This window comes from Amblyraja radiata, chromosome 7 (assembly GCF_010909765.2).
Source record: "Amblyraja radiata isolate CabotCenter1 chromosome 7, sAmbRad1.1.pri, whole genome shotgun sequence".
Lineage (NCBI taxonomy): Eukaryota > Metazoa > Chordata > Chondrichthyes > Rajiformes > Rajidae > Amblyraja > Amblyraja radiata.
In genome coordinates, this window is record NC_045962.1 from 37,855,238 (window position 1) to 37,995,024 (window position 139,787).

Sequence of the window (139,787 nt, forward strand, 5' to 3'; positions counted from 1 at the left end):
TCCTCCTGTGGTCCTAGGTATATAATCCTAGCCTGTCCAACCTCTCCCTTTTGCTCAGGCCCTCAGGTCCTGGCAACATCTTTGTAAATCTTCTCTGCATTCTTTCCAGCTTAAATATACCACACTTGACATCACCCTTGCTGTTGCAGTGTTTAGAGAACCCTGGTGAAATCCATGCAGGAGAATGTATAAAGCAAAGATACTACAGGAGCTCTATAATCTTTGGTATAAAGGCCTCACAGTCGGAGCCTGAGGTCAGGATTGAACCTACGACTTTGGCGCTGAGAGGCACATCGCCACCATCTGTGCCCGTTTATTCAACACACTGTACAAGCACGGAGACGAGGCACATAATCCAAACAAGCTGCAATATTCTCGCAGAGTGAGGGATCTTTGGTCCCGCCCCTGGGAGCGGATCCCGTGACCAAAGATGATAGAGTGGGGCAAAGATAGTGGACTATCTCGCTTCGCTCTATGATCTTTGCCCGTGACCCTGTCACCGGCTTCAGCTTCAGCTTCAGCTTCGGGCGGAGAGATGGCGGCGCTGCGGCCGGGCTGGCGGGCAGGCCGCAGGTGAGCGGCAAGGGCGGCCCGGCAAATGGCGCTTGTGATCGACCCCAGGCTGAAGACAAGGGGCTCGGGAATCGAGGTGGGGGCGTGTAGTGAGGTGGATGTGAGCAGATGTTGTAGTGAGGTGGATGTGAGCAGATGTTGTAGTGAGGTGGACGTGAGCAGATGTTGTAGTGAGGTGGATGTGAGCAGATGTTGTAGTGAGGTGGATGTGAGCAGATGTAGTGAGGTGGATGTGAGCAGATGTTGTAGTGAGGTGGATGTGAGCAGATGTAGTGAGGTGGATGTGAGCAGATGTTGTAGTAAAGATACTAGAGTATATTTGGGTTGTAGTGAGGTGGTTGTGAGCAGTGAGTACGGAGAAGTGAGTGTGTCCGACGGGTGCAATTGTGTGTTTTAACAGGTCGGTGTGGAGCAATAGGTTCAGTGAATGCTTGTGAGTAGTGAGCTGCAGTGAGAGTCCAGGGGGGATCCGTTTAAGAATAAGGGGTAAGCCATTTAGAACAGAGACGAGGAAACACTTCTTCACACAGAGAGTGGCGAGTCTGTGGACTTCTCTGCCTCAGGCGGTGGAGGCAGGTTCTCTGGATACTTTCAAGCAAAGATTATAGAGGATATGTGGTCACAGGGACTGCGTGCAAACTCCACAGACAGCAAACGAGGTCAAGATCAAACCTGGGTCTCTGGCACTAAGACAATGGCTCAACCAACTGCACTACAGTGCCACCTGGGTTACTACTCAAAAAACTCAAAGAGGATCCCACACCTCTTTGCAGACTCTCCATGATCACTTCCTGCCTTTCCAAATGTAAATTCATGTGCCTTAGCCCTCAGAAATATTTCTACTAACATCACTAACACTGACAAAAGGATCACAGATCTGTAAAATTGCTTGTCTTATCCCTGCTGTTCTCTTAAGTAAGATACCTCATATGCTATCTTCCAGTAATCTGACATTTTGTCAGTGGCCAGGGAATATTTAAATATATCTGTACTGTCATAAAATGGCAGGCAGTTTGGGTTTATATTGCTTGGAGAAGAAAAATTAAGGTTAACCATCGTCAAACATATAAAATCCTAAGGGAGTTTGCCATGGTGGACGTTGAGATGTTCCTACTGGTGGGTGAGTCGTGAATAAGGAGACATAGCTACAAAATATGAGGCTGGTCATTTAAAAGTCTGAGGGTGGTGTGGGCCAGGTCTAAAGTTAAGGTGGAGATAGATATGTATTTGAAAGATGGAGGAGTTGATGATTATAGGGAATCAACATAGAAGATGTGTTGAGACTCTTATGGATTAGCCATGATCATATTTAATAGCTCCGTGCGCTTATGGGGCAAAGTGGTCTGCTCCTATTTTCTTGTGACGATAAAAGAGATTGCAGATGCTGTAAGTAGAATGCTGGAAGAACTTTGCAGGTCAGACAGCATCGGTGGAGCTAAAAGATGTACATATGGACATATGGTGAAAGAGTGGATTGACTGGGTTTGTATTCACGAATTTAGAAGGATGAGAGGGTTTCTTATAGAAACATAAAATTCTTACGGGGTTGGACAGGCTAGGTGCAGGAAAAATGTTCCCGATGTTAGGGGAGTCACAGTTTAAGAATAAGGGGTAGGCCATTTAGGACTGAGATGAGGAAAAACGTTTTCACCCAGAGAGTTGTGAATCTGTGGAATTCTCTGCCACAGAACGCAGTGGAGGCCAATTGACTGGATGTTTTCAACAGAGAGAGTTAGATAGCTCTTAGTGCTAATGGAATCAAGGGTTAGGGGGAAAAAGCCGTAACGGGGTATTAAAATTAAATTAAATTTCTTTATTTATATAGCACATTTTTAGTCAACTTGCATTGACCCCAAAGTGCTTCACATAATTACATCCACACACACAGGCAAAGGTGGGTGAAGTGTCTTGCCCAAGGACACACACAGGCAAAGGTGGGTGAAGTGTCTTGCCCAAGGACACAACGACAGTATGCACTCCAAGCGGGATTCGAACCAGCTACCTTCCGGTTGCCAGCCGAACACTTAGCCCATTGTGCCATCTGTCGTGCCCATCTATTGATTTTGGATGATCAGCCATGAGCATATTGAATGCCGATGCTGGCTCGAAGGGTCGAATTGCCTACTCCTGCACCGATTTTCTATGTTTCTATGTACATGGTTGAGATCCTAAATCAAACCTGAGAACAAAGAGGAGAGAATACTAGTATGAAGAGGGGTGTGGGTTGGAAGCTGATATGTGATAGTAGGAAAGGGAAAGATGGACAGGAGGAATCGAGTGTGGTGGAGGGATGGGAAACAAATGGAGAAGAAAAGTGGATGTATGTGGGAGGAGAGCACGGGTTGTGAGACATGAAAGACCTAACATTTGTGTTCCATTGGGTTGCAATTGGCCTAGGTGGAATATGAGATATTGTACTTTCAATTTGCTTTGGCATCTCCACAGAAATAGAGAAGATCAAGGACGGACAGGTCAGTAAGGGAGTGGGAAGGAGAGTTAACATGACATGCAACCAGAAGTTTGAGATGGCCATTATGGACAGAGTGCAGGTGCTCCTGAGAACCATTGTTAAAGAGGCCATATCTGCAAAAATGAATACAATAGACCTGGTTGGAAGCAGTGACCAATAATGGGAACACTATTATCTGGTGTTCTTATGTCAGGGCTCCAGCAATCTTCTCTCTTGCTTCTCACTGTAATTTGTGATACATTTCATGAGGCCCTGGGGATTTATTCATCTTTAAGCGCTCCAAAACTCATACTATCTTTTTAATGAATTTCATCCGCCCCTTCTCAAAATTCCTCAACTGCAATGTCAAAGAATCGTAAAGTAATAGATTTAAGAAATACAAACAGGCCCTAGGCCCAACTTGTCCAGCCCAACTTGTGTCTACCTGAGTACAAGGTGAATTAAATTTAATCTTCCATTTCTTGATCCACTTTTCCAGTTGATCTAAAGCCTGTTGTAACCTTTGATAATCTCCTTTGCTGGCCACCTCACTGCCAACGTTGGTGTCACCCACAAACTTACTAATCATATCAGTAGCATTCTCATCCAAATTGTGAATATATTTGTCAAACATCAGGGACCCAGCACTAATCCTTGGGGCACACCACTGATCACAGGCCTCCAATCCAGTCCTTCTCTTTAGTGAATGCAGATGAGAAATATTCATGTATTCTGCATCCTGTACCATCATTGGATAGATTACCATTTTAGTCCTAATTTGTGGGGTGGTTATGGTTGGAGGGAAGGCACACAGAAATGCCCTGTTCCCATCCAGCGGCAGATGCTTGCAACCGAGTTGGGAGCGGGAGGAGCGGTGGTGGCGCGCTGCTGCGACCCGACCCCGGGGATTCGGAGGCTTACCGCAGGTCTGGCAGACAGTAACACCGGGAGCCCGCGGGTCACTGCTGGGGGACCGCTTTTCGGGGCTTCCCCAACGGCGACTTCACCCGCCCGAGTTGCGGGGTTGAAGAGTTCCTGAGCGGGGCCTTACATCACCGCCCCGCGCGGCTTGGAATGGCTGCGGGACTTTGCCAGCGCCCGCCCGGGGCTCCAACACCAAGACCCGGTGCGTGGCCTTGCATCACCCGGCGCGGCGTTAATGACCGCGGGACAATTGCCATCGCCCACCGGGGACTTTGACTTTGACTCTGACATCGGGAGGGGAATGGGAAGTGCAGGGGAGAGATAAGTTGTTTGCCTTCCATCACAGCGAGGAGGAGATGCGCTGTGATGGATGTTTGTGTAAATTGTAGATTGTGTTGTGTCTTGGTTATTTTTTGTGTGTATGACTGCAGAAACAAAGTTTCGTTTGGACCCCTTGGGGTTCAAATGACAAATAAAATATATCTATATCTATATCTATCTATATCTATATATATCTATCTACCCACAGCAAATCCATCCCGCCAGTCTCCCAAATGCTCATTCATATGTATGGGGGTATACACATTGAGTGTTCGTAATCCAGGGAAGACCGTATGGAATACAATGAACTCATGGGATTTATGTGAAAAAAGTAAATAAGTAAACAACATTTTTTAAAATTCAATTCCTGGTGCATGTGCAGATTTGCAATACAGAAAATTGTAATTTGGACCATTTTCTAGAACTGCAAGTCTGTCTTCATATGGGGGTTGCCTGTATTTTTAAATGGGCCTTCCTCCCCAAAACATTCAGGTTTAGGTTTATTATTGTCATGTGCACTAAGGTATGGTGAAATGCTTTGCTTTGCATGTTATACAATCAGATCAAATAATACTATATATAAATATAATCGTCAAACTCAATTACTATACAATACGGTCTCTGGGCAAAACTTAATTACTGAGTAGTTCTTCAAATGTTTTACTTGCAAAACTCACCACTGAAAGTCCTCTATTTTAATTGCAAATAACCCGTTTCAAGATATGGAATGCTGAACATTGTTTTCGGCATCGTAGCGCACCAGTTCCATAGACAGTCTGCAATATGGTAGACTGAGGGGTAACTTTTTCACACAAAGGGTGGTGGGTGTATGGAACAAGCTGCCAGATTAGGTAATTGAGGCTGGGACTATCCCAACGTTTAAGAACCAGTTAGACAGGTACATGGATAGGACATGTTTGGAGGGATATGGACCAAGAGCATGTGGGACTAGTGGAGCTGGGACATGTTGGCCAGTGTGGGCAAGTTGGTCAGAAGTGCTTGTTTCCACACTGTATCACTCTATGACTGTAAGTGAATTAGACAGTACCCTAGCAATGGAAAGATTGTTCATAAGTCTAACAACAGAGGGGAAGTTGTTCCCGACTGCGGCAGTTCGTGCTCTGAAGCTTTTGTACCTTTTCCCCGATAGGTGCGGGGAGAAGGAATGAACAAGGTGGGACAGGTCCTTGATAATGTTCGGTGTTTTTCCAAGATAGCGTGAAGTCTAAATTGAGTCAATGGTGGGGAGTGAGGTCTGTGTGATGTACTGGACCACATCTATAACTCTCTGCAATATCTTACATACATCCCAAACCAAGCTGTGATGCAAGTATGCTTTCTATGGTGTATCTGTCAACGTTTGTTAAAGTCATTGAAGACATGGTGGATTTCCTCAGTCTCCTGCCGAAGTCGAGACATTGGTCTGTCCTCTTCGCTGTCACATCAATGTGGTTGGTCCACGACAGATTGTTTGTAATATTAATTCCAAGGAACTTGAAGCTCTCCACTATCTCCACGTTGGTAACACTGATGCTGATACTCCACCATGCTTCATGAAATCGATAACTAGCTCCTTTGTCTTGTTGACATTGATGGAGAGGTTGTTGTCCTGAAACCAAAATTGTAAATGGAGTTTGTGCCAAATTTGGCCGCACAGTTGTGAGTGTATAGGGAGTATAGTAAGGGACTGAGAACGTATTCTTGCAAGGTACCAGTGTTAAGAACTATTCTTGACACTTAGAGCTTTGGCCACTTATTCCAAAAAAAATCATTAAATGACATTTCAACCACCTGACTGTCAATCATCTCTAAGATTAGGTCTAATATTTCCCTTCTTTGCTAGGATTATGTGCACGCCAGTTCAAAGAGCTCTTTTGGACACACTTTAAAAATTCCACCTCATCTAATCCTTTCACATGAAGTGATCCCAGTTAATTATGGAGAAGGTGAGAGAGTGTGAGAGAGCAAGTGTTTAGTGAGAGTCATACTGTATACACCAGGACTGGAACAATGTCAAGTCAAGTCACATTTATTTATATAGCACATTTAAAAAACAACTCTCGTTGGCCAAAGTGCCGATCTGAGGGACCTGGAGGTGGAGTGGTGGGTTAGAAGACTTTTAATGTAGGAGGGGGCAAGCCCATTGAGGGTTTTGTAGACATAGAGGAGGGTCTTGAAATGTATACGGAACCGCACAGGGAGCCAGTGGAGAGAGGCCAGGATCGGGGTGATGTGGTCCCTTTTTCGGGTGCCCGTCAGGAGTCTCGCTGCGACGTTTTGGACCAGTTGCAGGCGGGACAGGGAAGATTCTTACTTGCTCCAGTGCCTGTAACATTAACCTAGAATGCTGAGTTGCCAGGTCTGCCCTTGTATCAACTTAGAGTTTAGAGATACAGCATGGAAGCAGGCACTTTGGCTCAATGAATCCACACCAACCACCGATCACCCATACACAAGTTCTATGTTCAGTACAGAGAAATGTTAGTAAATACTATTTTATGAAAAGGTTTTTGAAAGTATTAACTTTCATTTTGGCGTATAAATTTGTGCTAAATTTGTGGTGGGCGGCGCGACTCTCGTCAGCAGCGGCCTCTGCAGTCCGTCTGCGTTTTTATTATTTTATGTCTATGTTTTGATGTAGTTTTTGTTATTTTTTGTTGGGGTATGTGTGTGGGGGGGTGGGGGTGGTGTGGGGGGGAGGGGGTAAATTTTAAATCTCTCCCTGCACGGGAGACCCGACCTTTTCTTTGTCGGGTCTCCGTTGTCATTGGGGCTGCAACGAGGAGCGGCCTCCAACAGGAAGACCGGGGGCTGTGGTGCCGACTACTCACCTCACCGTCGCGGAGCTGGCCGAGTCCAGAGCGGGTGGAGCTGCGGTGGACGCTGCTGCGGCCCGACCTCCAGGGTTTCGGAGGCTGCAACTGCGGGTCTGGCGGACGGCGACACCGGGAGCCCACGGGTCCCTGGAGGGAGACTGCTTTTCGGGGCTTCGGCAACGGCGACTTCTCCCGCCCGAGTTGCGGGGTTGAAGAGCTCCTGGAGCGGAGCCTTACACCATCGCCCCGCGCGGCTGGGAATTGCCGCGGGATTGCGAGCGCGCGCCGGGGGCTCTAACATCAATGTATCTAAATTTAGCCTTAAGCTGAATAACCTGTGTTTAATAATGTTTTATATTTTATCTTTTTAATTTGCAATACACAAGGTGAACTCGACATGAACTCGACCTTGCATCACCCGGCGTGGCTTTAATGGCCACGGGACAATCGCCATCGCCCGCCGGGGGCTTTGACTTTGACTCTGACATCGGGGGGGGGGGGGGGGGGGGGGGAGTGCAGTGGAGAGATAAGTTTTTTTGGCCTTCCATCACAGCAATGTGATGGATGTTTATGTAAATTATGTTGTGTCTTGGGTCTATTTGTTTGTAATGTATGGCTGCAGAAACGACATTTCGTTTGGACCTCAAGGGGTCCAAATGACAATAAATTGAATTGTATTGTATTGTATTGTAAATGTTTAATACAAATTTCTTATTTTAGATTATATAGTGCAATAACACAAAGTCATGAAACCCACAAGATTTCTCGTCCAGAAACTACCTCTGCCAAGAATCTAATGGACATTGGCACTCGACGGATATTTTCTGAAGAACATGATATATTCAGACAAAGCGTGAGGAAATTCTTTGAAGCAGAGGTCATTCCATATCATGCACAGTAGGTGGCTTTCTCAATATTAAGTAGACTGAGAAGAAATAGTTTGATATTTTCTTCAAGACATTTAATAATTGATCGCATTATATTTTTGTGTGTTTGCTGCCAGATGTTTGCAATGTTGATGGTGGGTCCAAGCCAGCCATGTTGATGGCTGCTCAATGCGTGCTGCATGTGATATAGATGCTTTTTGACCACCGGCTGCGTGAGATTCATGGTTGTTCTGCACTAACTTCCCATTGCCAGCTGTGTGAGGTACTGTTGGCTCTTCACTGCCAGCTGTATACATTATTAATGACAGCATGAACCCAGTAATGTGCAGTATTGTTGGAGCTGTTCTCTGTCAGATGAATGTGACATTGGCATCATAGAGATTTGCTGCTAGGAATCACATGCCTTGGTGAACAGTTTCTGTTGTTTCAGGTGGGAAAAAGATGGTCAAGTCAGTCGAGAAGTTTGGGAAAAAGCTGCACAGCAGGGTCTTTTGGGAGCCAATACATCAGAAGAGCATGGCGGACTAGGTGGTGATGTGCTTTCTGCCGCTATCATTTGGGAGGAACAGTAAGTACATTAAATGTGGCATAGCTGAGAAGTTTCACATGCAATAATGGGTGAGAATACAGAAATGTTTCCTACTGTCCACACTGATCTAAAACATTTGTAAAATAGTGTGACAAATTAGACTATAATGGTCCTGCTATAACACGATAGTTGTGTTCATAAGAAACCTTGCGTTATAGACAATCATGTAATAAAACCAATTGTGTCAATTGGAAAAAGGGGTTTAGCAGCTAGAGAGCTTTGGACCTACTACAACAGAATTATTTTTCCCTGCAGGATTTTGAAAATAAGTTTAAAAAAAAATAGTATTGAGTTTACTTTTGTTACTACAAGTTTAAAACGCTAAAGGCTGTATTTTACATTGTTTGATTGAGTATCATTGCACCAGTGTAAATCAAAACAATTGCATGTCAATTGCAATGGTGTCCTAAAGTGAAACTAGCAGTCTCTTGTGAGACGATGGTGTTTGATTACTGCGGGGAGGTTACATTGTAGATTGGTTACATGAAAAGAGATTTTTCTTCCAACATTGATTTACTTTTCCCAAAATAGATATTTTTCTTTTGAAGGTGGACACAAAATGCTGGAGTGTCTCAGCGGGACAGGCAGCATCTCTGGCAAGACCCTTCTTCAGACTGATGTCAGGGGAGTGGGTGGGACAGAGATAGAATGTAGGCGGAGACAGTAAGACATTGGGAAGAACTGGGAAGGGGGAGGGATGGAGAGCAAGGGCTATTTGAAGTTAGAGAAGTCAATGTTCATACCGCTGGGGTGTAAGCTATCCAAGCGAAATATGAGGTGCTGTTCCTCCAATTTGCGCTGGGCCTCACTCTGACAATGGAGGAGGCCCAGGACAGAAGAATCAGATTGGGAATGGGAGGGGGGGTTAAAGTGCTGAGCAACCGGGAGATCAGGTAGGTTAAGGCGGGCTGAGCGGAGGTGTTCAACGAAATGATCGCCGAGCCTGCGCTTGGTCTCGCCGATGTACAGAAGTTGACACCTGGAACAGTGGATACAGTAGATGAGGTTTGAGGAGATGCGTGAACCTCTGCCTCACCTGTAAAGACTGTCGGGGTCCTTGGATGGAGTCAATGGACAGGTGTTGCATCTCCTGCGGTTGCAGGGGAAAGTACCTGGGGATGGTTTAGGTGGGAAAGGATGAGTTGACCAGGGAGTTGCAGAGGGAAAGGTCTCTGCGGAAAGCAGAAAGGGGTGGAGATGAGAGGATGTGGACAGTAGTGGGATCCTGTTGGAGGTGGCGAAGGTGTTGGAGGATTATATGCTGTATGCGATGGCTGATGGGGTGGAAGGTGAGAACAAGGGGGACTCTTTCCTTGTTGTGAATGGGGGGAGGTGAAGCAAGAGCGGAGCTGCGGGATATTGAGGAGACCCTAGTGAGGGCCTCATCTATAATGGAAAAGGGGAACCCCCGTTTCCTAAAGAATGAGGACATCGATGATCTAGTATGGGGAAAATCTCTTCCTAGGTGCAAATGCGGAGTAGACAGAGGAATTGAGAGTAGGGGATAAAGTTTTTACAGGAAGCAGGGTGATAAAAAAATGTAATCTAGATAGCTGTGGGAGTCAGTAGGTTTGTAGTAGATGTTGGTCAATAGTCTGTCTCCTGTGATGGAGACGGTGAGATCGAGAAACGGTAGGGAGATGTCGGAGTTGGTCCAAGTGAATTTGAGTGCCGGATGGAAATTAATCATCAGGTTGATGAAGTCAGTGAGTTATGCATGGGTGCAGGAGGCAGCACCGATGCAGTCATCAATGTAGCGGAGGTAGAGTTCGGCGATAGGGCCAGTGTACGCCTGGAACAGTGATTGTTCGACGTACCCAACAAAGAAGCAGGCATAGCTGGGACCCATGCGAGTGCCCATAGCTATGCCTTGGATTTGGAGGAAGTGGGAGGAGTCGAAGTTGTTAAGGGTAAGGACCAGCTCTGCTGGCAGAGGAGTGTATTAGCAGATTGAAATTGGCTGGTTCTGTGGTTGAGGAAGAAACAGAGGGCTTTAAGACCTTCCTGGTGGGGGATGGAGGTGCAGAGTAAACCAGCATCCTCAGTTCTTTCCTAGATATTTTTCTCTTGTCAATTTCCAAAATAACATGTGGTTATCTAGTTTCAAATTGAAACTGAGTAATAACCAATTTGGCCCACATAATACTAAACATTTAGCCTGATTTACCAATTATATTCAATTTGCGTTATGGAACTAAGCTGTTTGACGCTGCTTGCATCTGTAAGGGAGATTATTACTGTGATTTATCAATGAACATTTATGTGCTTTTACTACATTCCTTTCCATTGATGTCTCGGTAGCAGTGTGAAAATTGGTAATGTAATCTGCCTGGATTAGTATTGGTTTATTATTGTCACATGTACAGAGGTACAGTGAAAAAAATGTTTTACGAGCTACCTTGGCAAATCATATCATACATAGGTACTTTATTGTACTGCAAGAGAGAAAAAGAAACAGAATACAGAATGTAGTGTTAAGGCTGTAGAGAAAGTACAGGGAAAACAAATCAAGTGCCGCAACAAGGTAGATTAAGAGATCAGAAATTCATCCTTAGAACATAGAACATAGAACAGTGCAGCATTAGAACGGGATCTTCAGCCCATAGTGTTTGCATCGAACATGATGCTGACCAGTTAAACTAATCTCATCTGACTGCACATGATCCACAACCTTCTATCCCTTGTGCTTTCATGTGCCTATCTAAAAGCCTCTTAAATGCCACTGTCATATCTGCCTCCACCACCACACCTGGCAATGCATTCTGCACCCCAACCATTCTCTGTGTAAATACACTTGCCACGCACATCGCTATTAAACTCTACCCCTCTCACTTCACAGCTATGCCCTCTAGTGTTGGACATTTCCACCATGGGGAAAAATCTACTACTTGATCTATCCCTCATAATTTTATATACTTCTTTTTCTTATCAAATGAGAGTACGATAGCAGCAGGGAATAAATGTTCTCTAATCTGGTGACACGTGCTTTCACGTTTTGTATCAATGGGAGAAAGGAAAAGAAAGAATGACCAGGGTTTGAGTGGTCCTTGATTATGTTGACTGCTTTCCTGAAGCAGCATGAAGTGTAATGGGGGGAGTGGGAAGGGGAGATGAAAGGGAAAGGGGAGGGTGGAGGGGAATTTGTTGGGAGGGATGGAGAAGGGAGTTGGGCAGACTGGTTTGCATGATGGATATGTTAATAACTAATTTCTTGTGGTCTTGGGCTGAGCAGTTGCTGGATTGTAAACAGCCTGTCCCACCAGCATGCGACTGCATGCGGCAAGCACGACCTAACGTGGTCGCTTGATCCGTACGGCCTCGCGGGGCCGGTCCCACTTCAATCGCCAGAGCCGTATGGAGTTGTGTGGGGCTGGTCCCGACATCGCGCGGGCTCCGAAAAACTGACACTGTCCAGAAATTCCACGCGGCAACGGCCTGTTGGCCCGCAGCCGCATTGAGGCCGTACGCACCGCCTCGACGGGCGTACGCAGCGTCTCTACGCCGTACGCAGCGTCTTGTCACCGTACGCGGCGTCTTGACGGCATACGCCTAGCGCGTGGCATTGCGCGATGACGTCACCACCCGGGATGCCGTTGCGTGATGACGTAAACGCCCGACGCCATGTGACATCCAAATTCAGTCGGCCCGCTTCCTGCCCAGCTGATTGGTGAGTATGATGTCGGGACCAGCCCCGCACAACTCCAGACGGCTCCGCGGTTGGAAGTGGGACCGGCCCCGCGAGGCCGTAAGCCTCAAGTCACCACGTTTGGTCGCGCTAGACGCATGCAATCGCATGCTGGTGGGACAGGCCCTTAAAGCTTTAGGCTAGGTTGCTTTCTCTGGTGCATCTATAAAAATTGTGTCATTTGTGTGAAAAGTGTGATTTTTTTTTTTATGTTCTCTCTGGAGTTCTCTAACAAAGAGCTTGCACAAATGCAATAAACATAGTGGTTCTCATGACCAATGTCATTCCCAAGTATGCTATGTGCAGAAAGATAAAGCAATGTTTTTGATATAATCTCACTTGCATTTTAGATTGGTATAGAGAAGCAGTGCCCAGTTACCCATGAACAAAAGTTCTATCACTACTGTAAGAGAAGTCTTGCTATAAATTATTTAGACTTTAGAGTTGCAGTGCATAAACAGGCCCTTCGGCCCACCGAGTCTGCACCAATCAGTGATCATTCTGTACCCTAACACTATCCTACATACTAGGAGCAATTTACAATTTACAAAAAACAATCTACAAACCTTTACGGTTTCTGGAGTGTGGGAGGAAACTGGAGCACTTGGAGAAAACCCACACGGTCACAGGGAGAATATATCAACTCTGTACAGACAGCACCCATAGCAAGGATCGAACCCGAGTCTCTGGTGCTATAAGGCAGCAATTCAACCGCTGCGCCATTATGCTGCCCTAAGATGCCTGTCTTATTGGAAATTAGGAGAAATCTAACACAACACTAGAGTTAATCAGTAATTGACAGGAGTTTTATGCTTGACGTACGATTCCCTTTGGAAAGAGTAATTCGCTGTAATATGCAGATGTGCTCAAAGGCTACAGAAAACATTTAAAAACAGTGGAAACATTTTAATCAAAATTCAAAGTGCTGGAGAGACTTAGTGGGTCAGGCATCATTAGTGGAAGGAGTGGTTAGGCAACATTTTGGGTCGGACCCATCCTAAGACTGATTGCATAAGGGACGGAAAAAGCTGGAAAAGAGAGGTGGGGATGGGACAAAGCCTGGCAAGTTCCCAGACTATAGGTGCTGTCTGTAAGGTGTTTGTACTCCCTGTGACTGAGTGGTTTTTCTCCGGGTGCTCTGGTTTCCTCCCACATTGCCTCTGGTGTGTAGGATGCAAAACTGGGATAACATATTGGTCAGTGCAGATTTAGTGGGCCGAAGGGCCTGTTTCCACGCTACATCTCTAAACTAAACTAAACTAAACAACAGGAGAGGGAGGTGGGGGGGGGGAGGATGGATAATGGAGTTTAATGCAGATAAGCGCGAGGTTTTGCATTTTGGGAAGCATGACCTTCACAGTGAATGGCAGGCCCGTGGGGAGTGTTGCAGAACAGATTGATTTAGGAGTGCAGGTATATAGTTAATAGAAAGTGGTGTCACAGGTAGATAGGGTTGTAAAGAAGGCACTTGATACATTGGCCTTCATCAGTCAGCGTATTGAGTACAGGAGTTTCAACATTGTTACAGTTGTACAAGACGTTACAATAATATAAAATGGGATTGGCGTAGGATGGGGTGCCTAATGGTTGGTGTGGATTCTGTGGGCTGAAGGGTCGGTTTGGGTGCTGCGAGTGACTCTGTGACTGATTACTGTATTCATTTCTAGGATGTATGCAAACTGCAGTGGACCTGGTTTCAGCTTGCATTCAGACATTGTCATGCCCTATATCACTCGTTATGGTTCTAAAGATCAAATTGAACACTATATTCCTCAGATGGTTTCTGGTAAATGTATTGGTGCCATTGCAATGACGGAACCTGGTGCCGGCAGGTAAACAATTTTAAATTAGCGGTCAGTTTTTCTGATGTTAAGCACATTATAGTCTAATCCAAAATGAAATAAATAATCTTTATCCCTCATTCATTAAATATGTTTCTTCCTCATAATAAATACTGCATTCCTTTCCAATTTCTCCTGAAGAAGCTGACTTTCACCGAGGTAATGATCCCTACTCTAACAGCCCTCCCACAACAGATGATCCATTTTTAGGTGCAACACAATTTAACCACAGGATCGGTGAACTGAGGTTAGGAGAAGGAACGTTGACTAATGACAGCTAACCTAACATGGAATCCTTGGAACAACCCTGGTCTGATTCCCTTCAACTTTGCAACTGTTGGTAAAAGTTGAAGTTCCATTTTCCATTCGGGGAAACTCAATGCTGCTGTTCAGTTACAGCTTGATACGGGCTGGGCAGTGTGTTCTGGGCAGACCTCTAATGGTCATCTATATGCTGCATGTGTCAATCTGGTCACATGTTACTTTGGGTTTGAATTAATCTGTCTGAATTGAGCTTTCAAAGTTGGTGACGCGACACCAGAGTTGCAGTCTAACAAAGAGGATTGTTACAAATACCAGCCTGCAAATGGTGCAGGTACTAGTTGATGCTCAGGTTTGACAACTTTGATTAAAAAATTAAGATACTTCCAGTAGTTGTTATTTCGTGCATGATTTCAATGGTGGCGCAAGCAGCTACAACTTTGCACAGGAGCCTCTTGAGACAAACACCCAAATAAAATTGAATCAAGATGCAATAACTGTACATACTGGAAAACAGATTTTTAAAAAAAGAAATAGTAACACAGTATTTGTACAGAGAGAAACAGAGGTTAAATCTAAGAAAAACATATAAAGTGATTTTGCAGAGAAAGTGGCAGGGTGCGATTGGTGGAGTGTGGTGAGAACAAATGGAGTCCTTTGGTAGGGCTAGAGACCCACAGAGAGTGGCACGTGGAGGTGGTGCTGAAGGAGAGAGGGTGAATTACAGCTGATCTGTTTGGAGATGCTTGTTTTTCTCTTTCTTTTGTCATATTTCATCTCCCATTATTATTTAATTATTCATTACTATTCATGACTGAGAGAACTGCAGAGCTTTGATCTGATCTGTTAAACATGTTTTAAGTTGCGGGGGGGATAGGTCCTTCAAATAAATGTAATGCTAGGTGGATATCTACAGTGATTTCCTTGCAGCCAGAGAGAAACATGAGCTAACTCTGATTCATGTGCCCAAAACACCAAATGAAATAATACTCTTCTACCTGTAACTTGCCTGCCAAATACAAGCATTTTAAAAATAAGAGACAAGGCTCCCCATAACATGGTTCATTAACTTTAAAACTTGACTCTTTGCAGTGATTTACAAGGAATACGAACACATGCTAAAAATGTTGATGGTGACTGGATCCTCAATGGCAGCAAAGTAAGGAAGATTTCTTTTTTTTAGTGCATGCAAAAATAATGCAATGGGTTTTTACTTTCTGCTTGATAATGATGAAGTGCAGCGATACACACATTTTGCACTTCAGGTGTTGATGGGCAGTGATGCCATAAAAAAAGATCTGATGTTTAACAATGAATTTGCTGACATTTCGGACTCTTTCAGACCACTTACGTTATTATAATCACGTCAGATCACTTCATGTCCACATTAAACACCAACTTCAAATTTAGTTTTAATTTGTCTACAGAAAAGTAGGTCATTCTTTTACATTCCCATTTTACAATGCCTACTTTAACACACTCTCAATAGTTTATGATTTTATTATCACTGACATTTTCTTCCTTCTCTTCAATAATTTTATTGATTGTGACTGACTGACTGACGTCTACAGCTCTGCCCTCATCAACCTTTTTGGTTACCTTCAAAAAACTTGCTGTCCTTTAGTTCCCAGGCTTTTCCTTACAGCTCTTCTTAAATAGAGGCACAATGTTTGTCACCCTCCATTCCTTTCAGCACCTCACGTATTTAATGATGATCCGTATTTATCACAGCCAGGGCAGCTGCAATTTCTTCTCTAGCTTCTGATAGTGTCCCTGGATTTATTTGATTAGGGCCAGGGTATTGGTCTACCTTCATACATTTTAGTACGTTCAGTACCACCTTGACCGTAATACTGACTGTCCACAAGACACTTCCATTGACTGCCTCAAGTACTCTGATCTTCATGTCTTTCTCCACAGTAAAAACAGAGGAGAAATATTCATTGATTCTTTCAAGAGAGAGCTAGATAGGGCTCTTAAAGATAGCAGAGTCAGGGGATATGGGGAGAAGGCAGGAACGGGGTACTGATTGGGGATGATCAGCCATGATCATATTGAATGGCGGTGCTGGCTCGAAGAGCCGAATGGCCTACTCCTGCACCTATTGTCTATTGAGATCATTGCCCATCTCCAGTGGCTCCACACCGGCTACAACCTACGAGAACCTCCGACCTCCCGGCAACGCATTAGGACCTCCTGGCGACCCACGTACGGCACGAGAATTCTCACTACTCTCCATGGCGGCTTCATTCTAGTCGGTGCTAATTTTTCAACATGTTGAAAAATTTGCGGTGACCACTAGTTCCCAGAATGCGGGAACGCCTCGCGATCATGAAGGCGATTCCCCAGCAACCACTCGTGAACATGTGGCGACTGCAAAGTCTCCTGCAGTCGCCTAAAAAGTCTCCCACGTGGGACAGGCCCATTAGAGTATCTCCATTTAACAACAAATCTTTTATTGTAGGTTTTTATAACAAATGGCTGGATGTGTGATGTGGTCATTGTTGTAGCTGTGACAGATCCTCAGGCACATTCTCGAGCCCATGGGATAAGCCTGTTTCTTGTGGATAATGGTGTGAAGGGATTCATCAAAGGAAAGAAGCTGGAGAAAATTGGTTTGAAAGCACAGGTTAGTCTGTCTTTATTTAAACTTTTGAACATTTTTTAAATGGCAGTTTTCTCTAACTTTATTCGACTCCAGTATGGCTTCAGCATTATGAAGCAAGAACTCTAGTAGATACATTGGGAGCAGGTGTTATTGGGTAAGTTTATATCTGATTGGGAGTCTTTTAAAAGCCAGTTGATAAAAGTTCCAGATTGGCATATTCCATTAAGATGGAGGGATAAGGATGGCAAAGTAATGAAATCTTAGATGACCAAAGAGGTGGTAAATTTTGTCAAAACAAAAAAAGAAGTGCATGCAATTTTTAAGAAGATTAAACCAGACTGTGCTTTTGAGGAATATAAACAAGGAGGAAAGAACTCAGTGGGCAAAGGGCCCTCAAAATGGTTTTGGCGAGTTGGATTACAGAAAATCCCAGTTTTTTATACCTACTTTAAAATAGGGGAGTAACCAGGGAGAAGGTAGGACCGCTCAAGGAGAGAATTTGTGCTTGGTGTCTGGGGATGAAGTGAGATACTGAATGAGTGTTTTGCATTTATATTTACCAAGGAGAAAGACATGAGGCCATTGTGGAGAATACTAATAAGCAAGTTTTATGATTAAGGAGGAGGAGGTGTTGGGGCTCTTGAAGAGTATGTGATAATCCCCAGGGCCTGATATTGCGAGAGGCAAGAGGGGAGATTGTAGGAGCCTTGGCAAAGATTTTTTGTGTATTTTCTAGCCACAGGTAAGGTCCCAGAGGACTGGAGAGTAGCTAATGTTGTTCCTTTGTTTAAAAAGGGACTGAGAGAATCCAGATAATTATAGGCCAGTGAGCTTTATGAAATCTATTGAAGACGATTGTTCATGATAGGATTTATTCCCAGGGAAGATAATGTGTTATCTAGGGATGGTCAGCATGGCTATGTACCAGTAGGCCACGTTTTACTAACATCATCAATTTTTTTGAGGTGATGGTGATTGACCTCAAATAGGGCATTGGATGTGTGGATATTAGCAAGGCATTTGATAAAATCTCCCATGGTAGGCTGATCCAGAAGATTAAAATGCACGGGATTAACGGTAATTCGGTGATCTGGATTCAGAACTCGTAGAGAACAGAGGATTGTGGAGGAAGGACAATATTTAGGCTGGAGGTCTGTGACCAATGGAGTTCCACATAGATGGGTTGGTTAGTAAGATTTTAGAATGACACCAAGATTACTGGGGACTTGGACAGTGGGGACTGCTGTCGAAGTATACAGCGGGATATAGAACAGTTACAGAAATGGGTGGAGAAATTGCAGATGTAGTTTCATCTGCAAGTGTGAGATGTTGCAACAGATTTGGCAGTAAGGGGAAATATACAATTATAGCAAATCCATAGCTCCCTGAAAGTGGCAACACATGTAGGGAGTGGTAAAGAAGGCATTTGGTATGCTTGCCTTGGTTGGTCGGGGCGTTGATTATAAGAATCAAGAAGTAATGACACATTTTTATGGGACTTTGTTTAGGCCACGTTTGGAATATTGCATGTCATTCTGGTCACCCCAATACAGGAAGGATGTGGAAGCTTTAGAAAACATGCAAAGGTGGTTTATAAATTGCCTGGATTGGTGCATATTACCTACAAGGAGAGGTTGGACGGACTTGGATTGTTTTCCTCTATTGGAGGCTGAGGGGAGACCTGATAAAATAATGTAAAACAATGAAATGCATTGATAGGGTAGACAGTCAGTTGTGGTGGTGGAGCTGATAATATCCCACAATATCCGGAAGTGGCGGCGCTGTTAACAGCTGCGGCTCGCCTGCAGTCCGTCTGTCTTTACTTTTTTCTGTTGTTTTTTTTGTCTTGTTTTGGTTAAGTTTTAGTTTGTTGGGTTGTGTTAGAGGGGGTGAAACATGTTCTCTGTCTCTTCCTTCGGGGGAATGTGACTTTTTCGTGTCGTATCCCCCTTCTCTGCCTCCGTCTGCGCTGAGGCCTAATGGCGGAGCTGGCGGCCTCCAACCTGCGACCGACCCCGAGGCTCCGGAGGCAGAGCCAGCCAGGACTTACCAACGAGAGGCTGGCCGTCTTCGGGACTAAGGCAGCGGTGGCCCGACTTGCTGGTGCGGCGTTCTGGCTTTCGGCAGCGGCCTGGAGCTGATGCAGCGGGGCTCGGAGCTGAGACTGCGGGACCCGGAGCTGGGGCAGCGGCCTGGAGCTGGGGCGGCTGCCTGGAGCTGGGGCGGCGGCCCGGAGCGGAGACTGCGGGACCTGGAGCGGAGACTGCGGGACCCGGAGCTGGGGCGGCGGCCTGGAGCGGAGACTGCGGGACCTGGAGCGGAGACTGCGGGACCCGGAGCTGGGGCGGCGGCCTGGAGCGGAGACTGCGGGACCTGGAGCTGGGGCGGCGGCCTGGAGCGGGGGCGGCGGCCCGGAGCTGGGGCGGCGGCCCGGAGCTGTTGCTGTGGCGGGCCGTCTCGGAGCGGAGACGGCGTTCCGGTTTTCGGCGGCGGCGACATCACCACGGAGGTCCGCTGGTCTGGAGAGCGGCATCTTCGGCCTGGATCGATCGCCTCAGCGCAGAGGGAGAACAAGGAGGGAAGAGACGGAGACTTTGCCTCCATCACAGTGAGGATGTGCTTGGTGAACTCACTGTGGTGGATGTTTAATTTGTGTTTATTGTATGTTTTGTTATTATTGATTCTGTGTATGACTGCAGGCAACATAATTTCGTTCAGACCGAAAGGTCTGAATGACAATAAAGGATCTATCTATAAGATACAGATGGTAAAGAAGGCATATAGGTATGCTTGGTACACAAAATTGCTGGGGAAACTCAGCGGGTGCAGCAGCATCTATGGAGCGAAGGAAATAGGCGACGTTTCTGGGTTTCGGCCCGAAACGTCGCCTATTTCCTTCGCTCCATAGATGCTGCTGCACCCGCTGAGTTTCCCCAGCAATTTTGTGTACCTTCGATATTCCAGCATCTGCAGTTCCCTTTTGAACATATAGGTATGCTTGCCTTCATTGCTAGGTGCATTGACTACAAGTGTCAGGAAGTTATGATGCAGCTCTATAGGACTTTGGCTAGGACACATTTGGAATATTGCGTGCAGTTCTGGTCGCCCCATTACAGGAAAGATCTGGAAGGGTGCAGAGGTGGTTTACCAAAATGCTGCCTGGATTAGAGGGCTTCTGCTACAGGGAGAAGTTGGATAGACTTGGATAGTTTTCTCTGAAACGTCAGCGGTTGAGGGGAGACTTGATATAAAATTATAAAACTAGTATATAAAATTACGGGAGGCATAGGTAGCATAGAAAATCAGAACCTTTTTTTCCCCAGGGTGGAAATGTCAAACACTAGAGGGCATAGTTATAAAGTGAGAGGGAGAAAGTTTAATGGAGATGTGCGGGGCATGTTTTTTACATAGAGGCTATGGAGGCCTGGAACTCATTGCCAGGGGTGGTAGTGGAGGCAGATACGATAGTGGCTTTTGGATAGCCACATGAAAATGCAGGGAATAGATGGATATGAATCATGTGCAGGCAGAAGAGATTGGTTCAGCTAGGCATCATGTTTGGTACACAAATTGAGGCACAAAGTGCACGTGCTGTGTTGTACTTTTCTATGTTCTAGAATCCAGTTTTTAATCCTGATAAGAGCAAGGTGAGGCTTTTTTGGAGGAGTCATAGGAGTAGGACATACACCATGAATGATAATGCACTAGAGAGTATAAGCGAGTTCGGCATTCCGAAAAACGCAAGGAATCAAGGGATTTGTCAAAGGTCGAACGCTATAAAGAAAAATAGAATTAAGCGCTGTAATAGAAACATAGAAAATAGGTGCAGGAGTAGGCCATTCGCCCCTTCGAGCCTGCACCGCCATTCAATATGATCATGGCTGATCATCCAACTCAGTATCCCGTACCTGCCTTCTCTCCATACCCTCTGATCCCTTTAGCCACAAGGGCCACATCTAACTCCCTCTTAAATATAGCCAATGAACTGGCCTCAACCACCTTCTGTGGCAGAGAATTCCACAGATTCACCACTCTCTGTGTGAAAAATGGTTTTCTCATCTCGGTCCTAAAAGACTTCCTCCTTATCCTTAAACTGTGACTCCTTGTTCTGGACTTCCCCAACATCGGGAACAATCTTCCTGCAATCTTCCTAGCCTGTCCAACCCCTTAAGAATTTTGTAAGTTTCTATAAGATCCCCCCTCAATCTTCTAAATTCTAGCGAATACAAGCCGAGTCTATCCAGTCTTTCTTCATATGAAAGTCCTGACATCCCAGGAATCAGTCTGGTGAACCTTCTCTGTACTCCCTCTATGGCAAGAATGTCTTTCCTCAGATTAGGAGACCAAAACTGTACACAATACTCCAGGTGTGGTCTCACCGAGATCCTGTACAACTGCAGTAGAACCTCCCTGCTCCTATACTCAAATCCTTTTGCTATGAATGCTAACATACCATTCGCTTTCTTCACTGCCTGCTGCACCTGCATGCCTACTTTCAATGACTGGTGTACCATGACACCCAGGTCTCGTTGCATCTCCCCTTTTCCTAATCGGCCACCATTCAGATATTAGTCTACTTTCCTGTTTTTGCCACCAAAGTGAATAACCTCACATTTATCCACATTATACTGCATCTGCCATGCATTTGCCCACTCACCCAACCTGTCCAAGTCACCTTGCAGTCTCCTAGCATCCTCCTCACAGCCAACACTGCCCCCAGCTTCGTGTCATCCGCAAACCTGGAGATGTTGCATTCAATTCCCTCGTCCAAATCATTAATATATATTGTAAATAGCTGGGGTCCCAGCACCGAGCCTTGCGGTACCCCACTAGTCACTGCCTGCCATTGTGAAAAGGACCGTTTACTCCTACTCTTTGCTTCCTGTCTGCCAGCTAGTTCTCTATTCACATCAATACTGAACCCACAATACTGTGTGCTTTAAGTTTGCATACTAATCTCTTATATGGGACCTTGTCGAAAGCCTTCTGAAAGTCAAGATATAACTCATCCACTGGTTCTCCCTTATCCACTCTACTAGTTACATCCTCGAAAAATTCTATAAAATTTGTCAGACATGATTTACCTTTCATAAATCCATGCAGACTTTGTCCAATGATTTCACCACTTTCCAAATGTGCTGCTATCCCATCTTTAATAACTGACTCTAGCAGTTTCCCTACTACGATGTTAGACTAACTGTTCTGTAATTCTCCGTTTTCTCTCTCCCTCCCTTTTTAATAAGTGGGGTTACATTAGCTACCCTCCAATCCTCAGGAACTACTCCAGAATCTAGAGTTTTGAAAAATTATCACTAATGCATCCACTATGGATGCACAGAAGGGATATGTTGGCGTTGGAAAGGGTCCAGAGGTGGTTTATGAGAATGATTCCGGGGATGATTGGGTTAAGGTATGATGAGTGTTTGATAGCCCTGGGCCTGTACTCACTGGTGTTTAGAATGATGGGGGACCTCATTGAAACTTACCGAATAATGGAGGGCCTGGACAAAGAGGATGTTCCCTCCAGAAGACATAGCCTCAGAATAAAAGGATGTGCCTTTAGAAAGGAGATGAGGAAGGATTTCTTTAGCCAGAGGCTGGCGAATCAGTGGAATTTATTGCCACAGACAACTGTAGAGGCCAAATCTTTGAAGCGGAGATTGACAGGTTGTTGATTAGTAAGGGTGTCAAATAGATCAGCCATGGTTGAATGGTAGAGTGGACCTGATGGGAAGCATTACCAAATTCTGCTCCTATTACTAAGGACCTCGCTCGCCCATCTCCTTTGGTACCACACGGAAATTACTGCTTTGGTTTCTAAGGGGCCCAATTCTCTAGTTACTCTCTTTCCTTTAATGATAACATTTATTTGGATTTTCCTTAATATTAGTGCAATCTCCTGCCTCCTTTTTGCCCTGCAGATTTCTGTCTTAAGTATGTACCTCAATTCCCAAAACGCTTCCAGAGATAAATTTAATCCCAGCTGCCTAAACCTGTCCAATACCCCATTCTTTTTCCTGACCAGTGCTTCAATTACTCTGAAATCCAAGCTTCCTTGCACCCACCTGCTTTGCCCTTCACTCTTAACAAGAACATGCATGCCTGAACTCTATCACACTTTAAACAAAATATCCCACTTTCCAGGCGTTCCTTTGTCTGCAAACATCCTACTCCAATCAATTTGATTGAGTTCCTGTCTAATAGCATAAAAGTTGGCCTTTCCCCAATTCAGAACTTTTACTTGCATTTATCTGCCTTTATCCACAGCTGTTTTAAAGCTAATGGACCAGTTGGTTGCTTGTCCCAAAATTCTCACCAACTAATACATCAGTCACTTGTCCATCCCAATTTCCTAAGAGTAGATCAAGCTTTGCCCGCTTCCTTTGAGGGCCCTCTACATATTGCCTGTGGAAAGTTTCCAGGCGTTCCTTTGCCTGCCAACAACCTACTCCAATCAACTCGAGTGAGTTCCTGTCCAATATTGTCAAAGTTGGTCTTTCCCTAATTCAAACTTTCCTGAACACATTTAACAAATTCTGCCCTGTTGATGTGCAGAATACTAGTGCGCAATGGGAAATTTGAGATTAAGAAAGAGGAAGTGTTGGTGCTGTTGAAGAGCTTTAAGGTGGATAAATCTCCAGGATCTGATAGGATTTATCCCAGGTTATCGAGCGAGGCAAGGGAGGAGATAGCAAAAGTCTTGACGAAGATCTTTGCATCTTCGCTAGCAACAGGCGAGGTCCCTGTGGACTGGAGAATTGCTAATTTTATTATTTTATTTAAGAAGGAAAATAGAAAGAATTGGGAATTATAGGCTGGTCTGTAGTGGGGGTTATTGGAGAGGATTGGTTGGTATAGGAATTACCCCCATTTGGAAGAGAATGGGGTAATTAGGGACAGTCAGCATGGCTTTGTACATGGCTGGGCACGTCTTACCAATCGTGTTTTTTGAGGAGGTGACAAAGGTGATCACGAAAGGTAGGACAGCGGATGTTGACAACATAGATTTTAGTAAGGCATTTGACAAAGTCCACCCTGGTGAGATGATCCAGTCGATTAAAATACACGGGATTAACAGTGACAGTCGTATATATTCAGAACTGGCTTACTGATAGAAGACTGATTGTAGTGGTGGATGGACAATATTCAGGCTGGAAGTTTGTGACCAGTGGAGTTCTGCAGGGATCTATGCCAGGACTCTGCTGTTTGTGATATATATAAATTAGTTGGACATAAACGTAGATGGGTTAGTTAATAATTTTGCTGATGATGCCAAGATTGTTGGAGTCAGAGACTGTGAGGAAAGCTGTTAATGTATACAGTGGTTTATAGATCAGTTCCAAAAATGGGCAGAGAAATAGAAGATGGAGTTTAATCCAAGAAAGTGTGAGATGCTGCACTTTGGGAAGAAAATATACAATGAATGGAATGACAGCATTGATATGCTGAGTGAACTTGGGGTCGAAGTTCCTAATTCCCTGAAAGTGGCAATACAATTAGATAGTGTGGTAAAGTAGGCATATGGTGTGTTTACTTTCATGTCAGGAAATTGAGTATAAGTGTTAGTAATATTGGTGCAGCTTTATAGGACTTTGGTTAGGCCAAATTTGCAGTGTTGCATGCACTTCTGATCGCCCCATTACAGTAATGATGTGGAGGCTTCAGAAATGGTGCAGAGGGGGTTTACTAGAATGATCTATGGATTAAGAGTTATTAGCTACTCGGAGAGGTTGAATAGATTTGGATTGTTTTCTCTGGAACTTCAGAGGTTGAGGGGGACCTGACAGAAGTATACAAAAAAACTCTTCACATGACAATAAATCAAACTAAACTAAACTAAAACTATGAGAGGCATCGATTGAGTAGACAGTCAGAACCCTTTTCTCAGGATGGAAAAATCAAATGCTAGAGGGGCTAGCTTTAAGGTGAGAGGGGCGAAGATGAGCGAAACAAGTTTTTTTTTTTACCCAAAAGATGGTGGATGATTACCAGAGCCAAGATCCTTTCTCACCACTGTACTGATCTCACCCCTCATTAGCTGTTTCATCTTTTTCCTTTTTGCCTATCATTCCTGAATGCCATATCCTGGAACAACCAGCTTTGGTTACCTTGTAGCCATGATTTAGTGATACCAAGTAATCATGCCCGCTTATTTCCTTCGTTGATGAATCTAAAGACACATAGTCTCAGGACAAAGGGCCGCCCATTTGTGACTCAGATGCAGAAGAATTTCTTCTCAAGGATCATTAATTTCTTTGGAATTGCCTGTTCACCTGAGCTGTGATTGCAGTTAATTTGTATGTTGAAGTGTCTGATTTTTGAATGTCCATTTATCCAGATTTCAGTGTAATTCAGGTATTTGATGCTGAGGATCAGATTTATGTCTCCTGCTTGTATTGTCTCCAGAAACTCGAATGTTTCCTTGATGTCAACTTCTAAAGTAGTAAAATTGAAGACCAGTTGGAATACTGTAATCTCTGAACAAGATGATTTCTAGATTTAATTTTATTGATTTAAGATAATTCAGGTTTTATTAGTTTTACAGAAAATATTTGATTATAGTTAGGTAATAAAATAACTACTTGTTAAATGTTTCTCAAATATTTTCTCCATTGGAGTTTTTTTGTCTCTTCTTTGTGAATGTTGAATATTTCTGTCTCTTCTTTGTGAATGTTGAATATTGTCCAACAGCATGGACCTTTATTGATAGTCACTGCGGCATGGAAAAGGTAAAGGCACTGAAAGTTGTGCTGCTTTGATGTGTCATGAAATTGTCCTTGTTCTTCCTAAATCAGGACACAGTTGAGCTCTTCTTTGAGGATGCCCGCTTGCCTGCAAATGCTCTACTCGGGGAAGCTAATAAAGGATTCTACTACTTAATGAATGATCTGCCACAGGTAACATCTAAATATATATGTTATTGCAGATTTGACAATTTATCTCCTTTTAGTATTCCAATGTACATGTTGACAGGTTTTGCTTATTGTCACATTTATGTGTTGAAACATAAAATTCAGTCATTGAAAGGCCCATAATATAGACCACTAGCCTAGAATAATGCAGCTGCCTTATCTCTTGCTAATTGAGATCCACTGGTTCAGCACAAAACAATGTAATTAGGGAAAGATCAGGACAGAATCAGCAGGATGGGCCATGGTGATCTATTGGTGACAAGTGGGTGACTTGGAAACTGTGACCTACAAAGTGCTTCCAGTATGTTTAATGACAATTTTCAGAATCTGTGTTATTTTGTGATTAAATGGTGCACTTCAAGTATACTTGAGTAGTGCACTGGGTTATGCCTTTGCCCACCAGCATTAGGGGCGGAGCTGACTTTGTTGTTAAATTGGTATGGGGACAAAGTGATCTGTAGTGAGAACTCCTGAGTTTCTTCTGCTGTTTCTTCCCATTACATTGCACGTAATAGCCAGTTTCTAGACTTTTCCAGCTAGAAATAGTGAGCTTTAGTTCCAGAACCACATTGATGTGGATGGGTGGTCTACTGGGTATTGCTGCATCATGCTATTACTGGTCTTGATTGCCCATGTAAAATAGCAAATTAGAATTTTGCCAGGTTCATTGGATTGGGGTTGGGGAAGGAAAAATCAGCCAAAGTACCATTTTGGTTTAGTCATTCGGTCCTAGATCACAGGTAGAAAAAAGGATCAGGCTTATCAAGGTTACCTTCCCTTATTTGTTTAAGACCTGCTACATGCATTACCTGGATGCAACATAATTTCCTCAAACTCAACAGCGATAAGACAGAATTCCTCCTCATAGGCTCCAAAGCCACACTCAGCAAAATCAATAACCCCACTCTCACCATCGACGGCACCACTGTCTCCCCATCTCCCCAGGCCCGCAACCTTGGCGTGATCTTTGATTCCACCCTCTCCCTTGAACCTCACATCCGCCATGTCATTAAAACCTCCTTCTTTCATCTCCACAACATCGCCAAACTCAGACCCTCTCTCACACCTCCCGCTGCTGAAAGACTCATCCATGCCTTCATCTCCTCCCGACTGGACTACTGCAACTCACTTCTCCTTGGCATCAGCTCCACCTACATCAACCGACTCCAACTGGTCCAGAACGCAGCCGCCCGACTCATCACCCACACCAAATCCTGGCATCACATCACTCCAGTCCTCAAACAACTTCACTGGCTTCTCATCTCCCACCGGATCAACTACAAAATCCTGATCCTCACCTACAAAGCCCTCCACCATCTGGCCCCCCCATATCTCACTGACCTCCTCTCCCCCTACCAACCCTCACGGTCCCTCAGATCCACATCAGCCGGTCTCCTCTCCATCCACAAGTCCAACCTCCGCAGTTTTGGGGACAGAGCCTTCTCCAGGGCAGCTCCCAGGCTCTGGAACTTCCTCCCCCAACTGATCCGCAATTCCGTGTCCCTCACCATCTTCCAGTCCCGCCTCAAGACCCATCTCTTCACCTCTGCCTATCCTTAGCCCCACGTCCCCCTCCCTTTTCATCTGTGCATTAATTGCCTCATATTGTGTTTTGTATTGAATTCTGTCTTTACTTTGTGTACTAGTCATGTCTCTACTATTTATTTCATTCCCCTTACATGTTTTCCCTCTACCTGCTAAATTTTTGTAAGGTGTCCTTGAGACTCTTGAAAGGCGCCCATAAATAAAATGTATTATTATTATTATTATTATTATTTTGGGCTAAATGCCACTCTCTACCAGGAGATGCCAACTCATCAATGCCGACCAAGATGCCCTATCCCTAACGTAGTCCCATTTACCTGTGTGTGGCCATATCCCTCTAAACCCTTCCTATCCATGTACCTGTCCAAATGCCTATTAAATGTTGTTATTGTGCGTGCCTCAACTTTTGGCAGCACATTCCATATACCCATCCATGTGTGAAAATGTTGCCCATCAGGTTCATATTAAATCTTTCCTCTCATACCTTACACCTATGTCCTTTACTTCTTAATTCACTTACCCAGGGAAAATGACCCTGTGCATTCACCCTATCTATTTCCCTCATTATGTTATACACCTTTATAAGATCACTCTTCAGCAGGGTGGTGCAGTGGTAGAGTTGCTGCCTTACGGGGCCAGAGAACCGGGTTCGATCCTGACCTCGGATACTGTCTGTACGGAGTTTGCAAGCGGTATATGAGGTGCTGTTTTTCAAGTTTTGTTAAAATGGGAAGAAATGTTAAAATGGTTAGCAACTGGGAGCTCCAGCTAGCTTTGGTGGACAGAGTGCAAATGTTTGGTGAAACAGTCGCTTCGTCTACGCTTGGCCTCGCCGATGTAAAGGTGGCCCCACCACCCAGTCACCCTTCTCCCTTTTCTGCGCGTACACTCCTTTCCAATCCCATCATCCCATATTTCCTTTTGTCCCCCTTTCTCCACCCCCTGTCCCATTCCACCCATATCTCTCCCTCCAGCTTTACATTTCACTCCTTTGCTTATCTGACATCTTTTAGTCTCGTTTTCACCTTGAGTCTTTTACTATCGTAGGAAGTGTCCATCAGTCAGGCCTTGGTGTCTGGAGGTGACCTGCATTAAAATACCAAATATAATCATGACAAAATGACGCTGTTTGAAACACATTTGACCCTGTGTGATTAAAGGAAAGATTGCTCATCGCTGACATGGCGCTTGCCAGCTGTGAATTTATGTTTGAAGAAACAAGAAAGTATGTGAGACAGAGGAAGGCCTTTGGAAAAACAATTGCTGATTTACAGGTGAGTTTACATTCTTTGGCATGGCAAAAAAAAAATTAGAACTGTTTGAAAAGCTTGTATGAGCCAACTGAATAGGATATAACAAACTGATTGCCATCACAGAAACATAGAAAATAGGTGCAGGAGTAGGCCATTCGGTCATTCGAGCCTGCACCGCCATTCAATATGATCATGGCTGATCATCCAACTCAGTATCCTGTACCTGCCTTCTCACCATACCCCCTGATCCCTTTAGCCACAAGGGCCACATCTAATTCCCTCTTAAATATAGCCAATGAACTGGCCTCAACTACCTTCTGTGGCAGAGAATTCCAGAGATTCACCACTCTCTGTGTGAAAAATGTTAAATTTGTGTTCAAAAATCACAATAATAAAACCTCATGCAGTTATCAATGTGAAAAGTAAAGAAAGTAGTAAATAGAACATAGAACAATTAAGCCTACAATGTTTGTGCCGAACATGATGCCTAGCTGCACTGGTCGCTTCTGCTGAGGGGACCAGGTAAATGGGAACTGCAGCTTCCCCTCCACGGTACACTCTATCTTGAAATGGAAATATATAAAGTTAGCCCTTCTAAATCCTTGAACTTCTTCCCCCAAAAGCACAGTGGGAATGTCTTCACTTGAAGGACTGATCAGGGAGAAGCCTCATGTTGATCTTCTTCAGGGAAATTAGGGATGGGCAATAAACGCTGGCCTTGCCATCAAAACCTCGATGCCAAAGGTGAATGTACAAAATGTTGGTTAACCTGAGGCAAATAGCACCTGATACTCCAAAGACTTTCAATCAAATACAAGGGCAGGGGTGGAATGGAATACCCTCCACTTGACTAGATCAATGCGGCTCTAATAACACTTGAGTTTGACACTGTCCAGGACAAAGCATCCGCTTGATTGGCACCCTTACAACCACATAAAACATTCATTCCCTCCACCACTACATACAGTTAGCTACAGGGCGCCTGCCTCATCTACAACACCGCAGTTACTTGCCTAGGCACTGCCACCGCACTTCCTACGGCAGCCTTTATCACCAAGAAGCGCAAGGACAGCTGGTGCATGGGAACACGATCATCTATAGGTCGCTCGTCACGTTGCACATCAACCTTGGATATGTGTCATTGATCCTTCATCATCCTGACTCACTTAAAATCTTGGACCTCCCTCCCCATCAGAACCATGGGAAACCTCCAGAAGAAGGGATAGATCAAGGAGGATGCCCACCGCCTCCTTCCCAAAGGCAGCAAAGAATGGGCAATAAATGACGTGCTGGTGACATGCAGGTCTCCAAAAAGAAATCATTACAAATAACCTGGCCTTTATTTCAAGGCTATTTCATTGCAGAAGGTAACATCATCAACCTTGTTCTTAAACAACATACACTATGGCCGAAAAGTCCATGTAGATGTTAAAGCAAAGGATCTGACAGACGCAAACTTGATCCTCGAACATTACAAGCTTTAATGGTTCAAGGTCTTGAAGTATTGATGATTATTGTACAATTCCAGCAGTATAATACATTTGACCCAGCAGGGAACAAGCTAATGCAATAAAGCATGACAAAATACTTCTATAATATTGTTTATATATCCTGTTAGAATTTAAATATTGGGGTTGCTACTTTATGCACTCCCCTGCATCAGGCACTCCAAAGTCTCTTGTTCCTTGAATTCTTAACATGAAGTATTGCAATGAGCAATTCTATAAACTGTAAAGCACATAATATTAGACACGATGTGCTGGAGTAAATCAGTGGGTCAGGCAGCATCTCTGGGGTAGAAAAGGTCGGGGCCATTCACAATATTGCTACTTTTATCAGTAGTTGGTGATACTTAGACATTTTTCACTCCTCATAAAATTTAAAATCCAATCTCATGAATATTCACGGTACTTTGCTATCTTATCATGATATGTAAGATGGACAGGATGTTCCTGTTCCTTCACTTGTAGACTGTGCAGCATAAATTGGCGGAAATAAAGACCCAGGCTTGTGTGGGCCGTGCATTCGTCGACAGCTGCCTGGGGTTGCATATGGAGCAACGACTAGATTCTGCTACTGCTTCCATGGCCAAATACTGGTATTTATGCTACATTACTTTCTTTTTGTGCTTCAATAGTCTGTTTTAATGTAAAACATAATTAATATTGTTGAAGTTTACTCTAGTTTGCCTTTTAATGTTCAGAGTATGCTCTTATCAGTTTTTAGTTTTATTGAATTATCATAGGCATGCATTTTACTGATATTGGCCTGTCATTTGTATTCATGACTCACCTCCCGCTTTCCTCCATTCTTGCCTTTGCCAAATCGGGTCTTGATTATTCTGACTGTCCTGGAATTAAGCAGTCAATTAGGCCTTAAACACTGAACTGCATGAAATGTGTCGGCCTTGCCACAAAGCATCCTCCTGTAGCCTTTGACAGTCATAGTCATATAGCATGGAAACAGGCCCTTATGCCCAACTTGCAAATGCCGGCCAAAATACCCCATCTACACTAGGCCCACGTGCCTGCATTTAGCCCATATATCCTTCTAAAACTTTCCTATCCATGTACCTGTCCAAATGTCCTTTTGTGATATTACCTGCCTCAACTACCTCCTCAAGCAGCTCTGTTATACTTCTCTTTTATTTTTAGTTGTTTTCAGTCAACTTAGTTCCTCATGCAGTTATATTATGTATCTTCTCCAGTACAACAGTTCTGGTGGTGGGGGTTGGCGATGGGTTGGGCGAAGGATCGTGTTTGGTTTGCTTAGTTTATTTTATTGCCACAGAGGGCGGCACAGTGGTGCAGCGGTAGTGTTGCTGCCTTTTAGCGCCAGAGATCTAGATTTGATCCTGGTTACAGGTACTGTCTGTACGGAGTTTGTACGTTCTTCCTGTGACCGTGTAGGTTTTCCTTGGGTGCTCTGGATTCCTTCCACATCTCAAAGACATAATTGGCTTCTAAATGTTCCCTAGTGTGCAGTATAGAATTGTATATGGGTGATCATGGTCAGCATGGACTTGGTGGGTTGAAGAGCCTGTTTTCACGCTGTATTTCTAAACCTGACTGAGGTACAGTGAAAGGCTTTTGTTGCATGCTATTCAGTCAAAGAAAAGACTATGATAATTACAATCAGCTGTCCAAGGGCACAACATTTAGTGCAAGGTAAAGTCTGATTAAAGGTGGTAGCTTAAAGGTGGTCTCTAATGAGCTAGCTGGGAGGTCAGGACTGCACTCTAGCTGGTGAGAGGACCGTTCAGTTGAGAAGAAAGTGTCTCTGAATCTGGAGGTATGCATTTTCAAACATCTGTACCTCTTGCCTGATGGGAGAGGGGAGAAGAGCGAGGGACCAGGGTGAGACTGGTCTTTGATTATGATGGTGGTCTTGCCGAGGCAGCGTGAAGTATTAACAGTCAGTGGAAGGGAGGTTGGTTTGTGTGATGGTCTGGGCTACGTCCACAACTGCAATTTCTTGCGGTTTTGGATGGAGCTGTTGCCAAACCAAGCTGTGATGCATCCCAGTAAAATGCTTTATACGGTGCAGCTATAGACGTTGGTGAGGGTTGTTGGGAACATGCCAAACTTCCTAAGCTTTCTAAGGAAATAGAAGCATTGATGTGCTTTCTTGGCCATAGCTTCGTTGTAGCTGGTCCAGGACAAATTGGTGGTGAAATTTTTCCTAAGAGCTTGAAGCATTCAACCATCTCCATTTTGGCGCCATCAATGTATACTGACCCATGTGTACTGCTTGCTTGCTGAAGTCAATCACAACCTCATCTGTCTTTCTGTCTTGCTGACACTGAGGGAGAGGTGAAGAGTAATGGCTAAGTTAAAGTATTCTCTCTGGTTGAATATATGGAAGATAATGTTAGCTCACTCTCAGGTCAAATAAAGGCATTTCATTTTCATTTCGCCACCGTATATGTTCTCAGCTATGAAGTCTAGCCAAGAGTACAGGATGGGTTTGGGGCCTGGTAAGAGAAAATGGACAAAATTGAGACATTTGGTGATGCTGTAGAAATGATTTGCTGTTCTTGGTATAATTGTAGTATAACTGTTTTTGGATTTGGATTTGCAACTTAGGGGCGGCACAGTGACACAGCGGTAGAGACCAGAGTTTGATCCTGAGTAGGAGTGCTGTCTGTACGGAGTTTGTACGTTTTCCCTGTGACTGCGTGGGTTTTCTCCGTCTGCTCCAATTTCCTCCCACATTCCAATGACGTGCAATTTTGTAGGTTAATTGGCCCTAATGTCCAGGTGCAGGCTCAGTGGGCCAAAGGGCCTGTTTCGACACGGTATCCCTAAACTAAACTAAGAATAATGCATGCATTTATATTTTTTAATAAAGGATGTCTGAGCTCCAGAATATTGTAGCCTACCAGTGTCTCCAACTCCACGGTGGATCTGGATATATGTGGGAATATCCAATTGCTAAGTAAGTTCTCATTTATGTGATTATCAGCAGTTGATTTAAGGGGATAGGTTTGTGCAGAAGAAATATTCTGTTGACACAAAAGGTTGCAGATGCTGGAATCTGGAGCAAAAACAACTGTTGGAGGATCTGGCTCCATATAATGTTTAATTATTTCTTAAACATCACCTATCTGTAGATAATGCATAGAATACATATTTTCAGAATGACAGTTAATGTTCATACAATTAGTTATATGTTTCACATGCCATTAAACCATTGGCTAAATATAGATCATTATTCATTACTTAATCCTGTGCTGTAAATGTCTATGTCCCTATGATATTATCTGGTAATTAAGAGATACTTTCATGTTGGGTTTATCAGAAAGACTGCTCGAGAACCTTGAACGTTACCTTGGCTTTACAAATTGTGTTGCGTTATATATAACACAAAACACTTGCCATTGAACTTAACAAATACATTTTGTGAAAAAAATTCCAAACTGAGTAAAATTCTTCTCAATCCCAAAGTCCAAATAGTTAAAGTAATGTATTGTAGTAAAGTTAATGCTGATTTAGCAACTTTGACAGGCCCTGTTAATAAAAACAAATCTCCCGAAATCCATTCTTATTCAATTATTTTGCTGATTTAAACCAAGGTAAACCTGCTCAAGTGTCCCCAGCATTACAGTGGTAAAAAGCTTCACGTTTGTGATTACTGTCCAGTTGCAACTCCTGGAAAATATATATGTGTGGATTTAAGTAAGACAGGGTTGGGCTTTGTCTGATCTCTGTGTACCAGCTCTGTGTTATCCGCTTTGAGGTATTTACAAGTCTACAATCACTCTGAGTCACCCTGCTCTTTAGCATGTGATATTTCGATAATATATTTTTAAATCGTCTTCCCGTCAAGAGGAAGGGAGAAGTCAAGGAAATAAAATTGCCCAAGGGATTTTGCATTTTTTAAATTTCTCACTTAAGAGTAATTTAGAAGTGTACAGTTGCATTGCTTTATAATTTTACATGTTAAACCTGATGTCAGCCCTTTTATTTCCAGGTCTTTTGTTGATTCCCGTGTTAGCACAATTTATGGTGGCACAAATGAAATAATGAAAGAGCTTATTGCTCGAGGAATTTTAAGTGACTGATGGTGCTGTTTTGATCTGAGCTGAATGCTGATTCATGCCAACAGGACCTCCAGATTCTGAAAAAAATATTTGTTCCTATATATTACTTTTATTCAATAAAACAAAATCTATATCTACTTCTGATTTATTCAGAGATGAGAATTTTGGATATTGAACCCAATAGCTTGCTTATTCCTGTTTTACTTTTTATATGCACAAAACAACTGAAGTTTGAATGCAAAATCAATATTTCCCATTTACTTTGTGTTTATTTGCTCTTATTTGCAACAACCAGGCTTGTTGATAGTTTCAAGAGCCCACTGTGAGTTGTTCCCATGGTAAAACCCTGTCCAAGAATCTGCGGTTTATTGTTGAGACAACAAACCAAGATAAGACATTTGTTTTACCATTCTGATTGAACTGCTAAGCAGCTAAATGTATTAAAATAAAAATATTCTGGAACTTTTAACAATTTCCCACTGAATTATCTTCAATTTTGTAATTCTGTGTGCATTTAATGACACTAGTGGACACTATTCTGATCAAAACTGCTACAGAGTTCTCAGAACTGATTGTTGATTGTTTTCTTAAAAACAACTTGATAAATTGGGTTTAGATAAGCTTTACGTTTGAGTAAAGAAGGACATTTCATGGTGCAATCATCATTTTAAATAATTTGTTTGTGTAAATTGTTTTAATATGTAAATTGTTGGAATTTGAAAATTCTCCAAGAACTGGACAGTGATTCTACAACTAGAACTTTCCTTATCATAATCTTAAATTACTGTCCTCTTCACCCGAGATTATGCTGCCTGGTTTTAGACACTTAAGCTCAAAGAAACAGCTTCACTGCATCTGCTCTGAAAATCTTTCAGGTGTTTTTTAGACCATAAAACATAGGCCAAATGCCTAATTCTGTTCCTATCGAGTCTGTTCACCATTCGATCATGGCTGATCTATTTTGCCCACACAACCCCATTCTCCTGCCTTCTCCCCATAACCCTTGACGCCCTTACTAATCAAAACCTATCAATCACTGCTTTAAATATAACCAATGCCTTGGCCTCCACACTCGTCACTTCTACAGATTTACCACCCTCTGGCCAGAGAAATTCCTGCTCATCTCCATTCTAAAGGTTTATTCTGAGGCTTTTATTCTGAGGCTGGTATTGTTATAATACTATATTATGCTTTATATACTATTATACACTATATAAAACTATGTTTTATAAATTATTGTTTTTAAATTACAATTCTTCTAACTTCCTGTGAGGACCGACAGATCCTTTTCAATCTCACTTGATATGTCAATATCCTATTTGCTTGAATCACTGTAGTGGACATGTGCAGCTCTGTCACTTTGTCAAGCACATCCTTCCCATCAGTGCCGCAAAGCCCTATACTGTTGTACTGACCCCATTACCTTAGCATTTCCTTGCAATTTTGACACACACTTACTTTCCTACCAAGCTTTGCATCTTAAAATATGGACATTTGTACATCTGAAACCCTTCATCCATTTCATTAATGAACATAAATTGCTGAGTAAGTCAGCCAGTGGTAAAATTATATTATACATTCCAGCTGTTTTTAACCAGTCACTAATCATAATACACTTAACCTCATGGGATTCTATTTTGTGTAATGGCCTTCCAGTTTCTATCTTATTGACTGAATCTACTGGTTCTTCTTATTGACAAGTTAGAATCTCACAACCTCAACCTTTAAGGACATCTCCAGCTGTAAAAAAAAAACAGCTAATCAATTTGAATTGCTTTTTAAAGTGTTAACTATATGCTTTGATTTCAATAAACACTTATTGAAAAAGTTGTGCATTCGTTCCTTAACTATGGTTGGCCTGATTAGTAAAAGGCATTCAGATTTTAAGTCTATAGTATTCTTAATATAAATTAAGATTGATTACATAACTTAATTGGAGAACTAATCCAAGGAGAATTTTATGGATGATCTTTTACCCATTTTAATTTCCTTGTCATTTCTTGATATGTTGAAAATTAAAACCATGAATGTATTAGAAAAGTTGACTGAATTTAATTAGGTAAGTCACTAGGACAGGATGGGATGTATCATTGAATTTTATGGGAAATATATTCTTTGGATAAGCCAATGGACTTGAAAGTGGTGAATGTTAGTCCTTTGTTCAATAAATGGAATAAGGATAAACAGGCCAGTCAGTTTAACCTTAGTAGTCGGAAGCTTTTATACTTTATATAACTTATAAAAGGTTTTATAAACCTCTGTGAGATTATTACTCAGCCTGCTGTACTCCAAAGAAAATAACCCACCCTATCCACTCTCTCTATAACTCAAGCCTTCAGTCTCAGCAACATACTTAGTCATACACACCAATCAATATGCCCATTTACACTAATTCCTCCTGTCTTTGCTTGGCCCATAGCCCTCTAAACCTGTCCTTTCCATGTACCTGTCCAATTGTCTCTTAAATGAAATGCTATGATAGTACCTGCCTCAACTACCTCCCCCGGCAGCTTATTTCATATACCCACCACCCTTTGTGTAAAAAAAGTTACCTTTCCAGTTCCTATGAAATCTTCCCCCACCCCCCTCACCTTAGACCAGGGGCCTCCAAACCTTTCAGCATGAGGGCCACATTATATATTTGTAAAAAATAAAGAAATGTCAGTTTTATAAATTTAATGAACTCAATAAAGAACTTAAGTAAAACAAATGGGAGAAATTCAAAACAAAACTAGTTCAACCACTCACCCATCCACCCGCTCACCCTCCCGCTCGCCCACACGCTCGCTCACCCACCCTCACACTCACTCACACACTCACTCACTCACAGGCCGCTGTCGCTGACCTTCATGGTCTTCCCGGGGCCACCGATACTGCTGCAGCCAATCCGTTTCTCTACTCCAGCCCCCCAAGGGCCCCCAACAATGACTCCACCGACCCACCGACCCTCGCCAGGCCAGCGGGCCAGAGTTCCAGGCTCAGCACCAGGCCCACAACCTCCACGATGCAGATTGTACATGGTCTGACTCTGCTGGGTCCTCGTGCTCTTCCCCTCCTACAGGGAACCTCATTAGTGATGGGTCTTCCCCTTCCCCCTCTTTTAACCAGGTTACCCCGACCACACACCCGCTAGTTAAAATTCCACTATATTTATTTTTTGCTTTTTTTTTACAGAGGTGCCGGAACGGCGCTCCGGTGAGCTCCGGCAGCAGCTACCACAGAACCCGTTAATAGCCCGCCACACGGAACATGTTAACAGCTTGCTGCGGGCCAGATAAAATCTTGTGGCAGGCTCGGATGTGGCCCGCGGGCCATAGTTTGGAAACCTTGCCATAGACCTACCTCCCCTGATTCTCAATTCCCCTACCTTGGACAAAAGAGATGCATATACCCGATCTATTCCTCTCAAGATTTTGTAGACCTCTACAAGTTCACCACTCATCCTCCTGTGCTGCAAGGAATAAAGTCCTTGCCTGCTGAACCTCTCCCCATAGCTCAGACTCTCGAGTCCTGGCAACATCCTTGTTGTAAATCTTCTCTGCACCTTTTCCAGTTTGACAATTTCATATCTATAACACGGTGACCAAAACTGATCACAATAGTCAAAATGTGGCCTCACCATGTGGCCTCACACAACTGTAACATGACCTCCCAATTTCTATACTTAACACTGCCTGATGAAGGCAAATATGCCGAAAGCCTTTTTGACCACCCTTTCTATCTGTGATGCCACTTTAAAGGAACTATGTACCTCTACTCTGCAATACTCCCGAGAGCCCTACTATTCATGGGTCCTGCCCTTGTTAGACTTCCCAAAATGCAACACCTCACATTTCTCTATTAAATTCCATCAACCATTCCTCAGGCCACCTGGCCAACTGATCAAAATCCTGCTGCAATTTTCGATGACCATCTTCATATATATGTATATTTTATCATTCAGAATATTCCCTCGTAACTTTCTGACCACAGATGTTAGGCTTACTGGCCTGTAATTCCCAGGCTTTTCCCCTTGTGAATATTTTCTGCACCTTTTCTAGCTTAATAACATCCATCACTAGGTGACCACAATAGTCCAAGTGCAGTCTCACCAACATTTTGTACAACTGTGACATGACATCCCAACTCATGTAAGCAGGACCCTGAACAATGAAGGCAAGGTAGCCAAATACCTTCATCACCATCCTGACTACCTGCGTTACTACTTTCAGGGTAAGGTTTGTCATTACATCCCCACTTCATACTCCATTCCTCCAGCAATAACTGCAACCATCTTAATGCAAGGAGTATTTTACCTTTGACACCCATCAAGATTCAACAGGCATGTCTGGCTAATATTTCCTCTCCAACTGCAACATTTGTAACTTCTAACAGCTGGATTCATGATTTAAATTGTGGCTCTGATTTACCAACTCTGGCCATGCATTTGCTACAATGCTGCCTTGTCACCACGAGAATTATTCAGCTTTCTGCTGCATACTTGGACCAAGATTGTGATGAGGTTTGGAACCAATTTGCTCTGGTGATTCTCAAACTAGGCATCAATGACGATTCCCTGATCAAAGATCAATAACCTGAAACAATAACATTGTTTCTAAATCCACAGATGCTGCCTGATCTGCTGAGTACTTCCAGCATTTTCTGTTTCTACTCTAGGTTTCTAGTTTTCTGCTTTTAGGTTGGTGGCCATTGAGAGAACTGTCACTTTGGTAGTTTCATTACTTTGCTAAGCATTGAAGGATAATTGATTGGCACTCATTTAAAGTAATTTACAGGTTTTTTACATAGAAACCACTGGTATGGATCACGGAAATGAAGCAGAATCCCTTGACTTTGGAACTGCTAAGTTAATTGTCAAAATGATTTTTTTTGAAGCTATCTTTGACAGTTTAATGAATTGCTTTGTGGAGAACTTGCCTCAAGTGCATCATTTTAGAAGTGGTTTTTCCATTGATTATATGGAAGGAAGATAATGTTTGATGTCTTTATTTGGAAGTAGAATGCTTTAAAATGTTTAAGCGGCCTTTTCACGGGGCGACTTGACGCAAGAGTTAACCGGAGTTTAACATTGTGGGAACCTCGTGCGATAACAGTACGGCATTCGTGGACCACCGTAGCGCTAACGGCAGGTAGTCGTGTAACTTGGTCACTCGGGAGAAAATTCAAGAAAGTTTGAATTTCTCCAAGATTGACTTGTACACTTATGGTTGAGTATTGCAACATTATATGAACGTAGTGGCCAGTGCGATATCCGTAATAACTCTTGCGGGTACCGTGGGAACTCCTGCGAACGGTGAACCCGGAAGCTAGACAGAGGGGACAGAAGGTGAGTAAAAATTATCTTCTGTGGGATTGAATTTAAAAAATAAATAAAAATAAAGATTTGCATCCGCATATGGACATCAACTTATTCATGAGTTATGTTAATGAGATTCAAGAAAATAACTATAATCTTTAAAAGGGACTTTAAAAGGGACTTTACTGAAAGGTTACGCATTTTTATGGTCCGTGAGAGATTTTTCACATGTACTTCTTTGAGAGATACAGGTCGGAGTCCTCGGGTCCAGGGGTTCGGAACGGTACCAATCAATGTTGTACAGAGACCCGTGTAAGGAGTGAACTGCACATGCTGGTTTAAACCGAAGACAGACACAAAAAGCTGGAGTAACTCAGCGAGTCAAGCAGCATCTCTGGAGAAAAAAAGCTGATGTTTCGGGACGAGACACATCTTCAGACTCAATTCCGATTAGGCTGTCTGAAGAAGGGCTCCGATTCGAATCGTCACCTATTCTTTTTCTCCAGAGATGCTGCCTGACCCGCTGACTTACTCCAGCTTTTTATGTTTTTCTTCCCAGATCTGACTTACCTGCTGAGTTACACCAACATTTTGTGTCCTTCTGTGCGTATTAACCAGCATTAACCAGCGTCTGCAGTTCCTTTAGACATTACCTAACTTCAGATTTTAGAGATATAGCGCGTGGGAACTCCTGCGAATGGTAAACCCGGAAGCTGGACAGAGGGGACAGAAGGTGAGTAAAAATATCGACAAGGGAACATGTGTCCTTCGAGGACGTCCCACCTAATTGTCATTGTTGGATAATCTTTTTAACAGGAACACTTGCAGAGATGGCTCCCAGAAAATCTCAAAGAAAGGGGGTAAAGCGTGTCAGAGATGTTTTTGCCATGTTGCGCTATTCAGTTTCTATATTGTTTCAGTTTCTATATCTATATTGTTGCTCTATTCAGTTTCCCAGGGGGTCGGGACGGGACTGGAGTTGGGAGGGAGGGAAAGGTGGGGGAGTCGAGGGGGAGACAGATGGGGGTGTCTTCATTTACTGGCGGCGGGTGTCTGTCACTGAAACAGGCAGGTGAGATTTCACATCCACCTTGTGTGTGCCTCTCTCTCTCTCTCCCTCCCTCTTACACAGGCTGAGAGACTCTGCCTCTGTGAGTGTACGTCTCTTTCTCCCCCTCTCCCACACACAATAAGACCGAGGTACTGTGCTCAGTCCATCTGTGTCTCCCACATACACAGTAAAATATGTCTCCAAATGAGCCAATTCAACCAAGGGAGGATATATATAGTGTGTGAAAAAAAAAGTTACATCATTTGTGTCACGTGTAGTTCACGATGTTCATTCAAGATTTAACGCGAACGCTCGGGAAACGGACAAGTCACTCGCACAAATAACAGAAATGCCGAGTACCGTGGGAACTCTTTATCTACCCCCGTTATATCGTGCGAGACTCGTGCTGGACCACGACCTCTTCACTCTGGTGACATCTTGCGTCAACTCGCCCTGTGAAAAGGCCCCATTAGACTTGCATTCACCCTGAATTATTGTTGGAAGTTATAAACCATGCTGTTGGGAAGGGAAATATCAGCCAGACATAGACATTCCTGTTGCATTTTGATAAGCGGTAACTCCCTGCCAGAAGTGCATGTGTTGGTGTTGAAGGACAAGATCAGACACTTCTACATTGACCCTGTGCGCAGACAGACAGCCAGCATTTGCTCACTTGAATATTTGGCTCAAGGTCTGAGGCACTGGAGGGTAACCAGCAAAGATACTAGAGGATAATTTAGTATCTTTGGTAACCAGTGACTCTGCAGTCAGCACCGTCAGCAAATGATGAAAATTAGTGCGGCATAATACAGCCTGGGTTTTGGTGCTAACTGGCATGTGTGTAAATGATTCTCATTAAGCTGCCAGTGAGATGATTATGGAAAGTGTGATGAAAGGCCCCAAAAATTGAGTTGTCAGCTAATCATACAGGACCCGGAACGGCAGGGTCCCTTTAGGTTTAGAAGGTCATGTGGGTGTATGGGAAGCATGAAATAACAAGCTGCAGCACTGGCTTTCGGAGGTCACGTAGAGCGCCCGACCAAGGAGAACAATTGCAGCAAGAGATCTTAGAGAGAATGTAAAAATCACGCAGCAACGAGGAGAGCTGCTGTGGTGAGCTCGGCAACCTGAACACAGCCAGATACCTGGCCATCGCTAACAGTGAGAAAGAACCATTGCACCCGACTGGAGAGAGGAAAGGGCTGGAGATAGATCAATGGAGCTGCTGGGTGCACGTGAGGCCCTGGAGCAATCCTGTAAAGAGAGAGACCGGTGGAGTAGCCTAATACAGAGCAAGACTCCAGCAGAGTGACCCTGTCATGGAAGGGCTCGAACAGAAGGTGAACTTGCCACAAGGCTCTCGGCACTCGTATGTCCACTCGAGGCCATTGAGGGAGTGCAGTGAAGGAACGTGCTGTCTAAACTGTTTAGAGAGTTTATTTGCTGTACTACTAATTTATTACTTAGGGTTTAGTATTGTTTTTATGGTTACCGCTGTTTGAAAAATACACCTTGTACATACACATGTACAAACATGTTCTTTCATGCATTGATCTGAATCTTTAGTACCTGCTTTACATCGCGTTAAAGAAAGCTCCCCCGCATTCCGTTGAGATTGAGGTAGATTGGATGATGCAAACATGGGCCATATTGTGATTACAATTACTCTCTGAATTACTAATTCAGGCCACTGAATTCATAACCAAACTGGACTGAAACATTAATGCAAGTGAGTTCGTTCAAATTCGTCTCGTGGACAATGCAAAACTGATCTATGATGTGGGTACAGCAACACATCACACACTACAAGACCTCTGTATCTTTATACAATGTCCATTGCTTTATCATTTACATTAAACTTCATCTGTCTGAAGAAGGATCTCGACCCAAAACGTTACCAGAAATGCTGCCTGTCCCGTTGAGTTACTGCAGCTTTTTGTATTCATATCTATAAAACTAAAAGTCTTTGTCTTGTTTGTGCCCACGATGTGTCAATCTGTTTTTCCTATCTTCTTCCAAACGCTATTCCACAGCCTTTCCATTTTCACACATCATACTCACGTTTTTCCCGTTGTGGCGATAAACATCTTCCCGTCGCATTCCAAACTATAGTTCCGAAGTTATTAATCCTTGAAATTTTAAAAATAGCCCCAAAAACTCACCCATTTTGGGTGGGAAAAAAATCGGAGTGACGTCACAATGCACTCGCAAGGCAGGACGGGACACTCCGGGAAGGAGGGACACTTCAGCGCTCGCGGTGAACGAGAAGTGGCGGTGGCTGCGGCACCCGACGCCTGCTTCGTACCTGGTGAGGAGGGTGATGCCGCGAGCTGAGCCCGGGCTGGAGCTGAGCCTGGTGCTGGAGCTGGAGTGAGGGCCGAGTCCAGGGCTTGGGATGGGGCCGTGACAGGGCCCGAGAAAGAAGCTGCTGCTGGAACCAAGGACGAGCCTGGGTCCGGGGTCAGAGATGAGCCCGGAGATGAAGTCGGGGCCTGGACTGGAGCTCAGGCAGCGGCCGAGCTGACGGCTGGAGTCTACTGCCAGGGCCGGGACAAGTACGAGGACCAGGCCGAGATCCATGCCCTGGTGCTGCTCTACGACCTGGGTAGGTGCTGGGGCAGGGAATGGGAGGAGGATGAGGGAAATGAGGAGGGAGATGGGGTGTGGAGAGGGGAAAGATCCTGGGGAGGTGAGGAGGGTGAGTGGGGTGATTGAGGGAAAGGAGGGGGTACGGAGGGTAGTTGCCACATCTACCGTCCCTCTCTACCCCCTCCCTATCTACCCTCACTCCCACCCTCCCTACTCCATCTCTCTCCTCCCACACTTTGTTTTATACTCTTCCAATTGCTTGAATTATGCATTATTTTGCCTATTATGTACTTTATCTTAAAACTTGGGTAAAACTTGTGAAGATCTCAAATCAAATAATGTGGTGAAATGCCCAGCTGGTGGTAACGTGGGGTTAACGATGCAACTTTTTTTATATAGATGTGCCTCTTGCTGTCCACTTAAGCTTTATTGGCTGGGGATGAATGGGACAATCAGCCCTTTCCACCAGTAATGAATAATTTAAAGGCTCCCTCAGCACTGTGGAAAAGACATACACATGAGGGCATTTTAGGTTTAGTTGGTAAGTGACAATTAACTTTACTTATTGTTCGTTTTTGCGAGTAAATGCATAGTAATGTAGCTGTACTGCTGCTTTATGCTGCATGAACTTTATAGGCATTTCATTTGCATGAGCAGTCCTTGATCTTCCTTCATTAAAACATTAAACAACAAGTATTTTGTACATATTTTGTCACTGAGTAAATTGTAAAATATAGTTATTTTGTAAGTGAGCAGAATGTTATCAGGAGTCTGTACTGCCTTTGGTCTTGTGCAGTCAAATGTATTTCCTCAAAAACAGTAGATTCGTGTGAATTTTTCTGCCAAGGTCAGTGTGCTTGATCAAAGAGCAGTGGGATTGAATTAATGTCTGAAATATGTATCGGTTTGAAGGGCAACTGAATTGCATAGAGGTCCAGAACAGCCTTACTGAGCTTAGACAGTTATCCCAACTACCTTGCAACCCTGGAATTCTTCCAGATTATGCCCAGAAATTCCTGCCATTGCTGTTCCACTGTCATTCCTGCTAGGATCCCTTTCCAGTCTACCTTGGCCAACTCCCCTCTCATGCCTTCGTAGTCCACCACCGGCACTCCCAAATCCTTTGGGGAGATTTACTCTTCACCCTCAAGACAGTAAATTTGTGGACAAGTTATAAAAACATTATCACATGTTTTTAGGTGACTCAACACATATTAACACCTGTCCAAATCCTCTCTAGGTATTGTCACATCAGAGCTGCAGATTTTATGATGCTGTGGTCTGCAGATTGTTTCCCAACATGCATATGTTTAGTTTTGAATGATTGTAGATTATAAAATATTATTATGGGGGGTAAATCCCTTTTTTAAATTAACTCAGTATGAAAAGGATCAATAATCCAGATGGTGCTCGCACATGCTCCTGTGAATCTGTATCCTGCCAGCCTCATTACTTTGGAGCACTTCAGGAACAAGTTCATGTATATAACTAATTTCTGCTCCACAAAAGGGAGAGTTTATCTCTTAAATAAGTAAGTTGTCAGAGATTTGTTCTCAATTTTCAAGTAATACATCTGGGCATGTAACATGTGCTGAAAATTGCTAGGTTTCCCTTCCAATTTTAAAATCCTCTATTCTGTGTTGGCAATTCAGTATTTCCCTTTAGGTTACCATCCTTCAGGAAGAACAATGACAAGCATTTGAACCCTCCCTTTCAACCTCCTCCAAATAATGAAAAACCTTCTACCTCAATGCGCTGGTTTTCGTAATTGGCACGAAACAAAGAGACTCGGGTTTTACTGATGGAGGGAGAGTTTGATGCAAAGGTATGAAAGGAATTAATGTTCATCGGGTTGTAGAAAATGTTATTCTCATAGTTCACTGATGTAATGCTTGTGACATAAATATTGCCTGAAGGAAACAAAACATCAGGAAAGTGGGATGTTTTTAAAAGTGTGCTGACAAGAGTCAGCTGCCTTGGCACGTCCCTGTTAGAGCGAAGGCCAAGGCAGGTAAACGTAAGGAAGCATGAATAGACAATAGGTGCAGGAGTCAGCCCTTTGAGCCAGCCATTCACTGTGATCATGGCTGATCATCCACAATCAATACCCCGTTCCTGCCTGCTCCCTAAATCCCCTGACTCCGCCAATATGCCATTCGCTTTCCCACATAAGAGATTAGTTTACAAACTTAAAGCACACGGCATTGGGGGTTCAGTATTGATGTGGATAGAGAACTGGCTGGCAAACAGGAAGCAAAGAGTAGGAGTAAACGGGTCCTTTTCACAATGGCAGGCAGTGACTAGTGGGGTACCGCAAGGCTCAGTGCTGGGACCCCAGCTATTTACAATATATATTAATGATCTGGATGAGGGAATTGAAGGCAATATCTCCAAGTTTGCGGATGACACTAAGCTGGGGGGCAGTGTTAGCTGTGAGGAGGATGCTAGGAGACTGCAAGGTGACTTGGATAGGCTGGGTGAGTGGGCAAATGTTTGGCAGATGCAGTATAATGTGGATAAATGTGAGGTTATCCATTTTGGTGGCAAAAACAGGAAAGCAGACTATTATCTAAATGGTGGCCGACTAGGAAAAGGGGAGATGCAGCGAGACCTGGGTGTCATGGTACACCAGTCATTGAAAGTGGGCATGCAGGTGCAGCAGGCAGTGAAGAAAGCGAATGGTATGTTAGCTTTCATAGCAAAAGGATTTGAGTATAGGAGCAGGGAGGTTCTACTGCAGTTGTACAGGGTCTTGGTAGACCACACCTGGAGTATTGCGTACAGTTTTGGTCTCCAAATCTGAGGAAGGACATTATTGCCATAGAGGGAGTGCAGAGAAGGTTCACCAGACTGATTCCTGGGATGTCAGGACTGTCTTATGAAGAAAGACTGGATAGACTTGGTTTATACTCTCTAGAATTTAGGAGATTGAGAGGGGATCTTATAGAAACTTACAAAATTCTTAAGGGGTTGGACAGGCTAGATGCAGGAAGATTGCTCCCGATGTTGGGGAAGTCCAGGACAAGGGGTCACAGCTTAAGGATAAGGGGGAAATCCTTTAAAACCGAGATGAGAAGAACTTTTTTCACACAGAGAGTGGTGAATCTCTGGAACTCCCTGCCACAGAGGGTAGTCGAGGCCAGTTCATTGGCTATATTTAAGAGGGAGTTAGATGTGGCCCTTGTGGCTAAGGGGATCAGAGGGTATGGAGAGAAGGCAGGTACGGGATACTGAGTTGGATGATCAGCCATGATCATATTGAATGGCGGTGCAGGCTCGAAGGGCCGAATGGCCTACTCCTGCACCTAATTTCTATGTTTCTATGTTCTATGTTTCACTGCCTGCTGTACCTGTATGCTTACTTTCAGTGACTGGTGAACAAGGACCCCCCAGATCTCGTTGTACTTCCCCTTTTCCCAACTTGACACCATTCAGATAATAATCTGCCTTCCTGTTTTTGCCATCAAAGCGGATAACCTCACATTTATCCACATTAAACTGCATCTGCCCACTCACCCAACCTGTCCAAGCCACCCTGCATCCTCCTCAGTTCACACTGCCACCCTGATTTGTGTCACTGCAAATTTGCTAATGTTACTTTTAATCCCTTCATCTAAATCATTAATGTATATCGGAAATAGCTTGTTGTCCTCTCCTATGTAAGGTTCTCCACATATGGCCTGAGGAAACTTTCTTGAATATATTTTACAATTTCTACGCTGTCTAAGCCCTTGGTACTAAGATAGTCCCAAGTCCATATTGGGAAAGTTAAAATCCCCAACCAAGCCAACCTTATTAGTCTTGCAACCAAAGCAATCTCCTGGCATATTTTCTCTACTAATTCCCATTGACTATCCCTCTGAAAAATAAAAGGAACCAAGCTAATTGGTCCAAAGACTACAAGAATTTAAATGGAAGAATGTAAGTAGCTTTTGCTCAGGAAGGTGGTGTTTGTGCAGTACCACAGGCGAGCAAATACTTCCCACTCCAGTTTATTTTCCTGTTGTAATCATGACATAGCTTAATCATCACTGCATTGGTGAAGGAGATAATTTTGACTTTGAGCATCTAGATGGGGCAGCATAGTGTGGCTCAGCAGGTAGTGTTTACACCTGAATCATGAGGCTGTGAGGAGACATGTTAACCATGGACTATGGACCATGGACTATGAGTTCAAAATGGCGGCGCCTCGCGGCTGCAGCCTCTGCAGTCCGTCTGTCTTTTATAAATTTTTGTCCTGTTGAGTGTATAGTTTGGTTGTAGTTTATATATTGTTTTTAGCTGTGTATATGTGGGGTGGGGGGGAAACTTTTAAATCTCTTCCGTGTACAGGGGACCTGACCTTTTCTCTGTCGGGTCTCCGTTGTCGTTGGGGCTTAGCACCGTGGAGCGGCCTCCAACCGGTACGACCTGGGGGCTCCAGTCGCGGAGCTGGCCGGCTTCGGAGTGTGGAGAGCGGCTGTGACCCGAATCCGGAGCTTCGGAGGCTCCAGTCGCAGGCCCGGTGGACGGTGACATCGGGAGCTCACGGGTCCCTGGTGGGAGACCGCTTTACGGAGCTCCCGCAACGGCAACGTCTCCCGCCCGAATTGTGGGGTTGAAAACGACCTGGAGCAGGCCTTACATCGCCATCGCCCGCCGGGCGGGGGCTTTAACATCGGGAGAAGAATGGAAAACAGGGGAGAGACAATGACTTTGCCTTCCATCACAGTGAGGAGGCGATTCACTGTGATGGATGTTTGTGTAAATTGTGTTAATTGTGTGTCTTGATAATTGTTTCTTCTTGTTGTATGACTGCAGGAACCAAATTTCGTTTGAACTTCATTTGAGGTTCAAATGACAATAGACTGTATTGTATTGTATTTGTGTGGAGTTTGAAAGGCTCTCTGTAACCACTAGGGACCCATTCCGTCCCCTCTCTCTACTCTTCCCTTCCCCCCCCCCTCCCCAATGTGGTCCAGATTCAGACAGGGTAGGGCTGTGGCTGCTGTAAATCCTGTGGTATTTCAGCTAAACAGGGATTATGCTGCAAAGTTTCAGTATTTGCTTACATGTGTAGGTCCTAGTATTGATAACATGCAATGGAAAAATCAAACATCTTTCTCCCATTTAAAAATATTATACTTTATTGCAGGTTGTACTACCATGGAATTGTCGTACATTCCCTTTGAACGAGGAAGATATAAAACACTTAAATCATCCGGAAGAAGTTGTAGATGAAAAACGTAGTCTTATGCCTCTCACAAGATTATACTCCGCGAGAATGGCTGGGCAGCTTTGGAGAGAGTGCCATCTGCTGGAGAAACAAAATGTTAACTCTCAATCTGGGGACAGAACAGTGCAAGGCAATAGTGCCAATAAACCTGGATTTATTTGGAATTAAAGTTTAAGAATGATAATAAGGTAATATTACAACATTTTTACTTTTCCCTGTGAATATCTTATTTCTAGCCGAACTGTCATCATTGTGATGCACGTTGCACAAGAAATTGTATTAAGATTAAATCTCTTTGGGAGATCCTCCAGCTCCTGCCTGAATAGTGCAAAAACATTATTATGATGTGGCATTCAGTGAGAATGGCCGGGCAGCTTCGGAGAGAGTGCCATTTGTCTACATTATGATGTGGCTGTTTCTTTGTTTAGTACATTCTGCTGAAAAATATATTGGTATGGATGTTAAGTGAAGAGAGTATTTTATCCCTTTTCAGAATGTGAAGGAAACATGCCTGTTAAAAATACCAACATTTAAACCAGTCCTTAATGCTAGCACAAAATGTTGAACATTTGGTTATTTATAAGTGAAACTCCGTTCATAAATTCTAGGAGCAGATTTGGCATATCAAGTCTACCCTGCCATTCAATCATGCCTGATCTATCTTTCCCTTTTAACCCCATTCTCCTGCCCCATAACCCCTGTCAACCGTACTAATCAAGAATCTGTCTCTCCGCCTTCAAAACATCCATTGACTTGGCTTCCACAGCCGTCTGTGGCAATGAATTCTACAGATTCTCCACCCTCTGACTAAAGAAATTCCTTCCCATCTCCTTTCTAAAGGCAAGTCATTTTATTCTGAGGTTATGGCATCTGGTCCTAGGCACTCGCACTAAACATCCTCCCCATATTCACTCTATCCAGGTCTTTCACTATTCGGTAAGTTTCAATGAGGATGTCATCCTTCTAAACTCCGGTGAGTACAGGCCCAGTGCCTTCAAACGCTCAATGATTGTTAACCCAATCATTCCTGGGATCATTCTTGTAAACTTCTTCTGGACCCTCTCCAATTCCAGCAAATTCTTCCTCGGATATGGGGCCCAAAACTGCTCACAATACTCCAAATTTCTATTTACATTGAGATTTTCTGTTGCATCTGCATTTCTCACTGTGGACATAGCTCAAATTACACATTGGCAATACGTCAGATGTTTGAAAATGGACTGTAAGTAATCTATTACAACAGAGTCAACTTCTATTGATAATACCCTAGTATATTGGTCTTTACAACGGAGGGAAATTTTTGACGTTGCAATTAACTATAGACTCCTTAAATAACATGGACACAATGTTGGATAGACACAAAAAGCTGGAGTAACTCAGCATCTCTGGAAAGGAATGGGAGACCCTTTGATTTAAACCAGCATCTGCAGTTATTTCCTACAGGGAAACGAGAGATATAGACGGTGATGTGGAGAGATAAAGAACAATGAATGAAAGATATGCAAAAAAGTAACGATGCTAAAGGAAACAGGCTGTTTGTGGGATGAAAAAGAGAAGCTGGTGCAACTTGGGTGGGAGACGATTACAGAGGGAATGCTGGGGTTACCTGAAGTGAGAGAAATCAATATACATACCACTGCGCTGTAAGCTGCCCAAACGAAATATAAGATGCTGTTCCTCCAATTTGCATTTCGCCTCACTCTGACCATGGAGGAGACTGAGGGCAGAAAGGTCTGTGTGGGAATGGGAAGGAGAATTAAGCCCCTGTCCCACTTAGGAAACCTCTGGAGACTTTGCCCCCCACCCAAGGTTTCCGTGCGGTTCCCGGAGGTTGCAGGTGGTTGCAGGTAGTGGAAGCAGGTAGGGAGACTGACAAAAACCTCCGGGAACCGCACGGAAACCTTGGGTGGGGGGCAAAGTCTCCAGAGGTTTCCTAAGTGGGACTGGGGTCGGGAGATCAAGTTGGTTCACGCAGGCTGAATTAAGGTGTTTTGCGAAACAATCGGCCAGTGTGCGTTTGGTCTCGCCCATGTACAAGAGTCCACATCTTGAACAATGGAAACAGTAGACGAGATTGTAGGAGGTGCAAGTGAACCTCTGCCTAACATGAAAGTACTGTCGGGGTCCCTGGACAGAATCCAGGGAGGAGGTATAGCGACAGGTGTTGCATCTTCTGCGGTTACTGGGGAAGGTACCTGGGGAGGGGGTGTGAAGGGATGAGTTAACCAGGGAGTTGTGGAGGGAACGGTCTCTGCGGAAGGCGAAAAATGATGGAGCTGGGAAAATGTGGCTAGAGGTGGGATCCCGTTGGAGATGGTGGAAATTTTGGAGGATTATGTGTTGTAAAACATCCTGTTTGATTCTGTCATTATTAAACACAACTAATGCTTTGCATTTTCTTTCCGTCAGGTAATAAATTGAAGCCATTCACGTCAAGAAACATCCTATGTTTTTGATTTGACATATCAAAATCAGTAAACTGCAGATATTTTGAAGCTGAAGTCATTGAAGATTTACAGAGCTACCAAGTATCACGACAAAGCCATGAATGTTTACATTTCAGGAAACAAGCATTGAATGTATTAACAGATGCCACGGTGATGTTGTGTCACAGTGCAACGTCCAAATACAAGCTTTGCTAAATCCACTGGATATTCTGTACTAAGATCATTTAACCAGCAGCCGGCTCGGAGGTTCTCATAATTCAACAACAAAAATGTTTAAGAATTGTTCTAAAACTGCATTTCACACCCAAATGCCTTGTTTACTTTTTTGAAGTAAAATTATTTTAGTAAAATGTCTCTCTCATTGGTCTGTCATGTGCACAAAGGAATTCTATCCTCAGCTACTCCAAATGGGGGCGAGTATTCAGCACCTTGAGCACAGCAGATATGCACTGATGTTTGCTGTCAAATCATGTCAGCATCTGAAATTATAACTTGGGCAGCAAGGTGGTGCAGCGGTAGAGTTGTTGCCTTACAGCGCCGGAGACCCAGGTTCGATCCTGACTACGGATGCTGTCTATATGGATTTTATGGGGGGTTTTCGGGAGCAAGTGGGCCAAAGAGCCTGTTTCAGCGCTGTATCTTTAAACTAAACTTGTCTACTCACAACATACTTTATGTTGCATGTGGCTAAGTTGTATTCATCTTAATTTGCAAAATGGTGTCTGAGTTGAGAGTTTAGTTTATTGTCATGTTTACCAAGGTACAGTGAATAGCAGTGGACAGACAATATATGATTACAATCGAGGCATCCACAGTGTGCAAATACACGATAACAGGAATTGGTGCAAGATAAAGACCAGTAAGGTCTGATCAAAGACCTTACTGGTCTTCCAGGGTCTCCAATGAGATAGAAAGTAGCTCAGGACTAGTTGTTGGTAGGAATGGTTCAGTTGCCTGATATCCGCTGGGAAGAAACTGTCCCCCAAACTAGAGGTGTGCGTTTTCACATTTCCATACTTTTTGCCCAATGAGATGGGGCAGAAGAAGGAATGACAGGTGCGACAGAGAAGGGAGCGGTTGGGGAATTTCTAATTTGTGTTACAAGAAATATAATGACAAATATTCCTAGTACCACTTTGTTACTGAAATATGTTAGTATGTACCATGAGTGACACTGTACACATGTATTCATGAGCAACATTCACAGCATCAGTTATTTTTTGTAGGTAGGACTAAAGATTCTGATGCATATCAAACAGCAGGGGGCTGCTATTATAACCACTTAATTTTTTTAAAAGTTGTGCGTTTCCCCCACATCTCTCCAAACATAGCAACATAGTTAGCTGACAGGTTTATTTAGACAACAAACATCAGAAATTGCAGACACTGAAATCTTAAGGTACTATCTGACCCACTGGCATCCTATTTGAATGGACCAGAGACAAAATTAATGATAAATTCTCACTTCCTCTCTGGTATCATAACAAAACCAGATGACAGTAGCATTCAATTTTAAGACCATACTTGAATAGGTGTAAGCAATTCACATTACATCTGATCTATACCGTGACCTATTTCCCCACCTCCATATGACTGGATACTTAACAATCCAAATAAATATGTCACTTAATTCCCATCACCAGGTTTAAAAGAGCTTGCCATAGTAATCAACAAAAGCTCCAGCTTCACACATGACAGTTTTCTGCATGAACAAGCTTTTGATAATTTTCCTCACAACGATAAATTGTGAGAGGGTGCAAATGTGAAAATGAGAAAAATCATTTCCATACTCCTGTCACAAATCGATGTATCACAACCAAATTAAGAATATGAATTCACATAATTCATACTTTCATGCTGCAATTTATTTTTTATACACAGTGGGTGGTGAGTGCTTGGAACACACTACTGGGGGTAGTAGTTGAAGCAGTTACAGTAATTGCATTTAAAAGACTTTTGCTATGCATAAGGATATGCAGAGAATGGAGAGATATGAGTTATGTACAGGTAGATAAGTGATAGTATTGGCATCATATTCGGTTCAGACATTGTGGGCCGAAGGGCCCGTTCTTGTGCGGTTACATCTATGCTTTATTTCTATGAAATATGATGGCAGTGTAACATTTATTCAAACCAGCAAAATCTATGGTCAGCCACAGAAAGTAAAATACTAGTAAATATTTGCAGACTACCATATCATTTTGGATTGAAATTTCTTTCAAATTGTTTGAACAATACTAAAAAATGTTTTAAGTTCATATTCTCACCACTTGAAGCAGGCATGGAGTAGTTGCACTGTTGAGCTTTCACCTGTCCAGACTACGCTTCTGAATAGCTTCCATACAAGCATTTCGGAGCAGGTTGATCACCGTTCTGGGATCATCACTCTTCATGACAGCACTGCCAGACACAATCATGTTTGCTCCAGCCTGAAAAAAACCACAAGTAAATGTGAAGCCCCCTGAATCTCTCTCCACTCTAAGCCTCGCCCTGCAGTACCACTGGGAAGCTGCATTTCGTTTACTAGTGAAACAGAATATTAGGAATAGGAAAGAATACTTTATTGTCACATGTGACCAAGCACAGTGAGATTCTTTGCTTGCATACACAATGTATACAAATAGCAGCCACTACGGCGCTGACAAAGTCACAAAGCACACCGGCACCCCCCCCCCACCCAAGCCGGGTCCTCCATTGTCCTTCCCCTCTCCCCTCACGGTGGTCCTCCACGCTCTCATCGACCACAGGTCGACCCATGAGGCATCACCACCGCGAGGCCTTACCCCTGTCTGGGCATGTTTAATGAATATGAACAATTATGGCAATAAACGTTGAAGGGTCATTAGTTCAACAATATGGAGAGAATAGTTATCGAAGCCCAGGCTTTATTCAAAGTTCGAGTATCAGGTGAAAATACAAGGACAGGATGTCCTAGAGTGTTCCAGAGCCTGTCTGGATTATCCATTTTGCTGGACCATTAGAAGTCATGGCTTGAGAGGAGTTCACCAGTACCGGAAAGGGCTGCCTAGGCAACCAAGGAGCCTAGATACCGGCCCACAAAATAAGCTTCTGAAGTCTACTATGGGAACAGATCTACCGGCACCGGCCAGGCCAGAGCTCCAGCTGTTGCTGCAGAAGTCTGCTATGGGAACGGATCTGATGGCTCTGGCTGGGCAGTTGGGCCCAGGAGAGTGTTGTATAGTAGAGGGATCTAGGAATACAAGTACATAGTTTGCAGATATAGTTCTTGGGATGAAGGCTAAAACCCTTCTTGGGCGGCACAGTGCCGCAGCGCTAGAGTAGCTGCTTTACAGCACGGAGACCCAGGTTCAATCCTAACTACAGGTGCTGTCTGTACAGAATTTATATCTTCTCCTTGTGACCGCATGGGTTTTCACCAGGTGCTCAGGCTTCCTCCCATATTTCAAAGACTTGCAGGTTTGTAGGTTAATGGGCTTCTGTAAATTGTCCCTAATGTGTAGGATGCAAAACCAAGATAACATTGAACTAGTGAACAGGTGATTATTGGTCGGTGCGGACTCAGTGGGCCGACGCTGTATCTCTAAATTAAGCTAAACACGAGGGGAGACTTTTTCACACTGGTGGGTATAGCGAACAAGCTGCCAAGGGACGTACATGAGGCAGGTACAATAACAGCATTTGGACAGGAAATGTTGGGTAGGACATGTTTTGAGGGACATGGGCCTAGTGCAGGTAAATGGGAATAGCTCAGATGGGGCAATTTGGTCGGCATGGATGAGTTGGGCCAAAGGGCCTGTTTCCATGCTGAATGAATCTGACCAGAGTTTGAGCCTGTATTTCTAGGAATTTAGAAGAATGAGAGGTGGCCTTATTCAAAGATCCCAAGTGGAGCTTGACAGGATAGGTAGTGGGATGTTTTCATTAGTCGATAAAGGAGACATACAGTGCATTCAGAAAGTATTCAGGCCCCATCACTTTTTCACATTTTGTTACGTTAGTCTTATTTTAAAATTAAATTTTTTTTTAAAATCTTCAATCTACACACAATACCCCAGAAGGAAGTTGTAAAAACAGGCGTTTAGAAATTTATGCAAAGTAATTAAAAAGAAATATCACATTTACAGAAGTATTCAGACCCTTTGCTTTGACACTCAATATTGAGCTTAGGTTCCTCTTGTTTCCATTGATTATCCTTGAGAGGTTTCTGAAACTTGATTGGAGTCCACCAGTGGTAAATTAAATTGATTGGACATGATTTGGAAAGGTACACACCTGTCTATATAAGGTCCCACAGTTGACAGTGCATGTCAAAGCAAAAACCAAGCCATGAAGACGAAGGAATTGTCCGTAGACCTCCGAGACAGGATTGTGTCGGGACACAGATCTGGGGAAGGGTATATAACAATTTCTGAAGCATTGCAGGTCCTGAAGAGCACTGTGGCCTCCGTCATTCTTAAATGGAAGAACTTTGGAACCACCAGGACTCTTCATAGAGCTGGCCGTCTGGCCAAACTGGGCAATCACTCTGACAGAGCTCCAGAGTTCCTCTGTGGAGATCGGAGAACGTTCCAGAAGAACAACTATATCTGCAGCACTCCACCAATCAGGCCTTTATGGTAGAGTGGCCATACGGAAGCCACTCCTCAGTAAAAGGCACATGACAGCCCGCTTGGAGTTTGCCAAAAGGCATGAGAAACAAGATTCTCTGGTCTGGTAAAACGAAGATTGAACTCTTTGGCCTGAATGCCAAGTGTCACGATTGGAGGAAACCAGGAACCGCTCATCATCTGGCCAATGCCATACCTACGGTGAAGCATGGTGGTGGCAGCATCATGCTGTGGGGATGTTTTTCAGCGTCAGGAACTGGGAAACTAGTCAGGATCGAGAGAAAGATGAATGGGGCAAAGTACCGAGAGATCCTTGATGAAAACCTGCTCCAGAACATTCTGGACCTCAGACTGGGGCGGAAGTTCAACTTCCAACAGGACAATGACCCTAAGCACACAGCCAAGAAAACGCAGGTGTGACTTTGTGACAAGTCTGTGAAAATCTTTCAGTGGCCCAGCCAGAGCCCGGACTTGAACCCGATTGAATATCTCTGGAGGGGCCTGAAAATAGATGTGCATCGACGCTCCCCATCCAACCTGACAGAGCTTGAGAGGATCTGCAGAGAAGAATGGGAGAAATTACCCAAATACAGGTGTGCCAAGCTTGTAGCGTTATACCCAAGAAGACTTGAGGCTGTAATCGCTGCCAAAGGTGCCTCAACAAAGGGTCTGAATAAAATGTAAATGTGATATTTCAGTTATTTCTTTTTAATTACTTTGCAAACATTTCTAAACACCTGTTTTCGCTTTTTTATTATGGGGTATTGTGTGTAGATTGATGATAAAAAAATGAACTTAAACCATTTTAGAATAAGGCTGTAACATAACAAAACGTGGAACATTTCTGAATGCATTGTAAAAGCAAGGATGTAATGTTGAGGCTTTATAAGACTTTCTGAATGCACTGTAACTAAGAGGGAGGGGCTGGTCATTTAAAATCAAACTACACAGACATTTCTTCTCAGAGGGTGGAGAAAATCTGGAATTCTCTGCCCATCACATGGCAGAAGCTGAATTATTAGATATATTGAAAGTAGAGGATAAATAATTGATAAAATAAAGGGCTAGATGGATGTGTAGAAGATGAGCCAAGGCCAGAATAATTCAAACATGGTCATATTTAACATTGAGGCTGTTAAAAGATCAGGTCGTCCACCTGTGCTCCTATTGTGTTTTGGTGTAATTCCTCTGTGATTCACTGGGTACTGAATTCACTTTCTAGGTTACTACAATGAAATTGAAAGTGTTAAGTATCAGACAGATGCTGTCACTCAACTGTCCACCTGCAAAGCTAGTACTTTCAGGAGTATAGATAGATGCTCAAATGCATGTTGAGTGACTCAGGCCCATTTCCCAACCACAGAATGGCCAGAGGAATGACATATGGCATTGCAAAGAATTATGTGAACTTGGAAACAATGGAATTTATTCTGTGATCATACATCTGGATTTCATATTTTAAGGGTACAATACCTCTGCACATTTATGAATAGTGTCTGGTCCTACACCTCCATCAACTTCAATATCCAGGGAAGGAAACTGTGTCCTCAACCAAAGCACCTGAAACAAACATAAAAATTGTCGCTTATGGCTCCAAAGCTTTTACAAAAATTATCAGCAAAAGATGGATGAGTAAGGGAAAAACAACATTCTAAGATAACCCATAGCCAATAAGATTGCTAATATATTAAGTCACGCCAGAACTTTACCCAGAAGAGGAGAATCAAGAGTGAGAGGACATAGATTTAAGGTGAGAGGAGAAAGATTTAACAGGAATCCGAGGGGCAACTGTTTCCACACAGTGGGTATATGAAACAAGCTGCCAGGGGAGGTAGTTGAGGCAGGTACAAAAACAACCAATTAAGGCATTTGGGCCATGGTTAGGAAAGGTTTAGAGGGATATGGGCCAAACATGAGCAGGTGGGACTAGCGCAGATGGGGCATATGGCATTGATCCTTGACTTTCAGACCCACCGATCACAATCTGCGAGGCTAGGTGACAACAATAATTCTAAACACCCGATGCCCGCAAGGATGTGTTCTCAGTCCTCTGGTATACTCTGTATACACTCACAACTGTACAGCCAAATTCGATTCTAACTCCATCTACGAGAAATTGCAGAGATGTAGATGTAGTCCAGTCCATCACACAGGCTAGACTTCCAACCACTGACTCCATCTACACTTCATTTTGCCTTGGAAAAGGAAAAGCAGCCAACATAAACAAAGACTTGTCCCATCTTAGCCATTCCTCCTTCTCCAGCCCAGCAAGCTTGAAAGCGCGCACCACCGGACTCGGGAACGGTTTGTGCCCCTCTGTTATCAGGTTTTTGAACAGTCCTTTTAAAAGCTAGGGTACATAAGATCACAAGGGATAGGATAAGAATTGGGCCATTGTACAACAGGCCGTGCGGCCAGGAAACTTCCCGACAGGCCGCGGCTGTAGACTGGGAACGCAGCAAGAGGCCTTTATTGAGGCGCCGTGGTCTCGATTCCTCAAAAAAAAGCCTTGTGGAACCCCGGCCGGGGCCTCACAGGTCGGCGGAGCGGCCGACGGAGCGGTGATGTCTCGCGACGATGGGGCCTTAGCGACGGTGAAGCCTCGCGGGTCGACCCACGGTCGATGAGAGCATGGGAGGACCGCTGTGAGGTGGGGGGGGGGGGGAGGAAGGACAATGGACAATTGGGGAGGGTGAGAGAACAAAGGACAATGAAGACCCGGCGTGGGGGAACCTCTGTGGGGTGGCTCTCTTATACCTGCATTAAGGAGCCATTTAAACACACCTGAGCACTTACAAACACCTGTGAAGCCATGTGTCCCAAACATTATGGTGCCCTGAAATGGGGGGGGGGGGACTATGTATAAACACTGCTGTAATTTCTACATGGTGAAACCAAAATGTATAAAAGTGGCCTTTATTAAAATCTGACAACGTGCACTTTAGCCGCATGTGCTTTGTTCTATTACAAATCTCAAATTGTGGAGTCGGACAGAGGCAAATCAATAAATGATGGGTCTTTGCGCCAAACATTATGGAGGACACTGTACTTTTAAAACAGCATGGCAAGTCACAAAATAACTTAAAATAAAGCAAAAAAAGACGATGATTTACCTTTGTCATCATATCAGCCATGAAACTCTGACCTCCAAACCCTGGCTCCACAGTCATCACCAGAGCCATATCAATCTGATTTGCCCATGGAGCCAAATCTTCTACAGATGTCCCTGGTTTAATTGCCAACCCCACCTGAGGAGAAACCATACGACGTCACTGTATTATGTGTTCTTGGTGACTACCTTCGTTACTGTGTCCATGTAGTAATCAAAGGTGGAACGCATATAGAACCAGGCATCAAAATTAGTTAGAATGTCCTTGGACTGAGAAACAGCGAACACGTCAATGGAGTGGGTCCCCTGTAGCACAAAACAACTAGGATTTAATTTAGGATCGTGTCTAACAGTTATGGAGTAAAGGAACCGTTCAACAACAAAACTGTAGGAAATAGAAGTAAATTCCAGGGGCTTTTATAGAAACCAATTCTTTGTTCACAAGTGAAATATAAAGTCAATGGAAGACTTTACTTCAAACATGTCCTGTAGCCCTGCATTTTGTAACTTTTATGTTCCTTCATTCAAATTCTCACTTTTCTCTCTAAATACCAGTATTAATAAATCAACAAGCTCCACTACTTTACCCCTCAGTAACGCTGGCATCACCTTATCAGATATCCACTTTGCCCTATCCACCTCTCTCCACCTCCTGTGCAAGTTAATGCTGACTTGGTTTCTCTGCCAGTTCTGATGAAGATCTTTGATATGAAAGGTTAACCGTTTCAGTTCCCATGGACACTGTCCAACCTACTGAGCGTTTCCAGTATTTTCCTTCTTAATTTCCGATTTAAGCATTTGTAATTTTTATGGTTTTCAATTAGAGGAAAGCTGTGCACGCAAATAATAAAATTGATAAGCTGCAGATAAAAGTTGCTGCATATGTTTTTGATGCAGTTGAACTAATATAGTTATTGTTCAAACAAGTCTCGTCGATATTCACCAGACATGACGATATGGAGGCTGGAGAATTAAGGGGTGCAATGATATTCTGGATTATGTCGGCATCAGGAAGAAGAAAATCGTAGAAATATTGGCACAAATTAGAGTGGATAAATCTCTCTGACAGAGAGTCTGATAGAGTTTGTTGCATCTTAATACACCATGTAGCAGCAGACTGGAGAATAGACAATGTTGTCCCCTTAGGGATAAGATAGGAAACTATAGGGCAGTGAGCCTCTTTTAGTGATAGAAAAGTTGTAGTAGAAGATTGTGAGGGACAGGATTTATGTTCACTTGGAAAGGTAGATACTGATTGGGAGGAAAACAAAGTGCTAAAGGCAGCATCTGTGGATGGAATAGACAGACAGCATCCATTTTACTGATTCTAAAGAGCCAGCATGATTTTGTGCAGGGTAGATGATTTCTCACAAATCTCATCGTGCTTTTCCTCATGTTTGCATGGACTTCAGGAAAGATATTAACAAGGTTCGACCTGGTAGGCTTGTCCAGGCACAAAGGACCCAAGATGTGTTGCAAACTGCAACCAAACATGGTTTGGTGATAGGAGAGGGTAGTGGCGGATGGGTATTTTTTTTACTTGAACAAGTGGTGTATAGTAGGGATTAGTGCTGGAACCTTTGTGGTTTATAATAGAATAGTAAGATTAAACGAGAACTTACCAGTTCGAAGTTTGATCGTTATTTTATGAGGAGTACGTTGAGGGAATACGTGAAGAACCCCGCCAGGACGCATGCGTGTCATTCTTCAAAGCAGCGGTGTGAAATCACAGATAACTAATGACTTAAACATAGTAAGATTAGAGAAGAAATACCAGTTGAGCATATGATCATGGGTGGGAGCGGAGGGCACGTGTTCCCTCAACGTACTCCTCATAAAATAACGATCAAACTTCGAACTGGTAAGTTCTCGTTTAATCTTACTATTTTACTTCGGAGTCATGTGAGTGACTACGTGAAGATTTCAAAGCTCTGTGATTTCATACCGTGGAAACGAGCCCATGCATCACATCTGCCTTAATGACTGTAGGAGGAATTGTGTCAACATAATTTAGACATGAATCCGACATTGAAATCCATGAAATTTATTAACACAAAATTATAGCCCCTATTTATGGGGTAAATTAAATTACAGAACTTAAAATTGTTTCTGCAAACATTCCAGGTTTAATGACTGATTTATGATAAAATAGTTGGAATGTTTTTCCCCCTGACCATTCTGCTGTCTTGAGGATTTGGTCCATTGGTACATCCAACTGCATAGCTGCCGATGTAGCTGCAGCCCTGGTGGAATGAGATTTAAAAATATTAGTATCCACCCCAGCCTGCCTCTAACTCCTATTCCAATATGTTTCCATATACAAGTATTTACTACAGGAACATTCAGGGATATACAGTTACCCGGTGCCAGGTGTCTTGATGTGGTGTCCAATACAGCCTGTTCTTGTAGCTGGTTAAAGGACATATAATCTATACTGGCAGCTAGTTTTTGCTCCAGGTTTTGGCCAGTCTGGTCTGGCTGTATGAAGTTGGACATCATGTCCAGTAGATTTTCACGTTCCTGCATCCCCTGCACACTTGATTTCTCTTCTGCAAACCCCTCTTCAGGATCAGCCCAGTACTGACCCCCAGTACTCCCCTCTGACGAGGGAGAAGCACTGTGCAGCCCTACAAGAGGTGCTGCTGTGGGTTTTACATAGAGCCCACAGTGACTCGACTCCATCTCCTGGAGCCTGTCACGTTGGAGCAAATGCTTCATACACCGCTCCATCCTGCTCCAGCGCTCACGGTCGATGGCCGCCCGCGGCTGCTCAAAGTCGGACTCATCTGAGTCCACGACTTTGTTAGTTTTTTGTTTTGCCTTACCGCCCGACCACGGAGTGGATCTGGCCGGTGCGGAGGCGACATCGGGCACAGCTGATCCCATTATAGGTGATTCAAGTGCCGCTGGCCACTGCTGGCTGCCCGCTACTCCGCGGTCCTCCCCCACCAGCTTTGTCGCAGCCCTCGTTGCTTTCTTCGACTTGTCCATGCTCCCCACCTGTAATCAGTATGGGAAAACACAAAAAGACCGCAGAGTATTCATACCTGCATGTTCCGGCTTTTAAACTGCCGCTGCGGGGGAACGTCGTTCCACCACGCCTGACAGTTTCGCAATGCGTGTAGCGATATGACACGCATGCGTCCTGGCGGGGTTCTTCACGTAGTCACTCACGTGACTCCGAAGTAAAATGCAGATGGTTCAATTAGTAGGTTTGCAGACAGCACACAAAGCGATGGAGTCAGACAGGAAAGAGTTAAGGATACAGCAGGACGTGGAACAGCTGGAAAGTTATATTAGCTACATTTAGTTTATTGTCACGTGCTATCCAGCAGCGGAAAGACAATTCGTGATTACAATCGAGCATTCCACAGTGTGCAGATACGGGATAAAGTTAATAATATATAGTGCCAGATAAAGCCCGGTAAAGTTCGATCAAAGATAATCCGAAAGTCTCCAAAGAGGTAGATGGTAGCTCAGAACTGCTCTCTAATTGTTTATAGGATGGGTCAATTGCCTAATGACAGCTGGAAGAAAATGTCCCTGCATTTGGAGGTATGCTTTTACCCAAAAGCATAGAATAACATGGTCCTAATGCAGGCAAATCAGATTAGTGTAGATGGTCAAAATGGATGGTGTGAACATGGAAGAAATGCCACCACTGTGCTAAATCACACACCCAGGTGCAAGTTGCATCTGCAGATAATAGCAGATAACAGTAAGCGTTAGGCTGTAGAATGACAGACAGGACTTCAAGTTGGATAAAAGTACAAAGCATTTCAATTATGAGGAGACAATTGCTGGGTTTGTTTTCCTTGAAGCACAGTTGATGAAGGATGATGGAAGATTCGCAAAATTATGAGGGGCATAGAGTACATAGTAGACAACTTTTCTGAATGGTAAGTGTCCAGAAACAGAGGGTAGACACAAAATGCTGGAGTAACTCAGCGGGACAGTCAGCATCTCAGGAGAGAAGTAATAGGTGACGTTTCGGGTCGTAAGCAGTCAGAGGCATCTGAGGAATAATTCTTTCACCCACTAGGTCTTGGAATTTGTAACATTCTGCCCAAGTGATTGAGGAACGAGAATATTTCAAGAATATTTAATAATCAATAATTAGAGGTGGAGTACTTAAGTCTTACTCATCTGTCAGGACATGGAGTGGACTACCTCAAAACCAGGTAGAAGCCAAATCCATGAATGATTTTTAAAGGCAAGGTGGACAATTACTTGAGCAGACCTAGAAGAAATGCTGAGAATGTGGAGAGGGGAGGGGCAAACAGAACATCCAGAAATAAATCACTGCAGATGATGGAATTAAATATTCCATGGCATAAGATTTTGAGGAAGGATGCAGAAAATGAACCAATTAAAAGTTCCAGCAATTTTAATAGGTCAGGATGAAAGGCAGGGAAAACAATCAACGGAACTCCTTGATTGTGTTAATTCTGAATTGTCCACAGGCATCCTTAGAACAGCGATCAAATGGAAGAATCTATCAATTCAAGTTGAAAGGGCTGGTAGCAAATGAAACCTTTCACTCAAAGATATAAGGAAAGCTCAAAGTATAAAGGCATTCAATTCCATGAGCACAAGTAGGATCGTTTTTCAGATATAATAAGATGGTAGGGTATGCTACATTTTAAACAGCAAATGACAATATATTAATTAGTCCAACTGTCAGGGACTATTTATCCAGCAGTAACAGTGCGATGAAATTAGGTGTTATATTTTCGAAATGTAACAGTTGGTAATATTTGAGATTTTGGAATGGATGTGAATAACAGCTGACCAAAACCCAGACAGAATATTACCGGGCACAACTACAGAGGAGCATGGAGGCAGTAAAAAAGTTCTATTAATAGGACCAATGAAAACGTTGAGAGTGCCACTTACCAAAAAGAACAGTCAGGAAGAGAGAAATAAAACTAAAGAAAAATGTTTATGCACCAAGAATTGAGTTAATCCAGGGCTGGGGAAGATACAAAGAGCTGCAATAAAAGGAAAAACATTGCAAGAGATATTAAAATTAGCTCAAAAATGATTTTAAAATCATAGTCATGAATGATCTAGATGATATATTGTAAATAATAATAAAGAAATGTCTGATTTGCTGACTAAATAATTTTCACAGTAGAGGAAATAAATAACCCATCATGCACTGGAATTCTCTACTTTTAATGGAAAGAAGAAAACAGAATTGTGAAATAGTAATGGTCCATCTGCACAAATCCCTCGGTCCTAATGACTGTCCTAATTCACCAAATTTCCTCAATATTACAAAATTGAAGAGATTTGCTATGTTCATTAATATTCTCTTGAACTTCTACATGTTCACTGGTTACATCACAGCCTGGTTCTGCAACTCAAACATTCACGAACAAAGACGATTGCAGAAAATAGTGAACAGTGCTCAATCGATCATGGGTGCTGACCTCCCCACCATTGAAGATATCCACAGGAGGCACTGCCTCAAAAAGGCAGCCAGTATCACCAGGGACCCACACTAGCCCAGCCACACTCTCAGACTTGTCCCCTCTTGTACTGTACCTCAGTGTTATTGAATGACAGACCTGACCCCTCCTTTACAGTACCGGTTTTATACAATAACAGACTTAATGTATCCCAGTTATACAGTGGACAACTGTACTTCCTGGCACTGTCCTAGTATTGCTCATATACCATCTGTAGTGGGACTGATCCCGTTTTTTCACAATGTCAGACAGATAATTCCATACTCTGGCACAGTTTAAAATACTCTCATGTTACATGACCCAGATTTGGAAGGACACAATCCAGGATTCTATTCACGGTTTTCCACAGTAAAAGATAATGCAGCTGTTCCTTCTGTACACTGACTATTCACATAAACAAAACACTTCTTCTTCTTGCGTATGGCGTGCACAGCCTAAAGTTGCAGGACAACTTGTTCTATTTGATCTTATTTGATTGTGCACGTTGGGTTGATTGCATTCTTCGAAACAGTGCGGACCACATGAAGGTTGCAATCTCCCACCCCAACAAAACACTCTGGACACCGGATACATACATATTCGAACACATCAACTCATTCATCTCACCTTCATACAATTTTCTCTTATGTCTTTGATGAGAGGACCAGGGTTGTTCGTAGCCTCCAGGTGGAATGTGTACTGATTCGCTCCTGCTACTGCCATAGGATTCACCCACTGCTCCGGCTTTGAGACCATCATGTGCATGTCTGCAAAGAAAACAGTACAGTACAAGGCAATACTTCTTAAGTTCCTCTCACCAGTGTTCATAACCATTAGATCTATGAAACTCACTGCAGAAATAGAGCCAGGTTCTGCAGATGAAGAGAACAACTGCTCTGCAAATTACATTCACAAATTTACAACCATGACAATTAGCAAACTAAAACCCCATAGGACTTATTTATCGAACATGGACAGCCCCACAGATACTCAGGGATAGTTGGGTTCTGAGGGGAATCTTAAAAGAAATTAGAGGCATTGAGATTAACTGCGAAACATGAAATCTAGATAACTAAAGGTATAGCCACCAATGATACTTTGAAACCTCTGATTCTAAACTAAATGCACTGCCTCTCAGTTCATGATCTCCTTCTCTCAAAATATCTTGGGATTTATTGGAAATTTTATTTACTGAGTGTTTACACAACATTCACAATCCATCCAGGACAAATGGCTAATCCAAGTTATAGCTGCTGTCCAAAAATATCCAGGTTATCTTAACAATTCTTCAAAATAGTGTTAAATCGATGAACCGTACTTGTGGCACAGTGAGGATAGGGTGGTCTCTTTATTAAAATCTACTGCATAATATTGCAGCAATAAAGTGAGCAGCTGTGGGATGCCTCACCACTTCCAGTGGCTGGGGGTTACATTTTGATTGGCTAAAGAACCTTTACTTTACTCCATCTTTGCTTTGGTGAGAGATAAAGGTGCACGTTGTTGATTTGCCACACCCTATGTCACCTTCCTGCCATTTTCAAGACTAAAACATGCTAACATGCTTTGATATGGCACCAAATGCCTATACACAACAGCTCACTCTTAATGGAATGCCATACTTGGGAGACAAGTACTCTGCCCTAGCAGAAAGCATGAAATGCTCCAGTCACCATCCAGCTTTAGCTTCAACTTCCAGAAGCTAAGTAGATAAATCAGGGGTAAAACGAATGCAATTATCATCAACTTCCATTTATATCAAACCTTAAACATAGTAAAATACTAGCCTTGGGTCCCTGTCACACAGGAGGCTTGGTCCCCCAACGCAAATATTCCCCCACTGCACAGGCGCAGCTCATTTCCCCTCATCCCTAGCACTCTCTCCCCATCCTCTTCACCCTCCCTCTCCTCCTCCCCTCCCCCACTCCCTCCCTCACCTCTCTCTCTCTCTCCTTTCCCCTACCCTTGAATCGGCCTGGAAACACCAGCAGCTCCGGCCGCTCCGGCGTGTGGGCCAGAGGGGAGTGTGGGGGAGATGGGAAGAGCTTGGAGAAAAGATGGGGGAAGAGCCATGGGGGAGAGGGGAGTATCACGGGGGAGAGGGGGGGCAGGAGCTAGCGAGGGGGACCAGAGGGGAAGGGCCATTTCTGGTCCTTCCGAAAATTGTGTCTGGTTGGAGACCTCCGCCGACCACCAATAGCGTCCCTCAGCTCCAGTCAAGATGCAATGGCGCAGGAAGGGACGGACGGTCCCGGGGAGTGACAGAAGAGACTAATCCGCGCGGTGCTAACTGGCAGGAGAAATCGATCTGCGCATGCACGGTTTTTACGATTTTTAAACCTCGCTAACTTTTACATTATACCACCGATCGGATCAAAAATTGTTACACTCGCAGCACAGGAGAACGGCGAGTGAGCTGGTGGAAAATTGTAGCGCTATCACGTGCCGTTTTTGCGCAAATAGAAAAAACGCGCAAACCAGAAGAGCACAAGATCAGAGCTTTAGTTATGTGTAGATTGCAAATACTTCACAGGAGCATATCAAACTAATGCAAGGTTTACAAGATGATTACCAAAACCTGAATCTCAAAGAAGTAGATTCCAAAAAGTGTCTCAAGGGCAACAGGAGGCAGGGCACACCCAACAGAGAACTTTAGAGCTTAGAATCTTGATAGCAGAAGCTCAGCTGCCAATGCTGCAGCCATTAAATTCAGGAATAGTCAAGAAGCCAAAACTGTGGGTATCTGGGATTTTCACCTGGTTGGAGCAAATTACAAGGTAAAGGTGCTTGAAATCAGAGCTTGTCTGGGAAAGATGATTTTTTTTCAATTGAGACATTAACTAGGACGATGTTGGTCAGTGGGTTGATGAGTCGACGGAGCATGGTGCAAGTTGCAGACTGGCAATAAAGTTCTGTTAAACTTCAAGTTTACAGAATATAGAACTTGAGAACCAGGAGTGCACTGGAACCGTCAAGTCTAGAAGTCTCAAGACACACATTAAAGCTTCTGCCCCACAGGCTGGGGTAAGGGAAGCAGGCTGACTGGCATGGAACCATGACACCAAGGTTGCAAATGGTCTGGGTCCATTTTGACCACTGTTGCTCGTGAGGATGGAGTTATTAGCTGAGAAATTGTGAGTGATAGAGCCCAAGATGAGGGCTTTGCCATGCCCAATATTTAGATGAGCTGTTCCACTGATCTTCCTCATATAGTTACTTCCTTAAAGCATTTGATAATGCTTGGAATGAAAGACAACATGCATCTAGAGCTTTATTGTTACTTTTTCATTTATTCGAAGACATTAGAATTTAAGAGATTGTCATTGTTGATGTTTTCAAACATAGGCTTGAACATGACTGCCAAAGATCAAATAATTTCTTTGAATTCATGGTTTACAGTGGAAGAATATATTTAGCGTTACTGCTGTAGAAACAAAGAACTGAAGATGCTGGTTAATTTGATGTTTCCAAGGAGTTGCACTATAAATAATGATTAGCCCAAACCTGGATAAATTGTGAATGGGGGAAATGCGTAAGTTAGAGGTAAAATCAATCCTTGTGAGAAAGAGAAAATGTACAGGTCTCAGCGTCCTGCATGTCACAGCTCAGATATTAGTTTCATGTTCAATAGTAGGATAAAATCCAGGCGACTCCATACAAGCACATACAACACAACACAACACAAACAGGGCTGCAACATATAACATGAGCGATTAAGAGTGGTTTTGTTTGGTTTATTATTGTTAAATGTATTGATATACAGCAAAAAATTGTTTTGAATGCTATCCAAGCAAATCAAATCATACGATGGTTTATAACAGACGCAAGTAAATCGGCTGGTGCCAGCATGCAAACCACGCTCCAACATCTACTGCTTGCAATGTAAATGCTGATTATCCACGTTTATCTGTGCCCCCATTTCAATAATTTCATGTACACAACTACTACATCTGTATTGAGACACTAGAGACTGCAGGTGCTGGAGCGACAAATAATCTGCTGGAGGAACTCAGCAACACCTGTGGATATAAAATAATAGAAACATAGAAACATAAAAATTAGATGCAGGAGTAGGCCATTCGGCCCTTCGAGCCTGCACCGCCATTCAATATGATCATGGCTGATCATCCAACTCAGTATCCCGTACCTGCCTTCTCTCCATACCCTCTGATCCCCTTAGCCACAAGGGCCACATCTAACTCCCTCTTAAATATAGCCAATGAACTGGCCTCGACTACCCTCTGTGGCAGAGAGTTCCAGAGATTCACCACTCTCTGTGTGAAAAAAGTTCTTGTCATCTCGGTTTTAAAGGATTTCCCCCTTATCCTTAAGCTGTGACCCCTTGTCCTGGACTTCCCCAACATTGGGAGCAATCTTCCTGCATCTAGCCTGTCCAACCCCTTAAGAATTTTGTAAGTTTCTATAAGATCCCCTCTCAATCTCCTAAATTCTAGAGAGTATAAACCAAGTCTATCCAGTCTTTCTTCATAAGACAGTCCTGACATCCCAGTAATCAGTCTGGTGAACCTTCTCTGCACTCCCTCTATGGCAATAATGTCCTTCCTCAGATTTGGAGACCAAAACTGTACGCAATACTCCAGGTGTGGTCTCACCAAAACCCTGTACAACTGCAGTAGAACCTCCCTGCTCCTATACTCAAATCCTTTTGCTATGAAAGCTAACATACCATTCGCTTTCTTCACTGCCTGCTGCACCTGCATGCCTACTTTCAATGACTGGTGTACCATGACACCCAGGTCTCGCTGCATCTCCCCTTTTCCTAGTCGGCCACCATTTAGATAATAGTCTGCTTTCCTGTTTTTGCCACCAAAATGGATAACCTCACATTTATCCACATTATACTGCATCAGCCAAACATTTGCCCACTCACCCAGCCTATCCAAGTCACCTTGCAGTCTCCTAGCATCCTCCTCACAGCTAACCCTGCCCCCCAGCTTAGTGTCATCCGCAAACTTGGAGATGTTGCCTTCAATTCCCTCATCCAGATCATTAATATATATTGTAAATAGCTGGGGTCCCAGCACTGAGCCTTGCGGTACCCCACTAGTCACTGCCTGCCATTGTGAAAAGGACCCGTTTACTCCTACTCTTTGCTTCCTGTTTGCCAGCCAGTTCTCTATCCACATCAATACTGAACCCCCAATGCCGTGTGCTTTAAGTTTGTATACTAATCTCTTATGTGGGACCTTGTCGAAAGCCTTCTGGAAGTCCAGATACACCACATCCACTGGTTCTCCCCTATCCACGCTACTAGTTACATCCTCGAAGAATTCTATAAGATTCGTCAGACATGATTTACCTTTTGTAAATCCATGCTGACTTTGTCCAATGATTTCACCACTTTCCAAATGTGCTGCTATCCCATCTTTAATAACTGACTCTAGCAGTTTCCCCACTACCGATGTTAGACTAACTGGTCTGTAATTCCCCGTTTTCTCTCTCCCTCCCTTCTTAAAAAGTGGGGTTACGTTTGCTACCCGCCAATCCTCAGGAACTACTCCAGAATCTAAAGAGTTTTGAAAGATTATTACTAATGCATCCACTATTTCTGGAGCTACTTCCTTAAGTACTCTGGGATGCAGCCTATCTGGCCCTGGGGATTTATCGGCCTTTAATCCATTCAATTTATCCAACACCACTTCCCGGCTAACCTGGATTTCACTCAATTCCTCCAACTCCTTTGACCCACGGTCCCCTGCTATTTCCGGCAGATTATTTATGTCTTCCTTAGTGAAGACGGAACCAAAGTAGTTATTCAATTGGTCCGCCATATCCTTGTTCCCCATGATCAACTCACCTGTTTCTGACTGCAAGGGACCTACATTTGTTTTAACTAATCTCTTTCTTTTCACATATCCATAAAAACTTTTGCAGTCAGTTTTTATGTTCCCTGCCAGTTTTCTTTCATAATCTATTTTTCCTTTCCTAATTAAGCCCTTTGTCCTCCTCTGCTGGTCACTGAATTTCTCCCAGTCCTCCGGTATGCTGCTTTTTCTGGCTAATTTGTACGCATCATCCTTCGCTTTGATACTATCCCTGATTTCCCTTGTTATCCACGGATGCACTACCTTCCCTGATTTATTCTTTTGCCAAACTGGGATGAACAATTTTTGTAGTTCATCCATGCAGTCTTTAAATGTCTTCCATTGCATATCCACCGTCAACCATTTTAGAATTAATTGCCAGTCAATCTTGGCCAATTCACGTCTCATACCCTCAAAGTTACCTTTCTTTAAGTTCAGAACCATTGTTTCTGAATTAACAATGTCACTCTCCATCCTAATGAAGAACTCAACCATATTATGGTCACTCTTGCCCAAGGGGGCACGTACAACAAGATTGCTAACTAACCCTTCCTCATTACTCAATGTCCACATTTCGGGTCAAAACCTTGATGAAGGTGCTACTCGGCCTCTGATCTCCTCCAACAAATTGTTTGTTGCACAAGACACTGATGTTGCAAATCTTACCAAAGAAGGGCTCTTGTCCAAGATCTTGCCGAAGACATTCCACCACAGGATGACCAAAGGTGATGTTAGGCACAAAATGGCTGAAGGAGAGAGAACAAAGTCTTCAGATGTTTGAATCATGACATTACCTGCAATCATTACAACTAACATGGAAGCCATTCAGAATCAAAATTCAACCCAACTCTGCAATTCAGATCTCCAAAAGCATGATCCCTTTTCCAAATCCCTATCCACTGCCTTTCAGACAGTGCATTAAACTTCCTATCTTCCTTTTTTTATGTTGGAGGTTACAAGAATCCCATTTTTGCTGCCATCTTTTTGCCAATTCATTCCACAAATGTATCCACAAAAGCTCGTTTTCTGAGCAATCTGATACTCGCTCCATAAATGTACCTCTCCCCTTAAGCGTTTGTGGTCACTCATAACTTAAATATTTCAATAAATCTCTTCATCCTACGTCCTGATATACTTGGAATGAAATATTCAGAATTCAACAAAACCAAAATTCAATAAAATACAACAACTGAGACCTTACTAATGAATTGTAAAAGCTTACTGTTAACTGTCGGCAAATGTTCATCCCACCTTCCTCTATACTTACAACTTCCCCCCAAAATTGTATTATTGACCCTTCATGCCGTTTCTCCAAAATCTCACACTTATTAACACACTTATTCACAACATTAATCCACCGACTTCTTTAAGTCTAGACTTAAAACTTATTTCTACTCACAAGCGTTTCTTGAAGTCCTCTGAGGGAGCGCTGTATGTATGTATTTATGCATGTATTGGTAGATCTATGTACCACTGTATGTAGCACGTTAGTACTTGCACTGATGTAAAGCACTTTGGTCAACAAGAGTTGTTTTTAAATGTGCTATAGAAATAAAATTGACTTGACTTGACTTCTGCCTTGCATGTTCACATTTTATCAGTTGTCTCTGTTCTCATGAAGTCTGCAATGATCCTGCTTAATTTTCTTCTCCTGACAAGTGTTGTATCTTGAAGATAGACACAAAATGCTGGAGTAACTCAGTGGGACAGGCAGCATGTCTGGAAAGAAGGAACCCATTCCTTCTAAAAGAAACCCACAGATGCTGCCTGTCCCGCTGAGTTACTCCAGCATGCTGTGTCACTCTTTGATTGAAACCAGCATCTGCAGTTCCTTCCTACAAAAGTGTTGAATCTTGTTCAACAATCAAATTTGCATTCCTTATACCCAAGTTCAGGGTCTGTCAGGTAAAAGAAGAAGAATCTTAATGCTAACCCTGATTGGAAACCAGTGTAAATTTCCCTCCAGCCACAAAATATCAATTCACTGCAAAATTGATTTTTCTTGAGGTCCTAAATGTGCTATAGAAATAAAATTGACTTGTCATTGTATCACAGGGTTCCGAGTGGCTATAGATCATTCACTGCAAGAATAAGGTCCAAAACGGTGTGGTATTCCATCACCACATAACACAGGTGTACTGGGATTGCAAGTATATATCTGTCAACACATGTTACTTGTAAATAATCTATGGCTCGTGGATCTAGAAGGCGAGGACACAAGGGATCCAGGGTGAGTGAGGAAATTGGATACAAAAATGGTTTGCTGATCGGAGGTAGATGGTGTTAGTGGAAGCCTGTCACCAGTGTTGTGCCACAAGGATCAGTGCTGGATCCCTTGTTTATTGTGTATATTAATGATTCAGATAACAATGTAGGTGGCATGAACCTGGAGTCAGTCTCAAGAGCGGGGGATCAATGATTCAAGGCACACAAAGTTTTTTTTCGCCAGAGGCCTGTGGCAGCTCAGACATCAAATAAACATTTGGATATTAAGGGAAATGATATGGGATTACTACAGGAAAGGAGGAAAGAAGTGCCAAGGTAAGAGGGATTCAAGGAAGAGATCCAAGAAGGGGAGGGGGAGTGGGGGCACGCTTATTGGCCCAGAGATGGCAATCAGGGGCAATGCGAGTTTGTGGAGCATGGGTAACAGCAGCATCTCTGGATAGAAGAAATGGGTGACGTTTTGGATCGAGGTGACGTTTGGTGACCTTTTCGTTCTTCAAACCGAATCAGGGGAGTGGGAGACACAGATTTAAAGTATAAGGTGTGAAAACGAGACATCAAAGGGGATGGAAATCAAGGAAAATGTAGAATAGATGTAATCCCCTGTCCCACTTTCCCGAGTTACTCCCAAATTCTCCCGGGTTTTCCTCTTGATTCAAACTCGGAGAAGCCAGCCGTGGGTAGTCGGGCTATTTTGTTTTACTCGTGGACATTTTTCAACATGCTGAAAAAAACGTCCCGACTTACCTGATGCCCCGAGTACCTATGGCTGGCAATACGAGCCGCTATGAAATATCTACAGACTCCTACGGACATTCTCCGAGTTTGAATCAAGGGGAAAACTCTGGAGAATTTGTGAGTAACTCGGGAAAGTGGGACAGGGCCTTAACATGTTGTAGGTAATGCATTGGCAAGACTGGCTCACCTGCAGGAAGCAGGTAAAAGAAATGAGGTCAATTTCAGGTTGACAACCGAAATCCAGTGGGGTGCCACAGGGATCTGTGCTAAGACTGTAACTCTTGAGAATATATATTAAGTTTGGAAAGTAACTGGAAAGGACAGGAACACAAGGTGAGGAATGGGGGAGTTTTTGAATTGTTGAAATGAACAATACCCAAGGGGCAAAAACTAGAAGGAAAGAGAAGCACAAATCACAACAGACAGACTTGGAAGAAGAATGCCAACCCGTTCTTTAACCCCGACCCAGTCACCATCCTCAGTCCCCCCGTCCCAATGCTCGAGTCGTTCCCCTGGTCTTTGAACACCCCCCATCTTCCCCCCTCCATCCCCACCCCAGGCCACACCATGTTTGCCGTCTCTTCGCCACAGGGCCCGGTTCACCGCTGCCCCAGTGCCGTCGCACGCCTCCCCTTACCCGTCCATCACATCCAAATGCAGGTAATCGGCTCCACAAGCCAGCATGCGGCGGCACTCGGCGCCCAGGCGCGACAGGTCGCTGTTGAGGATGGACGGCCCGATGCGGCAGCAGTTCGCCATCGCGATCCCCTCCACGGCGACCAACGGGAACTACAACTCCCGGCCTGCCCTGCGGCGCGCGCATGCGCTGTGGGCAGCAGCTGCTGGTCTTGTCTCGCCTCCAGCTCTTCACCCAACCCAGACCCGAAACATGTCTGACCCGCTGCGTTATTCCAGCACTTTGTCTATCTTTGGGAAGCTTTGGGTTAATTGCGAGCCACCGCTGCCAGAATCTATTACTGCAGCAGATACTGGAGGATCGGGCACATGATCGGACCATGCAAATGATATAGTGTGGAGACCAGACCAACCAGTTAGATTTAGTGGCAATGTTACAAAATTTTGAGATTCTAAAAATCAAGTCTGCAATTTATCCCATCAGATAAAGCATAAAAAGAAGTTTAATTTGACACCTAATTCACTTTCATACCTTCAGTATTAAAAAAGTTATGGCCATTTTCATACTTGGAAATTAGCATCTTGTTCCCTATTGCTTTTCCATTGACTTAACACAAAAGCTGTGATCGAGGACAGTCAAAAGCCCATAACTTTCTTAAAAATTAAGAGAACTGAAAGAAATTTTCAGTTATTATAGATTGAAGCATTCTGAAACAAATATGAAACAATCTTACTTGGATGACCTGAAATTAAAGCATATAATTAGTTAGTTACCCAATTGTAGCTAATTACGTAATTCAATTACTAGATCTAAACATCTATCCATATCTTAAGAAAAGATCAACATTTTTAAAGCCTAAGTGTCCAAATAACATACACACAAGAATTCACAATATAACATGATTTTTAAATCTCATTGTCATGGATTTATAGGCAAAATGGAAGGAATTTAGTGTTTAATACCTGCAAATTAATGGCCATTTAAATCATCTTGCGAGTGGGTTTTTCATGCGACGCGATCATTTGGAAGGTTGCCGTTGCAGTGGATTTGAACCCCATGTCGGCATGAAAAATACTGCCGGTTCGGATGGGCTCCAAGTCAACTTCTCGCAACTTAAAATTTTGATTAAAGGGATCTTAAGAAGCACTTTTTAATGTAAAAATAAACAGCGTACCTTGCCTTGTCCCCTACGCGAGATCCATCCCGTTGTCGGCGTTCGCGGCTTTAGAAGATGATTTTTAATTTACTATAGCAATTAAATGATCCAACTTAGTTTAAAAATAACTGCAGAGAACGAATGTCGCAACGATTTTTCGTCAGCAACTAAACAGGCTGAACAACATCGATTTCAACAGCCTGGAGGAAACGGCGTTTTAAACCCGCCCCCCTCTCAAAGGCGCTAAAGTCGCGCACATGGGCAGTGACAGAACTGCAGCGCCGCTGAAGGTAAGTTTTGCAACATACCTAGATTTAGCTAGACAAAAGTACTGGAGAAACTCAGCGGGTGCAGCAGCATCTGGAGTTTCTCCAGCACTTTTGTCTACCTTCGATTTTTCAGCATCTGCAGTTCCTTCTTAAACAGTTAGATTTAGCTCGCGGCTACGGAATCAAGGGATATAGGGAAAAAGCAGGAACGGGGTACTGATTTTGGATGATCAGACATGATCATATTGAATGGTGCTGGCTCCATTCAAGGGCCGAATGGTCTACTCCTGCACCTATTTTCTATGTTTCTATGTAAACCATTGAAACATTAGCTGGGCATCTGTGTGTGTGGATCTACGACAAATGGATTGTAACAAGCTTCTCAGTTGTACTAATAATCATCCAGGCAAATGGAAAGTATTCAAACATACTATTAACTTAAGACACACAAAAAGCTGGAATAATGCAGCGGGTCAGGCAGCATCTCTGGAGAAAAGGAATAGGTGCATTTCAGGTCAAGACCCTTCTTCAGACTGAGAGTCAGGGGAAAGGGGAACAAGAGATATAAGACAGAACTTAGGAGAAATTAATGGAAGATATGCAAAAACCATAGGTGCAGGATATCCACTAGGTGGCGCTTCGATGGCAGTCTGTCCTTTTCATCTTTTTTTTTGTTATTTTAAATGTTTAAAATGTATGTGTTAATGTTCTCTGGTTTGTTTTATGTGGGCGGGGGGGGGGGGGGAACGCTTTTCCAACTTTGCCGGAGATGCGATTGTTTTCCGGATCGTATCTCCGGTCGCTCTGCGGCCTAACATCGAGACCGACGTCAGGAAGCTCCAAAAGCCGCACGACGTTCGACTAGCCCTGACCCGAGGTAGATCGCCCGGTGCAGGGAGCTGAGATTTCCCCCCGATGCAGGAGCTTGATCGCCCCGATGCGGAGTCCCACCACCGGCTATGGGAGTAAGATCGTCCCGTCAATGGAAGGTTAGAGGCCCCCGACCACTAGAGGACAAAGAAGGGAGAGATTGAACTTTTTTTCGCCTTCCATCACAGAGGAATATGGAGGAGTCACTGTGATGAAGTTTATGTTAAAATGTATTTTGTGTGTTCTGTTGCTTTTTATTGGTATGACTGTATGGCAAATCAAATTCCTTGTATGTTGCAAAACATACTTGGCTAATAAAGTGTGATTATGATTATGAAATGTGGGACTTTTAGTTTTAAAGATACAAACAGATCATTCAGCCCACCGTCCACGACATCCAACGGTCTGAAGAAGGGTTTCGGCCCGAAACGTTGCCTATTTCCTTCGCTCCATAGATGCTGCTGCACCCGCTGAGTTTCTCCAGCGCTTTTGTCAACCAACGATCATCATGCACTAGTTCTATCCAACACCCTGGGGACAATTTACAGAAGCCGATTAACCTACAAACTATCAAGTATTTGGAATGTGGGAAGAGCCCCTGAAGAAAACTCATGTGGTCACAGGGATCGAACTTGGGTCTCTGGTGCCTTAAGGCAGCAACTCTACCGCTGCGACACTTCCTCATCCTTCTGTCCATTGCTTCAAATTTACATCCCCGAGAATGAAGTTCCCGCTCTGGTAATATGTAGTGGCTTTACCAGCCGCACCACTGTGCCACCCATAATTATGGGCCTGCCACATCCCCTAAGATCCAGGCTTTAGCTTCCATGACTAATCTACATTAGCACTTTGACAAATGCCTGGCTGAAATCCACACAAATACCGCAAACACTCCACCCTCGTGGGTACACCTTTATTTATCTTCAAAACTTAAAGGTGCTCCCTTAACAAATCCCTGCTTTCTTACACTTCATACACTTGATTAATCCTTGGTTTTTGAAGGGTAGATTTTTGGCCACCATCCAGGGGCAGAGGACTGTTAAGAGTTTGAATGTAAACAACCAAGAGCATTTATTTTTGGCAACATGAATTTGAGGGACTTGAGAAAGGCCCATGAAGAAGATGGGCAGAAGTGATTTTACACTATTAGTGATTTCCATCTAAATTGCAGTGCTTGTGAATGCAATTGGGGAAGATTCATGAGTGATTTTCCAGAGGGAATAGAAAGAGAAAAATGACAAAGCTATGAGGACTGATTGGATAGCTCTACTGAAGAGACAGCACAGGTACAACAAGGTGGAGTATCCTATGATATTGCATTAATCTACCTGATGGAAGTGTATGAAATTACGAGGGACCGTGATAGGATGGATATCATATTTCTCCCATACCGGAGGAGGCACTGTCCTGAACGGCTGCCTGTCCTGCAGCTGTCCGTTTTTTCCCCTTCTTTTTTATTATTTTTAGTTAGTTAAGTGTACAGTCAGGGGGTCTAAATCTTTTATGTGTGGGGGGTGGTGGGGGGGAAGGGGGAAACTGCTTTTCTAAGTCCCTACCTGGTCGGAGGGGTTGCCTTCCTCCGAGCAGCATCTTCGACCTGTCCTCGCGGCCTACCAGCGGGTCCTGGAGCGACGTTTCCCTGAGGGGACCTGGCCAGAACATCGGCGTTGGCGGCGGCGCAGAACGTCGGCGTTGGCGGCGGCGCAGAACATCGGCTTTGGCAGCAGTGCAGCGCTGGAGCGCTATTGCGGAGCGGGCGATGCCTTTCCTGGGTCGCCGCGCTGGGACTCCAGTATGCTTGGTACTGCCGAGGAAAACATCGTGAAGCCGCGGTTCTGCGGAGCGGCCAGCTGCGACGTTGAACTTACATCTCGCCGAGATCACCAGTGTGCGGAGCTCCGTCTGGCGTGGTCTGTTGGCTTGGAAGCCGCAGGCTCCGGTGGGAAGGCGGCCGTTCCTGGCACCCCAAGCCGCTGGGGGTTCTCCCGACGCCGGAGTACCATCACCCGGCGAGAACATCGGGCACCGTGGCGGCGACTGTGGAGGCCTCAATAGGCCCGACTATGGGTGGACAAGAGGATGGGGACTGGACTTTGTGCCTTCCCCCACAGTGGGAATCACTGTGGGGGGATGTTTTGGTGTTGAATTTCTTTATGAATACTGTGTTGTATTTTTATTAGTGTGCTGCAAGGACATCAGAATTTCCCCTGAATAAGGGGATTAATAAAGTAATCAATCAATCCCTGGGCAGAAATGCCAAAAACTAGACAGCATTGATTAAAGGCAAGCGGGGAAAGTAAAGGAGATTTGCAAGGCAATTTTGTTTTTGCAGAGCTGTGGTCAGGAAAGGAGGTAGAAGCAGATATGAAAGCAATGTTTAAGAGATGTTTAGACAAACATTTGAACATTAGAATCAAATACACAGGACAAGATGTTAAGAAGTCCCTTGTGCCAATAGGTGGGGAGCGAATGGGGAGAGAATGGCGGGATATAGACCATGTGCAAGCAGATGGGATTAATTTAAACTAGTGTGATTGGCAAATCCTATTCCTATGTATGTGCTATGAATGTGTGACCATGATTAGTGGAGCAGGTTATTGAGGATGTATGGACGCTCTAGCACTGTGCCTCAGCAAAGAATCAAACCTTTTGAGTAAGTAGAGTATGTACGTACAAAAAGGGAGCTTCTTTGGACCCCTCCTGCATATTCTGCAGAATATTTTATGTTGATCAATTTTCCAAGGCCAAGCACAAGTCACACATGTAATGAACAATATTATTCTTTATTCACCTCTGCTGATGCACATAAACACTTGAATTGGGGACACATCCCTGACGAGCTTCTGAAGAAAGCTGTAATGGAGTATCTGTCATCAGTAGTGTCAGTCAGTAGCAGCTGTCTGGTTTCTCACTCTTTTCCTGATTCTTGCCGTTTATCGATCAGATCCAAAATCTGCACTGTGTTCAATTTAGCCTGTTCCAGGAGGTCACAAGCCCTCTTCCGAGTCTGTGAACCAGCAGAGAGAAACTTAACTCCTGACCTGTAAGGAAATGTAATTGCCCTAGATTTCTATATACGTGGTCTTCAAGGCTGAGAGAGCTTCAAGAGCTGAGAGAGCATGGTTTGTAAGCCCACAAGGAAATTAAATAGCATGAAAGATCCATTCAGCTTCCTTCACAATGATTCTATTTATGAAACAGCAGATTATCACATATAACTAAAAAAGACACAGTGTGAGAGTAACTCAGTGTGAGTCAGGCAGCATTTCTGGAGAACATGAATAAGTAACGGAGGTACACAAAAATGCTGGAGAAACTCAGCGGGTGCAGCAGCATCTATGGAGCGAAGGAAATAGGTAACGTTTCGGGCCGAAATCCTTCTTCATAGATGCTGCTGCACCCGCTGAGTTTCTCCAGCATTTTTGTGTACCTTCGATTTTCCAGCATCTGCAGTTCCTTCTTGAACACATGAATAAGTATCGTTTTGGGTTGGGATCTTTCCCCATTCTCCAGGGGATGTTGTCTGACTTGCTGAGTTATTCCAGCACTCTGCGTCTGTGTCTTTGTTTTGTAAACCAGCATCAGCAGTTTCTTATTTCTAGAGAGGCAGAACAAAGCCTGGCAAGTATTAGGTGAATACAAGTGGGGGGGTGGGGGGGACTTGATAGGCAGACAAAGACCAGAGATGTGGACTAGAGATGGTGACAGAAGGTATGGGACAAGAGTTGCAAATTGTGAAGCTTGAGCAAAGGATGTGGGTGTAAGGGGAGGGAGAAGGGAAAAATAGGTGCAGGTCCAAGTGGGTCAGGAGAATTGGGGGGGGGGGGGAGAAGGAGGGGTTTATTACCTAAAATTTGAGAATTTAGTGTTCATACCGTTGGGTTGCCAGCTACCCAAGCGGAATAAGAGGTGTTGTTGCTCCAGTTTGCGTGTGACCTCACTCTGATAATGGAGGAGGTCCAGGACAGATAGGCCAGTCTGGGAATGGGAAGAGGAGGAAGATGTAGTAGGCCTTGGCAGTCGCCTGTGCCAATGCTCTGCCACGCTGATGTACAGCAGGCCACATCGGGAACACCGGATGCATATAATTGTTGGGTATCCTACATGAGAACACATCATTGCTGTACCTGTGTAGTGTATCCTATTCATCCTTGGTGCAGAAGAAGACAATTTTTTCTTGGGTGCGGTACAGGAGACCATACAACTTATCAACCATCAAGAATACATGCATTCCTTTTTGAGTGTTACTATTGAAACTGCTGTCCCTATTCTTCCACATAATGTATTCAGACCGCAACTCATTAGTAAAACACAAGATCAAGTTCAATCTGGTAGTTGGCAACTGTCTTATATGTGATTTGTGTATTTACAACATTTTAGCCATTGGAAATAGTCATATTATTGATATAAAATCATGCATAATTTTTGAACATTTGAATCTCCTGACCTCTAGTCCAGGAAGATCTTGTGTCCCAGATCCTTGGTACATTCTGCTTTGAGGTTTTAGACCTCCAGAAATATTTTCCTTCCCTCCGTCTATCATCTGCTCAGCACCACCACTGTCTAATGCTGGACTTTTGTTAATATGGGCTCCATGGTGATGACCCAGTCTCAGTTTCCAATGTCACAAGCTCATGAAATCCCTGTGTGAATCCTTCCATCTCTCTCTACCTCTTTCTCCGAATTCAAGACACTCCTTAAATCCTACAACTTTACCCATTTTTTTTTGTTCGATGCCCTCGTGTGGATTCGTTAATTTAGTTAATGTACTTGTTGCGATTCACTTTGGGATGATGTTAAAGGTGAAAAACAGACAGACTGTCCATGTTCTCTTGTACTCCTTGTTTTCTTCCACCCTTCTCAAACAGCTCACATGCCAGACCTGTAACCTCAGCTTAGTCAATACCTTGGTATTGAAGTCTTCCTCTTTGATGTCCTTCAGGTTTGTCATGATGTTGTAAAATGCCCCAAATATGCCCAGTTCCAAAGCTTTGGCAGCAACCTAGAAACAGACAGTCCTCTTAGAATGGAGCAGTACCAAATCTGATTCAAATGGTCCAAATGAGTAACATTTGTTACTGGTAACTAAATTTTCACAATAGCCAACCAAAATAAAAGTAAGTAGCCCAGCCAGGGAAGGGACCAAACTAGATCTTCTGCTGTGAAATAAACCTGGCCAGGTGATTGGAGTTTCAGTGGGAGAGCATTTTAGGAATAGTGACATAACTCACTAAGTTTTCAGATAGTTATGGATGAGGGTAAGACTGGTCCTGGGGTGAAAGTATTAAATGGATGAAGGCTAGTTGCAACAGTATTAGGCAGAAACGGGGTAAAGTTGTTTGGGAGCAGCTGTTTGATTGGGAACATCTGACATGTGGAACTCTTAAAGGCCAGCTGATTTGAGTTCAGGACCAGCATGTTCCTGTGAGGATGGAAGATAAGGATGGAAAGGTTCAAGAACCTTGGATGACAAGAGATAAAGGAAGCATATGTCAGGAATAGGAAGCTGAAATTGGAGAAGGCTCTAAGAATATGAATTGTGCTGGAAAGAAATTAACAAACAATTAGGATGACTAAAAGGGGATATGAATGTCTTTAGTAAGTAGGATTAAGGAGAATCTCAAAGCAAGTATACGTATATTAAAAACAAGGGGCTGGGGAAAGGGTCAACTGCAGGACACGAGAAGGAATCGAGGTCTGGAGCCAGAGGAAGGGGGTAAGGTCCTAAATGAATATTTTGCATCAGTATTAACCAAGGAAAAGGGCATGGATAATGGTGAGATGTGGGAGTATGTTGATATTCTTGGACATATGTTGATATTCTTGGGCATTAAGGAGGAGATGGTGAATGATAGCCTGAAAAACATTAAAGTGGATGAATCCCCAGAGCCTGACAGAATCCAGCTCAGGATTTTGAGGATAGCAATGGATGAGATTGCAGGGGGCCTGACTAAGATCTTTGTATGCTGTTTAGGCAGTGTCCCAGATGAGTGGAGCAGAACCAATGTGGTTCATTTGTTTACCAAATCCTGGAAATTATACGCCAGTGAGCATCTGTGGTATGGAAATCATTGGAGAACATTTTTAGGGATAGGATTTATGTTCATTATTTCATCCATTCAAGAAGGCATCACACCACCACCTTCTCAATTTCCCATGAGAAGGTGCTTTGCTGCCTTCTTGAACTACTGCAGTTCTTGTGGTGTGGGGAAGTAGTTGGAAAATCTTGACCTAGGTTGAGGTTTATTATTGTCGCAAGTACTGAAGCACAGTGTTTTGCATGTTATCCAACAAATCAAATACACTATAAATGAATATAATCGTCAAACTCAAGGACAATAGTTAGAGCAAAGGGGAAGATATAGAGTGCAGAATATAGTTCTCAGCATTGTAGTACACCAGTTCCAGAGAGCAAAGTCTGATGTCCACAATGGATAAAGGTGAATTTTACAGTACCCTAGCTTATGGAAAGACCATTCAGAAGCCTGATAACAGAGGGACAGAAGCTGTTCCTGAGTCTAGTGGTGCGCACTTTCAAGCTTCTGTACCTTCTGCAGGACAGGATCAGGGAGAGGAAGGAATGACATGGGTGGGAAAGAACTGCTGGTTTAAGTCGAAGGTAGACACAAAATGTTGGAGTAACTCAGTGGGACAGGCAGCATCTCTGGAGAGAAAGAATGGGTTATTTTGGATCAAGACCCTTCTTCAGACATGGGTGGGATTATGTTGGCTGCTTTTCCGTGGCAGCGTGAAATGTAGATGGAGTCAATGATGGGATGTCCGGTTTGGTCTGTGTGATGGACTGGGCTACATATATAACTCCCTGCAATTTCTTGCAATCTTGGGCAGCTGTTCCCAAACCAAGCTCTGATGCAACCTAACATAATGTTTTCTACGGTGCATCTGTAACCTGGTGACAGTGAAAGAACAGCAATATATTTACAAGGCAAGATGGTGTGCAGATGGGAGAGCAACTTTCAGGTGGTGGTGTTCCCATACTTTTGCTGCCCTTATACTTTTAGTTGTTAGTGGGGAAATAGCCCTATAGATTATACAAATTGTTGCTGTTGTGCATTGGTGATAGTGAATGCTCCTGGATGGGATGCTGATTATCTGGGCTGCAATGACCTGTATGGTGTTCTGCAACTTGAATGTAGTTAAAGCTACAGTCATCCAGGGAAGTGGAGAGAATTCAATCACTTGACTTGAACATTAGAGATGGTAGACAAGCTTTCAGGCAGCAGGAGGCGATTTACTTGCTGCAATGTCCCCATCCTCAGACCTGCTCTTGTAAAGCATTGTTTATATGCTTATCCTATTCAGTTTCTAGTAAATGGTAACACCCATGATATTGATAGTAGGGAATTCAGTGATTGTAATGTCATTGAATGTCAGGGAGTGAAAGCCATATTTTCTCTTGTTGGATATTGCCTTACCCTTGTCTGATGTGAATGTTACTTGCTGTTTATCTGCCCTGCCCTGGATATTTAGAAAAACATAGATTTAGAATCATAGTCATGCAGCATGGAAATAGGCCCTTCGGTACAACTTGTCCAATGTTTAACAAGATCTCCAATCTCAGCTAGTCCCGTGTAGCCCGTCTCCCTTTAAACCTTTCCTATCCATGTACCTGTCATCGTGGCTCTGTGCAGAGGAAGTCCTATCCCAGAAATGTGTGAATGTTTTGGAGGATAGGCCAATGATGTTGTCTATATGGACTTTGATCATAGATAACATAACAAGGTCCCTCATGGTAGGATGGTCCAGAACATGAAATTACCAGGTGAGTTAGTAGGTTGGATGCAAAATTGGCTTGTTGTAATCGGGGGATGGAGGGATCTTTGTTAACTGGAGGTCTGAGACAAGTGGTGCTCCTCAAGGATTAATGTTGGCATCTTTGTTGTTTGTAATGTATTAATGATTTGGATGTAGGTAATCTGATTTGCAGACAACTATGTTTGGAGACAACACAAAAATTGATGAAATTACAGGTAGTGAGGAGGATTGTAAAAGGATATATATCAATTGTTGTAAATGCAGACAAAGAAAGAGCAAATGGAGTTTAATGAAAACAAATGTGAGGTGTTACATTTTGGAAGATTAAATGCAAGAGGAAAGTATACAGTAAATGGTGGGACTCTCAGGCAAATTTATATACAGATAAATCTTGGGTACAATTCTATGGTTCTTTGAAAATGACAACATGGTTGGATAGAGTGGTAAATAGTCTTCATTGGTCTGGGACTTCAGTATAATCTTTGGGAAGTTAGGTTACAGCTCTGTAAAACTTTAGTTGGCCATATTTAGATTATTATATGTAGTCTTGTTCACCAACTACAGGAAGAACGTGAAGCTTTGCAGAAGAGGATATAGCCTAGATTGGAGAATATTAGCTCTAAGAAGAAGTTGGACAAGTTTGGATCATTTTTTTCTGCAGCATTAGAGGTTGAAGGGAGACCTGAAGGAATTATATAACACTTGAGAGGCATAGATAGAAACCTTTTTCCCCTAGAGTAGAAATGTCAAAGACAAGCGGGCAGAGCTTTAAGGTCAAAGGAGCAAAGTTTAAGGAAATGTGTGGGGTAAGTTTTATTTACACCGTGTAATGGGTACCTTGAATGCACTGCCAGGGAAGTGTTGGCCGCAGATATCATTGTGGCATTTAAGGGGCTATTAGATAGATACACAAATATGCAGGGAATTAAGAGATATGGATCACAAGCAGACAGAATAAATTAGTTTCGTCATGTCTGGCCTAGACACGACAGACAGAATAGCTGTTCCTGTACTATATTGTACAATGTTCTGTGGAAGACATAGATAAGGAGGTGGCCTTTTTCAAAAGTGGAAATGTCAAATAGCAGAAGGAATCGATTTAAGATGAGAGGGGCAAAGTTTAAAGGAGATGTGCAAGGCAAGTATTTTTTTGGTAGATGAGATGGTAGATTGACATCATGGTCAGCACAATGTGGACCGAAGGGTCTGTTCCTATGCTGTACTGCTTGCTCTATGTTCCACATTCTAAAACGTCATAGAATTGGTTCTCCCAGTTGTAGTTGCTCTACTCGACAGCCAAAAATCTGTAGCCTCCCTTTGATCTGGTATTTTGTTGGTTCACATGCTTGATCAATGGTGTTTTATCATTAATGTTTTATTATTATTAATGTTTAATGTTTTCTGAGTCATTTGTAACTGTCACTGTATGTCATGTTGTTACTTGTGGGCGGAGCACCAAGGCAAATTCCTTGTATGTGAATACTTGGCCAATAAACTTACTTACTTACAGTACATTTTATGCGTGTTTCAAGAATGTGAACACTAACTGCTTTAGACTTTAGAGATTCAGCACAGAAACAGGCCCTTCGGCTCACCAAATCCACACTGACCAGCGATCACCCCGCCCACTATTTCTATCCTACACAATAGGGACAATTTCCAATTTTTACCAAAGCCAATTAACCTACAAACCTGTTCAAGAAGGAACTGCAGATGCTGGAAAATCGAAGGTACACATAAATGCTGGAGAAACTCAGCGGGTGCAGCAGCATCTATGGAGCGAAGGAAATAGGTGACGTTTCGGGCCGAAACCCTTCTTCAGCTACAAACCTGTCTGTCTTTGGAATGTGGTAGGAAACCGGAGCACCCGGAGAAAACCCATGTGGTCACGGGGAGAACGTACAAACTCCGTACAGACGGCAGCCATAGTCAGGATCGAACCCAGGTCTCTGGCAGTGTAAGACAGCAACTCTACCGTAGCGTCACTGTGCAAAGGGGCGTGGGACACAAGTCGTGAATAGCAGCTCTAGCTGCTATCCATTACCTGCTGAGAAATAATACTCCATTCATAGTTTTGGTCCGCTGAGCCCACCCAAGACCACATCTACCTGCAGATCAGATTTGCAACCAAAATTTCCAAACATTGCCATCTCTCGTAGGAATGGCCATAGGCTGGTTACTCTCTCTGCCAAGCCCAGTGGGACCAGGACAGCCTTTTTCAAACCATCCTGTATTGCCGCTTCACGCCTGCAACAGGAAAAAAAAAAGATGAAGTTCTTATCACTTGGAATTGTGTTGAACAACCAGAATATGACTGCCAGATTACCTAAATTATTAACTTTCAGCACAGTGGTGGTGGATGTGGGTAGTGGACATTGTCTGGGTGTTTAGCCCTGGTTGCTATCTCAACATTTCTCACCCATCTGACTCAATTAACACCTCTTCAGCGCGTCGTCCACAGAGCGCAGAAGATTATTGGGACAGAGCTACCAGCCTTGGAGGGCAACTATTACACACGGTACCTCAGGAAGGCCGTCAGCATCCACAAAGAATCCTCACACCCTTGTAATGGACTGTTCGAACTCCTACCTACCGGCAGACGTTACAAGGCCTTCTCTGCCTGCACCTCCAGACTCAGGAACAGCTTCATCCCCAGAGCTATAGCTGCTCTGAACCGGCCCTGCTGGATGTCCCCCACCCCCATGAACTGTCTCCCTCGGATGGTCACATCGCACATCGACCCGGCACAGACACATTTGCACTTTAGGCTGTTTTGACTGTTTTACTGTTCTTTTTATAAATCATGTTTCTTGGGGTATCTAAATCTAAATTTTATTAGTTGTTTAAGTTATGACATCGGATGGAAGCTGCATACCAAATCTTGTTGCGCAATGACAATAAAAGATATTATTATTATTATTATTATTATTACCTCCTCACCTGGATCCACCTCTCACTTGCCAGCATTTTCTCACCTCTTTCTATCTTCCCTCCACGATTTCAGTCCAAATAAGCAAAGTGTTCCAACCTGAAACAGCCTGAGCCGCTGAGTATTTTGCTTCAGGTTCCAGCCTCTTTCTTGTATCTCTCTTTTCCTTATTCCTCTGCCGAACATTTGCACTTCCACTATTTGCATTAAATTCTACTTGCATGTGGGCTCCCTCCACCAGTTTATGTCCCCCCCCCCCCCCGGTCCAATACCATATTTTTCACAGCTGACCACAGCTAAAAAGCAAGCAGCCTGCCGCGAAGGTGCAGCAATGCAAGGCACCGTGAGGGCACAAAGGTGCAGAATTCTGCGAAGGCAGCAATGCATAGCCCCAAAATACTGAGGCACAGAGTGTTGTATCACCAATGTCCAGGATACCACAGGAAAACAATGCAGCTCCGCACAAGCATCACTACAATGTGTCCTTGTTAGCTTTCCCGTGCCGTTCACCTCACGGTTCATTGTCAGTTAAGGGACCACAAGGTCAACAGTGTAGGAAAATGCAAGGGCAATACGACAGAACACAAATAAGCAAGAGCCAGGGCTGTTGGGAGCACTAATAGTCAGGACTGTATGTAGTGTGAAACTGGCAGCTAAAGATCACCTTTCTCTTTCCACTGGTGTCAATTTGGGCATCTTGAGGGCAGCCTGAAGGAAATATAGAAAAAACACATCTGAGATTGACATCATATTTTTTCAATGGATGAAAGCCCAGCATATGGAGAGATGCAGTAGTAATCCATCAACAATACAATGAGGTCAAACATTTTTAAAAAGTTTTAAGAATGTAGTTTCAGCTCCAACAATCTGTTCCTCCTTCCATTCCCTCTTACACCTATTAATGTTCAGCCCATGCTGTGAAAGGTGCTACTTGCACAAAGACTGCCTCTCATTTTATGGCATGGAGTGACATAGGTTAGAGCAAAGAGATGGCCATTGCCTGCTGATGGTCTCTGACCCTGTCTGTGCTCCATCCCAACTTGTTTCTTCAGAGCTGAACAGCACATCCTCTGTCCTTCGTCAGATGTCTGTAAATAATTTCTTGCTGGATTTATTCATGATTGCCTTATATTTATAGCAACTAAATTTACTGGCAATTTCCCCTCTGGACAGGAAGGCTGTCAGCATCCACACCCTTGTAATGGACTGTTCGAACTACTTCCCTCCGGCAGACGTTACAAGGCCTTCTACGCCCGAACCTCCAGACTCAGGAACAGCTTCATTCCCAGAGCTATAGCGGCTCTGAACCGGCCCGGCTGAGTGCCCCCCATCCCCCTGGACTGTTTCCCTCGGATGGTCATGTCGCACAGACACATCTGCACTTTAGTCTGTTTGAACTGTTTTGACTATTTTACTGTTCTTTTTACAATCCATGTTCTCGGGGTATCTAAATCTAAATTTTATTCGTTATTTATGTTATGACATCGGATGGAAGCTGCATACCAAATCTCGTTGCGCTTATGTGCAATGACAATAAAAGATATTATTATTATTATTATTATTATTATTTTGGTCATCCCCTCAGAGTAAAGACCTTTAAGACTACTCATCCTTTCCTGATACCTTTCAATTCCAATGTTATCTCGTATTTTTTGTATCTTCTCCAATGTTTCTATCCATTGTATGATAAATCACAACTGTTCGCTATTGCTTGTAAAAATAGAAAGATTGAGCAGGTTGGCTCAACATTCCTTTGAATTGAGAAGAATGAGAGGTGATCTTATTGAAACATCAATTGTTTTATAATTCTTCTCGGAGGGTGCAGAGTTGAAAGAGAGTGGTAGATTCTCAATAAATGAGTGAAAGATCTCATACCTTATCTACTTCTACTGCTGCCTTCAGGGATCCTTGGACATTCATAGCAAGGTCTCTCTGTCCTCAGTACTTTAGAGAGTTCTGCCATATCTCCTAGACCACCGTTTCTCAACCGGGATTCCCCGGAATGCTAGGGATCCGCGAGAGGTCGCTCGGGATCCGAGAGAAATAGTGATAAATAGACTAATTATATGTAAATGCATTTTTGAGTCATTTTTGTGTTTAATTTCATGTTTGTAATTTTATTATACACGTACGGAATATTTAGTGACGTCTATTTAGCAACCTCATATTTAGCGACGTCTATATGGCGCCAGTGTGAAATGGCCTTTAGTGGTCAGTGGACAGGAGCTGCACGTGATGGATGTGTGTATCATCAAGTGATTCACTCGAGTACAGACGCATGCACGGTCTCCATCAGTCCTGTCTGAGCCTCCTGGCGTGCAGGTACAGTCCTCATTCACCCACGTTATTTAGTAATTTTTACCTATCATTTAGGGATGTTATATGAATTCTTTAAATGTAAGTATGTTTATGTTTATTTGTGTTAGTTTATCAAAGGTTTAGTTATGTATGTTTTTGTTAGTTTATGAAAAGTTTGTGTGTTGTTCTCTCTCTCTCTCTCTCTCTCTCTCTCTCTCTCTCTCTCTCTCTCTCTCTCTCTCTCTTCCAAGGTTAGTTCTGCTTGCCTTTATTTGCTTCAGTTTTGAACAAGCAGTTTGATTTCAGTTTTTTTTTGCATTGTCAATAAACTTGAGAAAAACTTAAGTTATTTTTTGTTTAAACCAGTTATCAGAATAATATATTATGTTTGCCTTATGAATAAGTTTATGAAAGAGAAAGAGATTAATAAAGATATATAATAATTTTTATGCAGGGGTTCCCTGAGGCATGAAAATGATTTCAAGGGTTGTGCAAGGGTAAAAAGGTTGAGAAACGCTGTCCGAGACTAATTATTTCTCCCAAAATTCATCGACGTACGTTTAGCAGGATTAAATTCCCGATGAAATTTGTTTGCCCATCATACCAATTCACCAATGTTGTTTTGTAGCTGAAGACAACCCTTACCACCATAAACAAAACCAACAATTTTCTTGTCACCCGAGAACTTATGAATCATATCTTCTACATTCACATTCAGATCATCATGTACTTTATATGAACAAACAGTAAGGATCTTAGTTAGTCACAAAAAGTTGGAATAACTCAGCGGGTCAGACAGCATCTCAGGAGAAAAGGAATAGGTGACGTTTCGGGTCGAGCCCCTTCTTCAGTCTGAAGAAGGGTCTCGACCCGAAATGTCACCTTTTCCTTTTCTCTAGAGATGCTGTCTCTGACCTGCTGAGTTACTCCAGCTTTTTGTGTCTATTTTCAGTTTAAACCAGCATCTGCAGTTCCTTCCTACACAGTAAGAATCTTAGTGATCCCGGAGATAGACTAGGATCAAAGGCTTCCAATTGCCAAAAAAACATTTACAATCACCCTCTGCCTCTCATCATCATGCCCATTTTGGATCTTATGCCTTAGTTTGGACCAATCTCCCAAGTGGAATCTCAACCGCACTGCTCTGGTAAATACACCTGATTACCTTTTAAAAAATATTCAGTCAAATTGTCAGATAGGATTTCTCCTTCAGAAACCATGCTGACTATTCAGGCTTAATCCCTGGCTTTCCAAATTCAAATGAACCATGTCCTGAGGTTGTGAAGATGGCTTGTGTAATAACAAACTGTTCATCACTTTACTGACTCACTCACCATGTAGCTGTTAAATGCGTTGGAGTCATCATCCACCATAGCAATAAGGTCATTCATGACGTGATGAAATGGAGTAATCAGCCTCCTCATTGTTCCATCCAGATGTTCATATTGTCGTTTCCCGTAGGACATCAGCCCAACCATAGAGCCCAATGCTGCACCCTGGAGAACCAGATGACATCAAGGAGTAGGGAGTGAAGGACATACACATGCAGACAAGCCGCTGTCACAGGGAATCTCTGGGGTCATACAGCTGGTCAGGTATTTTCACAGCCTGACACTGGTGGGGAACAGAGACCCTAATTTGCAGTGAGGAAGGTTGGTAAGGGTTGTCTGAAGAAGGGTCTCGACCCGAAACGTCACCCACTCCTCTCCAGAGATGCTGCCTGTCCCGCTGAGTTACTCCAGCTTTTTGTGTCTATCATCAGTTTAAATCAGCATCTGCAGTTTCTTCCTTTACACATGCTTTCTGACCCATTGAGTTACTCCAGCTTTTTGTGTCTATCTTTGTTGTTAAGTATTCTTGTGCAATGGAATGACAGCACCAGAAAAAGGCAGAAAGCAGCTATTCTGGTTGAATCAAGTAATTTGAAGGGAATATTGGTTCATGATTTAACATCACAGAAGGTTCCAGAACCAGGGTCCACCGTCTTAGAATAAAGGGGAGGCCATTTAGGACTGAGGTGAGAAAAAACCTTTTCACCCAGAGAGTTGTGAATTTGTGGAATTCCCTGCCAGAGGGCAGTGGAGGCCAAATCACTGGATGGATTTAAGAGAGAGTTAGATAGAGCTCTAGGGGCTAGTGGAATCAAGGGATATGGGGCGAAGGAAGGCACGGGTTATTGATTGGGGACGATCAGCCATGATCACAATGAATGGTGGTGCTGGCTCAAAGGGCCGAATGGCCTCCTCCTGCACCTATTTTCTATGTTTCTAAGGTAACGTTCGCAGGCATGATCTCAGTTACTCAGTGAAGTTCGCTTTAGAATTAAAAACACTTAGCCTAAATATTGGATCTTTTGGGTTTTTTAAAATGCAGAAATCACATATGGGTTGGATCTAACTATTACTTTCGGATGAAATCACACTCATTCAGCCACTGTCCCAGGCACTTCCATGTACGATTCACCTGAGAATGCCGGACATTTGTCTTGTGTAATTGCACCTCATGTTATCACACATTAAGCAGCATTACTGGAGCCTTTGGGCAACACTGACAAACCACTGAATACCCATGAGAAAACCACGAGCGTGTTGTGCTAAAATCTGCTATGATCAACAATTCTGGGTCTCTGTCTGGCACACACTATCCACCACCTTCATCACTGGATGCTCTGCCACTGATCACAGTCTTTCCATGCTGCACAGTAACTTGCGGCATGGCACTCCAGCAGAATAATTGCCTGCGGGTCCTCCACACATAAAGGCATTCTGTCCCTTCCCCAACCTCCAGCCACCCTGATTCCCCGTAACTCTGGACACTTTAAGGTCCAATATCCTTCCCAGGGACCAAGGTGGAAAAATATCAGCAACTAGGAACTGCTGTCCCATTCCAGCACATTACTTGGGATGTGAACCACCATCAGGATGTGTTCAATGTATTTTTGGTCTGTTTCATAATTTTTCTTCTCTACCGGGGTGCTGACTGGGGCTAAACACTGTTCACATCCCATTCATTAATGGAACAGCTAAACTCTCATCAAATAAATAGGTCATACAAATTACATTGCCATTTGGAGGCACATAACCAAAAATTATAATCTGGGACCAAGAACATGAGTCACTGGATTATGATGTTGATTCTCAGCCCTTCTCAAACTTTGCTATACAAACCATGGCAGCCACGGCAGCAGCAACGGAACCTCCCCCTGGGGCTGCGGTCCGTGCTCCAACGCTCTGGATAAATTTCCGCAAGGGTAAAGAAATTAGGCAGCCCTCTTCCTTCTCATCCCTGATCATGTACCTGATAAAGATAATATAAATAAGAAAACAGAAACTGCAGGAAAGACAGCAGTTCAGGCAGTAACTGGGGAAAGGTAAACAGGGTTAACGTTTCAGCTCATTTTTCTGTCTCTGTCCCTTAGCTGCCAAATATTTTGAACATTCTCTTTCTTTTTGCTTTCCATCAGAACTAGAAACAGGCATTCAGCCCCTTGCATGCTGCTGTTCAAGATCAAAGGTGATATTTTCCCTAGGCACCACTTTCCTGCCCTAACCTCATATCCCATGATCTCCTTAATATTTAAAAATCTCTCAATCTTGAATATACTTGGCAAATGAGATCCCACAGACTTCCCACTTGAAGATTCCAACAATTCCCCACTCTCTGGATTAAAACAATTCTTATCATTTCTGCCCTGAATGGCCAGCCCCTTATTTTGACAGTAAACAACATACATGGAGATGGAGATATACAAGTGTCATGGAGATATACAGCACAGAAACAGGTCCTTCGGCCCAACTCAGCCCTGCCAATTAATTTGACTATCTGAGTTAGACCCATTTACCTGCATTTGTTCTCTCCACTTCTTTTCTATAAATGTCTTTTACACATTGAATTCGTGAAGAAACCTGAGAATCAGAAGTATATCAATGATTTCCTGTTCAATACTTACTCAATTATTCTTTCTTTAGCATTGAAAGGAGCAAGAGAATCCAGCCCCAGGCGATTTACTACCTACAGTAAAGTAGATGAAGCAATATTAATATATCACAGGCATTCAGTCCAAACCTATTCTGACTATTAAGTAAATCATAACTCTTCCATACTTTACCTCAATCTTACTGCCGTAATGGCGTGACCTTTAATACTTTGGTCTAATAACAAATTTCTGTAAATTTTAAATAGTCCCTAGTGTGTAGGATAGTGTTAGTGTAAGGGGTGATCAATACAATACAATACAATACAATACCGTTTATTTGTCATTTGAACCTCACATGAAGTTCGCTGATCTATGCCGATTCAGTGAGCCAAATGGTCTGTTTCCACGCTGTATCTCTAAAGTTTGAAATCAAGCTAGATATTGGAAGTGCTGATGTCACCTCTATGTTACAAACTGATTTAAGGCCATCATGGAGTAAATTAGTTGATTATTGCGTGTGACACTCTAGATATTTTCTGGAAGACAGGCATTGGATAATTAAAAAATCTGAAGAAGGGTTTCGGCCCGAAACGTTGCCCATTTCCTTCGCACCCGCTGAATTTCTCCAGCATTTTTGTTTACCATCGGATAATTAAAGTCATACAGTGTAGGACCAGGCCTTTGAGCCCATCCTACCCATGCTGGCCATTATGAACATCCAATCTAATCCCATTTTCTACGCAATCAGCCCATAACTAACTACGCCTTGGTGCTGCAAGTCAAAATATTACATGGAACATAGTACAGTTCAACACAGGACAAGCGCTTCGACTCACAATGTTTGTACCAAACATGATGCCAAAGTTAAACTGACATCATCTGCCTCTACATAATCCATATCTCTCTATTCCTTGCACTTCCATGTGTCCACCTAAAACCTCTTAAATGCCTATTGTATCTGTCCAGCACCTCCCCTGACCATGTGTTCCAGGCCCCCATCACTCTATTAAAAAACGTCTTCCGCACATCTCCATGAAACTTTCTCCCTCTCACCGTATAGTGATGCCTTTTAGTGTTGAACATTTTCACCCTAGGGAAAAAGGTTCTGACTGTCTACCCTATCTATGCCTTTCATGGTTTTATATACTTCTATCCTTTATCTCTCCTCAACCTCTGACATTCTAGAGAAAACAATCTAAGTTTATCCAACCTTTTCATGTAGTTGAAACCCTCTAATCCAGGCAGCATTCTGGTAAACCTCCTCTGCACACTCTCCAAAGCCTCACAGAGATCTTTGCTAAGAGGTAATTGTTCACACTTTCTATGCCCTCATAACTTTCTGTATTCAATTAGGCTCCCGTAAATCCTCTCCGCTCCAAGGAAGCCAACCCAGTCTAAGTTGTCTCTCCTCGTGGAGGAATGCTTCATTCCAGGTTCTGCCTCCACCCCCAGTTTAAATTCTATTTGGAATATTTTGGAGGACCAAGAAACCAAGAACCAAGAACCACCTCTGACAAGGTCTTCTAGGCGGCCACTACTCTCTCTGTAAAATAACTTGCCCCACACATTTTCATTGAACTTTCATCCTCTTACGTCATAGCCATGCCCTCTAGAGAGGGACACTTCCACCCTGGGAAAAAGGTTTGGACTGTCTACACTACCTATGCCTCTCATAATTTTATACACTTCTATCAAGTCTCCCCTCAATGCTCTGATGTTCCAGAGAAAGAGTAGATATATGTGGTAAACTGGTAAGGATTTACTACATTTTATGGGGAATTGTTATGACACAAACAAATCGGGATTTACTACATTTTATGGGGAATTGTTATGACACAAACCAATCGGATTTTGTGCTCCTCTTCGAGAAGAAACAAGTTTTCCTTCTTCATGTAAAATTCTGCAGCATCGATCATGGCTTTCAATGGGATGAGGCCTACAATTTGAGAACCCACCACCGGCAAGTCCAAATCCTACAGAGCAAACAGCATTTGTTCAATGTGAAAATCCATCAAGAGCATTTAATTAGCAAATAGCTTAAATAAATCCGAGATCTGCATTGAAACTGAAGTATGTTTCTAGTTAAAGGAAATTACACAGAGCTCTATAGACCGCAGTTACATTATCTAATAGATATCGAATATGTCATCTGAGAAGATGTGATTAAGCTTGAGGGGTGAAGAACAGATTCACAAGCATATTGGACCGGAGGGCTTTGGTCATAAAGAGAGGCTGGATGGGATGGGGCTGGTTCTTCTGGAATGAAAGAGATGCAGAGATGACCTGGAAGAGGTTTATAAAATCAGGTGAGGCATAGATAAAATGGATGCTCAGTCTTTTTCCATGGGTAAGCACTCTAAAACTAAAAAGTACAGGTTTAAGGTGAATGGATTTAAAATAGACCTGAGGGACAGGCTTTTCACACCGAGGGTGGTGGGTATATGGAAGAGCAGCCAGAGGAGGTGGTAGAGGCGGGTACAATTATGTTTAAGACATTCAGATAGGTACATGGTTGGGAAAGATTTTAATTGAAACTAGACTAAGTGGGACAAGTTGGGTCCCTGACACACGGGAGGCCTGGTCTCCCAACGCAACCCGTTCCCCAATGCAATATTCCTCCACTCACCCGTTCCCCCTATGCAACCCGTCCCCCCAACGCAATATTGCACCACTCACGCATAGCCCCCAAATGCGCAGGCACGGCTCGTTTTCCCTCATCCCCCAGCACTCCCTCCCCCTCTTCTTCACCCTCCCTCTTCTTTCCCCTCTCCTCCTCCCCTCCCCAACCCTTCCCCCCAACTCTCCCTCCCTCCCTCTGCCCACTCTGGCTCAGCTGCCGCTTGGCCCGTCCCTGTACTGTCCGACCGCCCGTTGCTATCGCTCGGCTTGTCCCCGCCCTGCCCACCCGGCTACCTGCCTGCCTGCTTGTTGTGCCGCTGGGCTGCAGGGGGGGGGGGGGGGGGATGGAGTCGATGGTCGTCACAGTGGGCACCACGGGTTTCGGTGAGCTGGTGGAGAAGATCTCCTCCGAGAAGGCCGTGAGGGTGAGTTACCGCAACGGCGGTATCAGAGGGGGACAGACCCGGGAGGACGGGTAGACAGGACCGCCATTGCCACAGAGGGTAGGCGGGGGAGAGGGGTGAGTGATGAGGGAGAGAGAGACAGGACCAGGACTTCTACTGGGCCTCCACTGGGCCTCCAATGAACCCCCCCACCCCCGCGGCTGCCGCCGGTGTAGGTAGACGATAGACAAGTTACTGTGAGGAGGGGAGAGAGGAGTTTGTGAGTGAGGCGGGACAGGCCGCTGCCGGTGGGGCAAGAAGGGGCGTCGCCATCCTGGTAGTAGCATTGACTGACAGGAGAAGAGACCAATCTGAGTGGCGCTGACTGAAGGAATCTGCGCATGCGCGGTTTTTAAGATTCTGAAACCTCGATAACTTTTACAATATACCATCGATCGGAACGAAACTTGTTGCATTCGCAGCACAGGAGAACGGTGAGTAATCTAGCGAAATATTGTAGCGCTATTGCGTACCATCTTTGCGCAAAGAGAAAAACCCCGCTCACCGGAAGAGCACAAGATCAGAGTTTCAGTTATGTATAGATTGGACAAATTTTCCTCCAAAAGGGACTAGCTCAGAAGTCATCTTTGTCGGCACGGGCAAATTGGGCTGAAGGGCCTGTTTCCCTGCTGTATAACACAATAACTCCAGCAAAAGAGTTTACATTACAATACTTATATTATGTTGATATTACCTCAGCATCCTTACGAACTTCTTCAAATACTGCATGCAGTGCAGTCACTTCAAAATCAAGCAGGTTAGTAGACACCTGGGCAATATTGGCCTCCTCCAAGTACCAGCCAATAGCCTGCACTTTGTTCATACGTCCTGGCTACACAAAGAAAGGAAGTGTCATGGAGATAACGTCAAAATTGGTCCATGATAAACTTTAGCAGACAGCTTCCATCTAAATGTGATTTGGGTTCAGAATTATCAAGGCCACCACATGGATTTTACCAATACTTGCATTCCCTTTACATCTAGGATATTAATTATTGCTGAGTAATTAGGTATCAGATAGTTAAGGTGGTATAGTGTAATAGTGAACTTGATGGTTCCAAAGCAAAGTAATTGGGCATCTGTTAGTTATAGTGCAAGGCTTCCTTTTTTTCCTGATGATTATAGTTTAGTGTAGCTGGGTATTTATGAGGAGCAGTGAAACTGGGTGTTTAATTAATATAGAACAGAGTAACCATGCATCAGATAGTTATAGAACAGTGTAACTACTCATTCTCTAGTTACAGAGAGGTCGAAGCAGCAAACTGATGGTTATACTACTGTATTACTGAATATCACTTGGTTGGCAGAGCAATTATTTTATGAAGAAATAACACTGGAAAGCAGTGAGGGCATCAGTCAAAGTCAGCATGGATTTATGAAAGAGAAATCATGCTTGACTAATCTTTTGGAATTTTTTGAGGATGTAACAAGTAGAATGAATAAGGGAGAGCCAGTGGATGTGGTGTATCTGGACTTTCAAAAAGCCTTTGACAAGGTCCCACACAAGAGATTAGTGTGCAAAATTAGAGCACATGGTATTGGGGGTAGGGTATTGACATGGATAGAGAACTGGTTGGCAGACAGGAAGCAAAGAGGATGAATTAGCTGGTCCTTTTCAGAATGTCAGGCAGTGACTAGTGGGGTGCCGCAAGGCTCGTTGCTGGAACCCCCCCCCCCCCCCCCCCGTTGTTTACAATATGTATTAACGATTTAGATGAGGGAAATAAATGCTCGGTGGCAGTGTGGCACTGCCACTCAACAAAGCTGGGTGGCAGTGTGAGCTGCAAGGAGAATTCTATGAGGCTGCAGGGTGACTTGGATAGATTGGGTGAGTGGGCAGATTAGTATAATGTGGATAAATGTGAGGTTATCCACTTTGGTGGCAAGAACAGGAAGGCAGATTATTATCTGAATGGTATCAGATTGGGAGAAGGGGAGGTGCAACAAGACCTGGGTGTGCTTGTACATCAGTCACTGAAAGTTATCATGCAGGTACAGCAGGCAGGTACAGCAGGCAGTGAAGAAAGCTAATGGTATGTTGGCCTTCATTGAGAGAGGATTTGAGTTTAGGAGCAAGGCGGTCCTACTGCAGTTGTACAGAGCCCTGGTAAGACCGCACCTGGAGTATTGAGTGCAATTTTGGTCTCCTATTTTGAGGAAGGACATTATTGCAATTGAGGGAGTGCAGCGTAGGTTCTCCAGGTTAATTCCCGGGATGGCAGGACTGCCATATGTCGAAAGAATGGGTCGACTGGGCTTGTATTCGCTAGAATTTAGAAGGATGAGAGGCTATCTTATAGAAACATATAAAATTCCTAGAGGATTAGACAGGGTAGATGCAGGAAAAATTTTCCCAATGTTGGGGGAGTCCAGAACCAGGGGTCACAGTTTAAGAATAAAGGGTATGCCATTTAGGACTGAGATGAGGAAATACTTTTTCACCCAGAGAGTGAAATTCCACCCTTCTGTGGAATTCTCTGCCACAGAAGGCAGTGGAGGTCAATTCACTGGATGTTTTCAAGATTTAGATTTAGCTCTTAGGGCTAAGGGAATCAAGGGGTATGGGGAAAAAGCCAGAACAGGGTACTGATTTTGGATGATCAGCCATGATCATATTGAATGGTGGTGCTGGCACAAAGGGCCGAATGGCCTCGTCCTGCACCTATTTTCTAAGTGTCCATGTTTCTAACACAAAATTTGCAAGATGTTTTGGAGAATCAAGTGTCTATTGAAAATGAGCTTGATGACCTAATTGACGTTGATTGCGGTCAGGTCATTTCCAATGCCCCTGAGGACAACACCTGCAATATGTGCTTTCAGTTGCAGTTCCTTCAGGACTGGGTTAAGGAATTGGAGTAGCAGCTGATGATCTCAGGTTTATCTGGGGGTGTGAGAGTGTCATAGATAAGAGTTCCAGTCAGGTGGTCGCACCTAAGGTACAAGCAGGAAGTAGATCTTTGACCACCAGGAAAGGGGGTAGGAAGAAAGTGCAGGATCCCCTTGGGGTCGCTCCCCTCCACACTGTGGACGGCACAGCTATTGACTCCATTTACACCTCACGTTGCCTCAGCAAGACCAGCAGCATAATCAAGGATGAGTCGCACCCTGGCCACTCCCACCTCCTCTCTCCCATCAAGCAAAGGGTATAGAAGTGTGAAAACACACACCACCAGATTCAGTGACAGTTTCTTCCCAGCTGTTATCAGGCAACTGAATCATCCTACCACAATCAGAGAACAGCACTGACCCTCAGATTATCCTTGATCAGACTTTGCTGGCTTTATCTTGCACTAAACGTTATTCCCATATCATGTATCTATACACTGTAAATCGATCGATTGTAATCATGCATTGTGTTTCTGTTGACTGGTTAGTACGCAACAAAAGCTTTTCACTGTACCTTGATACTCGTGACAATAGACTAAACTGAGTGGCGCAGTGGTAGAGTCTCTGCCTTACAGAGCCTGGGTTTGAACCCGACAACGATACGTCTGTATGGAGTTGGTACATTCACTCTGTGAGTGTGGGTTTTCTCCAGATGCCCTGGTTTCCTCCCACATTTCAAAGACATGCAGGTTTGTAGGTTAATTGGCTTCTGTAAATTGTCCCCAGTGTGTAGGTTAGAACTAGTGTACATGGTGATCATTGGTCAGTGCAGACTCGGCAAGGGCCTGTTTCCACGTTATATTTTTCTAAAACTAAAAGCAAACTAAAGCAGGTACTCTCCTTTGGATACCGTTGTAACAGAGGACCAATTAGGGGAAAGCAGCAGCAGTGGGCTGACCTGTGGTGTTGAGCCTGGCTCTGAGGCACAGCTAAGGAAAGGAAAAGTCTTACAAAGGCCTAATGACAGGAGACTCGTTAAAGGCACAGACAGGAGATTCTGTGGCTGAAAATGAAGGTGTATTGCCTCCCTTATGCCAGGGTCCAGGATGCCTCCAAGCTGTTGCAGAACATTCTCACAGGGGAGGCGCTTTAGCCGGAAGTCGTTGTGCATATTGACGCAATTGACATGGGTAGGAAAAGGGATGAGGTCTTGCAAAGTGAATATTGGGAGATAGACAGAAGATTAGTATATATATATATAATATATATAAGCATCTGGATAAACAGGGTCTGATTAGGAACAGTCAACATGGATTTGTGCCTGGAAGGTCATGTTTGACTAATCTTCTTGAATTTTTTGAAGAGGTTACTAGGGAAATTGACGAGGGTAAAGCAGTGGATGTTGTCTATATGGACTTTAGTAAGGCCTTTGACAAGGTTCCTCATGGAAGGTTGGTTAAGAAGGTTAAACTGTTGGGTATAAATGCAGGAATAGCAAGATGGATTCAGCAGTGGCTGAATGGGAGAAGCCAGAGGGTAATGGTGGATGGCTGTTTGTCGGGTTGGAGGCAGGTGACTAGTGGGGTGCCTCAGGGATCTGTGTTGGGTCCTTTGTTGTTTGTCATGTACATCAATGATCTGGATGAAGGGGTGGTAAATTGGATTAGTAAGCATGCAGATACCAAGATAGGGGGTGTTGTGGATAATGAAGAGGATTTCCAAAGTCTACAGAGTGATTTAGGCCATTTGGAAAAATGGGCGGAAAGATGGCAGATGGAGTTTAATGCTGATAAATGTGAGGTGTTACACCTTGGCAGGACAAATCAAAATAGGACATACATGATAAATGGTAGGGAATTGAAGAATACAGTTGAACAGAGGGATCTGGGAATAACCGTGCATAGTTCCTTGAAGGTGGAATCTCATATAGATAGGGTGGTAAAGAAAGCTTTTGGTATGCTAGCCTTTATAAATCAGAGCATTGAGTATAGAAGCTGGGATGTAATGTTAAAATTGTACAAGGCATTGGTGAGACCAAATCTGGAGTATGGTGTACAATTTTGGTCGCCCAATTATAGGAAGGATGTCAACAAAATAGAGAGAGTACAGAGGAGATTTACTAGAATGTTGCCTGGGTTTCAACAACTAAGTTACAGAGATAGGTTGAATAAGTTAGGTCTTTATTCTCTGGAGCGCAGAAGGTTAAGGGGGGACTTGATAGAGGTCTTTAAAATGATGAGAGGGATAGACAGAGTTGATGTGATCAAGCTTTTCCCTTTGAGAATAGGGAAGATTCAAACAATGACTTCAGAATTAAGGGACAGAAGTTTAGGGGTAACATGAGGGGGAACTTCTTTACTCAGAGAGTGATAGCGGTGTGGAATGAGCTTCCAGTGGAAGTGGTGGCGGCAGGTTCGTTGGTATCATTTAAAAATAAATTGGATAGGCATATGGATGAGAAGGGAATGGAAGGTTATGGTATGAGTGCAGGCAGGTGGGACTAAGGGAAAAAAGTTGTTCGGCACGGACTTGTAGGGCCGAGATGGCCTGTTTCCATGCTGTAATTGTTATATGGTTATTACAACTCAGGACTCTGAGTGTAGCAATCTCTGTGCCACGTGCAAATGAGGGTAGAAATAGGAAGATGGGACATATGAAAGTGTGGCTCAGGAGTTGATGTAGGGGGCAGGATTTCAGATTTAGAGACCACTGGGAAATCTTCTGGGGCAGAGGTGACACGTACAGATGGATGTGTTGCATCTGAACTGGGGGGGGGAACAAGTATCCTTGCAGGTTGGCTAGTGCTAATCAGGAGGGTTTCATCTAGAGAGGCAGGGAGGTGGGAACCAGAGTAGAAGGCCAGAAATTCTAAAGAGTGATGGGCTGGTAGTGGTTAGGGCAAATAAGTCAAAGAAGGAAGGACAAATAGGGAAAGTGAAGCAATATGATGGCACTGATGGGTTGAAGTGTGTCTTTATTTCCATGCGAGGAGTATTGTGGTGAAAGTAGAACTTAAGTTAACTTAAAGCTTGGATTGAGACTTGGGACTATGATGTTGTGGCCATTGTGGAAACATGGATGTGGGAAGGACATGACTGGCAGCTCAATGTTATGGAGTTTGATGTTTCAGACGTGATTGAGAGGAAGGTGAGGAGTTGCATTACTGGTCAGAGATTCTGTCACGGTGGCACTACGAGGAATTATTGGAGGGTTTGTTCACTAAGGCAGTATGGGTAGAGCTAAGAAATAAGAAAGGTGCAAGCCCTCTAATGGGATTGCACTATAGGCCCCCAAAACAACCCTCACCAAGAGTCACTTGTCAGTTCTTGTGACCCCCCTTCCCCTCACTTTTTACTCGCTGCTATTTCCCCAACATCAGTCTTGAAGAAGGGTCCTGCCTAAAAATGTAATTTGTCTATTTCTCTCTTTCAAGGAACTATGTACCACTACAGATGCTGCCTGACCTGGATGAAAATGCACAAGGCATGATAAACAGGTTTGCAGATGACCTAAAGTGGGTGGCATCGTAGATAGTGAAGAAGGTTAGCAACAATTGCAGCAGGATCATGATCAATTGGACAGGCGGAGTTAATGGAGTTTAATACATTTTGGGAAATTAAACCAGGGTGGGACCTTCACAATGAACGGCAGGGTTCTGGGGAGTGTTATAGAGCAGAGGGATCTAGGAGTGCAGGTACGTGGTTCCTTGGAAATGGCAGGTAGATAGGGTGGTCAAAAAGGTTTTCAGCACATTAGCCTTCATCATTCAGAGTATTGAGCATTGAAGATGGGAGGTTATGTTACAGTTGTATGACATTGTTGAGGTCACACTTGGAGTATTGAGTTCAGTTTTAGTCACCCTGTTATTAGAAAGATGTTGTTAAGCTGGAAAGTGTACAGAGAAGATGAGATAATTAGATAAGGTAAATGCAGTCCTTTGCCCAGAGTAGGGGAATCAAGAATCGAAATAGGTTTAAGGTGAGAGGGGGGAATGATTTAATCGGAAGCCGAGGGGCAACTTTTTGTATTACACACAAAGGGTGGTGAATATATGGAACGATTTCAAGAGGAGATAGTTGAGGCAGGTACGATCACAATGTTTAAAAGACATTTGGATAGGTACATGGATAGGATAAGCTTAGAGGGATATGGGCCAAATGCAGGCAGGTGGAACTAGTGTAGGTGGGGTATGTTGGTCGGCAATGGCAAGTTAGTTCGAAGGGGTTGGGTCATAGAAACCAGTGATTTTTCTGAAACTGCATGTGCCTATATAAGTTTCCATGCTGCATAATTCTATGACTTTTATGAGCTGCTGAGTTCTCCAGCAGTTTCCTTTTTTGCATTGTGTAAAATATTGATTGATGTCACTTGCTATTGCTTTCCTTTAATGTTTAGGGACTACAAAATACAAGCACTGGAGAATTGGTGTTTCTGCCAATAGCATCGGCCTCCCTCACTGTAGGTTAGTGTGAAATTGATTTGGGTAAACTGATCCAGATCGATTGACAGGCAGACTTGTTAGGCTATCCTTTTTGCTGTGGAGCATTTGGTTGATTTCTTAACAGCAAGATGGATCTTCCCAGATATAGTGTGGAGGAAACTGCATTGGTTTGTCTTACAGATGCCCTAATGCAGCACTGAAGAGCACTGACCTGGTCCTTCCCACGCCCCTGTTCTCGGATGTTCAGTGCGAGACGGTGCGCTTGCTCCTTCGTGCTCAAGAGATTAACATTGTATGCAATGAGGAAATTCCGTGCTCCGGTTACCGTGGCTCCCCAACGTGGAATAAAGGTTGCCGTGCCAAAATCAGGAGCCCAGTCAGAATTCTGCAACTGGATGCAACAGGTGGATTATTGCACAAAAACTGCTGGGTCATAGAAACCAGTGATTTTTCTGGAACTGCATGTGCCTATATAAGCTAACTTGGTCTGTTTAAGGACCATCTCCAAGCCACAAACATCCCCCTGCCCACTCCCACACCACTCCATAAGAGAGCCACAAACTTTAACTAATTGCAGAATGAAAGGGTTATTCTGAGGTTACTGCAGAGGAAGTGGCCATGGCACTCTAGTATCTACAGAGGTATAAGCATTATACTGTATTAGGAATCATAGCACATGCTGTTCCTGTGTTGATTTGACTAGTCAAATCAACACAGGAACAGCATGTGCTATGATTCCTAATACAGTATAATGCTTATACCTCTGTAGATACTAGAGCTATACTCTCACTGTAGGCAGTGCACACAAATAATTTAAAGGAAGTGAGTAAGAAGTTTGCAAAACTGACAGTGGTTTGATTGTGCCGGAGAGGTCCCTCTACATGAAGGTATTGTTGGACTGATCAGATGGGCACAATATAGACAAAGATGTCTGAGGTGATGGAGGTAAACACGGCAGTGAATACACAATAATAAAACGCAATGAAATGAACAATCATTTCATTTCTTCTCCAGATGAAGGCAGGACACCCAAGTGCAGAATAGGCTGATTAATCTATCTGTTTAGAAAAGCCTGGCTATCTCCTCAATTCTCTTTTGCATTGTTCCAGTTTTTCTCCTAGTTCGTCTCTGCCCAATCCAATCCACACATTCACCACGTTGACTTCCCTCAAAGCATGGATTCCAGATTTTGTTGCTATTGCAAATATATTATCAGATTTGAATTTGCTTATTCCTTTTTGTCTTAAATATCTGTAAAATGTTGGTTTCCTCTAAATTATAACATAATCTCTGACACCAGCCCATGTCTTCAGAAGAGGAAAGTCCAACCTCAATTTCGAGTTCCAACTTGAGAGAAACGATGACTACATGCCACCCATAATCAGTAACATAGGATGGAGAAAAACAACCCAAATTATCCTGTATTTTGAACTAAAAGTCTTCGTAATGCCTGGGAATGGGATTGAATGATTTTTCCCTCCTTACTATACTCTGGATAATGTCAGCCCTCCTTTGTGTACCTTTGCCTTTAGGCCCTCGTATTCACCAGCACGAATGCTGGGCAGTGCTCTGCGCCGTTCATCACGAGCTGCTTCTCCATACAAATAAACTGTAGGAAGAGTAAATGTGTTAATCAGTCTGACAGAACTCAGCATGGCAAACTTACAGAGAGTAAGAGCTTGATTTTTAGCAGTGCTATTCCCAAGTCTAGCAAGTAAAATTTGACCTCTTCCATAAAGGGTAAACAAGAATGGTTAATAACTAATGGTGAACTAAGAAATAGTGAGGCACAAGGAGGTATTGCTGTTTGTGGGCAAATTACAACGTTTTAATGCATTAAAAGCTCATGCAATACTGCCTGAGTCAAGAGGATTAGAAGACTTGGACCAAAGTGATGAAGTGATGCTTCAGTGACACAGAGCCACTGCCACATCCTTCTGGGGAAGCAGGTTTAAATTTGGTGCAGAAACTGAGAAAAGAGATATTGACTCTGGTGCAAAAAAGCACCCAAAGTAAAGAATTTGAGTGACCTAGTCACATGACCTCGACAAGCAGTATAGTCATAGAGTCAGGGGGGTGCTCTGCTGCACCCGCTGAGTTTCTCCAGTATTTTTGTGTACCTTTAGTCATAGAGTCATATCGTACAGAAACAAGCCCTTCAGCCCAATTTACCCATGCCAACTTAGATGCCCTATCTAAGCTAGTCCCACCTGCTCACGTTTGGCCCAGATCCCTCTAAACCTTTCTTATCCATGTACCTGTTCAAATATCTTTTAAATGTTGTTATAGTACCTGCCTCAATTACCTATTCTGGCAGCTCAATCCATATACCCACCACTCTCTGTGTGAAAAAGTTACCCCTCAGGTTCTAATTAAATCTTTCCCCTTTCACCTTAAACCTATATCCTCTGGATCTTGATTCCCAGACTCTGGGTAAAATACTGCATTCATCCTGTTTAATTCCCTCTTGATTTTATACACCTCTCTAAGATCATCCCTCAGCCTCTTGTGCGCTCCAAAGACTAAAGTCCTAAAGTCCTCACCTGCCCAACCTCCCTCTATAGTTTAGGCCCCCGAGTCCTGGCAACATCCTCCTAAATCCTCTACATTTGTTCCAGCTTAATGACATTATGACAACAGAAGATGAACAATCAGAATGAGGTCTATTTTAATTGATGAAAGGATTATATGGCATTGAAGCCATTTCATTTTATTGATGACTTAATATAAGGACCCTTAATCTCAAAGGCCATTGAGAAGAGAAGTACTTATTCACCAGGATGTTATATGAATTGGAGAACTTCAGTAATGTGGAGAGATTGGATAGGTTTGGCTTGTTTTCCCTGGAGCAAAAGGAGGTTGTGGGGTGATCTGAAATAAACATTATAAGATTATGAGAGGTAAAGTTAGTCAAACATGTCTCCCCCAATGCTTGAGTTATCAAAAACAGGAGGACTTAAACAAGAGAAAGGAGTTTTAAAGGGAATGTGAGACACAATTTTATTTTCAGACTATGGTTGATATCTGGACCTTGCAGCCAAAGGCAGTGTTGGATACAATTACTCTGTTTAGGTGTCATTTAGACAGGCCCCAAAATAAGCAACACGAAGTGGATCCAGGACTAAGTGGGACATTGATCATTCTTTTAATCTGGATTTTTAATTTATGTATTGTGTTTAAAAAATATATAATTTATGATGCTTTTATTAATGATATACTAAGATTTTATATGTACTTTATGATATTTAATATGCAATGCATATTTGTATGTTGCCCCTTGTCTGGACCTCGAGTCCGTAATAAAGTTTATTATTATAATATTATAAATGGGATTACAATAGTTGGGCAAAAATGGTGGAGGGAAGGCTTGTTTGTGTGCAGTACAATTCTATGACTGTTTAAATTCTTGTAGATGGAAATGGGAACTATTTGTTAGGCAAGGGTAAAGAGTTACTGATCAGTCATTGAATGGCCTTGCTCCTACAGATCACAGACAAAGATATGGAATGAATGGGTCAGCAGCTGTAGAATAAACACAGTTCTCAGACATACACGCAAATCTGGTACTGTGCTTTCACTGACTGGGTCCTAAAGCTTTCCCTTATGGTTCGGCAGGGCTTTACTCACTCACCAGGTACTTCCAGCATTTCCGCAAGCCGTTTCCCAAACTCATTTGCGCACTGAACACATTCCTCCATGCAGACGTTACGCACTGGGATGAAGGGACACACATCCAAAGCACCCAATCTGGGATGTTCACCTGCCAGTAAAATTCATCAGACTAAGACCAGAGCTGATCATCATCCCACGATGGAAAATAACAAACAACTTTGTGAAAAAATATCCAAAATAGCACAGTTTTATATCCAGCATTTTAAGTTAGAGGAAGGAAAATTCAACCGCTCCGACCTCAATCATAACCTCATGATGCTCATTAGAGGTGAAGATGATTTTTCCACAGATGCTGGACACCTTGCCAAAGTTCATTGTTTCAGCTTGTAACTAAAAAATGGCCAGGTACGCATACAAGAAGCAAAATTCCAGCATGACTCCGCATCTTCAGAAGAGGCAAGCGAAAAAGTGAGGAGGAAGTCCACTCATCTCCACCTAATAAGTTAACTTGGCTATAAACTGCTTCCAACTTCAGCCAATACGTGGAGAAAGAGAAGCAAGGGGAGGCTAATGTCAGCCTGCTCCTCCATCAGGGCCCCAACTCGGCCTTTAGCCCAATCCCCTACAGACCAAAAAGCTATCTGCACATTCTCAATGTCCCCAGTTTCCAAGGAAATAATGATGAAAACAAATAGAAGGGTCAATTATTTCTGTAAAGGAATTTTTGGGACTATGCACCATCCTCATCAATATACTGATTTTATAAGGTTGTCTGATCTCTTCCGGATATGCCTGCTGCCAGCTCACCTTTGTGTGTTGCCATATCAATGAGTTGAAAGGCCACCTTAGCAGCATTCAGTGCCCCATTCACTGCAGCCTCTGGAGAGCCAACAAACGTGTAAACCGTCCGATTAGTGGACTGGCCAGGGTCCACGTCCAGCAGCGAGCAGCCTTTAGATTGTGAAATGGCGTCAGCAATGGCATCAATAACCTACCAGGAAAAAATTAATAAAGCCATGTGAATTCATAATTTGCATCAGCATTCATCAAAATAAAGACATAGATGGTGAGTTTAGAAACATTAAAACATAGAAAATAGGTGCAGGAGTAGGCCATTCGGCCCTTCGAGCCTGCACTGCCATTCAATACGATCATGGCTGATCATCCAACTCAGTATCCTGTACCTGCCTTCTCTCCATACCCCCTGATCCCTTTAGCTACAAGGGCTACATCTAACTCCCTCTTAAATATAGCCAATGAACTGGCCTCAACTACCATCTGTGGCAGAGAATTCCACAGATTCACCACTCTCTGTGTGAATTTTTTTTTCTCATCTCAGTCCTAAAAGACTTCCCCCTTATCCTTAAACTGTGACCCCTTGTTCTGGACTTCCCCAACATCGGGAACAATCTTCTTGCATCTAGCCTGTCCAACCCCTTAAGAATTTTGTAGGTTTCTATTAGGGAAACTAATTTCTATTAGGGAAAGTTTAGGGAAAGGTATGTTGATATTCAAGGGCATTTTGATATTAAAAAGGAAAATATGTTGTAAACATTGAGAAACATTAAAGTGGATATCTCAGCCAAGGCCTGATGACATCTATCCAGGAAACTGAGTGAGGCAAGGGAGGAGAGTGAAAGGATCTTGACAGAGATCTTTGTCCCCCTCTGTCTCAAAATAACAAAATACAGGTAGCAGAGTTTTATTTCCAGCATTTTAAGTTAGAGGAAGGAAAATTCAACCACTCCGATCCCAATCATAACCTCACGATGCTCATTAGAGGTGAAGATGATTTTTCCGCAGATGCTGGACACCTTGCCCAAGTTCGTTGCTTCAGCTTGTAACTAAAAAATGGCCAGGTACACATACAAGAAACAAAATTCCAGCATGACTACGCTCACCACAGGCAAAATCCCAGAAGACAGGAGGATAGACAATGCCGTTCCTTTGTTTAAGGGAAACAAGGACAAATAGAAGGAAATTATAAACAGGTGAACCTTACATCAGTAGTAGGGAAATTGCTGCCGAAGGTTCTTAGGGACACAATTTATTCATATTTGGACAAGCATTGACTTGTTAGGGGTCATCAGTATGGCTCTGTGTGGGAGAAGTCTGGAGTCATACACCACTATCCTTCCAGGGACACAGGTCCTTCAGCCCAAAGTTTGTCCCATTTGCCTCTATTTTGCCCATATTCTTCTAAACTTTCCCTATCAATGTACCTATCCAAATATCTTTGAAATGTTGTTGTACTTGCCTGAACTACTTCCTCTGGCAGTTCGTTCCATAGAGCCAGCAGCCATGATCATATTGAATGGCGGTGCAGGCTCGAAGGGCCGAATGGCCTACTCCTGCACCTAATTTCTATGTTTCTATCCTCTGTGAGCAAGTTGCTCCTCAGGTTCCTTATTAAATATTTCCCCTCTCATCTTAAACCTACGTATGCCCTTTAGTTCAAGATTCCTCAACCCAGGGAAATATACTGTGCATTCTTCCCATCTATTCTCCTCATGATTTTATACACCTCTATAATATCACCCCTCAGCCTCCTATGTACCAAGGAATAAAGTCCTAGCCTGCCTAACCTCTCCCTATAGCTTGGAGGGAACAGTTTTAAGGTGAAAGGGGAGAAATGTACAGATCTGCGGATTCATATTCGTAAAGGGTGGCAGCTATCTGGAATGTGCTGCCAGAAGTGGTGGGAGAGGCAGTTATAATTACAACATTGAAAAGGCATTGGACAAGTATATGGATAGGAAAGGTGTATAAGAATCTGGGCCGAATACAGGCAAATGGGATTATAGTAGATAGGCATCACTGTGTGGATGAGGTGGGCTGAAAGGGCTCATTTCTATGCTTTGTGAATTTATGATTCAGCAACTTTAATAAGGCCTGGTTAGCTTTCTGCTGGCCAGGGTGAAGGCACTTCCTCTTACCAAAGGGCCACATGAAAGGCTATGCTTTACAATCAGAAGTAGAGTCACAACCCCTGGTATAACTCTCCCTTTTCCATACAGGTGCTCTCCCCTTTGCCCAGATCAACTTAAAACAAATACTATCAACCAGGGTGGGTGTGACAGATAGATCCCCATAACTACTCCATCCTCTCTGGTGATGAGACCTCCCAGTTATACAACTGTAGCTGCTGCAACTATTCCTGTGACCCTGTCTCCTTTCGACTTCACAATTTCTTGATCCTTTCTTGAAACTCATACAATTCAGGAGATAAAGCCACCTGGCTCCTGGAACGATGAGAGATTCTTACATGAGTCATTTCAGTTCAATGTCTTGAACTGAATGCCCCAACTTTTCAGTCGGAGATCTTGAGAGACAAGGGGTTAGTGCCAGACCACTTGCTCCACCTTGACACATGCCTGGATTGCGGCCATTAAACTTTGTGGACATCGAACATCGTTAAACTTTCCTGAACATCATTCACATGCCTGGACTTCATGCTGGCTGCCACATCCAGTTCAGGTCCATTCAGGGCAACATCCATTTGGTTAGTTCTCTGCTGTTTAAACTGCTCTAAATTGTGAATATATTGTAGGTTACTCACCACCGTTAGTTCCAGCCCATTGACAGCCTTACCTTTTGACTTTGCCCATTGGAAAAATTTGGAACACACTCCACAAGTCTCGACATGATTCTTCAAACAACAGCCAGTCACTACAAATAAATAAATTGTAAAAACAATCTCTTTAGTACTGCAGATACAGTGGGTTCGAAGTTGATCGCAACTGTAGATTGTAATTGCAGAGAGCTTGCGCCCTGACCCTTGCCTCAATGGACTTTACAAAATCTATCAATCATTTACTCGAGAGGACAGGACCCTGCTGCATCAGCTGACACAAGATAATACAGGACAACATCTCATAAAGGCAGCATTGAATTCTCCCAATTTGGCTAGCCCTTGCTGTCTCCTCCCCTTCCTTAACCCTCTAGCTGTCTCCTCCCACCCTCCCATCCGCCCGCCCTCGGGCTCCTCCTCCTCCTCCCCTTTTCCTTCTTTCTTTTCCCCACCCCCCATCAGTCTGAAGAAGGGTTTCAGCCCGAAACGTCGCCTATTTCCTTCGCTCCATAGATGCTGCTGCACCCGCTGAGTTTCCCCAGCAATTTTGTGTACCATCTCTTAAAGGCAAATGGGCATCAAACACATCAGAAAAAATGAAGCAAAAATAGTGATTTATTTATTTCTGAGTTCACCAACATCAGGCAAAGCCATAGCACTGGAAAATTCTCCAAAGGTATAGTTTGGACATACAGTGTGGAAACAGGCCCTTTGGCCCATCATGTCCCTGCTGACCAGCAATCACCAATATACTAGTTCTATCCTACACATTAGCAACAATTCCTCGCATGTTACAAAACGTACTTGGCTAATAAACTAAGTACTATTATGATTATGAGAAGCTAATTAACTTACACAGCTGCACATCTTCAATGGTTCTTTACTATCACATGTAGCAAGGTATGGTGACATTCTCTTTTTGCACACAGATCAATAAAATTATTGCCATAAAATAAGTGCAATCCCCGGCTAAGTACAGAATGTGCAGAAACAGCCCACAGAATCCACATGCAAGAGCCGCCAGGTTTTGGTGTCATCAAAGTCCCAGCTACAGCTGGTCATGAAGGCCCGTTGCAGCCACCTGATTGTCCCGTGAACCCTCGTCCCACTCCTTGCCCGGCCACCTTCAGCCTTTGTGCCCCGGGGGCGCCTCCCACAGCTGACCTTGAGGGTGCGAATGGTAAGCCCCCCAGTTATTTCTATTGGCCATTTGTCCTGGCATCCGCCTCCGCCGTCACCGACTCCCTCCACCCGCCTCTCCAGTTCCCGGTCCTCAGGGGCGAGCAGCAGCCAAAATCTTTGGAATGTGGAAGGAAACGGGAGCTCCTGGAGAAAACCCATGCAGGAAGAATGTACTAACTCTTTACAGGCAGCACCTGTAGTTTGGAACAAACCTAGATTTCTGGCGCTGTAAGGCAGCTGCTCTACTGCTGCGCCACTGTGCCACATGTCTGTCTTTTAACTTCACCGCCTAGTTTCACAGAATATAGAGCATGGCACATTTACTGTCTTGGCAGTCAAACTCTGTACATCGTTCACAATGTCCAATTAACATTCAGCTCGTGCATTGCTTGTTTCATTACGTCTGTTCTGTCCTCTCCCAATCCTTAGGTAAAGTGATCCTATTCGTGCAACTCAATTAATTGTACACATACAGTGGCTTGCAAAAGTATTCATACCCCTTGAACTTTTCCACATTTTGTCACGTTACAACCACAAACGTAAATGTATTTTATTGGGATTTTATGTGATAGACCAACACAAAATGGCGCATAATTGTGAAGTGGAAGGAAAATGATACATGGTTTTCAAATTCTTTTACAAATAAAAAACTGAAAAGTGTGGTGTGCAAAAGTATTCAGCCCCCTTTACTCTGATACCCCTAAATAATATCCAGTGCAACCAATTGCCTTCAGAAGTTACCTAATTAGTAAATAGAGTCCATTTGTGTGTAATCTAATCTCAGTATAAATACAGCTGTTCTGTGAAGGCCTCAGAGGTTTGTTAGAGAACATTAGTGGGCCAACAGCATCATGAAGCCCAAGGAACACACCAGACAGGTCAGGGATAAAGTTGGGGAGAAGTTTAAAGCAGGGTTAGGTTATAAAATAATATCCCATGCTTTGAACATCTCACGGAGCACTGTTCAATCAATCATCCGAAAATGGAAAGAGTATGGCACAACTGGGAACCTACCAAGACATGGCCGTCCACCTAAACTGACAGGCCGGGCAAGGAGAGCATTGATCAGAGATGCAGCCAAGAGGCCCATGGTAACTCTGGAGGAGCTGCAGAGATCCACAGCTCAGGTGGGAGAATCTGTCCACAGGACAACTATTAGTCGTGCACTCCACAAATCGGGCCTTTATGGAAGAATGGCAAGAAGAAAGCCATTGTTGAAAAAAAGCCATAAGAAGTCCCGTTTGCAGTTTCCCACAAGCCATGTGGGGGACACAGCAAACATGTGGAGGAAGGTGCTTGGTTCAGATGAGACCAAAATTGAAGTTTTTGGCCTAAATGCAAAACGCTATGTGTGGCGGAAAACTAACACTGCACATCACCCTGAACACACCATCCCCACTGTGAAACATGGTGGTGGCAGCATCATGCTGTGGGGATGCTTTTCTTCAGCAGGGACAGGGAAGCTGGTCAGTTGATGGGAAGATGGATGGAGCTAAATACAGGGCAAACTTGGAAGAAAACCTGTTAGAGTCTGCAAAAGACTTGAGACTGGGGCGGAGGTTCACCTTCCAGCAGGACAACGACCCTAAACATACAGCCAGAGCTACAATGGAATGGTTTAGATCAAAGTATATTCATGTGTTAGAATGGCCCAGTCAAAGTCCAGACCTAAATCCAATTGAGAATCTCTGGCAAGACTTGAAAATTGCTGTTCACAGATGCTCTTCATCCAATCTGACTGAGCTCGAGCTATTTTGCAAAGAAGAATGGGCAAAAATTTCAGTCTCTAGATTTGCAAAGCTGGTAGAGACATACCCCAAGAGACTTGCAGCTGTAATTGCAGCGAAAGGTGGTTCTACAAAGTATTGACACGGGGGCTGAATACTTTTGCACGCCACACTTTTCAGTTTTTTATTTGTAAAATAATTTGAAAACCATGTAGCATTTTCCTTCCACTTCACAATTATGCGCCACTTTGTGTTGGTCTATCACATAAAATCCCAATAAAATACATTTACGTTTGTGGTTGTAACGTGACAAAATGTGGAAAGGTTCAAGGGGTATGAATACTTTTCCAAGCCACTGTATACCAAAATGTCATTGCCCAGAGAGAATATAATCTTAGTGCTCGTAAATTGGAGATTCAAGACCAGAAAGACTGGTTAGACTGAAACTGGTGAATTGAGCACAATTAGGCTGCAGGATGAGGTGCTGCTTATGAGTTTCCATGGATTTTGTTTGAACAGTGACACAGAGGTCAGAGTGAGAGTGCGCCAGGGAATTAAAGAAATAGGTGACTGAAAGACCTGGGTCCCCACGCAGTTGGAATGGAAGTGTTCTTGACAAAGAACTTGTCTGCACTTGTTTTCTGGTTGAAAGCAGACACATCACAACCACCAAATGCTTTGCATTAGATAGGGAAACATGCAGGTTAATGACTGCCTCAGGCAGAAAGAACATAGAATATTGAAGAATGCACCACAGGGACAGGCCCTTCAGCTGCAAAGTTTGTGCTGAAGATGATGGCAAGTTAGAGTCTCCTCTACCTGCACGTCATTCATGTTCCTCCATCTCCCACATATCGATGTGCCTATCTAAATGCCACTATTATATCCGCTTCCTCCACCACCCCTGGTAGCAGGTTTAAGTCACCCACCACTTTTTGGGAGGAAAACCTCACACAATTCCTTTAATCTTCCCCCCTCTGACCTTAAAGCTATGCCCTCTAGTCTTTGACATTTCCACTCTGGGAAAAAGGATTCTTTCTATGCCTCTCATAATTTTATATGTATATAATTAAAAGTCTCATCTTGACCACTTCCTGTTTGCACTGTGCTTTGATTTTAGAAAAAACGCTACCACATATGACTATGATTTTTTGGCCATCTTACTCAGAGTCCTCCTCCGCTGCGCAGGCCCCGAAATTTTTTCCCATCGATGAAAAATAAAAGACTTATTAGTGTTTAAATTTTTTTGAGATTCTCTCTCCTGTCAATCACCACCATGAAGGCCACGCCCCTTCTGGTGGGAGGGGGGAGGACTATAAAACCCGGAAGTGTGGGCGTGGCTCAGTCTGTCTGCAAGATGGCGAGGGAGAGGTCACGGCTCTCTGTCTGAACTGGGAAACTACAGAACACTGTGAGTATGCAATGTACTTGAATAAATGATTTGTTAGCCCTTAATGAAAATGAAATGAGTTGTTTGGCCTGCCCTGTGCTTGAAACTGCAAGGGCAATGGAAATGTAGTGAAAATGCAATGAGCTGTTTGGCTTGAGCCTGCCCTGTGCTTGAAAGTGCAATGGCAATGGGAATTAACTGAAAATGCAATCAGATGTTTGGCTTGAGCCTGCCCTGTGCTTGAAAGTGCAATGGGAATGAAGTGAAAATGCAATCAACTGTTTGGCATGAGCCTGCCCTGTGCTTGAACGTGCAATGGCAATGGAAATTAAGTGAAAATGCAATCAGCTGTTTGGCTTGGCCTGCCCTGTGCTTGAAACTGCAATGTAATTGGAATGAAATGAAATGAGTTGTTTGGCCTGCCTGAAACCACAAATTTCGGTCCACAAGGCCCCTATTAGCCAAGAAATCAGTCCCTTTGCCCAAAATCCCCGTATTAGCCCAGGAGATGCATTTTGGCCCAAATGGCCATGCCACGCCAGGAAAAGTGAGATTTCAGTGATTTCACTCAGATTTTTTTTAAAGAGCACCTTCAGTCCATCATGCCTGTACTAGCCCAGGAGCCTCCGGCCCATCAGTGAGTATTCCCCCTGCAAGCATTAAACCTCACCCCAGTATTTTTTTTTCCTCCCTTCATTTGCTCCCTGTGAGATCCAGGCCAGGATAGACGTTCCTCCTTCATTGCTGTGATCTGCAGAAAAAGATAAAAAATGTCTAAAATTGATTCTCCACCCTCTTCCCCCTTCTCTCTCTCACACAGAGTCTCTCACCTGTTTTGGGCAGAATTGCTGGCAGTTTCTGAGCTGCCAGGCCTGAGTGACTGAGCTGCCAGCCCACCAGGCCTGAGTGACTGAGCTGCCAGCCCAAGAATCCATTCGGCCCACAATGTCCATACTAGCCCTCTAGAAACCAGTCCCTTCGGCCCACAACACCCATACTAGCGCTCTAGAAAGCCCCCCCCACTGGTCAGCAATATTGGAATTAGTGGAGAGGTGGAATATTGTGACGGGGGACCAGCCCTCCTGTGTGAACAATGGACCCAACGGGTCCCACTTAGTCTAGTATTCTATTAGATCATCCTTCACCTACAATGCTTCAGAGAAAACAATCTAAATCTGTCCTTATACAGTAGCTAATACCCTCTAATCCAAGTAACATTCTTGTAAACCTCTTCTCTGCCCTCTTCAAAGCCTCCACTTCCTTCTGGGACGACCAGAACTACAAAAGCAGTCTAACTAAAGTTTTATAAGCTACGACTTTACTTCCTCTAATATTCAATGCCACTCTGGTGAAGGCAAACATACGATACATCACCTTCTTTCTGGAGAAGGGTCGATACAAAACATCCATATCACTTTTATATGTTTGGTCTGTAGTCGTCCGATATTAGGACCTTTGTTCCCATATATGCAGGAATCAATACAATTAAAGAAAAGGCTGCAATTCAATAAATAAATACTTTAAACAATGGCTGGTGGTATTTCACTGAGATGTTGAAATGAATACCTGCCTAAACCAGTGGTTGATACGCTTCCTCCTTCTTCCATTGCTGCTCCAAGGTGCCGTAGCTGATGGAGTGGTGGCAAGCAAAGATCTTATAGCAGAGCAAGATAGACCACTCCTCCGAAATCCAATGGACTGACGTGTAGTACGTGACGGAACGTCACGGCCGCCATTTCTTTAAGCGTAAGGGAGGGAGAGAGAGAGATCGAGAGAGAGAGAAGAGAGGCAGAGAGAGATTCGAGAGAAGAGAGGGATCGAGGGGAGAGAGGGATCGAGAGAAGGGAGAGGGATCGAGAGAAGGGAGAGGGATCGAGAGGGGAGAGGGAGAAGGGGGAAGAGGGAGAAGGGGGAAGAGGGAGAAGGGGGGAGAGGGAGAAGGGGGGAGAGGGAGAAGGGGGAGAGGGAGGGTGGAACGATAGCATGTTATAACGTTCAGCCGTCCCATTCCGACCAAAGATTATAGAGCAGAGCTCCTCTAGTATCTTTGATTGCAGCCGCCGAACGCCACGGCCCACGATTGCACCCAAAGATGATAGAGCAGAGTTGTATAATCTTTGATTGCACCCTTCTTCACGGCGGGCTTGTGATCTTTGCTTGTGATGTCTCGACAATTCGAGGGATATAACGGGTAACAGCCGCCGCGTTCTCGGACTTGAATCTGAGCTCGAAAAATCTCGTGGTCACTGGGCCTAATGTGTCCCGCGGGCCATATTTTGGAGACCAATCCCTTACAAGAACAAAACCAAAAACGTACAGAAGTGTTAAAATTGTCTTTATTATACAGGTGCACAACCTTTTATCCGAAAGCCTTGGGACCAGATACTTGTCGGATTTCGGAATTTTTCGGATTTCCGAATGGAAGATTTTTAGCGTAGATTAGGTAGGTAGCGCGGGCGGCTTGAAAAGTCTGGAGCGGCTGCCTCCTCCCCGGAGACCGGGGAATCATTGTAAATCATTGCTTAAATGTTAGTCAGTTAGTTTGGAGGGATTTTATGTGATGGGTTGGGGGGGGGGGGGGGGGGGGTGAAGGGGAAAACTTTAATTCTTAGTCCTCTACCTGGGCGGGGAGCGGGCAATGCCTTACCGGGTCGCCGTGCAGTAAGCTCTGGAGCGCTGTGGCCGCCGACTCCCAACATGTCGGCGGCCACAGCGGAGCTGGGTCTGCGGGCGTCCGGCCGCGGGCCGCGCTGGATTTGGAGCGCCGCGCAGCCAGGGGTAGATTTGCCGGGGTCGGAGCTACAACCGGCGCCGCCCGCGGCCGGACGCCCGCAGCCCCAGCTGGGAGTTGGCGGCCACAGCGCTCCGGAGCTTACTGCACGGCGACCCAGTAAGGCATTGACCGCTCCCCGCCTCTCCGACCAGGTAGGGGACTAAGAATTAAAGTTTCCCCCTTCACCCCCCCCCCCCCCCCCTTCACATAAAAGCCCTCCAAACTAACTGACTAATATTTAAGCAATGATTTACAGATGTTTAAGTGTCTCCCCTGTCTCCGGGGAGGAGGCAGCCGCTATAGTAGTACAGACCTGGGTTGACCGTGGGTCGTTTCGGGTCAAGTTTGGCGCCAAACGCGAGCTTTGGTGTGCAGACGACATCCTGGAAAAAATGGCCGGTTTTCGGAGTTTTTCGGTTTCCGGAACACCGGATAAAAGGTTGTGCACCTAAGTAAAGATCTATTAAAAATAAGTCTACTAACTTTCTAATGTACCGACAAACCTAGTTTCACAATGGCCGTTGATGGGAGAACAGAAAATAACATTTTCACGACAGAATATCGACAAAAAATAATAATAATATTTTCTTTCCTTTCTTTTTTATCGGGGAACCTAAAGAATGACAGGTCTGGTCGTTTAGATTTACGATTAGAACAATTGATAGCGGAGCAGTGAGATGAAGATTTAGATGAGGACGCCATGACAGCCCAATAAAATGCTCAATAAAATGGCGTCGACAATCACACACGTCATACTACGCGTTTTTCGAGGAGTGGTCTATCTTGCTCCTCTATAATCTTTGGTGGCAAGGCTCTCCTAGCATCAAATGGTTGATTGTCTGCAACTATCTCAGAGGTCAGAGTAGGAATCCATGTTTAAATCACAATGTGTACAGCATGCTGAAGAGCTGAAGAGAAAAACTTTTATAGTTCTATATGAATTCATACATAGTTGTTTACAACATCTATAAATATATTTTGCACAGCTGTATCACTTCCCGTCCTACGTGGCATCCTGAATTTTCATTCGAGCATTTTCACCTGCTGGTGGATCTCAGGCAATCAGGCAGCATGTGGATGGAAATGAAAAGACAATGTTTCGGGTCAGGACCCTCTGTCACTTTCCCTCCACGGATGCTGCCTGATCTATTGAGTTCTTCCAGCAGTTTCGTTTTTGCTCAATGTCAAGCATCTGCAGACTTGTGTGTCTCCATGAATCTCCACTTATTTCAGGCTGCAGATTTAAAGGGCTGTCCCACTTGGGCGACCTAATTGGCGAGTTTAGAAGTTTAAAAAAATGACATGTTGAAGACTTCCTTCGACTATGTAGAAGACCTCCTTCAACCTCCTACGACTATGTTGAAGACTAGTTTCTACTAGCTAGGACTAGCTACGACTAACTTCGGGAAAATTGGACACCGAATAGTGGAGAGTGAAGACGACCTCCTTCAATCTCCTTCGACTATTATGAAGCCTATCTACGACTACCTTCGGTTACCTACAATTAACATGCCCGACCTCCTACTACCTACTACAACTAAACCTACGAGTAAAAAAGTATCGATTTTTTCCATGGCGACCTTTTTTTATTCGTGGGCATTTTTTAACATATTGAAAAAAAACGCCGTGACCTAGCTGAGGTCTCAAGTATGCGGAGACCACTCTCGAGCATGAAGGAGAGTTACGAATTACCTCCTACGACCTCATGTCGACCATGCTGCGAGTATGAGTCGAGGGCAAACTCGCCAGAACTCGCGGATTAGGTCGCCCAAGTGGGACAGGCCCTTTAATTGCCCACAATGAAACGGCATCCGTTACAAAATGCTGGAGTAACTCAGTGGGTCAGTTAACCTTTGGTATAAACCAACATCTGAAGTTCCTTCCTACATACCTGTGACAAGCTGGATGGTTAAAAATTGGAAACGGAAAAGGTTGGGGAGCAGGCGAAGGGAAGTGGTAACTTTTAGGTGCAAAGTGTAAGACAACTCTTGAGCAGTTGTGCGACTGACTGTCTGATCCGAGTGTCCCCACTTCGTCGATTCTGCAGGTATCTTCAGAATGAAGAGTGTTGGCTTCCTCCCCCTCCCAACACACTACTAAAGCCAAATGTCATTGAATAAAGCAAGCCACAATTATTCTGAAGACATTCTGCAGAAGCTGCAGACAAATTATGTATTACCATTTCAGCAAGCATGGGACAGAGTTAAATATGAATGGGCTAAGTGTAAGAGCACTATCAATTTGTCAGCAAAAGCTTCAGAACGAAACAAATCCAGAAATAGTGGCCGAGATTGTTGAATTAAATGCATCGCAAGAGCTAATAGAGTCATACAAAGTTACATGCCCTCAAGATTTAAATACAATTTGGCAAAAACTTTTCTTTTCAAAATCATAGATTTATTTATAACTCTTCTGCACTTTGAATGCTAAGTGTACATATAATAGAATAAAATGGGACATCAATATTTTCTGCAATCTATTTTGATAGGATTTTTTTAAAAGAGGGAAATAGAAATGTCTTTATCTTATGCATAATGTCAGCTGCTGCATCTCCTGGTCACCATGGAAACAGAGGTTTCTTGTCATTACGAGACAGCTCACATAGACAATTCAGCAAGACCAGGGTGTCCCGTAGGAACTTGGCAGGAACCATGTCGATGACCAATTTGCGCAGGATTATAGGATTGTATGTGATGTTGGTGTAGGCATTTGGACGCTGCTTGAGAATTCCATAGGAGTTGACCAGGAATTCACTGAAGCCAGTATGGATATCGGTTTTATAATTGAGTTTTTCCAATTTTGATAGTAAAGCTGCATAACACTGTGACATTTCTTTCCATTTCTGCTTATCCACTGTTCCATCGATGGCATTAACCGAATTCTGTGGGAAATACCAAAACACATGGAAATAATGAGTCAGAAATGTGTTATCCTATAACTAATTTGAAAATTAGATTATCTTCAGTGAATTTCTCAAACACCAGAGCACAACAGCTGACAAGAATTAAAAACTTCTGACATATTTTATTACCATGTACAAACTGCCATGTACAAACTGATTTCCAATTTTTTTAACCGGATCTAATTTTTTCTGCAGGATATTACACGGCAAGATAGAACATAGAACAGTACAGCACAGGAACAGGCCCTTCGGCCCTTAAACTTTGTGCCAAACATGATCTCAACTGCCTGTACATGATCCATACCCCTCTATATCAGCCATGAGCCTCTTAAACTGCACCATCGTTTCTGCCTCCACCAGCACCCTTGGTAATGCATCCCAGGCCCCTTCCCCCCCTTCACACATCTCCATTAAACTTTCCCCTCTCACCTCGTAGCTGTGCCCTCTAGTGTTGGACATTACCAATATCTACTCTCACTATGCCTCTTTAATATGCAATATTATGCTTCCATATAATATGCAATTTAATATGCTTCCATCAAGTCTCTCCTCAACCACTGACATTCCAGAGAAAACAAACCAAATATATCCAACCTCTCCCTATAGTTCAAACCCTCTCAATCAGGCAGCATCCTGGTAAACCGCCTCTGCACTCTCTCCAAAGCCTCCACATCTTTCCTTTAATGGGGTGACCAGAACTGCATGCAATACTCCAAATGTGGCCCTAACCAAAGCTCTATAGAGCTGCATCTTGACTTCTTGACTCTTACAGTCAATGCTCCTAACAATGAAGGCAAGCATACCGTATGCCTTCTTTACCACCCTATCTATTTGTGCTGCCACCTTTAGTGAGCTGTTAAATTGGACTCCAAGTTCAATCTGCATATTAATGCTATTAAGGCACATGCCATTAACTGTATACTCTCTCCTTACATTCAACTTCTTAAGTGCAATACCTCGCACTTGCTCGGGTTAAACTCCATCTGCCATTTCTCTGCCCATTTCTCCAAGCTTACTCATCAAGTACCTGTTTGATTTTTGATGGAATGTTGGATACTGTGTATCCGTACAACCTGGTTAGTCCTGGGAACACGTGTGCGAGGATCCTCCGGTCCAGTTGGAACGCTATCTCTCCAATCACTCGACTGTTCTTTGCCAGGTTTGAGAAGGAGTCCATCTCTGCAAGAATTGCAAGTTAAAAATATGGTTTCAATAGCAGGAAGGACAGTGGTGGGTTTTGGAGGACACAACCATATTGGTGACCTAGATAAAAACATGGCTGTGAAGCTCAAATATAAAAGCATAAAAAACATAAGCGGGAATGAGCCATTCAAACCCTCCTGACCGCTCTGCCATTCGGTAATGTCCTAGTCTAACCTCAGCACCATTTTCCTTCACACGCCACGGTTCCCTTAATTTAAATAAATCTATCGAGCTCTGTCTTGAACACATTCAGCAACCAAGTCTCCACAACCCCTTTAGGGTAGAGAATTCCATATGTTTACCCCCTTTTGAGAATGGGTAGCCCCTTTATTTTGCACCTGCGATGCTTGGTTGTAGACATCGTCAGAATGGGGAATCCACAAACTCTTATAGACACTCTCAAGTTACATAAGAATATTCTGTATTTCAATGAGATTATCTTTCATTCTTCTAAATTAAGTGTGGATATGCCTTATCTGTTTAATCTCTCCTCGTATGACATACATTCCATCCCATCCGCCAATCTGATGAGCCAGCATTGCCTTCGTTAATAGCAGGTAATGTGTAATGTGTTTTGGTGGGAAACATGAGGCACAGCAGTATGAATTTAAGTTTAAATTATGAGAGGGACCTGGTGTATGTAAGAAATTCCCATGGTTAACTACTGTATGTTGGAAAGACTGAAACAAGGCTCAGTCCGTCTGGACCTACCTGATCTCCCGGTTGTTAAACACTTTAATTCTCCTTCCCATTCCCACACTGACCTTTCTGTCCTAGGCCTCCTCCATTGACAGAGTGAGGCTAACCACAAATTGGAGGAACAGCTTCTCATATTTCACTTGGGCAGCTTACAACCCAGTGATATGAATATTGATTGTTTTAACTGCAAGTAACCCCGGCATTTACTTGCTCTCCATCCCTCCCTCACCCAGGTCACACCAGGTTCTCGTTTTCACCCAACAAACAGCAAACAATGGCCTGTTCACTTTATCATCGTTACTTTTTTTGCATATCTTTCATTCAATGTCCTATATCTCTCTACATCATCGTCTAAATCTCTCGTTTCCGTTTCCCGTGACTTTCAGTCTGAAGAAGGGTCTCGACCCGAAACGTCACCCATTCCTTCTCTCCGGAGATGCTGCCTGTCCCAGCTTTTTGTATCTATCTTCGGTTTAAATCAGCATCTGCAGTTCCTTCCTACACAAAAGCATTCCTGTTCCTGGCTTTATAGAAACATGGAAACTGCGGCAAAACCTGGCGACTCATGCATGCGGTCTCAATAGACAATTTCTGTACACTTAGCTAATCGGGGATCGCACTTGGGTATGGCAATACTTTACTGAATTGTATGCAGAAAAAAGAATTTCACTGTGCGTTTGTAAATGTGAGAATAAAGCATCACTGACCACTGATTAACATGAATCCCCACAGCAATCCTGCCCTCAACCTGTCGGAGATTATCCCCACACCTTCTAGAATCATAGTTATAGAGCCATACACTACAGAGACAGGCCCCTTGGCCACTATCAAAATGCCATCATCAGGGGCATTGAATGTATGAGTCAGGAACTCATGATGCAGCTCTACAGAACTTTGATAGGCCGCATTTGGAGTGTTGCGTGCAGTTTTGGTTGCCCTATTACAGGAAAGATATGGAGGCTTTGGAGAGCTTACAGAAAAGATGCTGCCTAGCTTAGAGAGTTTCAGTTATAGGGAGAGTTTGGGTAGACTTGGATTGTCTTCTCTGGAACATCAGAGGTTGACGGGAGACTCGATTATGACAGGCATAGCTAAATTATGACAGGCTTAGCTAGTGTAGAGAGTAAGAAACTTTTTCCCAGGGTAGAAATGTCTAACACTGGAGGGCATAGCTATAAGGTGAGAGGGGGAAAGTTTATTGCAGATGTGCAGGGCAAGTATTTTTTACACAGAGAGCAGTAGGGCCTGGATCGCACTGCCAGGGAAGTGGAACCAGATACGATAGTGGTGTTTAAAAGCCTTTTGGATAGGCACATGGAAGTGCAGGGAATAGAGGGATATAGATCTTATACAGGGAGATGAGGTCAGTTTAATTTGTGATGATGTGCAGCACAATCATTCCTGTGCCATGCTGTTGTAGTGGCCTGGTCGAGGTCAGGAAAAGGCCGGACACCAGGCGGATTCTAAAGAAGCTTTTTAATGGTAGCAGTACGAGAACACACACACGACACCCTTATCTCCGCCCCTGGGGAGTCGTCAGGAAACCCCGTATCTCCGCCCCTGGGGAGTCGTCAGGAAACCCCGTGGCAGACCAACGCCCCTGTCCCTCAATCGGCGAGGGGGATGATCCAAGGAGTGGCCTACCCCCCAGGGACCGCCACAGGACCCCCCCCAAGTACCCGAGGTACGAAACGGACAGGAGGGCGTACACGGCGGCCAGCCCGGGTGCACACAACGCTCGGCCCTGGAACAGGCGCCTGGTCAACAAGTGCGGGGGACGAAGTAGCCAGAGGAGGAGGTACCCTAGACAGGGGCCGCCCTCGCTTTCGGGGCAGCGCTACCAGCGCCGGCCGATCGATATCGATATGTGCTGGCTTCAACCGCGCAACTGAAACAGTCTCACGCCGACCCCCAATGTCCAGGACGAAAGTCGACGAGCCATGTTCCAAGACCCGGAAGGGACCTTCGTACGGCCGCTGTAGAGGTGTCCGATGTGCATCCCTGCGCAGAAAAACAAACTGGCAGTTCTCCAGAGCAGAGGGAACGTGCGGACGGAAGGACCCATGACGAGACGTGGGCACCGGCGCCAGCTTGCCCACCGTCTGCCGAAGACGTTGCAGAGCGTCCGAAGGCTGCTCCACCTGGCCACGTGCCGGCGGGATGAACTCCCCGGGCACCGTTAACGGAGACCCATACACCAACTCGGCGGAGGAGGAGGCCAAGTCCTCCTTGGGTGCGGTGCGTATCCCCAGCAAAACCCACGGTAGAGCGTCTACCCAGTCTGGGTCAGTGAGCCGTGCCCTCAGGGCACCCTTAAGCTGCCGGTGAAACCGCTCCACTAGGCCGTTCGACTGCGGGTGGTACGCCGTCGTGTGGTGCAGACGAACACCCAGGAGGCGTGCCATGGCCGACCACAGCTCTGACGTGAACTGAGGCCCCCGGTCGGACGTTATGTCCAGTGGAACACCGAACCGGGCGATCCAGTGCGCCAGCAATGCTCGAGCACAGGTGGTTGTTGTGGAATTCTGTAGCGGAATGGCTTCAGGCCACCGCGTGAAACGGTCCACAACGGTGAATAGGTACGTCATGCCCTGGGACGACGGCAGCGGCCCCACGATGTCCACATGAATGTGGTCGAAACGTTTATGAGGAATGGGGAACTCCTGCAATGGCGCGTGCACATATCGTTGCACCTTGGCAGTCTGGCACGGGATGCAAGTGCGCGCCCAATGTCCAACCTCCTTCCGCAGCCCGTGCCACATGAAGCGGGAGGCTACCAGGGCTACTGTCGCCCTGATGGAGGGATGTGCAAGTCCATGGAGCACGTCAAACACCCTGCGCCGCCAGGCGATGGGAACGATGGGTCGCGGAACTCCAGAGGAGACATCGCACAGCAGCGTGGTACCCCCGGGGCCACAGACAACGTCCTCCAACTGCAGGCCCGAAACCGCCGTACGGTAGGCGACCATCTCCTCGTCGGCAAGCTGAGCGGCTGCCAGGGCGGAATAGTTGATCCCCTCACCGACCTGGAGAACCGTGTGGACTGCAGGTCTTGATAAGGCATCGGCCACCCTGTTAAATTTGCCCTCAATGAACCGGATGGAGGTAGTGTACTCGGACACATACGCCAACTGCCTCTGCTGCCGGGCAGACCACGGGTCTGATACCTTGGCGAACGCGAAGGTCAGTGGCTTGTGGTCCGTGAATGCAGTGAATGGTCTCCCCTCCAGAAAATACCGGAAATGACGTACGGCGAGATACAGGGCAAGGAGCTCACGGTCGAAGGCGCTGTAACGACGCTGAGGACCACTGAGATGCCTGCTGAAGAAGGCAAGTGGCCGCCAGGAACCCTCAACGAGCTGCTCTAACACTGCCCCAACCGCAACCTCAGAAGCATCCACCGTCAAGGCGGTCGTGGCGTCCTCTCGTGGGTGGACGAGCATTGTGGCATCAGCCAGTGCCTCCTTAGCCCTCTCAAATGCCGCTGTTGCTTCCACGGACCAATCAACCTCCCTGCGATGACCAGCAATCAGGTGGAAAAGCGGACGCATGACTGCAGCCGCTGACGGCAGGAAGCGGTGATAGAAAGTGACCATCCCCACGAATTCCTGCAGGCCCCTAACTGTGGTCGGACGGGGGAACCTGCGGATAGCGTCCACCCTGGTCGGCAGAGGCACCACCCCTTGTGCAGTCACGCGGTGGCCGAGGAAGTCGATAGCCGTCACCCCGAAACGGCACTTGGACGCGTTGATAGCCAAACCGAAATTGCTGAGGCGCTGACACAGTTGACGGAGGTGGGTGCAGTGCTCCTGCCGCGAGCGACTGGCCACGAGTATGTCGTCCAGGTACACAAAGACAAAGTCCAATTCGCGGCACACGCAGTCCATAAGCCGCTGAAAGGCCTGCGCGGCATTCTTCAACCCAAACGGCATCCGCACAAACTCGAACAGACCAAATGGTGTGATAATTGCCGTCTTCGGGATATCGTCGGGGCGGACCGGAATCTGATTGTACCCCCGCACGAGGTCCACCTTGGAAAATATGGATGCTCCAGCAAGATGGGCATTGAAGTCCTGAATGTGCGGGACCGGATACCTGTCGGGGACGGTCGCATCGTTCAGGCGACGGTAATCCCCACACGGGCGCCAGCCCCCGTTCTTCTTAGGGACCATGTGGAGCGGTGAGGCCCATGGGCTACCGGAGGGACGCACGATGCCCATCGCCTCCATCTGGCGGAACTCCTCCCGAGCTAGACGGAGCTTGTCTGGGGCGAGACGACGTGCTCGGGCGTGCACAGGCGGGCCAGTAGTGGGGATATGGTGCTCCACCCCGTGCTTCGGGGTGGAGGAGCGGAAGTGGGGTACGAGAATGCCGGGAAAATCTGCCAGGATGCGCGCGAAAGTCGCATCCACGGATGACAGGGGGCCATCAGGGCGTACTACCGGATCGCCAGTACGGAGGAAGACCGGCTCCAGCGTGACAGAGTGCATCAGGCGCCGCCGCTTGACATCCACGAGCAGTGAATGGGCTTGAAGGAAGTCGGCGCCCAGCAGCGGCTGGGAAACGTCTGCAATGACGAACCTCCACGAAAACGAGTTGCGGCCAAAGTTGAGCGGGATGGTGCGAAACCCGTAGGTGCGAATAGCACTCCCGTTCGCCGCGGTGAGGAGGGGGCCTTGTTTGCCCGCACGGATGTCGGCAATGGAGGGAGGCAGAACACTCACTTCCGCACCAGTGTCGACGAGGAAACGTCCCCCACTGCGGCGGTCCCAAGCGAAAACGCGATGAATCGTGCCGGCCGCCGAAGGAATCTCTGACGACCGGCCCTTCAGTTTCCCGAGAACGAACAGGGTGGTCGACAAAGCCTGGCTGCAGCTCCCCAGCGGCGATGGTAATAACACCAACCAACTTTGCTGGCGTCTGGTTGAACTGCAGGCGAATTAGGCTGGTTTGAACGCCAGCGACCTCTGCTGGCATTGGTTCGAACTGCAGGCTGGCCGTGCTGGAAGGACGTGCCTGCTGTGGAATGCGCAATGGCCGCCGGATTTAGCCGCGGGGGCCGACTGGGAGCAGCGGTGACGCGGTGGATAGCGGTCCCGACCTGCTCTGAGTCTCCAAACGCCTCGGGAAGGACGTCCACTACTTCCAGGTTGAAGGCTGCGTGTTCAAATCACGTCGGGGTCACCAATGTAGTGGCCTGGTCGAGGTCAGGAAAAGGCCGGACACCAGGCGGATTCTAAAGAAGCTTTTTAATGGTAGCAGTACGAGAACACACACACGACACCCTTATCTCCGCCCCTGGGGAGTCGTCAGGAAACCCCGTATCTCCGCCCCTGGGGAGTCGTCAGGAAACCCCGTGGCAGACCAACGCCCCTGTCCCTCAATCGGCGAGGGGGATGATCCAAGGAGTGGCCTACCCCCCAGGGACCGCCACACTGTTCTATGTTCTATTGACACCATGTCCTTCTTGATTTTAAACTGGCCCTACACCTCCATGTCATTCTCCTTGTGAATACAGATTCAAAGTATTATATTCTCTGACTCGAAGAACAAATTCCCTTCTTTAACCTTCAGCAGTCCTACATTCTACTTGGTTCCCCTCTTGTTTTTGATGTAATAACCAATGCAATACACTAGATTGGAAGAAGTACAAGTGAAATGTTGCTTCGCCTAGTTTAAAGCTCTCACCTTGCACTTGTAAACCAGCCTGCCATGATATTGGCCTTCTCCACTTCAGGTGCAACACATGCCTCTTGTACAAGAGATACCAATAATCCAGATATCTGAAACCCAGTTCCCTGTACCAACCTCACACATGCAATAATCCGTCCTATCTTCCTATTCCTACCCTCACTAGCACCTGGCACCGGGTATAATTTAGTTTAGTTTAGAGTTACAGTTCGGAAACAGGCCCTCACCCATCTACATTCTGCCTGTATCTTAAGTGTGACTACTGCATGTTAAGGCCTCAATGACACTCTTATACCCCTAGATGAGCCTCAGCTCACCCAGCCACAGCTCAGGTTGCCTCATTTGGTCAGTTAGAAGCTGCAGCTGGATGCACTTCCCACAGGTGTAGTCCTCAGGGATACAGGAGGTCTCCTTGACTTGCCACATCCTGTAGGATGAGCATACCACTGCCTTAGCTACCATCCTCACTGTGCCAACACTAGAGGTACTTGCAAAAAGAAAAATGTCACATGTTACGTTTTACCTCCCCTCAGTCTCTTCGACGAAGCCCCTTCAGGCATAAATCACTGCATTTACCCTCAAAAACACAGCACTTCACCTATGCCACAAGCTAGCCATATAAAAGAAAGAAAGCCTTACCATTCACATAAAACACCCGTGTTTTGTTTCCTTCCTCAAGGAACAGCTTTTTAGATTCATCAGATGTGGCTGATTCTGAAAACCAGATCTTCTTGTTGGTGGGCCGGGCCTCAGAGTCGGAAAGTTGGCTGTTCATGATTTCATCACATGAGCTGTTCGTGACATCAGGATTACTGGCTTCAAACAATTCAGTGCTGCGGCAGTAAGTGGGGACCTGAGCTGGCTGCAGTCCACTGAGAGCACTGTTGCAGCTCAGTGCGTGGGAATCATCAGACAGCGAAAGGGTAAGAAGGTTCTCCAAGGTTGGACTTGGCTGCCGATTGTCCTGGAAGTCATTGGGGCTGATCCGTTCTGTGGAACAGCACAACGAGGCACCTACACATTAAAATAAAACAGAATGTGTATGGACAAATGTGTTCTGCATGATCCCTACAAAAAATGGACTCTCTCTGGTGCCATCTTTAAAGGGTAATTTATCTATAATTTATATTTTGTGCATTGTCTGAGTATATGTGCTTTAACGCTGCTGCATGCAAGATATTCATTGTACCCCAAGTTCAAGTTACATTTATTGTCACGTGTACCAATTGGTACAGTGAGATTTGAGTTACCACATAGCCATACGAATAAAAAGAACACAATACACAATAGAGTCACTTACATTCCGTCAACACCTGACGAGGTCATGACATGTAGCAGCCTCATCCGACGCCTGGCAGGAACAAGTTGGGGAGCCAGTCCATCAACTCTTCGCACCTCTGCCTTAGCTCTTGTGTATGCTCCAGCAGAGTACTGCGCACCCGTATGGAGTAGTAGTAGACATACTAGTCTGATAGATACGAGCCTGAACAGCACCTTGTGAACCATCACTGGGTGCCTTCAACCTACTCCAGTCGAGCAGCTTCCTATACTTGCAGGCATTCCGCCTGCAGGGATCCGAAGGCAAACAGCAACTCTGGCATTATCTCGTCGTGCCATGGACCAAGATCACCTCCTCCATCAGGCTATCAGCAGAGAGCAGAGGCCTCCCCGACTGAAGTACCATCACCCGTTTGCTCCTCATTGAAAACAATTCCTAGCATCCATCCAGCCAACCGAGACAAAAGCACATTGGATAGCTACCGAGTGGTCACAGGTGTGGAAAGCAACCTCATCTCCATTACACAGCTACATCTCTTCACCAGATAAAAGCTGTCCAGGGTCTGATCTCCCCAGAGGAGCATGGGTGAAGCTCAACAGACTTCGGACTGGAGTTGGGCGTTTCAATGCCAGCTTGTGGAGATGAGGACTCCGCCAGAGCCCAGCCTGTGAATGTGGAGCAGAACAATAGACAGCCAACCATTCATCTCTGGGTACCCGCTCTACCACCCACCAAATGGAGCTCAGGGCCTGACAGACATTGACGCAGAGACAACAACCTGGCTGCTCAACACCCGGCTTGAGATCCAACTATTCCTTTGGTTTATGTTTCATTCTGCAAGAAGAAGAAGGGAATGTGAGGGTACAGGTACATTATTGGGGAATGGTTTGTTCTGCAACCACTGGAGCTCATATAGAACCCTGTCTGCTGGAACTGTGAGGCAGCAGCTCTACCAGCAGTGCCACAGTGCTACCCAACTCCCATGACAATCTTCCTCACTTCTAACTATCAAACCTTCACTACTTAATGTTTGCATTCTCTTTATCACATCACTGAAGAGGTTTCCTCTTTAGTCACCAAGATAGTTCCTCTCTGCCATTTGCTTAACTTTCCTGTGAACCTGATAAACTGGGCCATACTTGACTTGAGGTAGCAAGTTATACCTCATTAATGGTTAGTTATAATATCCTTCATCCATGTTGTATTGAAGCTTGCAATTTACTTGATTTGTTTTTTAAGTCTATACATCTGTATAAAATATGTTCACCCTTCTCTTTTTTGTGGACCTGTGTTATTTACTTTTCTCTCCTAGTTTAATAATTTTACATTTGTTAGTTCCTACATACATTTTCCAATTTTCCACATGCAAGTTTGTTCAGAACCATTTTCCTTTTGCTGTAGTTCTCCAACTCCCATTCGACTGGTTTAAAGTCTTGGTGAGGATTTCATTTATATTTTCCACTGGATGCTTGTTCCCAGTCTTTGGTTTACAGTTCAATTTAGAGTTAAGAGATACAGCATGGGAAAGGGGCCGTCGGCAGACCAACGACCACCCGTACACTTGTCCTACATTATCCCACCTTTGCACCCTACGCACTGGGCAATTTATAGAAGCAAATTAACCAACAAACTTGCAAATCTTTGCAAAGTGGGAGGAAACCGGAGCACCCAGAGAAAACCCACGTGGTCACAGGGAGAACATACAAACCCCATACTGAAAGCACTCATAGTCAGGATTGAACCTGGGTTTCTGCAAACTACTGGGTGACACTTTGTCTTGTTTTACATGCTAGAGTGCTTAAAACTCAATATTTTTGAGATAGATAGATTACATACAAGCACAGCAACTGAAGATGTGTTCCCTTGGCATGGTCTGGCTGCCACAACCTCCCATACATTCCAGGCCCAAACACTGTCACATCACAGGTACACAAAATTGCTGGAGGAACTCAGCGGGTGCAGCAGCATCTATGGAGCGAAGGAAATAGGCGACATTTCGGGCCGAAACCCTTCTTCAGACTGATGGGGGGTGGGGAAAGAAAGAAGGAAAAAGGGAGGAGGAGGAGGAGCCCGAGGGCGGGCGGATGGGAGGGTGGGAGGAGACAGCTAGAGGGTGAAGGAAGGGGAGGGGACAGCACAGGCTAGCCAAATTGGGGGAATTCAATGTTGATGCCATAAGGGCGCAAGGACCCCAGACGGAATATGAGGTGCTGTTCCTCCAATTTCCGCTGTTGCTCACTCTGGCAATGGAGGAGACCCAGGACAGAGAGGTCGGATTGGGAATGGGAGGGGGAGTTGAAGTGCTGAGCCACCGGGAGGTCAGGTAGGTTATTGCGGACTGAGCGGAGGTGTTCGGCGAAACGGTCGCCCAACCTACGCTTGGTCTCACCGATGTAAATTAGCTGACATCTAGAGCAGCGGATGCAGTAGATGAGGTTGGAGGAGATACAGGTGAACCTTTGTCGCACCTGAACGACTGCTTGGGACCTTGAATGGAGTCGAGGGGGGAGGTGAAGGGACAGGTGTTGCATTTCTTGCGGTTGCAACGGAAAGTGCCCGGGGAGGGGGTGGTGCGGGAGGGAAGGGAAGAATTGACGAGGGAGTTGCGGAGGGAGCGGTCTTTGCGGAAGGCAGACATGGGGGGAGATGGGAAGATGTGGCGAGTGGTGGGGTCACTTGACATTGTTTTGTACCGTTGTTTTCACCGCTTCAACAATAAAGCTCTTTTGAAACCAACCCTGTCTCAACCCGCCAAATACTCCTCATTGATAATTTAAATTGGGATAGTGCTGGAGTACTGAAAGTGGCTATAATTGTACAAGACATTGGTGAGGCCACATTTAGAGTACTGTGTTCCGTTTTAGTTACCCTGTTATAGGAAAGATGTTGTTAAGCTGGAAAGGGTACAGAGAAGATTTACAAGGAAGCTGCCAAGACTCTAGGGCCTGCGCTATAGGGAGAGTTTGGGCAGGCTAGGGCTTAATTCCTTGGGGAGCAAGAGGATGAGGGGTGATCTTCCAACTCTTGGATAAATTTATCTCAGATTTGAGCTTCACGATTGAACTAGGAAAAATCTTGGTCAAAGTCAAGATCCCAAATAATTTTACAGGCCAACCACAAAGTCAAATTTAATTACCTCGTGCTGCGGTGGGATGGCTGAAGGCTGGGAAACATTTTGGGTTCTGTCCAAGTGCCGGTGCACTGTTGGATGACAGGAGATTACGTAGCTCCTCGTTTTCTTTTAGGAGGGTAATCTGGTGCTTTAATGCTTTGTTTTCAGCAGTGAGCTTCATATTATCTCGGCGAATCTTTTCAGCATCATCGCACATGGTTACAAATCGGGGTGAAACGCAGAAGCGAGTGCCTCATGAGCCCAAGAGGATGCTGGTGATCATGGCAGAGGTGGTCCGAGCAGCCGCATTGTGATGTCACAACACTGGGACATGTCACAAGTGTAACTGTGACCCTGAGCAGAACCAAAGACCCAATGCAGCCCAACATTGCCGACAGATCAGTCATTGCTTGGCAGGATGGCACAATAATCACTCAATCCTATCCGTGTTCTCCAGGGATGCTGTCTGACCCGATGAGTTACTCCAGCACTTTGTTTTTAAAAAATATATAAATTAGCAGCTGCAGTTCCTTGTTTACACTATTTACAGATGTTTACATATCTGCTGTGTTGCTGCAAGTAAGAATTTCATTGTTCCATTTCGGGACATATGACAATAAAACACATGTAGGGAAGAACTGCAGATGCTGGTTTAAATTGAGGGTAGACACAAAATGCTGGAGTAACACAGCGGGACAGACAGCATCTCTGGAGAGAAGGAATGGGTGATGTTTCGAGTCGAGACCCTTCTTCAGACAGACAACAAAACACTCTTGACTCTTGGTCAAGAAGGCTCTGCAGAGAGTAGTGCGTTCGGCCGAACGCACTATGGGAACTTCACTTGCGCCCCTGCAGGAACTATACATCAGGAGGTGCAACTCCAGAGCCAACAATATCATGAGAGAACCCTTCCACCCCTGCAACGGACTGTTCCAGCTGCTACGGTCAGGCAAACGCCTCCGTTGCCATACGGTGAGAACGGAGAGGTTGAGAAGGAGTTTCTTCCCAGAGGCCATTCGGACTGTAAACGCCTATCTCACCAGGGACTAACTCTACTGAACGTTTTTCCTTCCATTATTTATTATGTAAAAGAATATGTGTGTTATGATTGTGTTTATAGTTGTTTGGTTGTTTGTCTTTTGCACAAAAGTCCGCGAGCATTGCCACTTTCATTTCACTGCACATCTCGTATGTGTATGTGACAAATAAACTTGACTTGACTTGACTTGGTGATTACATATACGAGAAGTATTCACTTAAGACATTCCCCTTTCCCTAGTAATCTTCTTGCTCCTAATACACTTATAGAACATCTTGACCTTCTTCTCTTACTTTTCTGCCAAAGCCATTTCATGGCCTCTTTTTGTCCTCCTACCTTCAGCTAACATCTTACATATTATTTAAGAAGGGTTAAATATATTACAACCACTCATTGTCTTTTAATTTTCAGAATTTCCTACATCAATCACTCACACCTGGTAATTTTCCCTTCTTTTCAAAAGCTTGAAAGCATGTCTGTCTAGATTCAAGAACAGTTACTTTTCCATTGTTATTAGACTCTAGAGCGGACCTCTCATCTTATAGTTATCAATTTTTAATTTTCCAACCTATCTCTTTGCGGCCCTTGCACTTTTTTTCATCAGCACTTTAGCTGTAGCTGTTTTTATACTCAGCACACTATTTATTTTCTATTGCATTAGCTCATATACTGATTTATGGTACAACTTGCCTGGATAGCATGCAAAACAACATTTTCCCACTGTATCTTGTACACATGACAACAATAAATAGAAAAAGCACAGATGCAGTGATCAGTGTACCAGAAAAAGTAATGTGGAGGGCAACTGAACCAGACTGAAACAAGGACTACCCCCTTCATGTACAATGAAAATACAAGCATGGCTTGGACCCATCAAAGTTCCTGTGGAGGTTACTTGTTTGATCTAAATTAAGTTTTAGTTGAACAATGCGAGAATTAGTTCAATAGCACATTGACTATCCCTCTTTTCCACTAGTCACATTGGGAGAGTCTGATGTGAATTGAAGTAGAGAGGGATAGTCAATTCATGATGAAAATCAGGAGCTAGTACCAAGGAATTGGAAGCCGCCAAAATGGTGGAGGGCATACGAAATGTCATGGATGTAAGTGGGAAGGGACTGGACCAGACCAGGGCAATAGGATGAAATCATGTTAATGTACTAAATTGGGCCAAGGCCAACTTTGAAGGTATTAGACAGGAACTTGCAAATGTTGATAGGTCGTTTGCAGGCAAAAAGATGTCCAGAAAATGGAATGTTTTTAAAAGTGCGATAGTGAGAGTTCAAGGTATGCATGCCTCTATTAAAGTGAAGGGCAAGGCAGGTAGGAGTGACGAACTTGGATGACAAGAGAAATTGAGGCTGTGGTCAGCAAAATAGGAGGCATGGGTCAGGTATAGGCAGTACAATTTGTGCATTCCCTGGAGGAGTATAGAAGATTGAGGAGCATACTTAGGAAGGAAATCAGGAGGGCTGAAAGGGAGCATGCAATAGCTCTAGCAGATGAGGTTAAGCAGAATCCAAAGGACATGAAGTGTAAAAGGGTAACTGAAAAGAGAATCCCCCAAAAAACAAAGTGGACATTTATGTTTGGAGCCACAGGAGATGGCCAAGGTCTTCAATGAATATTTCGCCTCTGTTTACACAAAAGAGAAGGACATGAATACTAGAACTTGGGACAATTAATGACAATGTCTTCAGTACAGCCCATATTGCAGTCAAGGTGCTGGTGTCTGAAATGTAGATAAATCTCCCAGGACTGATCAGGTGCATACAAGGGCACTGGGAAGTTGGAGAAAATATTGTGGTTGCCCTGCTGATACATATGAATTATCGTTAGACGCAGGCGAGGTGCTGAAAGATTGGAGGTGACCAGTTGATGTTGTAAGAAGGGCTGCAAAGAAAACCCCGGAACTATAGATTAGCAAGTCCAATGTCTGTGGTGGAAAAGTTACTGGAGAGGATTCTGAGGGATAAGATGTACATGCATTTGGGAAGATGGGTTGAAAGGGATAGCAAAGTTTTGTGCATGGGAGATAGTGTCTCACAATTTTGATTTGAGGTTTTTTTTAAGAATGATCATAGAACAGCACAGGGAACGGGCCTTTTGACCCAGTGTTTGTGCTGAACATTATGCCTAGCTGATCTGATCTCATCAGCTTGCACGTGATCCATATCCATGTGCCTATCAAAAATGTCTTTAACACCACTATCTGCCTCCACCTCTACCCCAGGCAATGCGTTCCAGGTTACCCTCTAGGTTGGACATTTTCACCTTGGGAAAAGGTCCCGACTGTTTACTTAATCTAGCCTTGCAGAATTTTATCTACTTCTATCAAATCTCCCCTCAACCTCTGACGTTCCAGAGAAAACAATCCAAGTCTATCCAACTTCACTCTCCCTGTAACTGAAACCCTAGATCAAGTAATTGGGTATTTCTAAAGCGGAGATATACACTAGATTGGTAAAGATGTCAAGGATTATGGGGAGAATGAGGTTGAGAGGGAAAGTAGATCTGCCATTATGGGTCAAATGACCATCTCCTGCTCCTATGGCTTATGAACATATGAACCCAAGAGCTTATGTACTGGGAAAGCATAATGGGATATGAGGCCAAAATAGTGAAGGAAACAAAGATTTAGGAGAGGTGATCAATAGATTCATCCACATCCAACAGGAAAGAGAGGTGTTCTTTATTGCCTCTATTTGTTAGGTAAACGGAAGAATTGTGTTCCAGTAACATGAGATTAAAGATAACTTTGGGGAACGGGATAAAAGGCTGCAGACATTGATCGCTGCTGCATTGTTTCAAATGTGTAAAATCCACATGTAACCATTGTGTCAAGAGAATATAAAAATGCTGTGGGTTCTGAAAATCTTTAAAAAACTTTGGGTTCTCGGAGTGTTTCCCACTGCATACTATTAAGGCCTTGAATAAACTGACTTGTTTGAGAAACTCACCACCGCTCCACGAGATGTTCTTTGTGTCTGTTCCTATTTGAGCTGTAATTGAGGGCAACTGGGCCACGTGTAAAAGGCAGGTTCAGGATACAGGTTAACCACAAAATTCCCTCCAACAGTGATCCTTCATTATGTTGGCTGCTTTCCCAAGGCAATGTAAATTATAGATGGAGTCTATGGGAGGGGTAGGAGGAGACTGGTTTGCTTAATGGACTGGCCTCATTCACAAATCTCTGCAAGTTCTTGCAGTCATGCACACAGCAGTAGCTATGCTGTGCCTGTAGAAATTAGTAAGTTATTGGAGACATGCCGAGTCCCTTATCCTTCTGAATAAGCAAAGGTGTTGGTGTGTTTTCTTAGCTGTAGTGCCAATGTAGTTGGTCCAGGACAAATTGTTGGAGATTTGAATTTCGTGACCATCTCCATTTCAGCATCATTAATACTCCATCTAGCTTTCTGAAGTAAATGCTCTTCCTTCATTTTCATAGTCATACAACACAGTAACAGACCCTTCAGCCGAACTCGCCCATGCTAACCAAGATGCCCCATCTAAGCTAGTCCAATTTGTCCATATTTGTCTCACGTCCCTTTAAACCTTTCCTCTCCATGTCCAAGTGTATTTTAAATGTTGTTATAATACCTACCTCAGCTAACTCCTCTAGCAGCTTGTTCCATATACCCACCGTGCTCTGAGTGAAAGAGTTGCTCTTCAGGTTCCTATTTTACTTCGGAGTCACGTGAGTGACTACGTGAAGAAGCCCGCCAGGACGCATGCGTGTCATATCGCTTTCATGCTTGCGAAACGACAGGCGGGGTGGAGCGTTCCCCCGCAGCGGTAAGTTTGAAACCGCGACCTGCAGGTAAGTGATTTACTCTGCGGTAGTTTTTGTCCCCGCGCTGCTTTTACACAGGGGGGGGGAAGCTGGACAAAATAGTGTCCACAAGTGCTGCGAGTGAAGCTGGCTGGGGAGGACCGCAAAGTTGCGGGAGCCAGCAGCAGCTGAAGGCACAAGCCCCGTAAGGGATCAGCTGTGCCGACTTTTGGTCCCGCGCCAGCCAGAACACCACGGCCGGGCGGGAGACTATTCAGATGGGGCCGTCGACTTTTGACAAGTCGAAAACGGCAGGAGGTGGGGTGGAACGACGTTCCCCCGTAGCGACAATTTAAACCAGGACCTGCAGGTAAGAGCTGCGGTCTTTTTGTGTTTTCCCATGCTGATTACAGGTGGAGAAACCAACGGGCTGCGACAAAGCTGGTGGGCTAGCAGCAGCCAGCGGCACTTGAATCACCTATAATGGGATCAGCTGTGCCCGATGTCGCCTCCGCACCGGCCAGATCCACTCCGCGGCCGGGCGGTAAGGCGAGACAAAAAACAAACAAGGTCGTGGACTCAGAGGAGTCCGACTTTGAACAACCGCGGGCGGCCAGCGACCGTGAGCACTGGAGCCGGATGGAGCGGTGTGTGGAGCATTTGCTCCAACGTGAGATGGAGTCGGGTCACAGTGGGCCCTATGATAAACCCACAGCAGTACCTCTTGAAGGGCTGCACAGTGCTTCTACCTCATCAGAGGGGAGCACTGCGGGTCAGTTCTGGGCTGACCTGGAAGACGGGTCCGCAGAAGGAAAGACAAGTGTGCAAGGGGTGCAGGAACGAAAGAATCTACTGGACATGGTGTCCAATTTCATACAGCCAGACCAGACTGGTAAAAATCTGGAGCCAAAGCTAGCTGCCAGTATAGACTATATGTCTCTAAACCAGTTACAAGAACAGGCTGTACTGGACACCACGTCAAGACACCTAGCACCCCTACGCACTCACCAGCAGAACAAGAATGACTGGTGAAAGCTCGAAGGCCCGATACTCAAAACATGAGTCTTATTTAGGCCATGGCCCAGGCCGGCCTTCTTGGAAGATGCGCGGACCTCCAACGCCAACCAAACCACAAATCCAGACACCAGCGCAACAACAGCAGTGAAGAACCTACAAAAAGAAGTAAACCTGCCACTGGTAACTATGGAGGTAGGTGGGTCTGGTTCCCTACAAAATACAGGGAGCATGGAGGTTGGTGGGAGATTACACTCTTTTCTGAATGCATGGAGCATGCTAACAACCGATACTACACCTTAAGCAGTATCCAGGGATATACAATAGAGTTTATACACAAGTATAGCCCTCCAGTTCAACATATACCGAACCGAATGTTCGTGCTTTCTGATAAAGAAAAATCAGAAGTGCAAGCTGAACTGGAGCGGCTTTACGTAAAAGGTGTAATTGAGCAAACTCAACACGAACCATTAGAATCCGTGTCCAATATATTTACCAAAAACAAAAAAGATGGTGGTTGTCGCATCATCATAGATCTGACAAAATTGAATACATTTGTACAATATATTCACTTCAAAATGGAAACCTTTGTTACTGCTAAACAATTAATTTCCAAAGGTTACTTCATGGCCAGCATCGATTTAAAAGATGCTTACTATTCAGTGCCTATATGAGGTGACCACAGATGTTACTTAAAATTCTACTGGATGGAACAACACTGGCAGTCTAAAGCACTGCCAAATGGATTATCATCAGCCCCCAGGCTGTTCACAAAAATTTTGAGACCAGCCCTAGCGTTTCTACGGAAACGAAAACACATGGTCATGGCATATTTAGATGACATACTCATTGTGGGCAAAACTTTGGAATTGGCCAAACAAACCGTAACAGCCACAAAACAGTTATTTGAAAAACTGGGATTTATTATCCATCCAGTTAAATCTAAACTAACGCCTTCCACTACTATGGACTATTTGGGGTTCACCATTGACTCAGTTCACATGTCGGTGACTCTGCCTAAGGGAAAGGCTAGAGATTTAATAGAGGCTTGCAATAACCTCATTGACATCAGCAAACCATCCATCAGATTGGTAGCAAAAGTAATTGGCAAAATGGTGGCTGCCTTTCCAGCCACACAATTTGGACCTCTACATTACCAAAACGTACAGAGAGCAAAAATACAAGCACTCAAAATCAATGCAGGTCACTTTGACAGACCTATGAAACTACCAATCAAGGCTAAAATGGAACTAAAATGGTGGATAGATAACATCTGGCTTTGTTCCAATCTAATCATTGTCAGTAACCCTTCCATGGTACTACAAACTGATGCCAGTGCACTTGGGTGGGGAGCCACCAATACCATCACCAGCTGTGGAGGTAGATGGACTGCTCAGGAGGCATCATTATTACTCACACTGGGCATAAACTACCCGGAAATGTTGGGTGCATTCCATGGCCTAAAGTCATATTGTACTGGGTCATATCACCAGCATGTTAGACTACAGATAGACAATACCACCGTAGTAGCATACATTAATCACATGCATGGAAACAAATCGACATCATGTGACAATCTGGCTAATACAATTTGGCAATGGTGTATCCAGAGAGATATTTGGATATCAGCCACTTACCTACCAGGAAGACTAAATTTAGTGGCAGACACCAGGTCACGCAAATTTAATGAAAACACCGAATGGATGTTGAATAAAAAAGTATTTGCTGATATTACAGCAAGATATGGAACACCAGATATCGATCTATTCGCATCCAGACTTAACCACCAGTTAGCAAATTATGTTTCATGGGAACCAGACCCTGGGGCAGTGGCGACAGATGCATTTTCGTTGCATTGGGGGAAATTGTTTATTTACGCATTCCCTCCTTTCTGCCTCAT

The 139,787-nt window shown here is 44.3% G+C and overlaps 4 protein-coding genes and 1 long non-coding RNA gene across 9 annotated transcripts; 2 read left to right on the plus strand and 3 right to left on the minus strand.

The window, feature by feature from the left end:
* The first annotated feature begins 344 nt into the window (after positions 1-344).
* On the plus strand, positions 345-36,036 carry acadl (acyl-CoA dehydrogenase long chain). 2 transcript variants are annotated; one of them, XM_033024210.1, is made up of 11 exons: positions 348-573; positions 7,804-7,980; positions 8,401-8,538; positions 13,912-14,076; positions 15,439-15,505; positions 16,811-16,975; positions 25,750-25,851; positions 28,572-28,685; positions 30,635-30,762; positions 33,015-33,101; positions 34,137-36,036. In XM_033024210.1, the coding sequence occupies exons 1-11, from the start codon at positions 536-538 to the stop codon at positions 34,225-34,227; spliced, it is 1,272 nt and encodes a 423-aa protein (XP_032880101.1). In that variant the 5' UTR covers positions 348-535; the 3' UTR covers positions 34,228-36,036. The 2 variants fall into 2 exon arrangements, with proteins under 2 accessions (XP_032880102.1, XP_032880101.1); XM_033024211.1 differs by lacking the exon at positions 16,811-16,975 and having other exon boundaries at positions 345-573.
* Positions 36,037-43,080: 7,044 nt separating this feature from the next.
* On the plus strand, positions 43,081-44,963 carry LOC116974838. The gene is made up of 3 exons (XR_004412451.1): positions 43,081-43,158; positions 43,542-43,683; positions 44,795-44,963. It is a non-coding gene; the product is annotated as an uncharacterized LOC116974838 (long non-coding RNA).
* Positions 44,964-48,245: 3,282 nt separating this feature from the next.
* rpe (ribulose-5-phosphate-3-epimerase) lies at positions 48,246-73,551 on the minus strand. 4 transcript variants are annotated; one of them, XR_004412590.1, is made up of 8 exons: positions 73,379-73,551; positions 70,444-70,523; positions 64,583-64,722; positions 58,507-58,641; positions 56,867-56,953; positions 53,072-53,233; positions 48,709-48,749; positions 48,246-48,401 (listed from the first exon to the last, which is right to left on the minus strand). XR_004412590.1 is itself a non-coding variant. In XM_033024213.1 (7 exons), exons 1-6 carry the CDS (start codon positions 73,498-73,500, stop codon positions 53,111-53,113), a joined length of 687 nt encoding a protein of 228 aa, XP_032880104.1. In that variant the 5' UTR covers positions 73,501-73,551; the 3' UTR covers positions 48,246-48,435; positions 53,072-53,110. The 4 variants fall into 4 exon arrangements, 2 of the variants coding, with proteins under 2 accessions (XP_032880104.1, XP_032880103.1); XR_004412589.1 differs by having other exon boundaries at positions 48,709-48,752; XM_033024213.1 differs by lacking the exon at positions 48,709-48,749 and having other exon boundaries at positions 48,246-48,435.
* Positions 73,552-78,428: 4,877 nt separating this feature from the next.
* On the minus strand, positions 78,429-110,344 carry ftcd (formimidoyltransferase cyclodeaminase). Its single transcript, XM_033024214.1, has 14 exons — positions 110,125-110,344; positions 107,341-107,524; positions 106,553-106,681; positions 104,442-104,530; positions 103,133-103,312; positions 96,349-96,486; positions 94,434-94,565; positions 92,626-92,687; positions 91,844-91,973; positions 90,011-90,172; positions 87,043-87,086; positions 85,558-85,696; positions 80,580-80,675; positions 78,429-78,680 (listed from the first exon to the last, which is right to left on the minus strand). Exons 1-14 carry the CDS (start codon positions 110,176-110,178, stop codon positions 78,582-78,584), a joined length of 1,638 nt encoding a protein of 545 aa, XP_032880105.1. The 5' UTR covers positions 110,179-110,344; the 3' UTR covers positions 78,429-78,581.
* Positions 110,345-119,527: 9,183 nt separating this feature from the next.
* Positions 119,528-132,279, minus strand: spatc1l (spermatogenesis and centriole associated 1 like). The gene is made up of 4 exons (XM_033023494.1): positions 132,087-132,279; positions 128,311-128,685; positions 121,106-121,257; positions 119,528-120,057 (listed from the first exon to the last, which is right to left on the minus strand). The coding sequence occupies exons 1-4, from the start codon at positions 132,277-132,279 to the stop codon at positions 119,734-119,736; spliced, it is 1,044 nt and encodes a 347-aa protein (XP_032879385.1). The 3' UTR covers positions 119,528-119,733.
* Between the last annotated feature and the right edge of the window lie 7,508 nt (positions 132,280-139,787).

Coding starts and splice junctions, on each gene's coding strand:
- acadl (XM_033024210.1), top strand. CDS start 536: ATGGCGGCGCTGCGGCCGGGCTGGCGGGCAGGCCGCAG. Junction 15,506..16,810: donor GGATCCTCAATGGCAGCAAA/GTAAGGAAGATT, acceptor CTTTTATTGTAG/GTTTTTATAACAAATGGCTG. Junction 25,852..28,571: donor TAATGAATGATCTGCCACAG/GTAACATCTAAA, acceptor GTGTGATTAAAG/GAAAGATTGCTCATCGCTGA.
- rpe (XM_033024213.1), bottom strand. CDS start 73,500: ATGGCGAACTGCTGCCGCATCGGGCCGTCCATCCTCAACAGCGACCTG. Junction 70,524..73,378: donor CATTTGGATGTGATGGACGG/GTAAGGGGAGGC, acceptor TCTCTCCTTCAG/CCATTTTGTGCCTAACATCA. Junction 64,723..70,443: donor TGGACAAGAGCCCTTCTTTG/GTAAGATTTGCA, acceptor TTTTCTTTGCAG/ACATGCACATGATGGTCTCA.
- ftcd (XM_033024214.1), bottom strand. CDS start 110,178: ATGTCGAGACTTGTGGAGTGTGTTCCAAATTTTTCCAATGGGCAAAGT. Junction 103,313..104,441: donor ACGAGGGCCTAAAGGCAAAG/GTACACAAAGGA, acceptor TGTTGCATCCAG/TTGCAGAATTCTGACTGGGC. Junction 94,566..96,348: donor AAGTTCGTAAGGATGCTGAG/GTAATATCAACA, acceptor TTTGCTCTGTAG/GATTTGGACTTGCCGGTGGT.
- spatc1l (XM_033023494.1), bottom strand. CDS start 132,279: ATGTGCGATGATGCTGAAAAGATTCGCCGAGATAATATGAAGCTCACT. Junction 128,686..132,086: donor CCATCCCACCGCAGCACGAG/GTAATTAAATTT, acceptor TTTAATGTGTAG/GTGCCTCGTTGTGCTGTTCC. Junction 121,258..128,310: donor ACGGGTGTTTTATGTGAATG/GTAAGGCTTTCT, acceptor CAATTCTTGCAG/AGATGGACTCCTTCTCAAAC.